The sequence below is a fragment of the Hippichthys cyanospilos genome, chromosome 13 (genome assembly GCF_059441005.1).
Source record: "Hippichthys cyanospilos isolate Australia breed blue-spotted pipefish chromosome 13, RoL_Hcya_1.0, whole genome shotgun sequence".
NCBI lineage: Eukaryota > Metazoa > Chordata > Actinopteri > Syngnathiformes > Syngnathidae > Hippichthys > Hippichthys cyanospilos.
The window spans coordinates 19,863,488-20,007,666 of record NC_142381.1 but is presented as its reverse complement, the minus strand read 5'-3'; the positions used below and the strand labels follow the sequence as shown (position 1 = coordinate 20,007,666).

At 40.6% G+C, this 144,179-nt stretch overlaps 2 protein-coding genes and 2 long non-coding RNA genes across 8 annotated transcripts; 2 read left to right on the top strand and 2 right to left on the bottom strand.

Annotated features, from left to right (window-relative positions):
- The first annotated feature begins 54,145 nt into the window (after positions 1-54,145).
- LOC148414178 (uncharacterized) lies at positions 54,146-69,852 on the top strand. 3 transcript variants are annotated; one of them, XR_015867627.1, is made up of 4 exons: positions 54,146-54,294; positions 67,270-67,363; positions 67,488-67,591; positions 68,551-69,852. It is a non-coding gene; the product is annotated as an uncharacterized LOC148414178 (long non-coding RNA). The 3 variants fall into 3 exon arrangements; XR_015867626.1 differs by lacking the exon at positions 54,146-54,294 and adding an exon at positions 62,701-62,836; XR_015867624.1 differs by lacking the exon at positions 54,146-54,294 and having other exon boundaries at positions 65,562-67,363.
- gpr151 (G protein-coupled receptor 151) lies at positions 56,733-59,414 on the bottom strand. The gene has a single exon (XM_088431765.1). It carries the CDS (start codon positions 59,253-59,255, stop codon positions 57,972-57,974), a length of 1,284 nt encoding a protein of 427 aa, XP_088287891.1. The 5' UTR covers positions 59,256-59,414; the 3' UTR covers positions 56,733-57,971.
- A 4,088-nt stretch (positions 69,853-73,940) lies between the features above and the next one.
- On the bottom strand, positions 73,941-124,579 carry ppp2r2ba (protein phosphatase 2, regulatory subunit B, beta a). 3 transcript variants are annotated; one of them, XM_088430703.1, is made up of 11 exons: positions 124,261-124,579; positions 123,800-123,983; positions 109,278-109,375; positions 108,627-108,792; positions 107,872-107,984; positions 97,237-97,414; positions 96,956-97,120; positions 85,082-85,251; positions 81,388-81,479; positions 81,173-81,296; positions 73,941-78,367 (listed from the first exon to the last, which is right to left on the bottom strand). In XM_088430703.1, the coding sequence occupies exons 2-11, from the start codon at positions 123,867-123,869 to the stop codon at positions 78,212-78,214; spliced, it is 1,332 nt and encodes a 443-aa protein (XP_088286829.1). In that variant the 5' UTR covers positions 123,870-123,983; positions 124,261-124,579; the 3' UTR covers positions 73,941-78,211. The 3 variants fall into 3 exon arrangements, with proteins under 3 accessions (XP_088286829.1, XP_088286828.1, XP_088286830.1); XM_088430702.1 differs by having other exon boundaries at positions 123,800-124,369; positions 124,467-124,555; XM_088430704.1 differs by lacking the exons at positions 123,800-123,983; positions 124,261-124,579 and adding an exon at positions 109,685-109,809.
- On the top strand, positions 82,409-85,266 carry LOC148414177 (uncharacterized). The gene is made up of 3 exons (XR_015867549.1): positions 82,409-82,695; positions 84,109-84,345; positions 84,655-85,266. It is a non-coding gene; the product is annotated as an uncharacterized LOC148414177 (long non-coding RNA).
- Positions 124,580-144,179: the final 19,600 nt, after the last annotated feature.

Here is a 144,179-nt window from a genome sequence, read left to right as displayed (position 1 = left end):
CGGCAGGTATCGTTGTAACGGACAGTCATTTTTTCTGCTTTCAATCATTCTGTGGATTATCTCATTCCTTTCATTATTATTCCGTGCGTCCATGAGAATGTAAGTACAGTTTGAATATGTTGTCCGTTCGTGGTTTTGGATACATGTTTACGTTTGCACTGCTTCACTTTGTCCATTAATGTCTAAGTTGTTATTGCACCTAAGTTTGGTATAATTGCTAAAGGCAGATATACCGTACTTTTCATACTTCACTTTTAGTATTCACGTTAAAGTTTCATCCACAAAATGTGCGTATTTGTCGCTTGTTTGCCGTGTGTGCCAATGTGATCCTTCCGCAGTAAGGGAGTGACGTCACCGCCCACTCAAATCTATTCGGCTCCATTAACTCTTTCCTACCTAACGCACATTTTGGAACGATTGGGTTGAATTCATTCTTCCTATCATTGTACGGTATGTTTGCCTGTGTTGTTTATGTTATTCTAAGCTAATATAGAGTCATGTGAGCATATGATGTAACATATTGTACAATGTTAGTTATGTTAGTTATCAATGTTTAGTGAATGTTCTCTGCTCTCCTTTGCAGAGACCACACACCCACAATCAAACATAGAACACACACAGAACACACAAACACAGAAACACACACACACCAACCCAGATAAATAAATAGAACATTATATACAAATAAAGAGTGGCATGAGAGTGTGCATCGTCTTTATGTTCTGGCCGGACAACCTGATAAGATTGAGGATCCTCTGAATCAGTCAAGTACAGTCCTTTCAAGGAGGTCACAAGTTTGGACGCTACTCCGACACCTCCATTACAGGTGTGATTCAAAAACATGCAGGATACAAGCCCTCGAAGACTGGAGTTTGACACCTATAGTTTAGTTACACAAAGTAATCCATTTCCCATGTTGCCATCGGGCGGCCATCTTAGACCACTGAAGACTCCAACTCCAATCTGCCCTCATGGGCGGCCATCTTGGACATTTTATTAGACGTCTCATTACCTTTCACTACTGCTTCCACCTAGTACAGCATCTGGCTTGGTTAACTCAGCTTGATTCATACGTTTTAGTTTTTTTCAGTTTTTCAACTCTGTATTATTCACATTTCTTCACTGTTTCACATCAATCCACAATCCACCTCATTCAATCCACCTCATTCAAATGATAAGCTCATTAACAGGAGTTTAAAACTCCAGTCCTCGAGGGCTGATATCCTGCATGTTTTTGAATCACATCATTCACTTAACATTAGGCCTAATGTCACAGATTCACACTATTCCAGTTCAACTTTTCTCAGTTTTTCAACTTTGTAGGATTCATAATTTTTCACAGATTCACATCATTCTCCAGTTCAACTTTTTCAGTTTTTCATTCATCTTCAAATTCCACAGTTCAACTTTTTTACAGTTTTTCAACTTTGTATTCATATTTCTTCACAGATTCACACCATTCAATCGTTCCACATCATTCCACTTTTCAACTCCCAAACCTTCAACGGTTTCACCTTCACACGCAATTTCTTCAGAAATTGCACTTTTTCTAGTTATTATTATTTTTTTTTTTATTCCGACCGTTTTTTAGGTACGTTTCAACTCATTCCCAGTTCATCCAATTCATGCCGTTCAAACTTCATATCATTCTACATATTCATGTTTAGTGCGGGTCTATTTTTCAAGTTTCAACTTTTCATCGTTTTCCTACAATTTAAGTTTTTGTACCGTAAAAATGGCCTAATGTTAAGTGAATGGGCTGGTCTTCGTGCTTTATTTTTAAACTTTAACGTTTTCGATATTTCCCATGTCTCCGTAGCTCATGGGATTTGTGTATCGCATTCGCACTTCATGTTCGTGGGTTCAATCCCAGGCTGCGTCATTTTTTAGTTGTGTGAGTCTTTTTTAGTTAGTGCGGGTCGATTTTTCAAGTTTCAACTTTTCATCGTTTTCCTACAATTTAAGTTTTTGTACCGTAAAAACGGCCTAATGTTAAGTGATTGGAGCGTTCTTCCTACTTCCTTTTAAAGCGTTCACGGTTTCGTCATTTCCCGTGGCTCAGACGTTCTGATGACGTATATCTACTACATGTTCGTGCGTTCGATCCCCGCTGTGTCTTTTCACACATTCAGTGTTTTTTTTCAGTTAATTCAGTATTTTTTTTTTTGGTTTCAATTCCTTCCCAGTTCATCCAATTCATGCCGTTCGAACTTCATATCATTCCACATATTCACGTGAAGTGCTTTTTTATTTTTCAAGGTTCAACTATTCATCGTTTTCCTACAATTTACGTTTTTTATACTATTCATATTTAAAGAATTTAGCCTTTTCAAACTGTTCTTACTTTCATTTCATCTTTTCATTCCACAGTTGAACTTTTTTCAGTTTTTTAACTTTGTATTATTCGTAGTTCTTCATAGATTCACGTTCAAAAATACTTCATTCCCTATATTTCAAGCTTTTACAGTGTGGTCTTACACTGCCCCCCAGTGGCCCAGTGGTAGAGTTGTCATCTTCAACATGTCCGTGTCCCGGTTCGGGCAAATCGCGTTTCACGTTTACAGTTCAACTTTCAGCTACAATTCAAGTTTTTGTACCGTAAAAATTGTCTAATGTTAAGTGAATGGTGTTGTTAAGAAGTTTCTGATTATACTTAACGATTTCGTGTTTGAATCGTTCTGTTATTACTATTTACGTCTGGACATGTTTCTCCTGTGGTCATGTGATCTTCCTAGCAACCGCCTAGCAACTAATCACAAGTTGTGTTTCATTCCTCCACTACCAATCAGGATTCTGTTTACACTATCATAGGTTGTTTTGCTCTTTCATCGGTCAGTCGGCAGGTATCGTTGTAACGGACAGTCATTTTTTTTCTGCTTTCAATCATTCTGTGGATTATCTCATTCCTTTCATTATTATTCCGTGCGTCCATGAGAATGTAAGTACAGTTTGAATATGTTGTCCGTTCGTGGTTTTGGATACATGTTTACGTTTGCACTGCTTCACTTTGTCCATTAATGTCTAAGTTGTTATTGCACCTAAGTTTGGTATAATTGCTAAAGGCAAATATACCGTACTTTTCATACTTCACTTTTAGTATTCACGTTAAAGTTTCATCCACAAAATGTGCGTGTTTGTCGCATGTTTGCCGTGTGTGCCAATGTGATCCTTACGCCGTGAGGGAGTGACGTCACCGCCCACTCAAATCTATTCGGCTCCATTAACCCTTTCCTACCTAACGCACATTTTGGAACGATTGGGTTGAATTCATTCTTCCTATCATTGTACGGTATGTTTGCCTGTGTTGTTTATGTTATTCTAAGCTAATATAGAGTCATGTGAGCATATGATGTAACATATTGTACAATGTTAGTTATGTTAGTTATCAATGTTTAGTGAATGTTCTCTGCTCTCCTTTGCAGAGACCACACACCCACAATCAAACATAGAACACACACAGAGCACACAAACACAGAAACACACACACACCAACCCAGATAAATAAATAGAACATTATATACAAATAAAGAGTGGCATGAGAGTGTGCATCGTCTTTATGTTCTGGCCGGACAACCTGATAAGATTGAGGATCCTCTGAATCAGTCAAGTACAGTCCTTTCAAGGAGGTCACAAGTTTGGACGCTACTCCGACACCTCCATTACAGGTGTGATTCAAAAACATGCAGGATACAAGCCCTCGAGGACTGGAGTTTGACACCTATAGTTTAGTTACACAAAGTAATCCATTTCCCATGTTGCCATCGGGCGGCCATCTTAGACCACTGAAGACTCCAACTCCAATCTGCCCTCATGGGCGGCCATCTTGGACATTTTATTAGACGTCTCATTACCTCTCACTAGTGCTTCCACCTAGTACAGCATCTGGCTTGGTTAACTCAGCTTGATTCATACGTTTTAGTTTTTTTCAGTTTTTCAACTCTGTATTATTCACATTTCTTCACTGTTTCACATCAATCCACAATCCACCTCATTCAATCCACCTCATTCAAATGATAAGCTCATTAACAGGAGTTTAAAACTCCAGTCCTCGAGGGCTGATATCCTGCATGTTTTTGAATCACATCATTCACTTAACATTAGGCCTAATGTCACAGATTCACATTATTCCAGTTCAACTGTTCTCAGTTTGTTAACTATGTAGGATTCATAATTTTTCACAGATTCAAATCATTCTACATTTCAACTTTTTTTCAGTTTTTCATTCATCTTCAAATTCCACAGTTCAACTTTTTTTCAGTTTTTCAACTTGTATTCATATTTCTTCACAGATTCACACCATTCAATCGTTCCACATCATTCCACTTTTCAACTCCCAAACCTTCAACGGTTTCACCTTCACACGCAATTTCTTCAGACATTGCACATTTTCTAGTTATTATTATTATTCTGCCGTTTTTTTATTTCATCTCTTTCCCAGTTTATCCGATTCACACCGTTCCAATTTCATCTTATTCCACTTATTCTCATTCGGTGCGCGTGTATTTTTATAATTCCAATTATTCATAGATTTCCCACAATTCCCTGTTTTCCGAGCCAAAAGTGCCATTGACTTACATTGGGTGATTTTTCATTTCAATATTACATCTTTTATGTTTCATATTTTCAAAACTTAACTCGTTCAGCTTGCCTTAGGGATCATTCTCATCATTCCAGTAATACATAGTTTCCAATAATTTCCCATAATTCCATATTTTTCCCACCTTTAATATTTCATAATGCATTTCCAATGGGAGGGCTTCCCATTCATTCTCAATGGGACAATTAACATTTCACATTTTTATGTTTCCCATTTCATATTCATAACATTGACCTTATTCATTCCACCCTATGGCTCATTCCCAACAATTCAATAAATCAAAATTATTAATAATTTCCCATAATTCCATATTTTTCACCTATAACAATTTGTTATTCATTCCCAAAGGCAGATTTTACTTTTCCTATTTGAAGCTTCCTCATTTTGCATTCAATTCATTCAGCCAATTCATTTCACATTGTCATCATTACACAAACCAATAATTCATAACAATATTAATAAATTTACCCATAATTCCTCATTCCCATTTTCCTCACCAAAACTTTGTAACCTTCTATCTTGGCCATTCCTGCTCCGATTCCCACCGTTCCAACTTTAATCGATTCCTCCAGTTCTTGCCATTCCATGGTGGTATCCATTTTCCTTTTCCCAGAAATAAAAAATTACCCACAATTCCCTTTTTTCAGTTTTTCCCTTATATCTTTGCCATTCCTTCTCCGATTTCCACCATTCCAACTTTAATCGATTCCCCCGATGCCCACCATTCCATTCGTGTATCCATTTTCCTCTTCCCATAGTTCAAAATATTCCCACAATTCCACATACTGTACCTTTAATGAACCAATTCATTTTCAATGAGGTCATTCATTGTGTTGGGGTTTGGCCTTTATGGACTACTGTTTAGGTAGACAAAGTATTCCATTTCCCATGGTGTCATCAGGTGGCCATCTTGGACACTTGGCTACATACACTGAGACTCCATTTCCCATCAACCCTCAGGGGCGGCCATCTTGGATATCTGATCAGACATCTCATGAGCGCTCAGCCCAACTTCCACCCAGGATGGCAGCCATCTTGGTTAACTCAGAACAATAAAAACGACTCTCTCCAAATGTTGAACATCCAAACTATGAAATATAATCCCCCAAAATTCAAAATTTGTTCTTTGAGTGTACTTTTTTTCTTTCTTATTGAAATTTTGTGATATTTTACAAAATTCAAAGAATTGTTGTTTTTTTCACTTAATGACTACAGGTGTTTGTCTGATTCAGTCCGATTCAGCGTTTAACCGTTCATCTTGACCCTGCCAATGACCTCCGGGTGTCATTTACCCAGAATGCATTTTTTTTGCATAAGTAATAGCCCACTAAAACTCGCGAAAAATCCGATTTTTGATGTTTCCTCTTGTGATATCTCCATTTGCGTCCGACCTATACTTATCTTTCCAACTTTAGGTGTTTCCCATTATGAGTTAGATTGCCAAGAACACTCTCGCACCAACAATTTCAAGTTTTTCAATTTTTTTTACCCATAATTCCTCAGTTAATTGTTCTTGCCAAAACATTGTACCCTTCTGTCTTCGCCATTCTTCATCCGATTCCCACCGTTCCAACTTTATTCGATTCCATTCATCCCCGCCAATTCATTGGTGTATTCATTTACCTCTTACCAGAATTCAAAATTTTCCCACAATTCCACATACTGTACCTTTAATGAACGTATTCATTTTCAATGAGGTCATTCATTGTGTGGGCGTTTGGCCTTCGTGGACTACTGTTTAGGTAGACAGAGTACTCCATTTCCCATGGGGTCGTCAGATGGCCATCTTGGACACTTGACTACATACACTGAGACTCCATTTCCCATCAAACCTCAGGGGCGGCTATCTTGGATATCTGATCAGACATCTCATTCAGTTTTTCCCTTCTATCTTTGCCAGTCTTCATCCGATTCTGACCGTTCCAATTTTAATCGATTCCCCCCGATGCCTGCTATTCCATTTTTACCATTACCATTTTTACACAAATCAAAAATTACCTACAATTCCACTTTTTCAGTTTTTTTCTTATATCTTTGCTATCCTTCATCCGATTCCTACCGTTTCAAATTTAATCAATTCCCCCAAGTCCCGCCATTCCATGATGGTATCCACTTTCTTCTTTCCAGAATTTAAAATTTACCCACAATTCCACTTCTTCAGTTTTTCCCTTATATCTTTGTCATTCTTCATTCGATTCCAACCGTTCCAACTTTAATCTATTCCCCCAATGCCCGTTCATCCATTTTTATTCAAAATTCAAAAATTATCCACAATTCCACTTTTTCAGTTTTTCCCTTCTATCTTTGCCATTCTTCATGTTTCCGACTGTTCCAATTTTATTTGATTCCCCCGATGCCCGCCATTCCATTTTTATCCACAATTCAAAATTTACCCACAATTCCATTTTTTCAGTTTTTCCCTTCAGTTTTGCCATTCGTTATCTGATTCCGACTGTTCCAACTTTAATCGATTCCCCCAATTTCCGCCATTCCACATCATTCAAAACCTCTCCCTTCAGGTGTTTCACCTTCACACGCAATTTCTTCAGGAATTGCACATATTCATGTTACTTATAAAATTTTACACGGTATAGCTCCTTCCTATCTCGTCAACTTACTATCACCATTTGTTCCGTCCTGACAACTTCGATCACAAAATGCCGGTTTGCTATCAACCCCACGGGCTAAAAAGAAGTCCGCGGGATCAAGGGCATTTTCCATTCGCGCGCCAGTACTATGGAATGCCCTACCTATGGAAGTCCGCGCAGCCACCTCAGTAGAAATCTTTAAATCCCGACTAAAACACATTTATATTCAAAAGCATTTACAGTAGTTAATTGAGCCTGTTTGCAGCTTTCTTCTTTTTTTCTTTTTCCTGCCCTCCTCTTCCGGCCTGGAGAGGGGGCTAGCTAGATGGTGAGGGTTGACTTAACCGCCTCCATTTGGTCCTGCGCTGATCGACCATCGCGGGTTAGGAGATCGGCCGTCTGCGGTCCACTTGGTTGGAATGTGGGATGGTTCCTGCAAAATGGCTTTGCCTGCTGTCAAGACATCACTGCACTATATACAGTAGCACAATATGTTTTCTGTGGTCTATATCGTTTATGTGTATGTTTGTACTTGGTACATGCAGCATCCACTTCAACCTGTGGGCCTGGAAGGGGGCTTCTTGGAGCTTTGACAGGGGATGCTGTTGTGTACCTTCCACTGAAAAGATGTCTCTGTACGACTTAATTTTTCGAAAGAGGCCTCCACATGACCTCTTTTCACCTGTGAAGCCCTTTGAGACTTCGGTGATTTAGGGCTATACAAATAAAATTTGATTGATTGATAAATGGTTATTATTCTGGAGTGAAAACTTAAAAAAAAAAAAAAAAAAAACGTTTTCAGAATTATCGTGAATGAAAAATGACTTGTCCGCATGAGTGTGATGGGTGAAACTGAGATCTGGAATGCCGGACAAAGGCCAGGTGTGGCTCTATGGCAGTGGTATGGATGCGCAAGATGTCTTGTAAGTGAGAGCCCGATAGCCGTGTCCTCACACGGCTCTTATATTAGTTCATAACCGAGAATGTCTTCTCATGCAAATGCGTCGACTCGAACAAGCATAGCATTTTCTTACCAATTGCTCGAATCTCTCGGAACTTGTCCTTATCCAGCTGTCGGCAAAAGTTGTAAAATATTGCTGCTGTGAGATTAAACTAGCTTCAAGATGTTTCAGTTTCTCGCTGTGTTCATTACCTGTGATCTTGCCATATACGTCAGCATGTTTTGTTTGGTAATGTCGCTTCACATTGAACTCAAAACAGTCACTGTCTCTTTACAAATGAAGCAGACACAGTTGTTCCGTATTTCAGTGAAGAAATAGTCCAATTTCCACTCATCCTTGTACCGTCGGCCCTCGCAGTCAAATTTCCTCCTTTTGTTGATTGTCGCCATTTTAGAAAGTTAGGGACTCATACAGTAAACTAGAAAATGTGCAATTCCTGAAGAAATTGCGTGTGAAGGTGTAACCTTTGAAGGTAGCGGTGCTGAACGCTAGAGTGATGTTGAAAGTTTGAGTGCTTGAATCTGTGACATCATGTGAATGATACAGATTTGGAATTGTTTGAAAAGGTCAAACAATGTAGAAGATACAAGAAAACACTGAAAAATGAGGAATTGTGGGAAAATCTTGAATTGTAGGAAGAGAAAAATGGATACACGAATGGAATAGCGGGAAAATGGGGAATCGAGTAAAGTTGGAACGGTAGGAATCGGATGAAGAATGGCAAAGATATAGGGGAAAAACTGAAAGAAGTGGAATTGTGGGTAATTTTTGAATTGTGGGTAAAAATGCATTGGCGGGCATTGGGGGAATTGATTAAAGTTGGAACGGTCGGAATTGGATGAAGAATGGCAAAGATATAAGGGAAAAACAGAAATAGTGGAATTGTGGGTAATTTTTGAATTGTGGGTAAAAATGGATGGGTGGGCATTGGGAGAAACAATTAAAGTTGGAACGGTGGAAATCGCAGCAGGAATGGCAAAGTTACAAGAGAAAAACTGAAAAAGTGGAATTGTGGGTAATTTTTGAACTCTGGGAAGAAAGCGGATACCACCGTGGAATGGTGGGACTTCGAGGAATCGATTAAAGTTGGAATGGTCGGAATCGAGTGAAGAATGGCAAAGATGTAAGGAAAAAACTGAAAAAGTGGAATTGTGGGTAATTTTTTAATTGTAGGTAAAAATGCATTGGCGGGCGTTGGGGGAATTGAATAAAGTTGGAACGGTCGGAATTGGATGAAGAATGGCAAAGATATAAGGGAAAAACTGAAAAAAGTGGAATTGTGGGTAATTTTTGAATTGTGGGTTAAAATGGATGGGCGGGCATTGGGGGAATTGGTTAAAGTTGGAACGGTAGGAATCGGATGAAGAATGGCAAAGATACAAGGGAAAAACTGAATGAGATGTCTGATCAGATATCCAAGATGGCTGCCCCTGAGGGTTGATGGGAAATGGAGTCTCAGTGTATGTAGTCAAGTGTCCAAGATGGCCACCTGACGACCCCATGGGAAATGGAGCACTTTGTCTACCTAAACAGTAGTTCATGCAGCCCAAACGCCCACACAATGAATGACCGCATTGAAAATGAATTGGTTCATTAAAGGTACAGTGTGTTGAATTGTGGGAAAATTTTGTATTCTGCTAAGAGGTAAATAAATACACCAATGAATTGGCGGGGATGAATGGAATGGATTAAAGTTTGAACGGTGGGAATCGGATGAAGAATGGCGAAGACAGAAGGTTACAATGTTTTGGCAAGAACAGTTAACTGAGGAATTATGGGTAAAAAAATGGGATAAACTTGAAATGTTTGGTGCGAGGGTGTTCATGGCAATCTAACCCATAATGGGAAACACCTAAAGTTGGAACGATGAGTATAGGTCGGACGCAAATGGAGATATCACAAGAGGAAACACAAAAAATTGCATTTTTCGCGAGTTTTAGGGGGCTATTACTTATGCAAAACAGATGCATTGTGGGTAAATGACACCCTGAGGTCATAGGCAGGGTCAAGATGAACGGATAAACGCTGAGTCAAACTGAATCGGACAAACACCTGTAGTCATTAAAGTGAAAAAAACAAAAATTTTATGAATTTAGTAAAATATCACAAAATTTCAAAAAGTGAGAAAAAAGTACACTTAAAGTTCAAATTCTGAATTTTGGGGGATTATATTTAATAGTTTGGATGTTCAACATTAGGAGAGTGTTGTTTTTATTGTTCTGAGTTAACCAAGATGGCCGCCATCCTGGGTGGAAGTTGGGCTGAGCGCTCATGAGATGTCTGATCAGATATCCAAGATGGCCGCCCCTGAGGGTTGATGGGAAATGGAGTCTCAGTGTATGTGGGCAAGTGTCCAAGATGGCCGCTTGACGACCCCATGGGAAATGGAGTACTTTGTCTACCTGAACAGTAGTCACCGAAGGCCAAACGCCCACACAATGAATGACCGCATTGAAAATGAATTGGTTCATTAAAGGTACAGTGTGTGGAATTGTGGTAAATCTTTGAATTCTGGTAAGAGGTAAATGAATACACCAATGAATTGGCGGGGATGAATGGAATCATATAAAGTTGGAACGGTGGGAATCGGATGAAGAATGGCAAAGACAGAAGGTTAAAATGTTTTGGCGAGAACAATTAACTGAGGAATTATGGGTAAAAAAATGGGAAAAACTATAAATTGTTGGTGCGGGGGTGTTCTTGGCAATCTAACCCAGAATGGGAAACACCTAAAGTTGGAATGATAAGTATAGGTCGGACGCAAATGGAGATATCACAAGAGGAAACAAAAAAAATTGCATTTTTCGCGAGTTTTAGGGGGCTACTACTTATGCAAAACAGATGCATTGTGGGTAAATGACACCCTGAGGTCATAGGCAGGGTCAAGATGAACGGTTAAACGCTGAGTCAAACTGAATCGGACAAACACCTGTAGTCATTAAAGTGAAAAAAACAACAATTTTTTGAATTTTGTAAAATATCACAACATTTCAAAAAGTAAGAAAAAAGTACACTTAAAGTTCAAATTCTGAATTTTGGGGGATTATAATTATTAGTTTGGATGTTCAACATTAGGAGAGTGTTGTTTTTATTGTTCTGAGTTAACCAAGATGGCCGCCATCCTGGGTGGAAGTTGGGCTGAGCGCTCAAGAGATGTCTGATCAGATATCCAAGATGGCCGCCCCTGAGGGTTGATGGGAAATGGAGTCTCAGTGTATGTGGGCAAGTGTCCAAGATGGCCGCTTGACGACCCCTTGGGAAACGGAGTACTTTGTCTTCCTAACCAGCAGTCACCGAAGGCGAAACGCCCACACAATGAATGACCTCATTGAAAATGAATTGGTTTATTAAAGGTACAGTGTGTGGAATTGTGACAAAATTTTTAATTTTGAGAAGAGGTAAATGGATACACGAATGGAATGGCGGGCATCAGTGGAATCGATTAAAGTTGGAACGGTGGGAATCGGAGCAGGAATGGCCGAGATAGAACGTTACAAAGTTTTGTTGAATAAAATGGGAATGAGGAATTATGGGTAATATTTTTAATATATTTATGAAATACTGGAATGTGTTATAATGTATAATGATGACAATGTGAAATGCATTAGCTGAATGATTTAAATGTGGTATTGGGAAGCTTCAAATAAGAAATGTTAAATCGGCCATTGGGAATGAATTATGAATTGTAATAGGTGAAAAATATGGAATTATGGGAAAATATGAATAATTATGAACTCTAGGAATGATGGGAATGAGCCATAAGGCAGAATGAATGAGTTAAATGTTATGAATATGAAAAAGGAAAGCTCAAAATGTGAAATGTTCAATCTCCCATTGGGAATGAATGGGAAGCCCTCCCATTGGAAATGAATTATGGATATTTAAAGATGGAAAAATATGGAATTATGGGAAAATATTGAAATGTATTAATTACTGGAATGACGGGAAGGATCCCTAAGACGAGATGTATGAGTTAAATATTGAAAATATTAAAAAGGAAAGCTGTAATAATGAAACGAAAAATGACCCAATGTAAGTCAATGGAACTTTTTGGGGTGGAAAACCGGGAATTCTGGGAAAACTGTGAATATTTGGAATGTGAAAAATGGAAACCCCTCATTCCCGAATAAGTGGAATAACATGAAAGTGGAACGGGGTGAATTAAATAAACTGGGAATGAGTTGAAACGTGCCGAAAAACAGGGCGGAATAATAATAATAACTAGAAAATATGCAATTCCTGAAGAAATTGCGTGTGAAGGTGTAACCTTTGAAGGTAGCGGTGCTGAACGCTAGAGTGATGTTGAAAGTTTGAGTGCTTGAATCTGTGACATCATGTGAATGATACAGATTTGGAATTGTTTGAAAAGGTCAAACAATGTAGAAGATACAAGAAAACACTGAAAAATGAGGAATTGTGGGAAAATCTTGAATTGTAGGAAGAGAAAAATGGATACACGAATGGAATAGCGGGAATATGGGGAATCGATTAAAGTTGGAACGGTAGGAATCGGATGAAGAATGGCAAAGATATAGGGGAAAAACTGAAAGAAGTGGAATTGTGGGTAATTTTTGAATTGTGGGTAAAAATGCTTTGGCGGGCATTGGGGGAATTGATTAAAGTTGGAACGGTCGGAATTGGATGAAGAATGGCAAAGATATAAGGGAAAAAAAGAAATAGTGGAATTGTGGGTAATTTTTGAAATGTGGGTAAAAATGGATGGGTGGGCATTGGGAGAAACGATTAAAGTTAGAACGGTGGAAATCGCAGCAGGAATGGCAAAGTTACAAGGGAAAAACTGAAAAAGTGGAATTGTGGGTAATTTTTGAACTCTGGGAAGAAAGCGGAAACCACCGTGGAATGGTGGGACTTCGAGGAATCGATTAAAGTTGGAATGGTCGGAATCGAGTGAAGAATGGCAAAGATAAAAGGAAAAAACTGAAAAAGTGGAATTGTGGGTAATTTTTGAATTGTGGGTAAAAATGCATTAGCGGGCATTGGGGGAATCGATTAAAGTTGGAACGAAGGAAATCGCAGCAGGAATGGCTAAAATACAAGGGAAAAACTGAAAAAGTGGAATTGTGGGTAATTTTTGAACTCTGGGAAGAAAGCGGATACAACCGTGGAATGGTGGGACTTCGAGGAATCGATTAAAGTTGGAATGGTCGGAATCGAGTGAAGAATGGCAAAGATATAAGGAAAAAACTGAAAAAGTGGAATTGTGGGTAATTTTTGAATTGTACGTAAAAATGCATTGGCGGGCGTTGGGGGAATTGAATAAAGTTGGAACGGTCGGAATTGGATGAAGAATGGCAAAGATATAAGGGAAAAACTGAAAAAAGTGGAATTGTGGGTAATTTTTGAATTCTGGGAAGAAAGCGGATACCACCATGGAATGGCGGGACTTGGGGGAATCGATTAAAGTTAGAATGGTCGGAATCGGATGAAGAATGGCAAAGATATAAGGGAAAAACTGAAAAAACGGAATTGTGGGTCATTTTTGAATTGTGGGTAAAAATGGATGGGCGGGCATTGGGGGAATCGATTAAAGTTGGAACAGTGGAAATCGCAGCAGGAATGACAAAGATACAAGGGAAAAACTGAAAGTGGGATTGTGGGTAGTTTTTGAATTCTGGGAAAAAGAAAAAGGATATCACCATGAAATGGCAGGACTCAGGGGAATCGTTTAAAGTTGGAACGGTAGGAATCGGATGAAGATATCGGATCAGATATCCAAGATGGCCACCCCTGAGGTTTGATGGGAAATGGAGTCTCAGTGTATGTGGGCAAGTGTCCAAGATGGCCACCTGACGACCCCATGGGAAATGGAGTACTTTGACTACCTCAACAGTAGTCACCAAAGGCCAAACGCCCACACAATGAATGACCTCATTGAAAATGAATTGGTTCATTAAAGGTACAGTGTGTGGAATTGTGGTGCAACTTTGAATTCTGGTAAGAGGTAAACGAGTACACCAATGAATTGGCGGGGATGAATGGAATCATATAAAGTTAGAACGGTGGGAATCGGATGAAGAATGGCAAAGACAGAAGGTTACAATGTTTTGGCGAGAACAATTAACTGAGGAATTATGGGTAAAAAAATGGGAAAAACTATAAATTGTTGGTGCGGGGGTGTTCTTGGCAATCTAACCCATGATGGGAAACACCTAAAATTGAAACAATGAGTATATGTCGGACGCAAATGGAGATATCACAAGAGGAAACATAAAAAATCAGATTTTTCGCGAGTTTTAGGGGGCTATAACTTACGCAAAACAGATGCATTGTGGGTAAATGACACTCTGAGGTCATAGGCAGGGTCAAGATGAACGGTTAAACGCTGAATTGGCCTGAATCGGACAAACACCTGTAGTCATTAAAGAGAAAAAAACAAAAATTTTATGAATTTAGTAAAATATCACAAAATTTCAAAAAGTGAGAAAAAAGTACACTTAAAGTTCAAATTCTGAAATTTGGGGGATTATATTTAATAGTTTGGATGTTCAACATTAGGAGAGTGTTGTTTTTATTGTTCTGAGTTAACCAAGATGGCCGCCATCCTGGGTGGAAGTTGGGCTGAGCGCTCATGAGATGTCTGATCAGATATCCAAGATGGCCGCCCCTGAGGGTTGATGGGAAATGGAGTCTCAGTGTATGTGGGCAAGTGTCCAAGATGGCCGCTTGACGACCCCATGGGAAATGGAGTACTTTGTCTACCTGAACAGTAGTCACCGAAGGCCAAACGCCCACACAATGAATGACCGCATTGAAAATGAATTGGTTCATTAAAGGTACAGTGTGTGGAATTGTGGTAAATCTTTGAATTCTGGTAAGAGGTAAATGAATACACCAATGAATTGGCGGGGATGAATGGAATCATATAAAGTTGGAACGGTGGGAATCGGATGAAGAATGGCAAAGACAGAAGGTTACAATGTTTTGGCGAGAACAATTAACTGAGGAATTATGGGTAAAAAAATGGGAAAAACTATAAATTGTTGGTGCGGGGGTGTTCTTGGCAATCTAACCCATGATGGGAAACACCTAAAATTGAAACAATAAGTATATGTCGGACGCAAATGGAGATATCACAAGAGGAAACATAAAAAATCAGATTTTTCGCGAGTTTTAGGGGGCTATAACTTACGCAAAACAGATGCATTGTGGGTAAATGACACTCTGAGGTCATAGGCAGGGTCAAGATGAACGGTTAAACGCTGAATTGGCCTGAATCGGACAAACACCTGTAGTCATTAAAGAGAAAAAAACAAAAATTTTATGAATTTAGTAAAATATCACAAAATTTCAAAAAGTGAGAAAAAAGTACACTTAAAGTTCAAATTCTGAATTTTGGGGGATTATATTTAATAGTTTGGATGTTCAACATTAGGAGAGTGTTGTTTTTATTGTTCTGAGTTAACCAAGATGGCCGCCATCCTGGGTGGAAGTTGGGCTGAGCGCTCATGAGATGTCTGATCAGATATCCAAGATGGCCGCCCCTGAGGGTTGATGGGAAATGGAGTCTCAGTGTATGTGGGCAAGTGTCCAAGATGGCCGCTTGACGACCCCATGGGAAATGGAGTACTTTGTCTACCTGAACAGTAGTCACCGAAGGCCAAACGCCCACACAATGAATGACCGCATTGAAAATGAATTGGTTCATTAAAGGTACAGTGTGTGGAATTGTGGTAAATCTTTGAATTCTGGTAAGAGGTAAATGAATACACCAATGAATTGGCGGGGATGAATGGAATCATATAAAGTTGGAACGGTGGGAATCGGATGAAGAATGGCAAAGACAGAAGGTTACAATGTTTTGGCGAGAACAATTAACTGAGGAATTATGGGTAAAAAAATGGGAAAAACTATAAATTGTTGGTGCGGGGGTGTTCTTGGCAATCTAACCCATGATGGGAAACACCTAAAATTGAAACAATAAGTATATGTCGGACGCAAATGGAGATATCACAAGAGGAAACATAAAAAATCAGATTTTTCGCGAGTTTTAGGGGGCTATAACTTACGCAAAACAGATGCATTGTGGGTAAATGACACTCTGAGGTCATAGGCAGGGTCAAGATGAACGGTTAAACGCTGAATTGGCCTGAATCGGACAAACACCTGTAGTCATTAAAGAGAAAAAAACAAAAAATTTATGAATTTAGTAAAATATCACAAAATTTCAAAAAGTGAGAAAAAAGTACACTTAAAGTTCAAATTCTGAATTTTGGGGGATTATATTTAATAGTTTGGATGTTCAACATTAGGAGAGTGTTGTTTTTATTGTTCTGAGTTAACCAAGATGGCCGCCATCCTGGGTGGAAGTTGGGCTGAGCGCTCATGAGATGTCTGATCAGATATCCAAGATGGCCGCCCCTGAGGGTTGATGGGAAATGGAGTCTCAGTGTATGTGGGCAAGTGTCCAAGATGGCCGCTTGACGACCCCATGGGAAATGGAGTACTTTGTCTACCTGAACAGTAGTCACCGAAGGCCAAACGCCCACACAATGAATGACCGCATTGAAAATGAATTGGTTCATTAAAGGTACAGTGTGTGGAATTGTGGTAAATCTTTGAATTCTGGTAAGAGGTAAATGAATACACCAATGAATTGGCGGGGATGAATGGAATCATATAAAGTTGGAACGGTGGGAATCGGATGAAGAATGGCAAAGACAGAAGGTTAAAATGTTTTGGCGAGAACAATTAACTGAGGAATTATGGGTAAAAAATGGGAAAAACTATAAATTGTTGGTGCGGGGGTGTTCTTGGCAATCTAACCCAGAATGGGAAACACCTAAAGTTGGAATGATAAGTATAGGTCGGACGCAAATGGAGATATCACAAGAGGAAACAAAAAAAATTGCATTTTTCGCGAGTTTTAGGGGGCTACTACTTATGCAAAACAGATGCATTGTGGGTAAATGACACCCTGAGGTCATAGGCAGGGTCAAGATGAACGGTTAAACGCTGAGTCAAACTGAATCGGACAAACACCTGTAGTCATTAAAGTGAAAAAAACAACAATTTTTTGAATTTTGTAAAATATCACAAAATTTCAAAAAGTAAGAAAAAAGTACACTTAAAGTTCAAATTCTGAATTTTGGGGGATTATAATTATTAGTTTGGATGTTCAACATTAGGAGAGTGTTGTTTTTATTGTTCTGAGTTAACCAAGATGGCCGCCATCCTGGGTGGAAGTTGGGCTGAGCGCTCAAGAGATGTCTGATCAGATATCCAAGATGGCCGCCCCTGAGGGTTGATGGGAAATGGAGTCTCAGTGTATGTGGGCAAGTGTCCAAGATGGCCGCTTGACGACCCCTTGGGAAACGGAGTACTTTGTCTTCCTAACCAGCAGTCACCGAAGGCGAAACGCCCACACAATGAATGACCTCATTGAAAATGAATTGGTTTATTAAAGGTACAGTGTGTGGAATTGTGACAAAATTTTTAATTTTGAGAAGAGGTAAATGGATACACGAATGGAATGGCGGGCATCAGTGGAATCGATTAAAGTTGGAACGGTGGGAATCGGAGCAGGAATGGCCGAGATAGAACGTTACAAAGTTTTGTTGAATAAAATGGGAATGAGGAATTATGGGTAATATTTTTAATATATTTATGAAATACTGGAATGTGTTATAATGTATAATGATGACAATGTGAAATGCATTAGCTGAATGATTTAAATGTGGTATTGGGAAGCTTCAAATAAGAAATGTTAAATCGGCCATTGGGAATGAATTATGAATTGTAATAGGTGAAAAATATGGAATTATGGGAAAATATGAATAATTATGAACTCTAGGAATGATGGGAATGAGCCATAAGGCAGAATGAATGAGTTAAATGTTATGAATATGAAAAAGGAAAGCTCAAAATGTGAAATGTTCAATCTCCCATTGGGAATGAATGGGAAGCCCTCCCATTGGAAATGAATTATGGATATTTAAAGATGGAAAAATATGGAATTATGGGAAAATATTGAAATGTATTAATTACTGGAATGACGGGAAGGATCCCTAAGACGAGATGTATGAGTTAAATATTGAAAATATTAAAAAGGAAAGCTGTAATAATGAAACGAAAAATGACCCAATGTAAGTCAATGGAACTTTTTGGGGTGGAAAACCGGGAATTCTGGGAAAACTGTGAATATTTGGAACGTGAAAAATGGAAACCCCTCATTCCCGAATAAGTGGAATAACATGAAAGTGGAACGGGGTGAATTAAATAAACTGGGAATGAGTTGAAACGTGCCGAAAAACAGGGCGGAATAATAATAATAACTAGAAAATATGCAATTCCTGAAGAAATTGCGTGTGAAGGTGTAACCTTTGAAGGTAGCGGTGCTGAACGCTAGAGTGATGTTGAAAGTTTGAGTGCTTGAATCTGTGACATCATGTGAATGATACAGATTTGGAATTGTTTGAAAAGGTCAAACAATGTAGAAGATACAAGAAAACACTGAAAAATGAGGAATTGTGGGAAAATCTTGAATTGTAGGAAGAGAAAAATGGATACACGAATGGAATAGCGGGAATATGGGGAATCGATTAAAGTTGGAACGGTAGGAATCGGATGAAGAATGGCAAAGATATAGGGGAAAAACTGAAAGAAGTGGAATTGTGGGTAATTTTTGAATTGTGGGTAAAAATGCTTTGGCGGGCATTGGGGGAATTGATTAAAGTTGGAACGGTCGGAATTGGATGAAGAATGGCAAAGATATAAGGGAAAAACTGAAAAAAGTGGAATTGTGGGTAATTTTTGAATTCTGGGAAGAAAGCGGATACCACCATGGAATGGCGGGACTTGGGGGAATCGATTAAAGTTAGAATGGTCGGAATCGGATGAAGAATGGCAAAGATATAAGGGAAAAACTGAAAAAACGGAATTGTGGGTCATTTTTGAATTGTGGGTAAAAATGGATGGGCGGGCATTGGGGGAATCGATTAAAGTTGGAACAGTGGAAATCGCAGCAGGAATGACAAAGATACAAGGGAAAAACTGAAAGTGGGATTGTGGGTAGTTTTTGAATTCTGGGAAAAAGAAAAAGGATATCACCATGAAATGGCAGGACTCAGGGGAATCGTTTAAAGTTGGAACGGTAGGAATCGGATGAAGATATCGGATCAGATATCCAAGATGGCCACCCCTGAGGTTTGATGGGAAATGGAGTCTCAGTGTATGTGGGCAAGTGTCCAAGATGGCCACCTGACGACCCCATGGGAAATGGAGTACTTTGACTACCTCAACAGTAGTCACCAAAGGCCAAACGCCCACACAATGAATGACCTCATTGAAAATGAATTGGTTCATTAAAGGTACAGTGTGTGGAATTGTGGTGCAACTTTGAATTCTGGTAAGAGGTAAACGAGTACACCAATGAATTGGCGGGGATGAATGGAATCATATAAAGTTAGAACGGTGGGAATCGGATGAAGAATGGCAAAGACAGAAGGTTACAATGTTTTGGCGAGAACAATTAACTGAGGAATTATGGGTAAAAAAATGGGAAAAACTATAAATTGTTGGTGCGGGGGTGTTCTTGGCAATCTAACCCATGATGGGAAACACCTAAAATTGAAACAATAAGTATATGTCGGACGCAAATGGAGATATCACAAGAGGAAACATAAAAAATCAGATTTTTCGCGAGTTTTAGGGGGCTATAACTTACGCAAAACAGATGCATTGTGGGTAAATGACACTCTGAGGTCATAGGCAGGGTCAAGATGAACGGTTAAACGCTGAATTGGCCTGAATCGGACAAACACCTGTAGTCATTAAAGAGAAAAAAACAAAAATTTTATGAATTTAGTAAAATATCACAAAATTTCAAAAAGTGAGAAAAAAGTACACTTAAAGTTCAAATTCTGAATTTTGGGGGATTATATTTAATAGTTTGGATGTTCAACATTAGGAGAGTGTTGTTTTTATTGTTCTGAGTTAACCAAGATGGCCGCCATCCTGGGTGGAAGTTGGGCTGAGCGCTCATGAGATGTCTGATCAGATATCCAAGATGGCCGCCCCTGAGGGTTGATGGGAAATGGAGTCTCAGTGTATGTGGGCAAGTGTCCAAGATGGCCGCTTGACGACCCCATGGGAAATGGAGTACTTTGTCTACCTGAACAGTAGTCACCGAAGGCCAAACGCCCACACAATGAATGACCGCATTGAAAATGAATTGGTTCATTAAAGGTACAGTGTGTGGAATTGTGGTAAATCTTTGAATTCTGGTAAGAGGTAAATGAATACACCAATGAATTGGCGGGGATGAATGGAATCATATAAAGTTGGAACGGTGGGAATCGGATGAAGAATGGCAAAGACAGAAGGTTACAATGTTTTGGCGAGAACAATTAACTGAGGAATTATGGGTAAAAAAATGGGAAAAACTATAAATTGTTGGTGCGGGGGTGTTCTTGGCAATCTAACCCATGATGGGAAACACCTAAAATTGAAACAATAAGTATATGTCGGACGCAAATGGAGATATCACAAGAGGAAACATAAAAAATCAGATTTTTCGCGAGTTTTAGGGGGCTATAACTTAAGCAAAACAGATGCATTGTGGGTAAATGACACTCTGAGGTCATAGGCAGGGTCAAGATGAACGGTTAAACGCTGAATTGGCCTGAATCGGACAAACACCTGTAGTCATTAAAGAGAAAAAAACAAAAATTTTATGAATTTAGTAAAATATCACAAAATTTCAAAAAGTGAGAAAAAAGTACACTTAAAGTTCAAATTCTGAATTTTGGGGGATTATATTTAATAGTTTGGATGTTCAACATTAGGAGAGTGTTGTTTTTATTGTTCTGAGTTAACCAAGATGGCCGCCATCCTGGGTGGAAGTTGGGCTGAGCGCTCATGAGATGTCTGATCAGATATCCAAGATGGCCGCCCCTGAGGGTTGATGGGAAATGGAGTCTCAGTGTATGTGGGCAAGTGTCCAAGATGGCCGCTTGACGACCCCATGGGAAATGGAGTACTTTGTCTACCTGAACAGTAGTCACCGAAGGCCAAACGCCCACACAATGAATGACCGCATTGAAAATGAATTGGTTCATTAAAGGTACAGTGTGTGGAATTGTGGTAAATCTTTGAATTCTGGTAAGAGGTAAATGAATACACCAATGAATTGGCGGGGATGAATGGAATCATATAAAGTTGGAACGGTGGGAATCGGATGAAGAATGGCAAAGACAGAAGGTTAAAATGTTTTGGCGAGAACAATTAACTGAGGAATTATGGGTAAAAAATGGGAAAAACTATAAATTGTTGGTGCGGGGGTGTTCTTGGCAATCTAACCCAGAATGGGAAACACCTAAAGTTGGAATGATAAGTATAGGTCGGACGCAAATGGAGATATCACAAGAGGAAACAAAAAAAATTGCATTTTTCGCGAGTTTTAGGGGGCTACTACTTATGCAAAACAGATGCATTGTGGGTAAATGACACCCTGAGGTCATAGGCAGGGTCAAGATGAACGGTTAAACGCTGAGTCAAACTGAATCGGACAAACACCTGTAGTCATTAAAGTGAAAAAAACAACAATTTTTTGAATTTTGTAAAATATCACAAAATTTCAAAAAGTAAGAAAAAAGTACACTTAAAGTTCAAATTCTGAATTTTGGGGGATTATAATTATTAGTTTGGATGTTCAACATTAGGAGAGTGTTGTTTTTATTGTTCTGAGTTAACCAAGATGGCCGCCATCCTGGGTGGAAGTTGGGCTGAGCGCTCAAGAGATGTCTGATCAGATATCCAAGATGGCCGCCCCTGAGGGTTGATGGGAAATGGAGTCTCAGTGTATGTGGGCAAGTGTCCAAGATGGCCGCTTGACGACCCCTTGGGAAACGGAGTACTTTGTCTTCCTAACCAGCAGTCACCGAAGGCGAAACGCCCACACAATGAATGACCTCATTGAAAATGAATTGGTTTATTAAAGGTACAGTGTGTGGAATTGTGACAAAATTTTTAATTTTGAGAAGAGGTAAATGGATACACGAATGGAATGGCGGGCATCAGTGGAATCGATTAAAGTTGGAACGGTGGGAATCGGAGCAGGAATGGCCGAGATAGAACGTTACAAAGTTTTGTTGAATAAAATGGGAATGAGGAATTATGGGTAATATTTTTAATATATTTATGAAATACTGGAATGTGTTATAATGTATAATGATGACAATGTGAAATGCATTAGCTGAATGATTTAAATGTGGTATTGGGAAGCTTCAAATAAGAAATGTTAAATCGGCCATTGGGAATGAATTATGAATTGTAATAGGTGAAAAATATGGAATTATGGGAAAATATGAATAATTATGAACTCTAGGAATGATGGGAATGAGCCATAAGGCAGAATGAATGAGTTAAATGTTATGAATATGAAAAAGGAAAGCTCAAAATGTGAAATGTTCAATCTCCCATTGGGAATGAATGGGAAGCCCTCCCATTGGAAATGAATTATGGATATTTAAAGATGGAAAAATATGGAATTATGGGAAAATATTGAAATGTATTAATTACTGGAATGACGGGAAGGATCCCTAAGACGAGATGTATGAGTTAAATATTGAAAATATTAAAAAGGAAAGCTGTAATAATGAAACGAAAAATGACCCAATGTAAGTCAATGGAACTTTTTGGGGTGGAAAACCGGGAATTCTGGGAAAACTGTGAATATTTGGAATGTGAAAAATGGAAACCCCTCATTCCCGAATAAGTGGAATAACATGAAAGTGGAACGGGGTGAATTAAATAAACTGGGAATGAGTTGAAACGTGCCGAAAAACAGGGCGGAATAATAATAATAATAATAATAATAATAATAATAAAGCGGTAGAATAACATATGTGTGAAGGTTCCACCTTCACACAACTAGAAAATATGCAATTCCTGAAGAAATTGCGTGTGAAGGTGTAACCTTTGAAGGTAGCGGTGCTGAACGCTAGAGTGATGTTGAAAGTTTGAGTGCTTGAATCTGTGACATCATGTGAATGATACAGATTTGGAATTGTTTGAAAAGGTCAAACAATGTAGAAGATACAAGAAAACACTGAAAAATGAGGAATTGTGGGAAAATCTTGAATTGTAGGAAGAGAAAAATGGATACACGAATGGAATAGCAGGAATATGGGGAATCGATTAAAGTTGGAACGGTAGGAATCGGATGAAGAATGGCAAAGATATAGGGGAAAAACTGAAAGAAGTGGAATTGTGGGTAATTTTTGAATTGTGGGTAAAAATGCTTTGGCGGGCATTGGGGGAATTGATTAAAGTTGGAACGGTCGGAATTGGATGAAGAATGGCAAAGATATAAGGGAAAAACAGAAATAGTGGAATTGTGGGTAATTTTTGAAATGTGGGTAAAAATGGATGGGTGGGCATTGGGAGAAACGATTAAAGTTGGAACGGTGGAAATCGCAGCAGGAATGGCAAAGTTACAAGGGAAAAACTGAAAAAGTGGAATTGTGGGTAATTTTTGAACTCTGGGAAGAAAGCGGAAACCACCGTGGAATGGTGGGACTTCGAGGAATCGATTAAAGTTGGAATGGTCGGAATCGAGTGAAGAATGGCAAAGATAAAAGGAAAAAACTGAAAAAGTGGAATTGTGGGTAATTTTTGAATTGTGGGTAAAAATGCATTAGCGGGCATTGGGGGAATCGATTAAAGTTGGAACGAAGGAAATCGCAGCAGGAATGGCTAAAATACAAGGGAAAAACTGAAAAAGTGGAATTGTGGGTAATTTTTGAACTCTGGGAAGAAAGCGGATACCACCGTGGAATGGTGGGACTTCGAGGAATCGATTAAAGTTGGAATGGTCGGAATCGAGTGAAGAATGGCAAAGATATAAGGAAAAAACTGAAAAAGTGGAATTGTGGGTAATTTTTGAATTGTACGTAAAAATGCATTGGCGGGCGTTGGGGGAATTGAATAAAGTTGGAACGGTCGGAATTGGATGAAGAATGGCAAAGATATAAGGGAAAAACTGAAAAAAGTGGAATTGTGGGTAATTTTTGAATTCTGGGAAGAAAGCGGATACCACCATGGAATGGCGGGACTTGGGGGAATCGATTAAAGTTAGAATGGTCGGAATCGGATGAAGAATGGCAAAGATATAAGGGAAAAACTGAAAAAACGGAATTGTGGGTCATTTTTGAATTGTGGGTAAAAATGGATGGGCGGGCATTGGGGGAATCGATTAAAGTTGGAACAGTGGAAATCGCAGCAAGAATGACAAAGATACAAGGGAAAAACTGAAAGTGGGATTGTGGGTAGTTTTTGAATTCTGGGAAAAAGAAAAAGGATATCACCATGAAATGGCAGGACTCAGGGGAATCGTTTAAAGTTGGAACGGTAGGAATCGGATGAAGATATCGGATCAGATATCAAGATGGCCACCCCTGAGGTTTGATGGGAAATGGAGTCTCAGTGTATGTGGGCAAGTGTCCAAGATGGCCACCTGACGACCCCATGGGAAATGGAGTACTTTGACTACCTCAACAGTAGTCACCAAAGGCCAAACGCCCACACAATGAATGACCTCATTGAAAATGAATTGGTTCATTAAAGGTACAGTGTGTGGAATTGTGGTGCAACTTTGAATTCTGGTAAGAGGTAAACGAGTACACCAATGAATTGGCGGGGATGAATGGAATCATATAAAGTTAGAACGGTGGGAATCGGATGAAGAATGGCAAAGACAGAAGGTTACAATGTTTTGGCGAGAACAATTAACTGAGGAATTATGGGTAAAAAAATGGGAAAAACTATAAATTGTTGGTGCGGGGGTGTCCTTGGCAATCTAACCCATGATGGGAAACACCTAAAATTGAAACAATAAGTATATGTCGGACGCAAATGGAGATATCACAAGAGGAAACATAAAAAATCAGATTTTTCGCGAGTTTTAGGGGGCTATAACTTACGCAAAACAGATGCATTGTGGGTAAATGACACTCTGAGGTCATAGGCAGGGTCAAGATGAACGGTTAAACGCTGAATTGGCCTGAATCGGACAAACACCTGTAGTCATTAAAGAGAAAAAAACAAAAATTTTATGAATTTAGTAAAATATCACAAAATTTCAAAAAGTGAGAAAAAAGTACACTTAAAGTTCAAATTCTGAATTTTGGGGGATTATATTTAATAGTTTGGATGTTCAACATTAGGAGAGTGTTGTTTTTATTGTTCTGAGTTAACCAAGATGGCCGCCATCCTGGGTGGAAGTTGGGCTGAGCGCTCATGAGATGTCTGATCAGATATCCAAGATGGCCGCCCCTGAGGGTTGATGGGAAATGGAGTCTCAGTGTATGTGGGCAAGTGTCCAAGATGGCCGCTTGACGACCCCATGGGAAATGGAGTACTTTGTCTACCTGAACAGTAGTCACCGAAGGCCAAACGCCCACACAATGAATGACCGCATTGAAAATGAATTGGTTCATTAAAGGTACAGTGTGTGGAATTGTGGTAAATCTTTGAATTCTGGTAAGAGGTAAATGAATACACCAATGAATTGGCGGGGATGAATGGAATCATATAAAGTTGGAACGGTGGGAATCGGATGAAGAATGGCAAAGACAGAAGGTTACAATGTTTTGGCGAGAACAATTAACTGAGGAATTATGGGTAAAAAAATGGGAAAAACTATAAATTGTTGGTGCGGGGGTGTTCTTGGCAATCTAACCCATGATGGGAAACACCTAAAATTGAAACAATAAGTATATGTCGGACGCAAATGGAGATATCACAAGAGGAAACATAAAAAATCAGATTTTTCGCGAGTTTTAGGGGGCTATAACTTACGCAAAACAGATGCATTGTGGGTAAATGACACTCTGAGGTCATAGGCAGGGTCAAGATGAACGGTTAAACGCTGAATTGGCCTGAATCGGACAAACACCTGTAGTCATTAAAGAGAAAAAAACAAAAATTTTATGAATTTAGTAAAATATCACAAAATTTCAAAAAGTGAGAAAAAAGTACACTTAAAGTTCAAATTCTGAATTTTGGGGGATTATATTTAATAGTTTGGATGTTCAACATTAGGAGAGTGTTGTTTTTATTGTTCTGAGTTAACCAAGATGGCCGCCATCCTGGGTGGAAGTTGGGCTGAGCGCTCATGAGATGTCTGATCAGATATCCAAGATGGCCGCCCCTGAGGGTTGATGGGAAATGGAGTCTCAGTGTATGTGGGCAAGTGTCCAAGATGGCCGCTTGACGACCCCATGGGAAATGGAGTACTTTGTCTACCTGAACAGTAGTCACCGAAGGCCAAACGCCCACACAATGAATGACCGCATTGAAAATGAATTGGTTCATTAAAGGTACAGTGTGTGGAATTGTGGTAAATCTTTGAATTCTGGTAAGAGGTAAATGAATACACCAATGAATTGGCGGGGATGAATGGAATCATATAAAGTTGGAACGGTGGGAATCGGATGAAGAATGGCAAAGACAGAAGGTTACAATGTTTTGGCGAGAACAATTAACTGAGGAATTATGGGTAAAAAAATGGGAAAAACTATAAATTGTTGGTGCGGGGGTGTTCTTGGCAATCTAACCCATGATGGGAAACACCTAAAATTGAAACAATAAGTATATGTCGGACGCAAATGGAGATATCACAAGAGGAAACATAAAAAATCAGATTTTTCGCGAGTTTTAGGGGGCTATAACTTACGCAAAACAGATGCATTGTGGGTAAATGACACTCTGAGGTCATAGGCAGGGTCAAGATGAACGGTTAAACGCTGAATTGGCCTGAATCGGACAAACACCTGTAGTCATTAAAGTGAAAAAAACAAAAATTTTATGAATTTAGTAAAATATCACAAAATTTCAAAAAGTGAGAAAAAAGTACACTTAAAGTTCAAATTCTGAATTTTGGGGGATTATATTTAATAGTTTGGATGTTCAACATTAGGAGAGTGTTGTTTTTATTGTTCTGAGTTAACCAAGATGGCCGCCATCCTGGGTGGAAGTTGGGCTGAGCGCTCATGAGATGTCTGATCAGATATCCAAGATGGCCGCCCCTGAGGGTTGATGGGAAATGGAGTTTCAGTGTATGTGGGCAAGTGTCCAAGATGGCCGCTTGACGACCCCATGGGAAATGGAGTACTTTGTCTACCTGAACAGTAGTCACCGAAGGCCAAACGCCCACACAATGAATGACCGCATTGAAAATGAATTGGTTCATTAAAGGTACAGTGTGTGGAATTGTGGTAAATCTTTGAATTCTGGTAAGAGGTAAATGAATACACCAATGAATTGGCGGGGATGAATGGAATCATATAAAGTTGGAACGGTGGGAATCGGATGAAGAATGGCAAAGACAGAAGGTTAAAATGTTTTGGCGAGAACAATTAACTGAGGAATTATGGGTAAAAAATGGGAAAAACTATAAATTGTTGGTGCGGGGGTGTTCTTGGCAATCTAACCCAGAATGGGAAACACCTAAAGTTGGAATGATAAGTATAGGTCGGACGCAAATGGAGATATCACAAGAGGAAACAAAAAAAATTGCATTTTTCGCGAGTTTTAGGGGGCTACTACTTATGCAAAACAGATGCATTGTGGGTAAATGACACCCTGAGGTCATAGGCAGGGTCAAGATGAACGGTTAAACGCTGAGTCAAACTGAATCGGACAAACACCTGTAGTCATTAAAGTGAAAAAAACAACAATTTTTTGAATTTTGTAAAATATCACAAAATTTCAAAAAGTAAGAAAAAAGTACACTTAAAGTTCAAATTCTGAATTTTGGGGGATTATAATTATTAGTTTGGATGTTCAACATTAGGAGAGTGTTGTTTTTATTGTTCTGAGTTAACCAAGATGGCCGCCATCCTGGGTGGAAGTTGGGCTGAGCGCTCATGAGATGTCTGATCAGATATCCAAGATGGCCGCCCCTGAGGGTTGATGGGAAATGGAGTCTCAGTGTATGTGGGCAAGTGTCCAAGATGGCCGCTTGACGACCCCATGGGAAATGGAGTACTTTGTCTACCTGAACAGTAGTCACCGAAGGCCAAACGCCCACACAATGAATGACCGCATTGAAAATGAATTGGTTCATTAAAGGTACAGTGTGTGGAATTGTGGTAAATCTTTGAATTCTGGTAAGAGGTAAATGAATACACCAATGAATTGGCGGGGATGAATGGAATCATATAAAGTTGGAACGGTGGGAATCGGATGAAGAATGGCAAAGACAGAAGGTTACAATGTTTTGGCGAGAACAATTAACTGAGGAATTATGGGTAAAAAAATGGGAAAAACTATAAATTGTTGGTGCGGGGGTGTTCTTGGCAATCTAACCCATGATGGGAAACACCTAAAATTGAAACAATAAGTATATGTCGGACGCAAATGGAGATATCACAAGAGGAAACATAAAAAATCAGATTTTTCGCGAGTTTTAGGGGGCTATAACTTACGCAAAACAGATGCATTGTGGGTAAATGACACTCTGAGGTCATAGGCAGGGTCAAGATGAACGGTTAAACGCTGACTTGGCCTGAATCGGACAAACACCTGTAGTCATTAAAGAGAAAAAAACAAAAATTTTATGAATTTAGTAAAATATCACAAAATTTCAAAAAGTGAGAAAAAAGTACACTTAAAGTTCAAATTCTGAATTTTGGGGGATTATATTTAATAGTTTGGATGTTCAACATTAGGAGAGTGTTGTTTTTATTGTTCTGAGTTAACCAAGATGGCCGCCATCCTGGGTGGAAGTTGGGCTGAGCGCTCATGAGATGTCTGATCAGATATCCAAGATGGCCGCCCCTGAGGGTTGATGGGAAATGGAGTCTCAGTGTATGTGGGCAAGTGTCCAAGATGGCCGCTTGACGACCCCATGGGAAATGGAGTACTTTGTCTACCTGAACAGTAGTCACCGAAGGCCAAACGCCCACACAATGAATGACCGCATTGAAAATGAATTGGTTCATTAAAGGTACAGTGTGTGGAATTGTGGTAAATCTTTGAATTCTGGTAAGAGGTAAATGAATACGCCAATGAATTGGCGGGGATGAATGGAATCATATAAAGTTGGAACGGTGGGAATCGGATGAAGAATGGCAAAGACAGAAGGTTAAAATGTTTTGGCGAGAACAATTAACTGAGGAATTATGGGTAAAAAATGGGAAAAACTATAAATTGTTGGTGCGGGGGTGTTCTTGGCAATCTAACCCAGAATGGGAAACACCTAAAGTTGGAATGATAAGTATAGGTCGGACGCAAATGGAGATATCACAAGAGGAAACAAAAAAAATTGCATTTTTCGCGAGTTTTAGGGGGCTACTACTTATGCAAAACAGATGCATTGTGGGTAAATGACACCCTGAGGTCATAGGCAGGGTCAAGATGAACGGTTAAACGCTGAGTCAAACTGAATCGGACAAACACCTGTAGTCATTAAAGTGAAAAAAACAACAATTTTTTGAATTTTGTAAAATATCACAAAATTTCAAAAAGTAAGAAAAAAGTACACTTAAAGTTCAAATTCTGAATTTTGGGGGATTATAATTATTAGTTTGGATGTTCAACATTAGGAGAGTGTTGTTTTTATTGTTCTGAGTTAACCAAGATGGCCGCCATCCTGGGTGGAAGTTGGGCTGAGCGCTCAAGAGATGTCTGATCAGATATCCAAGATGGCCGCCCCTGAGGGTTGATGGGAAATGGAGTCTCAGTGTATGTGGGCAAGTGTCCAAGATGGCCGCTTGACGACCCCTTGGGAAACAGAGTACTTTGTCTTCCTAACCAGCAGTCACCGAAGGCGAAACGCCCACACAATGAATGACCTCATTGAAAATGAATTGGTTTATTAAAGGTACAGTGTGTGGAATTGTGACAAAATTTTTAATTTTGAGAAGAGGTAAATGGATACACGAATGGAATGGCGGGCATCAGTGGAATCGATTAAAGTTGGAACGGTGGGAATCGGAGCAGGAATGGCCGAGATAGAACGTTACAAAGTTTTGTTGAATAAAATGGGAATGAGGAATTATGGGTAATATTTTTAATATATTTATGAAATACTGGAATGTGTTATAATGTATAATGATGACAATGTGAAATGCATTAGCTGAATGATTTAAATGTGGTATTGGGAAGCTTCAAATAAGAAATGTTAAATCGGCCATTGGGAATGAATTATAAATTGTAATAGGTGAAAAATATGGAATTATGGGAAAATATGAATAATTATGAACTCTAGGAATGATGGGAATGAGCCATAAGGCAGAATGAATGAGTTAAATGTTATGAATATGAAAAAGGAAAGCTCAAAATGTGAAATGTTCAATCTCCCATTGGGAATGAATGGGAAGCCCTCCCATTGGAAATGAATTATGGATATTTAAAGATGGAAAAATATGGAATTATGGGAAAATATTGAAATGTATTAATTACTGGAATGACGGGAAGGATCCCTAAGACGAGATGTATGAGTTAAATATTGAAAATATTAAAAAGGAAAGCTGTAATAATGAAACGAAAAATGACCCAATGTAAGTCAATGGAACTTTTTGGGGTGGAAAACCGGGAATTCTGGGAAAACTGTGAATATTTGGAATGTGAAAAATGGAAACCCCTCATTCCCGAATAAGTGGAATAACATGAAAGTGGAACGGGGTGAATTAAATAAACTGGGAATGAGTTGAAACGTGCCGAAAAACAGGGCGGAATAATAATAATAATAATAATAATAATAATAATAAAGCGGTAGAATAACATATGTGTGAAGGTTCCACCTTCACACAATAATAAAGCGGTAGAATAACATATGTGTGAAGGTTCCACCTTCACACAATAAAGAAAATGGCCGAGCACAATAACATATGTGTGAAGGTTCCACCTTCACACAATAATAATAATAAAGAAAATGGCCGAGCACAATAACATATGTGTGAAGGTTCCACCTTCACACAATAATAATAATAATAATAAAGCGGTAGAATAACATATGTGTGAAGGTTCCACCTTCACACAATAATAATAACTAGAAAAAGTGCAATTTCTGAAGAAATTGCGTGTGAAGGTGAAACCGTTGAAGGTTTGGGAGTTGAAAAGTGGAATGATGTGGAACGATTGAATGGTGTGAATCTGTGAAGAAATATGAATACAAAGTTGAAAAACTGTAAAAAAGTTGAACTGTGGAATTTGAAGATGAATGAAAAACTGAAAAAGTTGAACTGGAGAATGATGTGAATCTGTGAAAAATTATGAATCCTACAAAGTTGAAAACCTGAGAAAAGTTGAACTGGAATAGTGTGAATCTGTGACATTAGGCCTAATGTTAAGTGAATGATGTGATTCAAAAACATGCAGGATATCAGCCCTCGAGGACTGGAGTTTTAAACTCCTGTTAATGAGCTTATCATTTGAATGAGGTGGATTGAATGAGGTGGATTGTGGATTGATGTGAAACAGTGAAGAAATGTGAATAATACAGAGTTGAAAAACTGAAAAAAACTAAAACGTATGAATCAAGCTGAGTTAACCAAGCCAGATGCTGTACTAGGTGGAAGCAGTAGTGAAAGGTAATGAGACGTCTAATAAAATGTCCAAGATGGCCGCCCATGAGGGCAGATTGGAGTTGGAGTCTTCAGTGGTCTAAGATGGCTGCCCGATGGCAACATGGGAAATGGATTACTTTGTGTAACTAAACTATAGGTGTCAAACTCCAGTCCTCGAGGGCTTGTATCCTGCATGTTTTTGAATCACACCTGTAATGGAGGTGTCGGAGTAGCGTCCAAACTTGTGACCTCCTTGAAAGGACTGTACTTGACTGATTCAGAGGATCCTCAATCTTATCAGGTTGTCCGGCCAGAACATAAAGACGATGCACACTCTCATGCCACTCTTTATTTGTATATAATGTTCTATTTATTTATCTGGGTTGGTGTGTGTGTGTTTCTGTGTTTGTGTGCTCTGTGTGTGTTCTATGTTTGATTGTGGGTGTGTGGTCTCTGCAAAGGAGAGCAGAGAACATTCACTAAACATTGATAACTAACATAACTAACATTGTACAATATGTTACATCATATGCTCACATGACTCTATATTAGCTTAGAATAACATAAACAACACAGGCAAACATACCGTACAATGATAGGAAGAATGAATTCAACCCAATCGTTCCAAAATGTGCGTTAGGTAGGAAAGGGTTAATGGAGCCGAATAGATTTGAGTGGGGGGTGGCGTCTCTCACTTACCGAGTAAGGATTACATTGGCACACACGGCAAACATGCGACAAACACGCACATTTTGTGGATGAAACTTTAACGTGAATACTAAAAGTGAAGAATGAAAAGTACGGTATATTTGCCTTTAGCAATTATACCAAACTTAGGTGCAATAACAACTTAAGACATTAATGGACAAAGTGAAGCAGTGCAAACGTAAACATGTATCCAAAACCACGAACGGACAACATATTCAAACTGTACTTACATTCTCATGGACGCACGGAATAATAATGAAAGGAATTAGATAATCCACAGAATGATTGAAAGCAGAAAAAATGACTGTCCGTTACAACGATACCTGCCGACTGAGCCGTGAAAGAGCAAAACAACCTATGATAGTGTAAACAGAGTCCTGATTGGTAGTGGAGGAATGAAACATAACTTGTGATTAGTTGCTAGGCGGTTGCTATGAAGATCACATGACCACAGGAGAAACATGTCCAGACGTAAATAGTAATAACAGAACGATTCAAACACGAAATCGTTAAGTATAATCAGAAACTTCTTAACAACACCATTCACTTAACATTAGACAATTTTTACGGTACAAAAACTTGAATTGTAGCTGAAAGTTGAACTGTAAACGTGAAACGCGATTTGCCCGAACCGGGACACGGACATGTTGAAGATGACAACTCTACCACTGAGCCACTGGGGGGCAGTGTAAGACCACACTAGGGAATGAAGTATTTTTGAACGTGAATCTATGAAGAACTACGAATAATACAAAGTTAAAAAACTGAAAAAAGTTCAACTGTGGAATGAAAAGATGAAATGAAAGTAAGAACAGTTTGAAAAGGCTAAATTCTTTAAATATGAATAGTATAAAAAACGTAAATTGTAGGAAAACGATGAATAGTTGAACCTTGAAAAATAAAAAAGCACTTCACGTGAATATGTGGAATGATATGAAGTTCGAACGGCATGAATTGGATGAACTGGGAAGGAATTGAAACCAAAAAAAAAAAATACTGAATTAACTGAAAAAAAACACTGAATGTGTGAAAAGACACAGCGGGGATCGAACGCACGAACATGTAGTAGATATACGTCATCAGAACGTCTGAGCCACGGGAAATGACGAAACCGTGAACGCTTTAAAAGGAAGTAGGAAGAACGCTCCAATCACTTAACATTAGGCCGTTTTTACGGTACAAAAACTTAAATTGTAGGAAAACGATGAAAAGTTGAAACTTGAAAAATAGACCCGCACTAACTAAAAAAGACTCACACAACTAAAAAATGACGCAGCCTGGGATTGAACCCACGAACATGAAGTGCGAATGCGATACACAAATCCCATGAGCTACGGAGACATGGGAAATATCGAAAACGTTAAAGTTTAAAAATAAAGCACGAAGACCAGCCCATTCACTTAACATTAGGCCATTTTTACGGTACAAAAACTTAAATTGTAGGAAAACGATGAAAAGTTGAAACTTGAAAAATAGACCCGCACTAAACATGAATATGTGGAATGATATGAAGTTTGAACGGCATGAATTGGATGAACTGGGAATGAGTTGAAACGTACCTAAAAAACGGTCGGAATAAAAAAAATAAAAATAATAATAACTAGAAAAAGTGCAATTTCTGAAGAAATTGCGTGTGAAGGTGAAACTGTTGAAGGTTTGGGAGTTGAAAAGTGGAATGATGTGGAACGATTGAATGGTGTGAATCTGTGAAGAAATATGAATACAAAGTTGAAAAACTGAAAAAAAGTTGAACCGTGGAATTTGAAGATGAAAGAAAAACTGAAAAAAAGTTGAACTGTAGAATGATTTGAATCTGTGAAAAATTATGAATCCTACATAGTTAACAAACTGAGAAAAGTTGAACTGGAATAATGTGAATCTGTGACATTAGGCCTAATGTTAAGTGAATGATGTGATTCAAAAACATGCAGGATATCAGCCCTCGAGGACTGGAGTTTTAAACTCCTGTTAATGAGCTTATCATTTGAATGAGGTGGATTGAATGAGGTGGATTGTGGATTGATGTGAAACAGTGAAGAAATGTGAATAATACAGAGTTGAAAAACTGAAAAAAACTAAAACGTATGAATCAAGCTGAGTTAACCAAGCCAGATGCTGTACTAGGTGGAAGCACTAGTGAGAGGTAATGAGACGTCTAATAAAATGTCCAAGATGGCCGCCCATGAGGGCAGATTGGAGTTGGAGTCTTCAGTGGTCTAAGATGGCCGCCCCATGGCAACATGGGAAATGGATTACTTTGTGTAACTAAACTATAGGTGTCAAACTCCAGTCCTCGAGGGCTTGTATCCTGCATGTTTTTGAATCACACCTGTAATGGAGGTGTCGGAGTAGCGTCCAAACTTGTGACCTCCTTGAAAGGACTGTACTTGACTGATTCAGAGGATCCTCAATCTTATCAGGTTGTCCGGCCAGAACATAAAGACGATGCACACTCTCATGCCACTCTTTATTTGTATATAATGTTCTATTTATTTATCTGGGTTCGTGTGTGTGTGTTTCTGTGTTTGTGTGTTCTGTGTGTGTTCTATGTTTGATTGTGGGTGTGTGGTCTCTGCAAAGGAGAGCAGAGAACATTCACTAAACATGATAACTAACATAACTAACATTGTACAATATGTTACATCATATGCTCACATGACTCTATATTAGCTTAGAATAACATAAACAACACAGGCAAACATACCGTACAATGATAGGAAGAATGAATTCAACCCAATCGTTCCAAAATGTGCGTTAGGTAGGAAAGGGTTAATGGAGCCGAATAGATTTGAGTGGGCGGTGACGTCACTCCCTTACGGCGTAAGGATCACATTGGCACACACGGCAAACATGCGAAAAAATACGCACATTTTGTGGATGAAACTTTAACGTGAATACTAAAAGTGAAGTATGAAAAGTACGGTATATTTGCCTTTAGCAATTATACCAAACTTAGGTGCAATAACAACTTAAGACATTAATGGACAAAGTGAAGCAGTGCAAACGTAAACATGTATCCAAAACCACGAACGGACAACATATTCAAACTGTACTTACATTCTCATGGACGCACGGAATAATAATGAAAGGAATGAGATAATCCACAGAATGATTGAAAGCAGAAAAAATGACTGTCCGTTACAACGATACCTGCCGACTACCGGTGAAAGAGCAAAACAACCTATGATAGTGTAAACAGAGTCCTGATTGGTAGTGGAGGAATGAAACACAACTTGTGATTAGTTGCTAGGCGGTTGCTAGGAAGATCACATGACCACAGGAGAAACATGTCCAGACGTAAATAGTAATAACAGAACGATTCAAACACGAAATCGTTAAGTATAATCAGAAACTTCTTAACAACACCATTCACTTAACATTAGACAATTTTTACGGTACAAAAACTTGAATTGTAGCTGAAAGTTGAACTGTAAACGTGAAACGCGATTTGCCCGAACCGGGACACGGACATGTTGAAGATGACAACTCTACCATTGGGCCACTGGGGGGCAGTGTAAGACCACACTAGGGAATGAAGTATTTTTGAACGTGAATCTATGAAGAACTACGAATAATACAAAGTTAAAAAACTGAAAAAAGTTCAACTGTGGAATGAAAAGATGAAATGAAAGTAAGAACAGTTTGAAAAGGCTAAATTCTTTAAATATGAATAGTATAAAAAACGTAAATTGTAGGAAAACGATAAATAGTTGAACCTTGAAAAATAAAAAAGCACTTCACGTGAATATGTGGAATGATATGAAGTTCGAACGGCATGAATTGGATGAACTGGGAAGGAATTGAAACCAAAAAAAAAAATACTGAATTAACTGAAAAAAAACACTGCATGTGTGAAAAGACACAGCGGGGATCGAACGCACGAACATGTAGTAGATATACGTCATCAGAATGTCTGAGCCACGGGAAATGACGAAACCGTGAACGCTTTAAAAGGAAGTAGGAAGAACGCTCCAATCACTTAACATTAGGCCGTTTTTACGGTACAAAAACTTAAATTGTAGGAAAACGATGAAAAGTTGAAACTTGAAAAATAGACCCGCACTAACTAAAAAAGACTCACACAACTAAAAAATGACGCAGCCTGGGATTGAACCCACGAACATGAAGTGCGAATGCGATACACAAATCCCATGAGCTACGGAGACATGGGAAATATCGAAAACGTTAAAGTTTAAAAATAAAGCACGAAGACCAGCCCATTCACTTAACATTAGGCCATTTTTACGGTACAAAAACTTAAATTGTAGGAAAACGATGAAAAGTTGAAACTTGAAAAATAGACCCGCACTAAACATGAATATGTGGAATGATATGAAGTTTGAACGGCATGAATTGGATGAACTGGGAATGAGTTGAAACGTACCTAAAAAACGGTCGGAATAAAAAAAATAATAATAATAATAAAGGTGGAGAAAAACATAAGTGTGAAGGTTTCACCTTCACACAATAAAGGTGGAGAAAAACATAAGTGTGAAGGTTTCACCTTCACACAATAATAAAGCGGTAGAATAACATATGTGTGAAGGTTCCACCTTCACACAATAATAATAAAGCGGTAGAATAACATATGTGTGAAGGTTCCACCTTCACACAATAATAATAATAATAAAGCGGTAGAATAACATATGTGTGAAGGTTCCACCTTCACACAATAAAGCGGTAGAATAACATATGTGTGAAGGTTCCACCTTCACACAATAATAAAGCGGTAGAATAACATATGTGTGAAGGTTCCACCTTCACACAATAATAATAATAATAATAATAAAGAAAATGGCCGAACACAATAACATATGTGTGAAGGTTCCACCTTCACACAATAATAATAATAAAGAAAATGGCCGAACACAATAACATATGTGTGAAGGTTCCACCTTCACACAATTAAGGTGCTTGTATAAAGTGAATAGTGCAGTGCAGAGTATGAGGTTTAGAGTTTAATGTGAGCTTTTACTGCCCCGGGTGGAGTTGAAGAGCCTCATGACATGGGGGAGGAATGATCTCCTCAGCCTGTCCGTGGAGCAGGACAGTGACAGCAATCTGTCACTGAAGCAGCTCCTCTGTCTGTAGATGATGCTGTGTAGTGGATGTGTTGGATTGTCCATGATTGATAGCAGCTTGTTTAGCGCTCGTCGCTCAGCCACAGTTGTCAGACTGTCCAGCTCTGTGCCCACAACCGAGCCCGCCTTCCTCACCAGTTTATCCAGACGCGAGGCGTCCTTCTTCTTGGTGCTGCCTCCCCAGCACACTACTGCGTAGAGGAGGGCGCTCGCCACAACAGTCTGGTAGAACATCTGCAGGAGCTTTTTGCAGATGTTGAAGGACGCCAGCCTTCTGAGGAAGTACAGTCGGCTCTGTCCTTTCCTGCACAGAGCTTCTGTGTTGGTAGTCCAATCCAGTTTATTGTCCAGCTGCACACCCAGGTATTTGTAGGTCTGGACAAACTCTACACATTCTCCTTTGATGGTTACTGGTTCCGGATGGGGTTTAGGCCTCCTGAAGTCCACCACCATCTCCCTGGTCTTGGTGGTGTAAAGGTGGAGAAAAACATAAGTGTGAAGGTTTCACCTTCACACAATAATAAAGCGGTAGAATAACATTTGTGTGAAGGTTCCACCTTCACACAATAATAAAGGTGGAGAAAAACATAAGTGTGAAGGTTTCACCTTCACACAATAATAAAGGTGGAGAAAAACATAAGTGTGAAGGTTTCACCTTCACACAATAAAGGTGGAGAAAAACATAAGTGTGAAGGTTTCACCTTCACACAATAAAGCGGTAGAATAACATTTGTGTGAAGGTTCCACCTTCACACAATAAAGAAAATGGCAATAACATATGTGTGAAGGTTCCACCTTCACACAACTAGAATATTTGCAATTTCTGAAGAAATTGCGTGTGACGGTGTAACCTCTGAAGGCAAAGGTGTTGAATGATGTGGAATGGTAGGAATCTGATCAGATATACAAGATAGCCGCCCCTGAGGTTTGATGGGAAATGGAGTCTCAGTGTATGTAGTCAAGTGTCCAAGATGGCCATCTGACGACCCCATGGGAAATGGAGTACTCTGTCTACCTAAACAGTAGTCCACGAAGGCCAAACGCCCACACAATGAATGACCTCATTGAAAATGAATACGTTCATTAAAGGTACAGTATGTGGAATTGTGGGAAAATTTTGAATTCTGGTAAGAGATAAATGAATACACCAATGAATTGGCGGGGATGAATGGATCAATTAGAGTTTGAACGGTCGGAATCGAATAAAGATTGGCAAAGACAGAAGGTTTCAAAGCCTAGGTGAGAACAATGAAATGAGGAATTATGGGTAAAAAAAATTGGAAAAAATTGAACATTTTTCATGCAAGGGTGTTCTTGGCATTCTTACCCATCATGGGAAACACCTAAAGTTGGAACGATAAGTATATGTCGGATGCAAATGGAGATATCACAAGAGGAAACAAAAAAAAATCTGATTTTTCGCGAGTTTTAGGGGGCTATTACTAATGCAAAACAGATGCATTGTGGGTAAATGACTCTCTGAGGTCATAGGCAGGGTCAAGATGAATGGTTAAACGCTGAGTCGGCCTGAATCGGACAAACACCTGTAGTCATTAAAGTGAAAAAAACAACACTTTTTTGAATTTTGTAAAATATCACAAAATTTCAAAAAGTGAGAGAAAAGTACACTAAAAGTTCAAATTCTGAATTTTGGGGGATTATATTTATTAGTTTGCATGTTCAACATTAGGAGAGTGTTGTTTTTATTGTTTTGAGTTAACCAAGATGGCCGCCATCCTGGGTGGAAGTTGAGCTGAACCCTCATGAGATGTCTGATCAGATGTCCAAGATGGCCGCCCCTGAGAGGGTTAATGGGAAATGGAGTCTCAGTGTATATAGTCAACTGTCCAAGATGGCCACCTGACGACCCCATGGGAAATTGAGTACTTTGTCTACCTAAACAGTAGTCCACGAATGCCAAACGCCCACACAATGAATGACCTCATTGAAAATGAATTGGTTCATTAAAGGTACAGTGTGTGGAATTGTGGGAAAATTTAAATTTCTGGTAAGAGGTAAATGAATACACCAATGCATTGGCGGGGATGAACGGAATCGATTAAAGTTGGAACGGTGGGAATCGGATGAAGAATGGCGAAGACAGAAGGTTACAATGTTTTGGCAAGAACAGTTAACTGAGGAATTAAGTGTAAAAAAATGGGAAAAACTTGAAATGTTTGGTGCGAGGGTGTTCTTGGCAATCTAACCCATAATGGGAAACACCTAAAGTTGGAACGATAGGTATAGGTCGGACGCAAATGGAGATATCACAAGAGGAAACATAAAAAATATGATTTTTCGCGAGTTTTAGGGGGCTATTACTTATGCAAAACAGATGCATTGTGGGTAAATGACACTCTGAGGTCATAGATAGATAGGTCAAGATGAACGGTTAAATGCTACATCGGCCTGAATCGGACAAACACCTGTCGTCATTAAAATGAAAAAAACAACATTTTTTGAACTCCAGCTATTTTTTTGCTTTGGAGAAAAGAAATGGTCAAAGAAAGTCACTAATTATGCTTAAAATTAATGATAGAAATTGTACGATCAACAATTGACCTCTGATTCTGTTTTTTTCCTTTCATAACAATTTGTATACATCACAATTCAACAACTCTTCTTGCGAATCATTTGTTGATAAAATTAAAAAATACATCGTTATAATTGATGAGGACTTGAGAAAGAGTTGTGACTCTAACCTGACCAGAGAGGAGATCAAAACTGCTCTTTTTTCAATGAAAAGAGGTAAATCCCCGGGTGTAGATGGGCTTTCGGTCGAATTTTATGTTCACTTTTGGTATATCATTCAGGAACCTCTATTTTGTATGTATTGTGAGTGTGTTGGTCATGGAGAGATGAGTACAACTATGAAACAAGGTGTTATATCATTGATTCCAAAGCCAGATAAAGACAACTTACGCATTGAAAATTGGAGACCTATAACACTCCTTACTATTGATTACAAAATTCTGGCATCAGTTTATGCAAGTAGATTAAAAACAAATTTACCTCACATTGTTGCTGAGACACAATCAGGCTTTGTCAAAGATAGACATATAAGTAATAGCATCAGACTTATTTTAGATCTATTGGACCGAGCAGACTCAGTACACTCAGAAGTGTTCATTCTCTTTTTGGACTTTTACAAAGCCTTTGACACTATAGAACATAAGTTTCTTATAGAAATTCTTAGATTGTTTGGTTTTGGAAGTCAATTCATCGATACTATCAAAATGCTGTACAAGGGAATTAATAGCTCAGTGATCATAAATCACAACACCTCAAAGAGATTTGATGCAAATTGTGGAGTCAGACAAGGCTGCCGAATTGCCCCCTTTCTATTTATTTTAGTTGTTGAATTATTGTCATGAGGACTTGACAATTATTGTCATGATAGAGAACTCAAGGGCATTTCAATATTCAATAGAGAAATAAGAATTTCTCAACTGGGAGACGATACGGCTCTTTTCCTGAATGACAAAGAACAGCTGGTCTAAGCTTTTGAATTAGTTAAAGAGTTCTCATTAGCTTCTGGTCAGAAACTCAATATATTCAAATGTGAATTATTGCCTATACATAATTGTGATGATCCTTTCATAGATAATATCTGTAAAAACCACGGTCGAGTATTTGGGCATTCATATAACAAAAAATTTAATAGCAAGACAACATCTTAACTTTTCTGGAAGGGTTAGAAAAACTGGAGATATCTTTAACCTTTGGCTTCAGAGAGACTTAACATTATATGGCAGGGTCCTTTTGTCAAAGGCTGAGTGTATCTCATTTCGTTTAGCCTTCTCTATCCCTCTTTGTGAATGATGCCACTGCTAAGGAAATTAGCAAGTTGTTTCTAGATTTTATTTGGAGAAAGAAAACACACAAACTTAAAGAAACAGTTCTATCTAATAGCAGAGCGGAAGGTGATCTAGAAGTGCTTAATTTCATTGATATCATTAATACTTTTAAAATCAATTGGTTAAAAAGATGTTTAACACATCAAAATTCATTGTGGTTTTTCATCCCCAATCATATTTTTAAAAGAATTGGTGGGCTTACGTTTGTTTTGCAATGTAACTACTTGCCTAACAAACTTCCACAAACTTCTAAATTTCATCAGCAGTCGCTTCTTTCCTGGAAAATGTGCTTCACTCATAATTTTTCTCCTCATAAAACTTTGTAATGGAATAACGACTGTAATAAGTTTCTTTTCTATCCCAAATGGTCTGAAAGAAATATTAATAATATCTTATCAGTTTTGGATGAACCTGGTCTTGTTCTGCCCTATGAGGCCTTTATATCTCGTCATAAATTTCCGATACCTTTCAAAGAATACAACAAAGAATAATAAAAGCAATCCCCTCAGGCTTACTTAACTTAATGAAAAGTCATCTATCTTTTTGTCAAGAAATTAGACCAGAGGGTACATCCGTTTTGCGTTTCAATGGTATTAACATACACGACAAGAAATGTAACAATAAACATCTTAGGAAAATTTTCCAAGATAAGAAGAGGTTTTCACCAAGAGGAAAATTTTATTGCCGCTCTTATATAAAGGACATAGACTGGGAAAAAGCATGGCTTTTACCACACAAGTACTGTATTCAAAACAAAGTAAGAGAAACTCATTTCAAAATTCTTCACAAGATATATTCTGTTAATTTTTTCATTTCAGTTTGCGGACGTGGCTAGTTCTTGTATTTTTTGTGGATATGCTGACAAAACTTTAAACCATCTATTTTTTGAATGTAATATCACAATGCAATTTTGGTCAAACATGTGCTCCTAAATCTTCACCCATGTTAATATGACATACAGTTTTTCTCTGAAAGATGTTATATGTTGTTATGAAAATAAGAACAAGTGCTTTCAATATTTAGTGAACTTTTTAATTTTGTTTGGAAAATATTTCATTCATAAGCAAAAATTTTCAGCCTCCAAGCCAACTTTTCATCATTTTCTGGTAGAGTTTAACTCACTTCATAAATCCTTAGTCCTTGTTAAAAAAAAAAAAAAAAAAGGAATAAAAAACATTTTGATTGCTATGATAAGATATTAACTGTGCTTCCTGACATTTGATGACATTTTTGACCGGAGATGAATTATTTGGTGTTGTGTTGTATTTATTTATTTATCTCTTCTTGTTGGTGAATTGTTTAATCAATTTTGTACGACAATATTCACAGTGATGCCTGACATGATTTTTTTCTTGATAGATTATTTACTTTGTATTTATGGATTTTATTCTTTATGATTTCTTAGAAAGGACTATATACTATTGTCTACTGTCTTTTTGTAGTAGCTCTTGTATTCTGTGTGTATTGTTAAAGTTCAATGTTTGATATTGTCTGTTATTTGAATATTTAAATAAAGTTGTTTTAAAAAATAAGTTATACAGTTTGGGGCTGTCCTGATAAAGAATTATAAAGTACGTTGAAAAGGCTAACATAAGACTTGTTGTGAGAGACACCGTTATGTGACAGCATTGGGCATGCTGTGCTTCCGTTTATATTAAGTTTATTGCTCCCGTTAGGTGTACTATTTATTTTTATAATGAAAACAATGTCATCTTCCTTATAGACGCCATATAACAGTCGAGAGGCTTAAACGAAGAGTCCTGTGCTGTGTACCACTCATTTGAGTGGTACTTGTGGTGGTAAATGTGGTAAATGTCATTGCACTTTATTGTAAATATCCCTTGTTCAGTTAAAGACGGTTCAAGATCAAGTCGCACTGAATCTGCGCCATTTTGAGTCCACGCAAGTGGCACATTTTACTTTGTTCCGCTAGGGGACGCCATTGTGCAGTCTAATAATTCGTTTTGGCTGCCGTCTGTATTTCCTATTTTATTTCTTTATAAAAACTATAAAATGGATGTTGTTGGTTTGAAAAAAACAAACAAGATAAAAACATATTACATTGACTACATTGTGGAGCACTACTATTAAAACTACGGTAAAAAAAAACAAAAACACACTATACGAGCACATTAGAGAACGAATATTGCGAAACCCCTTGTAAAAATACGTCTTTATGTATTCTATGTAAATGTAAAGTGTTCAGAAATGTTTATACTAAACACAGTCAGCCTAGCTTTCTGCCGTGACGCCATATAAAAGTGGAAGGGCTTAAACAAAGTGTCCTGTGCTGTGCACCACTCATTTGCAGTAAAGTGAACCACTTCATCCATCCAGTCGCGTGTGGTGTGTTCATGACGGGACGAATATGGAGTAAGATCGCTGTCTAAAAGGTGTATACGTGTTTTCAAAAAGACGTATGCGTGTTTTCAGATTTGTATCCATGTTTACAAATTTGTATTTATGTTCACAGATTTGTATCCATGTTTTCAGATTTGTATCCGTGTTTTCAGATTTGTATTAGTGTTTTTAGTTTTGTATTCGTGTTTTCACATTTGTATCCGTGTTTTACTACTCGTATGACTACGACTCTCGCGAGACACGTGCGAGAATCTCTCCTTTGGATGAATCTGTCTCACCATATGACTAATGAGCAAATGGCAGGCTCCGGATGCGCCTTTCAAAATTGTTTACAAACCACACATCCCCATGGCTATGCATAGACATTAGGGAGCCGGCACGGCTCCTGGAGCAGCTGGAGCACATGAAACAAAGCCGCTGCATCTGTGCAACAGCCAGTTTATCATTAACTTATTTTACAGAGACCATTTTTGGAAAATCGGATCGCAAAAATTGAAAAAAAAAAATCGACTTTGATATCACACAAATCCTGAATCAGTTGAGTTTCTGACCTGATTCTTAATCAATTTTTGCCAATCGGCTTTTCCAAAAAGGGTCTCATTTGACAGCTTGCAATGTGTAGATTAAGAATCTATAGTTGAACTGTTACACCAGCTACAGTCATTTTGTAAAAAACAGTTTTTCTCTTTTTATGTTGCTTTGTTAGTTTGTGTTATTGTTTTATTTTAACATTATTGTATGGATGCCTCTTTCGTGGCAGTGCATTTGCATTGTTGGACAGAGCTGCACCATATACATTTCTAAGAAATCAGTTGACTTTGTTTGTAAGAAGATCATTACATGGAAGACACCAGATCTTTTCATGTAAAACAGCAATGATCATCATACCAGTAGGTTTAGAAAATAAATAAATAAAATAAAACAAGAAAAAAAAAATTAAATAATAATAAAAATAAAATATAAAAATAATAATATTAAGGAGGGAGAAAATGCAATGGCAGCTACCATGAAAGAAACCTCTATACAAAAATCAGTGAACTAAAACAATAATGGAGCTGGAGCTCATGCCACACAGGAGGAAATGCCTCAATAGCGACATAAGTGAGGCAGCTGCCGGAAATGGTGCCACAGCATGCCGGACAGTGACGTTAAGAAAATCGGTAGCTGCTGTGACTACAGCCGTTGAAGGAAAGTGAGCGAGCGCTTTCTCCATGAATGACAGTCCTATTCTGTATGTCCGGTTAGTACGGGGCCACCAAAATACATCAACACGGTCTGGGACAAAGAGTTATGAAAACAAAACAAAAATCTGTACATTTGATAATTATTATCAAATAAAATAATAATTATTAATTCTTTTTCTTTCTCTCTGTCTTTCCCTCTCCTTTTGTTTACCCCTGTACATTTGAACTCCATCAGTGTTTCTGGATAAGTTCTTAATACCGTCTTAATCAGTGTTGCTGAATAATGCTGTAATGCATTATTTATTACTTATTACAGTTGTTTCAAAGTAATTAGTACGGAGTGCACGGTTTAGTACGAGTGATGGGAATTCCGGCTCTTTTTAGAGAGCCGTTTCTTTTGGCTCGGCTCACTAATATGAGCCGGCTCTTTCGGCTCCCAAATGGCTCTTCAGTTTTTTTTGTTGCTTAAATTAATTTACTCCCCAAAATAATGTAAAATGATGTATAAAACGAATTACTAATGTAAAAAAATATACAGTACATCAAATATTTATTATTTATATGGCTTTGTTTATATTCTTCTGAACATATTCAACATGGAGTACAATATGGAATGCTACAAAAAAAAATTCTAAAGTACAAAAACAAAGACCCAACTCAAAACAGTCAACAAAAAGTTCCAATCTCTGAAAAAAAAAAGAAAAAAGCAGCATCCAGGTAAAAGTTTTAGCGACGATTGGGATTAAGAAAAACCAAGCGCCTCAGTTTTGAGGGGTTGATCCTGTTTCTCCTCTCTGTTAATAGCTGCCCTGTTTTAATCTTGCACAGTCTACACTCTGAACTAATAATTAAGTTGAAATGAGTCCAAATTTTACTGCGTTTCCTATCCATTTTCTTCCACTTTCCACCGTGTTGTTTTTTTTCTCTGTAGTGCTATTGAACTCTCTCTCGGGCCTGTCTCTCCTGTTAGTGTGCTGTTGTGTAACGTGTGTGTGTGTGTGTGTGTGTGTGTGTGTAACCTTTCCCTCCCTCTTCTACCACGGGTCTTGACCAATCACGTGCGACTTTAACCGAAGGGGGGGTGGGGACTATGGCGTTATATTTGTGCCACAATTACGCGCGCGCGGAAAAAAAATTTGAGAATAAAATTTGAAAATAATAATAATAATAATAATTTAAAATTTGAAAATAAAACTGAGCGAGTGAAAACAGATTTTGAGCGCAGAAAAAAAGAACTTTCTCGCTCAAAATTCCTTTTTGCTCGCTCGCAATAGCAATCTTGCGCTCAACATCTCGCTCTCGTTCGCGATACTCCTCCCTCCCTCGCTCAACATCGCGTTTGCTCAAAATTGAGCTCTCGCTTGCTCAAGTCGTCGTCTGCGCTCGCTCAGTTCTGCTCACGCGTTACGTTTGTGCCACAAAACCAGCCAATCAGAGCTTGTAAAAGCACATTTTGACAACTTGGTATCCAATGAGATTGCTTGATGTGTTCAGCAGAAATGTCCAAAGTATACAAATAATAAGAAAAAAAAATAAAAACAGTCAAACAAAACACAAAGGAAAGAAAAAAAAGAAAGGAGCTAGGGGTTATTAAAGAGATCAAGATTTAAAATATTGACATAAGTACATATGAAAACTAATGAAGCTAGGTTTCGATTTGAAATATCTATTTTTATGAATAAAGAATTTCCCAAGAATAATGAGTATGTTAATGACCAGGTCATGAGATGACTCCTTAACAGAAAAACCATACAGGACATTTTCTTTTGTCAGAACAGACAGATTGGGCAGTTTAGGAAACAACCGGTCATACAGATCTTCCCAGAATACATTAACAAATTTGCAGTAAAAAAATAAGTGTTCCGTTGTTTCAATGTCTTCATCACAAAATACACAGTTGTTGTGGTCCAAATTAAAACGCAGTCTTAAGAGTTCAGAAGAGGGATAGACTCCATTAAGGATTTTGTAATGAATTTCCTTTGCTTTGGGGGCGATGGGAAATTGAAAATATTTGGATCGCAAACTTCTAACTTCTTTTTTTGAAAAATATAGCAGAATTGTAATTCTGTTTGAAGAGAATGGATACATCTCCTTAACAAATGCTTGCCGAATTTTTAGATTAGAAAATCTGTAATGATTGACGCTGCAACCATCCACCAAAAGCAAAGGTAATGCTATGTTTACCTTACTTTGAAAACAATTAAAAGCCATCATCACAATAGGTTGGGGAATTGCAATGATGAGCTTATTGTACTACTCTTCATCTCGTAGATTATATTTTGAAGAAAACATTTCAAATGGCATAAGCTTTCCAGTGTTGTCCAGAAGGTGCATTATCAACCAAATTCCTTTCTTTGCCCAAGTAGGATAAAACAATGATTTTTTTATTCGACAAGATGTATCTGCAATTCCACAGTGGGGTGTTGTGAGGACTAAAGTTATGCTTGTAAATCATTTTCCAGTAATGTAACACCTGTTGATGAGAGGTGGATAGTTTGATGGGGAAGCTTATTTAAGTCAAAGTCACATTTCAGTAGAAAATTAAAACCTCCTACTTGCTTAAAGATGTAGCTTGGGATATGAAACCATAAACTGTCTTCATTCTTCAGAAAGGATCTTAGCCAGTTAACACAAATAATCCAGTGACCTAAAGGATTCCTCTGTGTGTACAAGATTTTCCCTGGGAAGTTATTCAGCAATATCGCCACACCAGCCGATCTGTTTGTGCCATGACTAAACACAATTTTGTCACCCCACTGATTAATCCAAAATTTTTCATCTCCATCATTGGAATGCGTTTCTTGCAGGAGAACACATTGGGCTTTTTCATTTTTGCAAAATAAGAACATTGATTTTCTTTTAACAGAATCTCGTAGACCCCTAGCATTAAGAGAAATAAAGGAAAGGTTAGAATTGAAAAAGGACATACAGAATTGAGAAATAGAAATCTACCAAGAAATATATATGTTGTTTAAGAACTTGCGCAGAGCAATATAGCCCCTGTCTAATATTCCAACAGTATAAAGAAAGTACCTTTTCCTCTTTCGTAATAATATTTTCCCAAGTATTAATTGAATGTGTAAACGTGTGCATTAGTAAAACAATGTAAAGAGTGACCATGTAAACATGTGCATTAATAAAACAAAATTGCTACACAACCTTATGTAATAAGAAAAATACTGTGAACAAAGTGCAAATACGGGTACTGTGCAAGCTAAACTAAAAGCCAACTTTCATAATTAACTCTGTTTTTTTGTTTTGTTTGTTTTTTTCCTTTTTCCAAAAACTTGAACACTCTCAAATAATGCAATGTGGAACATAATCTTACTGAAGCAAACCGTATCAAAACACATATTAAAAAAAACAAAAAAACATCAAGTATTAAATTAGACACCTAAATTCCAATACAAAACTCTTGTGTATAAAGTGGTCCTCAAATAACCTGCAGTGTTCAAATGAATTCACCACAAAAAGGTTCAGCTACCTGGGAGAAAAGAGAGCGCACATACCCTGTAGCATTTTGTAGAACTTTAGTCTATTGCAACCCTGATGCCATTAATGTAGCCCACATGATCCCTGAAATATACATTCTTCCCTGTCGCCCTGGCTTGTTCCATCTTTGGCCATGCAGCAGCCCGAGCCTCCCGGTCAGCTTTGCAGAAATCTTGTTTGAAATGGTTTCCCATATCTTTGCAGACTTGACAGTTCTTAGATAGCTTCCAGATGGTATCCCTGTAGTGCCTCATTGAGAATTGCATGATGATTTGACGGTGTTTCCCCTCCTCTTTTCTTCCAAGGCGATGAACGGAGTCAATTACTGTCTCCATCAAGGGTGCCCACTGTGGTGCAATCTTGGACAGGACCTCCACGATAATGTCTCGGAGGCGTTCTTCATCCTTTTCTTTCAGCCCATATATCTTAAGATTCCATCTTCTCTTATACCTTTCTAACTCCAACACTCGATCTTTCAGTTCCTCATTTTCTTTAATGAGACGTGGCATAACTTCTTGTACGGTTTGAATAATTTCTTTGCACTCTTTAATTTCAGCTGCATTTATTTCAGCAGCTCTGGAGATGTTGGCCACCATGACGGAGTTTTCTTTTAGCTGGACCCCAAAGATATCCATCTTATCTGTCAACTTTTCTATGGCCTTAAGAAGAGCTTCATTTGATACAGCAGACGACTCTTTGAGATGTTTTGACTTAGCAAGCGGTTGGTGAGTTTTGGTCAGGGTACCGGGAGGTTCTTTTCTTTTCCCTGCACCTGTGGCTGTACCCTCCATCTCAGAGTAATTGTGGTCTCTTAACTTGGTTTGCTCCAAGGCCGTAATTTCCATTAGCTTAGCTTGAAGCTTTCCAGAGCTCATGTCGCCTCAGAAGATAATTTAAAATCCTCACTCTGCGATTCTCGATAAAGTAAATGTTTACACAAACACTCACATAAATATCACTCCACTCCTAAACTTCCTTAGTATATTTCGGGGCTTTGACGCTAGGACTTACAAACGTTGACTTGTCCCATCCGCCATCTTTTTTTTCACCATGTAGAATCACAAACGCGATGTTGAGCGAGGGAGGGCTATCCCGAGCGAGCAAAAAGGAATTTTGAGCGAGCAATTTCTTTTTCTGTGTTTAAACTCCATCGGCGCGCGCTCAAACTCTTATCATTACACGCTCAATAGTTTTTTTCTTGCTCTCAAAATCTGTTTTCGCTCGCTCAGTTTGATTTTCTCCGCTCAAATTTTTTTTTGCGTGCTTGTAATTGTGGCACAAATATAACGCCATAGGGGACAGGAGGAAAAAAAAGTCGGCTCCTATTATGAGCAGCTCTCTATTAAGAGCCGGCTCCCTCGTTCACTTCAAAGAGCCGGCTCTAAGAGCCGGTTTGGTCACGAACGACCCATCACTATTTAGAACACCGTACCCACGGGTTAGTAGTAATCCTTACCCAGGGTTTAGTAGTCCATTTACTCAATTTAGTACTCCGTGCGCACGGTTTACTAATCCGTTTGCTGAGTTTAGTAACCCGTGTGTACGCTTTAGTAATCCGTTTGCTCAGTTTAATAAACAGTTCGTAAGGTTTATTGTAGACGCTGTATTAAGGAAAAAAAATGCTGTACTGTACAAGTCTTATGTCTTAGAGTGATGACGTATGATCTGAGCGAACATGAACAACAACTGGAACAATAACATACTCATATCAAAATGTATCAAAGTCTCACATCAACGTACATTCACACCTAATAGCTTACATACTGTAAACTAACATCATACAATGCTGGTGTAGATCGCCAAAGTTTCAAGAACAAACAGAAAATCAACGATATTATTTAAGAATAATAAGATCACAAAGTGAACAATAACCCAGTTAAAAGAAAAAAATAAAAACAAATAAGAAACAAAAAAGGGGTTTAGGATTGGTTAAGTTCCTCTAAATATTTACAGAATTTATTTGCATGGGGGAATATTTATTTGTTTTAAAGATCTTCATAACAAGGAGAATTCATTCTTAAACTTAGGCCACGAGGGGGGAGATTTGGCATACCGACACTTGTGTATGAAATATTTCGTAATAATAATAAAATTATTAACTAAAAACTCTGTTTCCTTATATTTTAGGATAACTCCACTTTGAATATTTCTGAAGGACCAAAAGTCAGTGTTACTATAACTGAATGATACAAAGTCGTGAAGAGATATCCATATTTTTTAACAGTCTCGCATTCATAAAACAGGTGCTTTTTTTTAAAAGAGAGAATGAGCTTCTTGTTATTCTTGGATATAAAGTGGATACCAAATACTTGCTTAAAAACTTCTTGTTGCATTTATCGCTCACAAGATCTATCCCATCTATATTCACCTTAAGCAAATTTGGAGTTGGAATTTTCAAGAAATTGCATTTTATTGATTGCATAAAGACTTTGTGGATGTTCTTTGAAATTTTGTTATAGAACTCAGGGGACCAGTTCATGTTGTACTTGGCATTAAAATCATTCAATTCAAATATGTTCCCATTCCCAGCAAATAAATGCATCACAGACCAAATTTATTTTGACATCCAGTCTTCCATTAACATAGATTTTCCTCGACACAGTATCACCCTATTGTTCCACAATGGTACATTATGGGGGCTAAAATTATGCTTAAATATCATTTTCCAATTTAACAGGACCCATTGATAAAATTTAGAGAATTTTATGGGCAGTTTGGATATTTCAGTTGCATACGAAGAGGATTTCAATAACTGCAACTTTGTTAAAAACAAGAGAAGGTAGTGAAAACCATACATCATTATTACTGCTTAAAAAGGATCGGAGCCATTTGATCTTTTGTAATCCATCCATAATTTCAAAATCAATTGCTTTTATCCCACCATCCTCATAGTCCTTTTTCAAATCTGTTATAGTGGTGTTTATGTTTCCATCTGAAATTGAAATAAGTTTTATTTATTTCTTCATCACTTCTTGACGGGATATCTAGTGATACTAGTGATGCTGGATAGATTAATCTCGATAAAGCCTCAACCTTCGTCAACATTGTTTTTCCAAACAATGTCAGATCCCTTTGCAGCCAATTATTTAAAGTTTTTTTTTTGTTTACCTTTGTCAATCGTATCTTGAATATTCATTTTCTCCCTATCTTCTGTATCTTTAGTAATCCAAATTCCTAAATATTTGACCTCATTTTTGATAGGTATATCATACAAAGAGGAATCGGAACAGCTATGAATACTCATAAATTCACATTTGTCCAGGTTCAGGTGCCGACCAGAGGCTTGAGAGAAAAGTTTGATTATATCAATGACTATTGGAATTTGTTCTTTATTTTTATGAAAGATTGTTGTATCGTCAGTGAGCTGATTTATAATTAATCTGTGATTGTTTATATCTAGTCCTTTAATGTTTGAATTTACAGTGGTTACAGCAAGTAATTCAGTGGCTACAACGAATAAGAGAGGTGAAATGCTGCAGCCCTGTCTGATGCCTCTTTCCACCCTAAAACCTGGAACATGTACCTTCTAGACTCTAGAAGATACACACAGCTGTATGTAACCTGGTACTCATATCAAGAAATGCATTTCCAAATCCAAAGTATTTCAACGTATTTAGAATAAAACCATGTTCAATTGAGTCGAATGCCTTATGGAAGTCCAGAAACAACGTCGAACCATCTTCTTCAATTAGGTGATTATAATCAATAAGATCCAGAAGCAAGCGGATATTATTATGTATCAATCTGCCCTTCGAAAAACCTAATTGTGTTGGGCTAGTTATATTAGAGATGCCAATTTTCAATCTTGATGCCAACACTTTTGTGAAAATCCTATTGTCCGTGTTTAATAGTGTTATAGGTCTTAGGTTGCTTAGTATTCTCTTATCTTTTCCAGGTTTTGGAATCAATTTAATTACCCCTTGTTTCATAGTTACCATGAGCTCTGTGATTTATACATGCAATTAAAGCTTGGAACAGTAAAGGTTTTATATCTTCCCAAAAATGTTTATAAAAATTTGTTGCTGAATCATCTGCTCCTGGTGTGTGGTCAGACGTCATGCTTAATCCAATTCCTTCATAGTTAAACCTTCATCACAAATTTCTTTAAAGTTATCAATTCTTGGAATCCGATTATTTATTTTGTCAAAATAGGATTTGACATTTTGTTCTGAGTATGAGGTTTTCTAGAGATTACTATAAAATGTGAAGACTTCCTTTGATGTACATTTAGGAACTGTGCTACTTTAGGATCTCCCCATTGATTATTAGATTACAAATTTAATTTGTTGGATCTTTCACATCTACTTTTAGTTTTGATTGTGGACCCAGCTGAATAATGCTGTATTGTTTACATACCTTTGTGAAAGATTCCTGCACGTTCGGGTATGAGCCGGGATAAACACACATGCACACGTTCATTGCGTCAACAACACTTCAATGATTTATTACCAAATTGTCTAATACAGTTTACAAGCCAATTGTCCAAAACAGGGATCTCTCATTCCCGTGTCACGGTGAGAATGATGCCGGTTTGTCTTCCGCTCCCATCTTTTGTATTCATCGGTCCATCAAAAGGGGTGGTCCCATGGCCAGGTCCGAATGTTGAGTTGTTTCTGGTCCTCTGCTGTCCCCTTTCGGGTGGAGGGTTCGACTCTCGCCACCTCAGCACCTTGGCGAACACTCTTGGAGATACATTGGAGTCCCCTACAGTCCGAGACCTGGGGACGTCAGTTGACTGATATGTGTATTCGAGGTTGAGAATGAAACAATGCGCAGTGGAGACGCTTCCCTTCACTTCTAGGTGTTATGGCATTGGTCACAGCAGGAAGGCCCCCTGGGGGGTGACCAGTCCACAATGCCCAACTGATCTTATTACAAGTCAAGAGTGAAGAAGAAATTACCAATCTATATGACACTATATATCTCCAGAGAAAATTAATGAAAGCTTTCTTATCATATATGAAATTACATAAATCCCTTCAAATTGTATTGTTGTCTGAGTTTTTCTAAATTGCTAAAAATAGGAAGTATTTTTTTCTCCCTCTTCTATTCAGTTGGCTTTAGATCTTACATAAGCACCTTTAGCCTTGTACAAATACATCACATCCAGTTTTAATTGCAGGTTATTAATCTTCTCTTTTTCTTCTGCAGTCCAGTTTAACTTTCGATAAAGATTCATAAATTCTTTAACCACATTTGTTTCTTCTTCTTTCCTTTGTTTGTTCATTTTTTTTTTACTAAATGAAATGGAGGATGTTCTAATGCTAAGTTTTAAATATTCCCGTTTAGATATCGGTGAGACAATAGCCTCATCATTCTTCGCCTCCAAAATCAAATTTTTAATACTACATTCCTTAGCAACTGAGAATTAAATTTCAAATAATCTTTAAAATTGTTTTTTTGGTTTCTGTTTTTAAGCTTCAGATTAATAGTACAATGATCACTTGAAGGACAATTAGATATTGTTGTCTCTGTAACATATTGTGAAATTGAATTTGAAATCAACCAGTAATCAATACGTGATCTAATTTGGCCATTAGATTTGTGGCAGGTAAACTGTATTTGTTCGAGGATCTCTAGATGTCTTTCAAATTGTTATTGTCAATGAAATTTTCCACAATAGAATTGTTGCCTTCCCATGAGAATTTTGAAGGCTGCCTGTCCATCCATTCATCAGGGGTTACATTGAAGTGACCTCCAACCACCATATGGTCGGTTGGAAATTTTGCCTTAAGTTCTCTAATAACTATGGAAATTTGCTGAAACAAGTTCTTATTTTTTTTAGTATTGTTGTACGCATATATGTTGAGCATAACAATCGCAGTGTCGTCAATATTAAAAATGCAGGCATTCCGATGTCCATCTTCATCTGCTTTGTTCCACAGGATCTTACCCGGACATCTATTGAAGCAGACGGCGACTCCCGCCGAACGGTTTGTACCATGACTGAATTGGATTTTATCTCCCCACTGTTGTGACCAAAATCTAACATCAGAATCGGCAGAATGAATTTCCTGGAGGAAGATGCAGTTTGCTTGTTGCCCCTTGCAGAGCAAAAAAACAGCTTTTCGCTCAAGTGAGTCTTTAAGTCCCCTGAAATGTCAGTTTTTAATTGGAACACCGAACACATGAACAAGGTTTATGAAACGTTAGAAGGGGATGGAGTAGAAAAAACGAGCTAAAATTCCCATTTTAACTTCTACCACTTCCATGAACCATGTCAAACATCAGCCCATATTTGTGGTGTTATCCACAATGTGCTTGCCTTCTATGAAACCAGCTGGACCCCTGAAACCCACAGCTTTGCATTCCTTCCTCGCCTACTCAATTTTTGGCCATATTGCCTGTCTGGAGTTCCAGTCCTCTTGGGTCAGGTCTTCCGCAAAACGGATACCTTCTTCTTTACACACAGCAGAAGTTTTCGTCTGCCTCCAGATGTCATCTCTCACAATACGCTTTGCAAACAGAAGTTCTCATTCTCTGCCGCTCTTCCCACTCTGTGGACAACACTGATTGCCTCGTTCAGCTTTCCCTTCAGGTCAGGACCAATTCTACCTAGACGCTCCACCACTTTTGCGCTATTTTCATTCACTTTGTCCTTTTTTCCTTTAATGCTAAGGTTCCATCGCCTTTTGTATCTTTCTTGATTTATTTGGACAACTTTTCATGTCATCATTATCTTTTGTAATTGATTCAATTTGGTTTTCCATGTGTTTTATCTTTGTTTTTTACATTCATTCAGCTTCTCTGCATTCATTTGAACTGATTTAGCTATAGCAGCAAGCATGGTGCTGTGTTATGACTTCATACCTCCTCCACGCGGTCATCAACACGGCTTCCAAGAGTGTCGATGGCTTTCAGTATGGCTGCAGTAGATGTGTTGCAATCATTTTCCTGAGGCGTACATTTTGCTGTCTTCTCCGTGTGTAAAATGCATTGTAATGCATTGCGTTACTCTCATTTGTAACAAGCACAATATTACTATTTTTTTATGTGTAATATATTACACTGCTGAATTACAGCAAAAAGTAATGCATTACAGTAATTACATTACTTTTGTAATGCATTACTCCCAACACTGGTCTTAATAATGTGACACATGCATTCATTCCGAATTCAGGAAGTACAGAATTAAAATTATGGAAACACAATGATTTGAAAGGTGTTTATAAATGACTGGTATAAAACTTATTCAATTAAAATGATTTATTATTTTAACAAGAAACCTTGTGAATATATATAACAGACTACACAAGACGTACTCAGGACCCCAGGGGGGACATATCTGCATCAGCAAAGCAAGATTAATTGCAAGCGACCTCTCCCGCAGAGCACAATTAGTCTGACTAGGTGTCACTTCCTGCAGTGATTAATTTATTAGAGATGATGATTGGTTGAGTGGATGAAACACCCCCATCTCTTCATGCTGCGGGGGGTTCACAGCCAGGGGGTAGTAAAGTGGCACCCTAGTCCCGCCGAAAGAGATGATTATGTTTTTGCCACATTATGTGTTGATTGTCTTAACCTTTTCAATACATTTTCTGTCTGATTAAAGCTTGATTATTTTATTCATCCTGAATTTGAGCCGCTTCTCAATCTCATATCTGGGCCTGTGCTACAGACAAATGGGATGCAGACATTGGCTCTTTGAAATCAGTGGTGGCTCTCAGCAACTCTACTGTTGTATTATTGTTACTCTTTGGACGTCATGGATGGTGGTCAATATTTCTTCTCGCCCTCTGTGCTTATGGCCAGGTCTGCACTCCAAGGATGCAAGAGAGTATTCAGTTAAGTGTTGCTCTCAATGAGGTGCTTGCTTCAGGCAAAGAAAGGTCAACATCAATGATTAATGAGTGGGGAAATGTCAGACGAATTCGTAGGAAGATGTAATAACTGTGGACTTTTCGATACCCAATTATAAAATATGCTGAAAACATTATGTTGGCAGTATAATTTGAAAAATAAATCATCCTTCATCCTGGACAATTCCTATAGTTTTTGCTCATATTGCTTATGGATTTAAATAACACTTCACCTATGAGCTACATGCAGATCAATGAGAAGCAGATAGTGCATTGAAGGGCTCCATCTGAGCTCAGAGAAAAAACCCTAATTAATGAGCCTAATGGATGCCCTTATAAAGATACTTTTAATCAACTGATGTCAGCGGGGATCATCCGGTGATGATCTGGCCAGCATGTCATATACAGAGTTTGACAAAAATCACAGATTAGGCACTCTTGTTAGGATGTCTTTATTGTAAACACTGCATCTTGCACATGCTGTAGATGAATGAAAAAGTATTGTGACTGGAATCACAGACGTCCACAAGCACAAAACTTTGCAAAACACTGTGTTATAGTGAAAAATCTAAGAGCAGCAAGGTATACATCAAAAAGAACAAACTAACGTTTTTCTTAGTGCACACGTCAAAAAAGCTGAAATTTAATAACAGCGTTTGTTGCAGGGAATCTATTTACTCGAGGTCTTTTATACTCTCGGAAAGCAATAATTTGTTGAATAGATATTCTTTAGTTCAAATACTCTTTTTTTGTCATGGGTCACATGGTTTACCTCAGAGGGTTCTTTTGTCAGACTGCATGTAAATGTTATATTGGCTCAACATACACATATTATATGGTATGCAACAAATCAGTAACTTATTTTGAAAACAGAAGTGAAGATAATTGATCAAGTGACTTTAAAAAGGTATAACAAAAAGTAATTGGGGCAATATCTAAAAATATGTGATTTATTTTGATTCTCATTACTTTTGTGGGCTGCATGCCAGGCTTGTATTTGTGGTCAGTCATCTACCAACTGGGACGTTGTGGGATCAATCCCTGACCTTTGTGCCTACATAGAAGTGTTCTTGAGCAAGAAACCAGTTGCCACTAATGCTGTGTCAGCAGTATGTAAACAAATAGTTAAATAGTAAAAAGACTTAGAGGACCCAAGGTAGAAAAGCGCTATACAAGTGAACGAACATTCACCATTGTCAGTTACATGAAATGAAGTGCTGGACCGGATCTGGCCCCCGGAATATGCGATTGATACATGTACTGGGTAGCTGGGTACAAGAAAGTTCCGAAATGAAAACAAGACCTGTTTTGAATATTTCTGGTCTTAAAGGTCTACTTTCCATCCATTTGACATTTTTCTACAAAAACAATAATCTATGTCTTAGATCACTGGTGTGAAACTCAAGGGCCAGAGGCCAAATCTGGCCCAACATATCATTTTATGAAGCCCGCACAATGCTAATTATGCCTTCAAGGTACTAACTAAAATATCAAATTTGTAAGTTGTCTTCAACTTTAAAAAGGTTTTGGGGGAAACAACAAGCATTTTTTGTTCCCAATCACTCTTTGAACAGTTTTTACCGCCCTCTGATTTTAAAACTACGTATGTGTGTAACTAACTTTAAAATTCATTTGACATCACAGTCATTCTGGCCCTCTAACAGAAGCTATAACTACAATGTGGCCCACAATAAAAATGAGTTTGACACCCCAGTCTTAGACAAATAGTACTACCATACACCAAGTTGTTGACAAAAGATGAAGAGAATAAAAATATTGCAGGAATTATTTTGAGGATTGGCTGGTTGTTAATTTCTTTCCTGTTGGTCTTGATGCTCCCACGGCACTGGGTCATTTTCATTCAGATGTGAGTCAAACTCCCTCTCGTGCCAGAACTGCTCCACATCAGGCAAGACAAGGCCATCTTTTTCGAGGTCGTGCTGTTGCTGGGCATCCCTGCTGATCCTCAGCTTGGTGCTTGAAGATCCAAGGCTCCTCTCACTCCTCTGTTGGCCAGATGTCTCTGGTCTTGGACAAGGTGACTGGAGCGAGGTGGGATTGTGAGGTCCAGGTTTGGGCTTGGACGGAGGTTGCTTGCGCAGTGTGAGTCGCCTCCACAGCCCTCGGTAGCCGTCCTGGAACTCTTCGCAGAGGGAAAGCACGATGAGGGGGTTGATGAGTGACAGCAACAACGTGAGCATTTGAGCTGAGAGGGCGATGAGAAGAGGAGGGGATGAGACCAAGCCCTGTGATCTGCCGTCCACTGAGTGACGCTCCCAAACCCACACTACCCACTGCGGGAGCCAGAGGACAGCAGTGGCTACAGTGAGATTAAAGAGCATCAAGGTGAGCTTCCTGGACCTGATTTGCGTGCGTAGATTCTGAGTCTTACTCGAGCGTCGCTGGCATTGACCGTAAGCCTTCCAGAAGTACATAAGGGAAAAGCTGAGTGGGGCACAGTAGACCCCTAGCGGATAAGTCTTTATGTAAACAGACATGAAGCCCCATGCCTCAGGGGGGACCTGCAGCACACACATGAGCCCGTGGAGTCCCCGGTGCAGCCTGGCAAAGAGCCAGTGAGGGATGGGGACGGTGCAAGCCGCCAGCCAGATGAAGGAGAGTGCCACCAGGATGGAACCCAGGTGAATACTCACCTGCTTGGTGGGGTTGGACACGTAGCGATAGCATGCTTTTGCCATGATGGCCACCGAGAAGCTCTTGGCTGCCATGCATGAGTGAAGGAACCAGTCACATGTCTTGCACACCACCCAACCCAGCGTCCAGCTGGACTTGGAATAGGAGGCGGCCCGGAAGGGCACGCTGAAGAGCAGCACCAGGCTGTCAGCAAACATCAGGTTTAAGATTAACGAGTTGATCAGGGACAGTTTGCCTTTGTGGGCATTGGACAACAAGATGGCGATGGCAGTTCCGTTACAAGCCAAGCCCAGGATGCAAATAATCCCCAGGACCGCCGGCAACAGAACCGTCAGTTCACCGGGGTGCAAATGCTGGAACGAGCCACCATCGTTGAATGACCACTCGCTTAGGGAGCTGTTCATCACCAATGAATTGTTCCCAGAACCTTGGTTCATCTTCCCCCCTACCCTCCCCCAAAAATAAATAAAACGGAGAGAAATTTAAAATAGTTAAAAAGATGCAACGTAACAAACTAGTTACCTTCTCTTTTTTAATGACGCAATCTGAAAGTTGTTGCATGGATCACCAGTCTGTGATCACAGGCGAGCAGTCTGTGGATGTATTCCAAGACACCAGTCTGTGGCTTGGGGGCGACTTATAAAGATGTTGTTTGACTGACAGCTGGGGTATCCAGCTGACAAAAGGCAGTAGAAACTGCTCTCACAGGGCCAATTAAAGAGCCCACACAGTGATAGAGACCATTTTGCGTGAGCTAACTTATACTGGTATTTTTTTCTGCACTAAATAAATTATACAGTGGGCCCCTGTGTAACGAGATTAATCTGTTCCGCGGTTGTGCTCGTAAGGTGAATTCACCGTATGGCGGGCAATCCAAATTGATGTTAAATAGCTAACCCCAGGTAAAAACATCAAAATTGTACATACATAATAAAAATTGGTACCAAAATAGTATAGTGCTACGTATATATAATATACATGTATACAATCAGAAAACATCATAAATTAAAAATATTGAAAGGATTTATTTACCTTTGAGTGGCGCTTATTAAGCTCATATTCTCTGGTAAGGGTAGCCTAGGCTAGGCTAGTATGGCGTTATATTTGTGCCACAATTACGAGTGCGCGGAAAAAAAAAATGAGCGGAGAAAATCAACCTGAGCGAGCGAAAACAAATTTTGAGCCCAGAAAAAAAGTTATTGAAAAGAACTTTCTCGCTCAAAATTCAATTTTGCTCGCTCGCATTGGCATTCTCGTGCTCAACATCTCGCTCTCACTCGCGATACTCCTCCCTCCCTCGCTCAACATCGCGTTTGCTCAACATCGAGCTCACGCTCGCTCGAGTCGTCCTCTGCACTCGCTCAGTTCTGCTCACACGTTACGTTTGTGCCACAAAACGAGCCAATCGGTCCTTGTAAAAGCACATTGATTGACAGCTTGATATCCAATGAGATTGCTTGTTGTGTTCACCCGGAACGAGCAAACGACTTGGGCGGGAGAGGTGGGCTTATATTAATAAAGTACAAAAACTAACAAGGTATTTCTGTCAAATGATACAATACAGTAATAACAATAATATTAAAAGTAATTCTCCAGCCCAAGACCGTGTTGACGCAATCTCGTTTGCCCTTTCCAGGTGAACACAGGGCAAACGAGAGTGTGTCAATGGATAGTGTACAAGTAATCTCATTGGATACCAAGCTGTCAATCAAAGTGCTTTTACAAGCTCTGATTGGCTGGTTTTGTGGCACAAACGTAACGTGTGAGCAGAACTGAGCGAGCGCAGAGAACGACTCGAGCGAGCGAGAGCGAGATGTTGAGCAAACGCGATGTTGAGCGAGGGAGGGAGGAGTATCGCGAGCGAGAGCGAGATGTTGAGCGAGAGAGGGCTATCCCGAGCAAACAAAAAGGAATTTCGAGTGAGGAATTTCTATTTCTGTGTTCAAAATCCATCGGCGCACGGTCAAACTCTTATTATTACGCGCTCAATATTTTTTTCTTGCACTCAAAATCTGTTTTCGCTCGCTCAGTTTGATTTTCTGCGCTCAAATTTTTTTTTTTCACGAGCTCGTATTTGTGGCACAAATATAACGCCATAGGCTAGCTTCATATTTCTTGATTATCTCCAGGTTCTTTTCCATATAAATCATCTTCTTACATCTCTCTTTAACATCACTAGCAATCTTGGGACCCATTCAAGTTTGAATTAAGTTTTTAATTTTTTTTAAGTCTTTATTAAGCAATAAAATGCACTATAACTACGGTTTTGTCACCACTCACTTTAGAACAAAGCTTTACGATTCCGCCATTTGAAATGATTGAGGTCGACCAATAGCAGACCAGCATCTCCATGAGGAGACACAGACCAATAGGAGACCATTATTGTAGTGACGCATTGCATGGAGGCATTGACGGAGGGGATGAAAAAACCATATCGCAACATGAAAAAAAACGTAAGTCAGGGACGTATATATATATATATATATATATATATATATATATATATATATATATATATATATATATATATATATATATATATATATATCCACTCTGGCTTTGAACTCTCAAATAAGATGAAGTGAGTCCAATTTTCACTGCGTTTCCTATCCATTTTCTGACCTTTCCACTTTCCACCGTGTTGTTTTTTTCTCTGTAGCGCTATTGATCTCGCTCTTGGCTCCCTGTCTCTTCTGTTTGTGTGCTGCTTTGTGTGTCTCTAACCCGTCCCCCTTCTCCTCACTGCAGCGTTTGTGTAACCCTCCCCTCTCTCTTATACCACGGATCTTGACCAATCACATGCGGCTTTAGCGGGGGTAATCAACTGCCGCCCCAACTTCTGTGTCAGGTTGTCCAAGAGACCTCGATCTCGGTGTCAGCACGGTGTCAGGGTTATCTTTAAAAGTAGACTAAGACGAGCCCTGCTGCTAAACAGCAAAAGAGACACTCAGACCAGCCAAGATTGACTTTTCTCCGCCTAGGCAAAGGGAAAAGCTTGTCATACATACTCATGCATTGCCAACAGCATTTTCATCGCTCAAGCGTCCCCGCCTGCTTTTATTCATTCAGCAAAGCATTGAACGTTACAAGACATAACAAAAAGAGCCAGCCAGGCGCCACCAACAGCTGGGCCAAGGTCCCGGCTCACACTTTTCTGCGTCAACAGCTTTATCTAAGGACTGGGACGATATGAACTAGGACTGCATAGATGGATAGCAATGCACACTATTCTAGACAACAAATAAGCACATAATGATAACAACCTAATATATGATTGCCTTCACATATCCCCCTGATTATCATAATTAAAACACATCAAACGATGTAGAAAGCTATTGCTTGAGTGGGAGGAAAACTACCCAAAAACCCAGTGGGAAAATCGTAGAAACCCTTCCGAAGCAAGAGCTTGTCACAAAAGAAAAAAAAGCAAAAGCTAAAGCTCTTTTTGGTCCAATACATGCATATACACATCATAAACCATGGGATATCAACATACTACACCTGAGACCTTTTCCGTAGTTGCATCATAAATGGTTTACATAGATGTTGAATCATTGTCAGAGTCAGAGTCAACAGGTTGATATTCCGTCATGGCCACGGTCACTTGCACTGTGAACCCCAACAGCATCTGTGATTGTCTTTTTTTGGATGATTATAGGTTTAAGTAGCATGTAATTTTGAGGCTGTGTGCGTAAAAGGTGCCTCCGTAAAATCAGTGTCAATCAATGTGTATCCTTTATGATTTAAATAATTGAGCAACGCGATGTGTTTGTACACAGTCTCCGGTGACAAACAAACACATTGAGTTGCTCAATGCTCCAGGGCATGCCCATTGCATCAAAAATAAACTGAAGTTTGTCTGGTGATTGGGAATGGTGGTTTGTCAGTGTTGCGTTTGGACCTATGAGTGGAGTTCTCAACAGTGAAATAAACATAACGTTTAGCACTGTTCCAGAGATGTCTGTCAGGAGATGGAGGTTGCCCGTGACGCTGGTGGGCAACCGCTCTCTGTGAAAAGGTAGGTGTTGTAGGTCGTCAGGACACAAGGGCACCGCCCAGCACCAAGCAGCATGCTGCTTGGAGGAGTGCTGGTAGACAGGCCATTCTCCTGAGAGGGGTGTGTTTAACTCAAAAACCCTTTCTCCCACTGTGGTCTTTCGTTGGTGCACCGTCCGTGCACTTGGGGGTGCTGATCCTCACTTCGAGGGACTGGCATTGCTAGGCCCGTCAACAGGGGGTTGAAGGATCTTGCACTGCGACCAGTGGATCCACTTGTCGCGTCCTTCAACTTTCACCGCAGTTGGTGTCGCTGCGATCACCTGGAATGGGCCACCCCAGCGTTCACTGTCCCAACGAGGTCGTCAGCACCTTGTGGAACACCTGGTCTCCGATCTGGACCTGGGTATTCTGTGGGATAGAACACACTGGCCAGTCATTGTGCTTATGCGTCTCCCTTGTGCCAAATGTGAACTGGAATAGAACATTCAATAGGCTGGTGAGGGGTAAAGTCTGGTAGTCCGTATGGTCCTCCATATACTATTTCAAATGGTGATTATGTTTTTCCTTTAGCTGAACAATTCTCATTCCTGTGGCCACGGCCACAATAGGAATGCACTCTGGTTGATGTCTCTTTATTGCTTGCATTGTTTTTATGAGTATGGCCTTGACTGTCCCATTTGTTCTTTCAACAAGCCCTTCTGATATTCAACAGTTCTACAACTTTTGTTACAACTTTTTTCACAAAATGTAAGCCATTGTCACTTTTAATTACTCTCGGAATGCCAAATGGCGGTATGATTCTATCACACAATGCTTTGACAACTAATTTTGCATCACAATGCGCTATTGGGAATAATTGAACCCACTCTAAGAATGCATTTTATATGACGAAACAATATTTATTTCCTAATGCCTTACTTAATTAAATGTCATCCATACTCTATATATCATATGAAATGGTTTGGGTGGTTCTGGAAATTTGCCTCTATGTGGTCACAAATAAACTTGCACATTATTCAGAAAACAGATATAATAACGTTTACAAAAAAAAAATTGAGTGCAGTATAATGTGAACCCATATGCAACTGATCATACATATTCCCCTGTTGACACATGGCAAAACTCATGTGTCAACTTTGCTACTCACTCAAATCAAAACTTTAGCAACAATGGTTTTCCAACTGCCAATCTACTTATTCCTTCAACATCTTGTTGTGCTCCTTTATTTAGCCAATATTGTCCCAGTTTGGGAGCTGATTTTTGCCTTGATTTCAAGATGGTCTGTGTGTCTTGTTCATCACAAGGTGTGTCAATGCGGGTGTCAATGCGGGTGTCAATGCGGCTGTCTTGTGCTTTGGTAACTGTGGGCACACCTATGACTGTTTCTTCGGCTGCTTTGTTTGCCTAATCGGTTTCCTACTGTAATTGGGTCGTTTCTTTTCCTGTTGTGGTTTTGAAGCCGCGGTTAGCCCACAGTTGAAAAAAACACGTGCCATACTGGCTGTCTGTCCATATTGTAACATCTTTGCTTTTAATGTATTTCACATGCTTTGATCAGTGCGGCCAATTCAGTTGCTTGCACTGAACACTTCAATTTTAATGTTCATAATGTTCAAAATGTTCATATATGTAGTAACTACATATCCCACAGCTTTCTTCCCCTTTGCTAGATGAACCGTCAGCTAAAACAACTTCTCCAGTCGGGAGAGGGGTATCAGTCAGGTTAGGTCTTGGTTTTGTGGAAATTTGGACGTGGCTTCCACAGTCGTGTGAGGTGCCGTCTACAGGTGTGGGCAAAAGTGTCGCTGGGTTTATCGCTACACATCTAAGAATTACAATGTGTCTCTTGTGATCAAAGTAACGAGTGCAATATAAATGTCATGCAGGCGATAAGAGTGTCATTTTTTTGGATTCCAGCAACAAAACAAATACATAGGGAACCCCCAACACAACACAACCTCCGCTGAAGCCTCCACTGCCAATGCTGTGGCCAGCACCACCTGAACACCTTCAGGGGTCGGCCCAGCAACTGCATCCAATTCCTTTGAACAAAATTTGACTGGCCTCAGTTTCCCGCCATGCTTCTGCAACAAGAGTGATGACATGAATCCCTGTTTAGCTGTCACTCTCTGCTCAAATGGTTTGCTGGAATCCTGTCCTGCCAATACGGATGAATAAATTAATTCCAATTTCACACTCTCAAATGCATCGTCAGCTTTTTCATAAATGATATCAGACAGTGACCTAGTCAATTCAAAATAATTTTTGGAATCCATGTGCTACAATTAACTCAGCCCCAAAAATGACATAATTTGTCTTTTGGTCTGTGTTTTTGGGCCTTTGCAAAGGCCTCCTTTTGTCTATTACTAATAATTCTGCCATCTTTATCTCATTAGTTCTTGCCAACTTCTTCCATTTGTTTTCACTTGCCCAAAGTCTTTCTTGCTACAACTCCAAAATTCTTTTGCATTCAATTATGTCTTTCAACTCTCTCTTACAAACTTCTTTTCCTCTACCACAATTCCTGTTTCCAACACAATGCACTTCCTCTTCTCCATCACACCAGAATGTCTGTTTTCTTCCCTACATTCTTCTACCTTTTTTCTACTACTCCACTCTCAGCTGAGTAGTCATCTTATCTAATCTCTGAGTGCTGGAGTTCACTCACATCTACATTTTTATTTGTAGTAGAATTCCATTTAGCCTTGCATTTTTTTCAGCTGCTGTCAATATGTTTAGCCTGTTTATCCATTATCTACCATAATGCTATTTTTTTTTAGAAAACTCTTGCAAACTATACTATATCAAACAATTAACATATCAACTGGTTCATCCTCCTTTTGTTGAATCTATTTTACTGTAAAATCTGATACTATCATGCTAATCTATCCAAACAATTATTACACGATCAAGCATCAATCTTCTACATTCTTGATTCATATTTTGTTAGGTGCCAGGCTTTCCTCCGCTTTTATGGACTTGTTTTTTGGGCTGGGCCTGCAACAAAAAACAATTCTGCCCTTTCTGCCTCCTGCACCTTAACATGCAGGGTTTGCTACTTGGATTATGAAACACAACTCCCTATCACTTATCTATGCAATTTTTATACAGGTGTGGATGGCAGAGAAGGGTCACATTCCTGTTTTCAGAAAGTGGAGAATAAATTACAAAATAAGTCGCAGTTGTAGTAAAAAGGGAGGCAGAGGCATCTGATTGCCACCCCTGCTCTCTGCACCCCTGCTTTGTCCCATTATCTGTAATCCTATCTGTAATCCTCCCAAGCAGCTTTGTTTTGTGTCTACTTGGCTGTTTTATTTTCTCTACAGGTCATTTAATGGTTGGTGCTATTTCCTTATCCAACCTTTTCTCTCTTATTGATTTTGCTATTTGAAGTTTTTCTTCAGCTTTGTTCTAACAAATTCAGTGGTCTCTATCAATTTCCCAATTTCAAATATTTTCCACTTTGAACAACAACAACAAAATCAACTTTAGCAATAACGACAATTCTCACAACTATGGCAACAAAAGTAACAACAACACATGCAGCAAACTGTGTGAAAATTTCAACAAAGCAAGCTTCTCAGGCATACACTCACAATCACTTCTCATTTTCAGACCACAGTCTCCCAAGCTGGCTATTATACGACAACAGTTGTCCCTAAATGTTATTAAGATATGCAAACACATCATTTACAGTTAATTCAACATTCTTTGGCTATCCACCCCTGGCATAGCCTCACATATAACACAACAACCTTGTGTATTTTTATTACGTTTCAGCCACTAATTAATTATTACCAGTTAATTCAGCATTTTAAAACATCCTAATTCATGATTTAGTCACACCTAATCCCATAATATATTTTTCCATTTTTTTCTCATTTCACCTGTGTGCTGAGGATTAACTGTGTGAATGGACCCGTTTTTGTCCACAAACCTCAAGTATGACATCAGCTAAAATTTGTCATTTTGACTTTTAACCATGCAGACTAGATAAAGCGTGATCTAACAATGCCTTTTAGCCCAAATTCAACCAATTTCATTGTTTATTTCTAACAATATAACATACAAACATGTAAAACACACATACTTACACACCAGCAAACTGACAGATACACACGCATGTCCATATCACATAACATACAGTTTACGACATTCATGCGGACTCTATTATGCACGTACAAGACACATTTTTCAGGCACAAACTCTCAATTGTTGGTGTTTGTTTTCCACCGTTAATGTGGGATTTCTATCTGGCTACATTAGTTGCTGACAAGGCAGTGGCTGTTGTCAGATCATTGTCTTCTTTCTTTTTTTTCTTTTTTGTCAGCCGCTTTCCTCTCTCATTTCTGTCTTTAATGTCTCTCATTTCATCAACTAAAGCCTGGCATTTAAACCATTGTTTATCATCTGTCATGTTTCCTGCCTTTTTTAGTTTGTGTTGATTTGCAGACTGATCTTCCTCCGCAAGGGGGCGGGGCCATGGGACACGCACACCTGTTGCACATCTCATCACAGGGCTATATAAGCTGGCCGGCACTTACAGGTCTTTGACGGGTTATTCCTTTGCCTAGCTTGCTTGCCGTCCTGTGCATCAGTGCGCTAACTACCTCACGTCTTACCCTCTCGAGATATTTAGGTTTGTACTTTGTGCGTGTTATGTTTTTCAGCTTGTGAACAAGTACCGGCACGTCGGAGCGATGGTTGGCATAGTGGAGCGACCCACTTGTAAGCGGCTGCAGCTTGCAGGAGAGCTCATCCACGCAGAAAACTGGCAAGCAGTTACTGCGCTGATCAAGTCAGGCGCGGACGACAATTTCATTGACCTTGCTGTAGTCAAAAGACTGGAGTGCCTAGTGGTCCCACTAGACGAACCCAAACAAGTTAATGATCTAGATCAGGGGTGGGCAATTCCAGGCCTCGGGGGCCGGTGTCCTGCATGTTTTCCTGTTTTCTCTATCAAACACACCTGATTCAAATGATTAGGATTATTCTCAAGCTCCAGCAGAGCTTGTTGATGAGCTAATGGTTTAAATCAGGTGTGTTAGGGAGAGAAAACTGGAAAACATGCAGGACACCGGCCCTCGAGGGCTGGAGTTGCCCACCCCTGATCTAGATGGACATCCCCTGGCCGTTGTGAGCCACCAAACTAAGTCGGTATCGCTAATACTATTGGGCAACCACCGTGAGAAAATTAGGCTACTAGTCATCCCGACTCGCCATGCGCCCGTCGTTCTCGGCATGCTGTGGCTGCAGCTCCACAACCCGAACATTAATTGGACAAAAACGCTTATCACGGGTTGGAGTACATTTTGCCATGCAGATTGTTTGAGAGCGGTGGTCCCTCGACCTCTCCCTTTGCTGGGTTTTTCTTTACAGGCAAAAAAGACAAAACCCTCCAACCCGGCATCGATTATTGCGGGCTAAATGAGATCACCATATAAAACAAATACCCTCTCCTGTTATTCGATGACTCGCTTTCGGCATTGCAATCGGGCTAACATCTTCACTAAGCTAGACCTTTGAAGCACGTACCACCTCATCCGCATTCGGGAGGGAGTGGAAATGGAAGACAGTCTTCAACACCCCCCTGGGGCATTTTGAATACCTAGTGATGTCATTTGGTCTAACCGACGCACCAGCAGTATTTCAGAACATGGTCAATGATATACTCCGTGACATGCTCAACATCTTTTGCTTCGTCTACTTAGACGACATTCTAATTTTCTCCAGAACCCTGCAGGAGCATCAACAACACGTACGCCTGGTCCTGCAGCGCCGTACCAGTTGATCCGGGGATTGGGGACCACTGATCTACGCCAATCACAAGAACCTCGCCTACATACGGACTGCATGCCGCCTTAACCCCCGTCAAGCCAAGTGGGCATTATTCCTAACACGATTCAACTACATCATTACCTTACGAAGAATGGGAAATAGGACTCCCTCTCCCGCGTGTTTGAGGAAGCAGCCAGTGATACCCCACCGTAGGTGGTCATTGGCGCCCTCTGGTGGGATTTGGAGGAACGTGTTCAATAAGCGGCAGGCCCCGGGCACCCCGATTGTTCCGCCAACAAACTGTCGCCACAGCGCTCCAGTCTGCTGTGCTGGAATGGGGGCACAGCTTCAAGTTGACGTGACATCATGGCATGAGCCGGATGGCCTTCTTGGTCAACCGACATTTCAAGTGGCCAGGCTGGCGAAAGGACGTAATTGATTTCGTTGCTGCCTGTCCCACATGTGCCCGGGGAAGAGCCACGAACCGACCACCGGCCTGCCTGCTACAAACACTCTCCATCCCTTCTCGCCGTGGTCCCATGTGGCCCTTGACTTTATTACTGGTCTGCCAGTTTCTTGGGGAAAGTTTGTCATCATGATGGTGGCAGACCATTTCTCTAAGATGGTTCTGATAACCGCTCAATTTTTCATTCAACATGTTATCTGCCTGCATGGGATTCCGGTGTACATCGTTTCTGACTGCGGACCACATTTTGTCTCCCGGTTATGGAAAGCCTTCGGGCGTGCCATAGGGACCTCCACGAGTTTAATCTCGGGCTACCACCCACAGTCAAATGTGCAGGTCAAGCGCGCAAACCAAGCACTGGAAGCGACACTTCGCTGCGTGTGTCAGCAAAATCCATCATCCTTTTCTACATAATACGCCCACAACTCCGGAAGTTCGGTGAAGTTCCTGGTCATTTACGGTCTGCGAAGAAGCTGGATCAGAGAAATGTAGGCCCTTTCCCAACACTCTCTACCTCCCGTCTTGCCCTGTCGAGATATTTTAGTTTGTACTTGGTGTGTGTTATGTTTTTCTGCTTGTGAACGATTTCTGTTGCTACTTTGTTTGCAGCCATACCCAGTGAACTCACACTCCCTTTGCTGCCCTTTTTCCCGTGGTCTCAAGACCCAGACGTTCTCGTCTCGCTTTGTGTTGGTACTTTGTGACTTTTGTTTGTTACTTTACCTCCGGACTGTTTTTATTTATCCCCACGCCCTGCGTGCTCCTTTTTAATAAACTCCGTAATCACCTCGTGCCTGGTTGGGGTCCATTTCCATTCAGGATCGTGGATCGCGGGTTATTTGTGACATCATCACTGTTTTTACTCTTTTCTCTGTCCTTCAATGACAATTTTCTCAACACTTTCTCAATCCGTCAGTCATCTACATCCCCTGAAAAACCGTATTGGGTTTTCCATTTTTCCACATTTTCCACACAGTTGTTTCTATTTCTGTTGAACGTACATTTTCTTTCAATTCATCTACAGTGTAACAACATTCCTTTTCCCATTCCGCCTCCTTGGGCTGAGTTGCGACCTCGGAGGGCCTATTTTTGTTGCTCATGATTAACTGTTTCCTTTGTCACGGGAAAAATGCTACGTGCCTGGTGCCGTGTCAGATACCAAGCTTCTACCTCGAAAGGCGGATATCCCCAGGTGTTTATACTCACGACCCTTTCACCAGTTTTAGATTCCCTGTCACTCTGGAAATTCACTTCACATTCATCCCACACTCATAGCTCACAGAAATGATCAGTAACTGTGCATCGGATGTTAAACTCTCCCTTTTTAGGTCAGACCGTTTCTTTAAAGTCCGATGGACCGTTTGTTTAAGGTCCAATGGACCGTTCAGACTCATCAGACTGAACCCGTCAAGACGTTTAAGGTCCGAGGGACCGTTCGTTTAAGGTCCGATGGACCAGGGGTGTCCAAACTTTTTGCAAAGAGGGCCAAATTTGGTAAGGTGAAAATGTGGGGGGGGGGGGCACTATTCAGCCTGACATTCTTTGAACCATTAACATTAAATACAAATAGACTTTTTGGGGATTTTTTTTTTTAAATTGCAAATGGCATACTTTTACTTTTATATTTTTTTTTTCCCATTGTTTTTACTGAAATCACAAACCACAAAAACTGAACAAAACTATCCAGGATATCTGTTCATGTGAAACATTACATATGATTCACTATTATATGATCAGTGTAAACAAAATACAAAACAGTGATCACAGCATATTTAAACTGTAATTTTGACCATCACAAAACAATTAACTGAGATTTAAGAATTTATTCAACTCAGAGGACTTAACAAATATCTTGCCTGCACTAATGTGAAGGGTGACACTGGGATCTTGACTGCAGCATGTAGTCCAGGTCTGGCTCAAGAGCAGTGATTTTGATGCGTAATACGACACACAGGTGAGAGTCACTCAGTCTCGTCCTCATACGGCGGAGAATGGCTTCTCACACATGTATGTGTGAGCATTTTCTTAGCAAATGTCCCTTAGTTGTCAAGAATTGTCCAATTTCCTCAATGAGAGAGAAGAAGCGCTGCAGTGCAGACCCCCGACTGAGCCATCTTACGTCGTCGTGATACAAAACATCTCTGTATTCAGCCGAGATGTCGAGAAGAAACTGATGAAACTGACGGTGGCACAGCGTTTTGGAGCGAATGAAATTTATAACCTTTATCACGGGTTTCATAACATTATCATACACTTGATATATTTGGCACAGAGAACTTCTTGATTAATAATACAGTGGAGTTTAATAGCGCTGCCTCCTTCTTCGCTGACTTTGTTACACACAAGGGTTGATAATCCACCCCGCTCGGCAGCCATGGTAGGTGCACCGTTGGTAATAATCTCGGTGACTTTATTCCACTTTAGTTTCATGTCATAAACGGCGGAACAAAGAGAAACAAATCTGTTCCTCTTGTTTGGCCCTTCAGACTCTGGAGGTCCAGAAGCTCTTTACTCACGTTCATGTCATTATCCACTCCTCTCAAATAGATCAGTAACTGAGCGGTGTCGGATGCATCCGTGCTTTAATCGCAGGTTAACGAGAAAAAGTCAAATCAGTTCCTTCTGCCATTGACTGTCTCTTAATATCTGATGAAACGTCTTCAAATCTCCGTACCACAATGTTACGAGCCAGGCAAGTGTTGGCAAACTGTTGCTTCTTGGCGGTATAAATTTTCTCAACAACTTTCTTCACACAGTCTTTAACAAATTCACTCTCAGTGAAAGGTTTGCAGTGCTCTGCAATCAGGGTTACCACCTTGTAGCTTGCTTTTGTGGCATTTTCATTTGAGTCACTGGCCTTTGTGAAAAAGCGTTGCTGTGCCGTTAAAACAGCTTCCAGTTGCTTCACTTTTTCACCGTGTTCTTTCCCAGTTAGCTTGTCATAGCTAGCATGTTTCGTCTGTTAATGCCTCTGGATGTTGAATTCCTTGAAAACAGCCACAGTCTCTTGGCAAATTAGGCAGACACAGTTGTTTCGTATGTTAGTTAAAAAATAATAATCAAATTTCCACCTGGCCTTGGAAGCGGCGGCCTTCGCAGTCAACTTAACGTTTTTTGTTTCCAGTCACCATGTTAGAAATGGACGGGGCTGAAACGATCAGGCAAGGCCATGGGTCACGGCAGCCAGGGTGCGGCCACAGGGCTTCTGCCATCTTTTAGTGAAAATTAAATTAGCTTTTTTGTACACGTATTTTATACTGTGGTCAATAGTGTTGGCGGGCCGCATATTATTGATTTTATGATAGAGGCCGCGGGCTGGTAAAAATTGACCACGGGCCGCAATTGGCCCGGGGGCCGGACTTTGGACACGTCTGCAATGGACTGTTCATTTAAGATCCGATGGACCGTTTCGTTTAATGTCCGATGGACCGTTCAGACTGAACCCGTCAGACTCGTCAGGCTGACCTTTACTGTTCGTTTAAGGTCCGATGGACCGTTCGTTTAAGGTCTGATGGACCGGGCAGAATGACCTTTTTGTTCTTGCAATCTCTCCGCTGGTCGAGTCACTCTGGTTTGTTGGATGGTGTTTGCGTTCCTCCGGTGAGCTGTGTCCGACGTCTGGCCTCGTGGAAATGAGGACTTCCAGAATCCAACAGATTTCAATGGTGCAACGATTGGTTCAGTCGTCGTCGATCGTCCACCGAAGAGAAGGCGTTTTGATCATCCCAGCTCAAAGGACCAAGTTATGTCAGGGTTATCTTTAAAAGTAGACTAAGACAAGCCCTGCTGCTAAACAACAAAAGAGTAACTCAGACCAGCCAAGATTGACTTTTCTCTGCCTAGGCAAAGGGAAAAGCTTGGTGTAGATACTCATGCGTACATACTCATATGTTTCTCGTTGTTTAATTTTATTTAAAGGAGGAGGACTGCCTCCTTTCTTGGGAGGAGGAAAGTGACTTCACCGTGCCTTTGGAAATCTCTTACCCCAATTTTATTTGTAATAAATTGGAATTTCAAGTGTAAACGGTGGCTTCTATCATGTTTTCTACAGTGTTCACTCTAAACTGCCTGGCGCGGGCTAATATAACACAGCTCTCCGTGAAACCACAGCCACTTAAACTTACATTTACTGTGTAACATTTAATAATGTAAGATGTAAGTAAATATTTGTACTGCAGTCGTTGGATGTCCAAGGAGTGTCCATGGCGAGTGTATTAAGTGCCTTTATAGTTACCTCTTCTGTCTGGCATGCAAGAAACCGCCATTACGCCTCTATCGGCAATATACCTTTTTTTTTTTCAATTTAAAAAAAAATCTGCAATGCACTGGTAGGCTAGGCGCAATATAGTGAGGGATAATATAATCTTAATTCGGTTTACTTGCCTTGAATAACATAAAATAGACTTTCAAACCATAAAAGTTGTGTTGTAAAGGCCAATAGCAGTCACAATTGTGGGCACAGATTTTATGGACTAACAAAGCATCATACATGACAAATAAATTGCAATTCAGCGGGAAGGTTACACTGATGTTCATGACATGATGATCAGCCATGAAGTAAGTAAGAGTATGTCGCATAATGTACAGCTGTGTTTGTATTCCAAATAACACTACATGGCTCTGGCTTTCATTTGAGGATATTTAGCGGCGACTTCACAGCTAGCTAGAATGACAGTCCACTGTTGGCTTACTTTTATTAACTATGAATATTTTGGCTGTTGGAAAATGAAGCTCGAGCATTTAGGTATGTTGCTTTTGTAGAAATCCCAAAATGGACATCCCCATGCAAAAGTCATATTAATATAACTTTTCAAATATTCAAAATTAATATTCACGATATACTGTATCCCTAATTATATTGACAGATAGAATCACAGGGTTGGTTTGAACTTGCAAATCTTTATTTACATTTTTTTTTAAATTAAAGAAAAGTCAAGTAAGCATAAAGACTGCATGTTCATTTGTATTATTACATTCTATGCCATAAAAGTTCCACAAATCAAGGTTGTACTGTTGAAAGTAAGCATATGTACAGTATGAACTCCCTGATTTGACAGTTTATTTAGACATTTTTATTTAGTGCTTTATCTCTGTGGACGCTGGCTCTTAAAAAAAAAAAAAAAACATCCAACAGGTGCTAAAATCCAACCTGCATCATGAGACCACACTCCCAAAATCCATTAAAAAACAATCTCAGATAAAAAGATGGGGTATGAAATAAATTGTGACTGCACATAGTGCTTTAGAAGAATTCAACACCTGAATACCGATCTTAAATAAATTGCAGTTCATCAGGACATTGTATCATGCAAAAATTTACTTTTTGATTTGTGTTTGGTGATGTGTCTGTTCAGCCGATACCCCCGGTATGGTGTATTAAATGCTGCTGCCACAGGTTGAAACCCAGTGATTTGATTTTCTCCACACTCTGGACTCTACTTCTCAAAGCAGACAGCAGCGACTGTGCACCTTTCTTGAAGCCTTGCTGGTTGCAAAATTTCGGCATGTAAACAGCCTTATTTCAGCTAGAAAAAAAAAAAAATCTTGATTCTTGCTGCATTTTGATGAAAGCAGACAAGTTATTTGGTCACCTGGGAACTGTGTAAATCATGAGAAAAAATGCATTCTTTTCATGGGACAAGGTGTAAGATTTACACTGTTTTTCATTATGGACCGCAGGAGGTGCTGCATTTGCCATTATCCGTAGCTATTACAGACATGGCAGCCTCTGAAGGAGTGCCACCACACATGTAATATAATTGAATGATAACTAGACCTACAATTATATTTAAAACATAGTGTTGGTCGCTAAGAACACATTTATTTGCAAGTTTTTGAAATTTCTAATCATTTAATTCTCTTTTAATGAAAAATTCTTTAAATCTTACACGTTGTCCCTTTAAGTAAAAATTTCAAAATGTCCTTTTCTTCGTATCACTTGTCCTACTATGTGCTTTCATTTCAAGTAGGGGTATGAGGTGGCTTTACCATGTCACTTGTAAACTGACATCACATTGATGACAGGTTTGAAAGTGTTCTCAAAATGTACACATCACGGTGTTAAAATTCCCTGAAGTCAGCATCATTCTTGTTGTCTCAGGTATTGCTTTACCTTAAACAATTTTTATTCATGAAAGAAAGAAAAATGAAAACAAAACTCCCGCGTTAAACTATTTACACCACTTACTCATACCCTGTCCAATACTTACATCCACTATATTGCCCCCCCCACCACCACCACCACACACATACATACATCCAAAGAAGGCACCACATCAGGGTAACATACTTATCAATGAGTATTGAATACAATGATTTAAAACTAAAAAATGTGCAATTCCTGAAGAAATTGAGTCTGAAGGCGTAAGTAAGCGCTGAAGGGAGAGGCGTTGGAATGGTTGAATGATGTTGAATGTTTGAATGGATAGAATCTGTGAAGAAATGTGAATATTACAAAGTTGGAACGGTTTGAACAGGCCAAATAATGATAGACAATACAAGGGAAATACTGAAAAAAAGTGGAAATTGTGTGGGTATTCAAATTGCAAAAACATTAACTAATCGGTGAAAAAAAGTGTATGGCAGTGGAAAGAACAATCTTTGATGATGTACGAACGGTTTGAAAAGGCAAACTAATGTAAAAGATACAAGGGAAAAACTGAAAAAAAGTGGAAATTGTGTGGGTATTCAAATTGCAAAAACATTAACTAATCGGTGAAAAAAAGTGTATGGCAGTGGAAAGAACAATCTTTGATGAAGTAGGAACGGTTTGAAAATGCAAACTAATGTAAAAGATACAAGAGAAAAGCTGAGAAAAGTGGAAAGTGGGTATTCGAATTGCAAAAACAGATTAATAAGTGAAAGGAAGAGAATGACAATGGAAAGAACAATCTTTAACATATAAAGTTGGAACATGTGAATAGAGATACAAGGGAAAACTGAAAAAGTGGAAATTGTGTGGGTATTCGAATTGCAAAAACATGAATTAATAGGTAAAAGGAAGTATATGGCAGTGGAAAGAACAATCTTTAACATATAAGGTTCGAACGGTTTGAAAAGGCCAAATAATATAGAAGTTACTGGGTAAAAACAGAAAAAAGTGGAAATTGTGTGGGTATTTGAATGGCAAAAACTTAAATTAATAGGTGAAAGGGAGTGTATGGCAGTGGAAAGAACAATCTTTAACATATTAAGTTGGAACCATTTGAAGACTAAATAATATAGACGTTACAAGGGAAAAATTGAAAAAAGTGGAAATTGTGTGGGTATGATGGGAATGACCCATAAGGTGATATGAACGAGCTAAATATTGAAAATATGACATGTGAAAGCTGTAAATATAAAAGCTGTAAATGTAAGCTGTAAATGTAAGAATCACCCTGTGTTAAATCAATGGGATTTTTGAGGTGGAAAACAGGGAATCGTGAGAAAACGATAAATAATTGGAATGAGAAAAATGGAAGCACACTTCTCAAAAATAAGTCGAACAATATGAAACTGGAACGTTGTGAATCGGATTAACTTGGGAATGAGTTGGAACGCATAAAATAAACGGGCAGAATAAAAAAGTGGAATAACATATGTGAAGGCTTTTGCACAAATAGCATGACGCCACAGACTAAAGTAGAAAGACTGACTGCCTGTCACACATACAGTCTCTTTTCATGCCCTTTGAATTTGCAGCAGTGAGGATAAGCGGTTATAGAGGGTTTTCACGGCGCGTCATCAGCCGCGTCATAAACCCGGAAGCCGCCATCTTGGAGGTAGTTGGTACCATAACACTGCATGGGCACAACGTACATCTGCAACATCGTTCGGAAAAATGGTCAGTTATTGCCGTGTTTCATGTTACACAAATCGAGCAGACCGAGAAAAACGTTTAGACTATTACAGGCTTCCAAAAGTGATCAAAAATCAAGGAGAGGAATGCCAGAAATTATCGGAGGAAAGGAGACGCCTGTGGTTGGCAAAGCTTAACCAGGATCTGAGAGGAAAAAATCCGGACAACATCTGAATTTGTTCCACTCATTTTTTTTTCATGTAAGAAAATATTGATTGCAAGCAACTGATAACAGAGTTTTTAATGCAATGATGACATTTTAATAGTAACTTGTAGCGTCTCCCTGACCCATCCAGACGCCATCTGGTTGTAAGCCTCCAAATCTTTGTAGGATTTAAGATCTTCGGCTGTGTATGGGCTCGGTGAAAAAAAACAAGTAGTTGACTATATCTGTATATGTAATTGTGGGAAGAATACGTAGATCATCGTTTATCCTGGATGAGTCAGCCAACTCATATGGATCTACACTGCCGATAAACGGTAATTTTTCCACATACCGGGCCTTCTCTTGTGTTCTGAATCCTTCAATGTATGCCTTTGCATCCGCGACAGGCTTTGCTAAGGTATTTTTTTTTTTTTTTGTCTCAACATTGATTATTTACTTTAATAAGTCCCAGATACACAAGATGCCAAAGCACTCCATTTGTTGAGTCCCTCCATAATGACAGGGCATCCGAGTTACCCCCCACAATGTGACGTCAGTGAAAACCCTCTATAGCAGGGGTGGGCAACTCCAGCCCTCGAGGGCCGGTGTCCTGCATGTTTTACAGTTTTCTCTCCCTAACACACCTGATTTAAACCATTAGCTCATCAACAAGCTCTGCTGGAGCTTGAGAATAATCCTAATCATTTGATTCAGGTGTGTTTGAGAGAGAAAACAGGAAAACATGCTGGACACCGGCCCCCGAAGGCCTGGAGTTGCCCACCCCTGCTCTATATGAATGGATGAAGTTGAGCTGTCCTAAATAATGCGTCACTTGCACTCCAGCAGACTGAAAGAGAGAAGGCGCTCTTGCTCCACATTCTGTTCATTGTATCCTCACCTTTTTGTTTCCAGGCGCTTGCTACATCTTGCTGCTGACGCAGCTATACTCTTTTTCACTTTGTCCATGTGCGCATGGCTAGAATAAACTACATAAAACCCTTGTCACTTCCCCAAAGAATCCAAAACGCGTCCAAGAAAACCCTGCACATTTTCAGTGCAAATCAGGCTAGCAGCAACAAAAGCCTCAGGAAGGTGCTGAATGCGCATCAGGAATCCGTACTGCTTTCCTGTTAGGATCAACACACCCCACATGTGTCTTCATGCTTTAGTTGACCTTGTCTTGGAAGATGTAAAGATTATTTGTGGCCGCTACGGCAATGATGTTCTCGTGCGGGTGCCACGTGGTGTGAAGGATTTTTTTGCTGAAGTCTAAGCTGTCCACGCTGATCTCATCTTTTCTGCGTTTGCCGCCCACGCACACCTGCAGAACAACACCACTCATCAGTTTGACAGCCCTTATGTAAAGAAAGGGTCATACGTTTGGAAACATCTGCTAATTCAGTGTCTTATCATTTATTTGAAGTGTCCTGAATTGTCGATTACTACTTAAGTCATTGACATCATACCGTACATTTCATAGAGTATATACATTTAAACCCCAAATACTATTAGGTCTCAGTCTAGACTGAGTAACATTTACACTTTAAAATTTACACTTGGATGAGAGGAATTTCCGTCCATCCATCCATCCATTTTCTAGATATTTGTTCAGAGTAAATTCATGGGTATTTCTTTTTTTTTCTTTGTCTTTCTTTTTTTAGACAAGAACCAAATACAGATTTTGATTAAAATGTACTCTAGAGGTTTGCTGTGTGTAAAGAAATACTGGTAATTATTCGGTAAACAAAAAATGTGAATTTAAACTGGATAATAACATTACATTTTAAAAGTAAATAGTTTTTATTCATAATTTTAACTGCTATTGGCCTTAGAGACTTTTGAGCTATCACAATTGCACCTCCTACATCCACCATCATTCCGAAACACACACACACGCACACACACATAATTGTAGTATATATATGTACATTATTCAGTGGTGGCCCGCCAGCAAGGCCTTCTCTGCTGGCCTAATATAACTTGACATGATCATAAATATAATAAACTATAATAATTAGAATAACTAAAAAAAGTCAATTTGATTTTAAATTTATTTTATATATATATATATATATATATATATATATATATATATATATATATATATATATATATATATATATATATACACACACACACACACACACACACAAAATTATTCTTCATATTCTGTTCTCAGCAGGGTCCTCGAGGGTGCATGGGAGTTCGCCCAACCAGTCTATATGCTTTGTGGACTTGGAGAAGGCGTTCGACCGTGTCCCTCGGGGATCTCTGGGGGGTGCTTTGGGAGTATGGGGTACCTGACGCCCTGATATGGGCTGTTCAGTCCCTGTACGACCGATGTCAGCTTGGTCTGCATTTTCGGCAGTAAGTGGAATTCGTTTCCAGTGAGGGTTGGACTCTGCCAAGGCTGCCCTTTGTCACAGATTCTGTTCATTACCTTTATGGACAGAATTTCTAGGCGCAGCCGAAGCGTTGAGGGGTCCGGTTTGGGAGCCTCAGCATTGCATCTTTGCTTTTTGCGGATGATGTGGTGTTGTTGGCTTCTTCAGGCAGTGACCTTCAACTCTCACTGGAGCGGTTCGCAGTGTGAAGCGGCTGGGATGAAGATCAGCAACTCCAAATCTGAGACCATGGTGCTCAGTCGGAAAAGGGTGGAATGGGCTCTCCGGGTCGGGGTTGAGGTCCTGCCCCAAGTGGAAGAGTTCAAGTATCTCGAGCTCTTGTTCATGAATGAGGGTAGGACGGAGCGTGAGATCGACAGACGGATCAGTGCAGCGTCATGCGGACTCTGCACCAGTCTCGTTAGTTTGATTTTGTCCACCTGTCTGGTGATACATTTTGTCCATCCAGTTTTGTTCCGGTTCGGTCCTGCCCCATTTGCCTGCTAAAACTTCCTTTTTTGAGCCACATATTTCTCAGTTTTCCGGCATTTTTTGGATCCCTCTCCTTCCTCCTCCCAACTTACCAGAAGGTAAGGCCTAGTGTAAAATGCATGGACTGCCACTGGTTTACAAGAGTAATCCATTCCACGGTTGGGATTGTAACGTAAATTCGCCGTATGGTGCGCAATCCAAACCTATGATAATTAGCTAATGCGTGTAAAATCCCATGTAAAAACACAAAAATTGTATATACATATTATAAATTGGTGCTACTTATAAATAATATACATGTATAAAATTAAACAACATAATAAATAAAAAATATATAAAGGATTTATTTACCTTCAAAGTGATGTGACGAGCTTGTTATAGCCATATTTCCTATTGAGAGTAGCCTAGCATAGGCTAGCTTAGCCTTCTTCAGCCTTATCTCCAGCTTTGTTTCCATACTAATCATCTTCTTACTTCTCTCTTTAACATCACTAGCAATCTTGGGACCTATGGTTAACTAATTCAAGTTTAAATTAAGCACTAAAACGCATAATAAATACAATATTGAAAGCACTCACACAAAATAAAGTGTTTAGGCAGCCATCTTTGTGACCCCGTGCACCCACCAATAGCAGACCAGCATCTTAGTGACCCGTGACGCCTACCAATAGTAGACCAGTATCTTAGGGAGTCGTGACGCCGACCAATGGGCCAGCATTGTAGTGATGTAAGCAGTGACGCGTGTAGTGACATATGAGCACGTTGCCCCGAGTAGACACGCGCCACACTGACCACCATGTTTGAGAATTTTTTTTTTTTTTAACATGTATGTCGTAAAGCAAAAAAAATGAGGGGACAAAAAACGTCGCGGTCCACATCGTAAGGTGGAATAAATGTCTGGCAGGGACGTCGTAACCCGGGGTCTACTGTATACAGCATATATAGAGCACGAGAGAGAGAAGAGAAGGCGATATAGCCTTTCCAAATCATGTTCAATTTACCACAGGTGGTCTCCATGTTAATGTGGTTTCTTAGTTTTATGGGTTTTTTTTATGCATTGTCATAATGGGGTATTGTGTAAAAAAAATGTGGTAAATTTGGAAACAATTTGGAACGAGGCTCTAAGATAAAATGTGGGAAAAGTGAAGCGCTGTGAATACTTTCCGGACTGTATGCACTGTACAGTATGTTTTGCTTCTAAGGATAAGTCTCATCACTGTACTTGAGTCTGCCAGAGGTGTTACATATACCTTGCGAGGCTTGAGTATGGCTCGAGGCTTGCTGTTCTCTCTGGATGCTTCCAGCGTGACATCCCGTTTGGTGTTGCGATCAAACATTCTGAAGAAGTTGTTGTAGGAGCCAGTCATTATGACACTAAGTTGGGGAAAGAGAGAGCAAAAAACATGAATGTTTGTAGAACTTAAAGTCTGAGCGTAGATGAATGTATGTATGGAGCTAAGCTCACCTGTCTGATCCATTCCAGACACACTCAAACTTGTCAAAGATGCAGTCATTCTCATAGAGGGAGCAAAGTTTGCCCCGTAAGTAGTCATGAACCTAGAAAATAAACACAACAATTGGAATATCTAAACCTAATCCCATGGGACACAAGCATGGTGGAATGAAATGTATGCACTACTTTATACATAGAGCATTTTTTTGCTGGAGTGTAGGACCTGAAGCAAGGTTTTTTAAGACAGTAATTGTTACCGTGATTATTTTGTGTTTGTGTTGGTTGGGTTTTGTTCATGTTTTTAGTTCATGTTTTCTGGTCCCCTTGTGTCAGTGTCTTCTTAGTTTGATTGTGTCCACTTGTGTTCGTCAGCCTGTTCCCTTGTGTCAGCCAATCAGCTCCCTGCACTACTTGTGTCTTGTCCAGGTGTTCATTGTTGTCTTGTCAGTTTTGAGTTAATTTATTTCCTCTTTCCATTCAGTTCTTGCCGGGCCATTGTTGTTTTCATCACATAGTACATTTCTGTGAGTTCTAAACTATTTAAGTCTTTTGTAGTTAAGCTTATTTTTTGTTTTGGTTGTTACTTGTCAACAGTTTGTTTTTCTTGAATTCACAATGTGTGTAGCAGCAAACGGCATTTTCTTGTCTAGAAGTAAAGCTACATTTTTCAATAAATAACAATATGAACTGTTGACTTCCAGCACCGCTCACAAGGTGAGCGTGCACGCCAGTGACCCCGTTGGGGTACGATATGAGTTCCAGCAAGTTAAAAGGCCTAACTCATCTGGCATCCCAGAAACAAAGACTTGAAATAAGCAGGTTCTCATTTTTGATTGCAATGCAAATCTTAAATTCTGCATCTGATGTAAATACATAACACTGCTAAACTGAGAAAGAAAGTCATAAGTGATTTTTGAGCAAGCTATGACAAGCATATGCAGGCTGAACAATAATATAGAAGGGGCACGTTCCCACTCTCATTGTCTTACCCGCCTGCTCAGGTCACTCATGTGCACCCACGTTTGCAGGGACTGCCGGGTTGCAGATGGTGACTTCTGAAGGATTGGGCTGAACGTGGACTGGCTCAAAGTTAGGTGCACCTCGCTGTGACCTCACGAGGTTTGGAAACCTCACGCCTGCCACGGCTTATGAACAGCTCGGACAAGTGAGGGGACTACAGGTGAGGCTCTTTGCCATCCACTTAGCGCCAGAGTCCGGGCGGGTGGTGCTGGCGTACATGCTCGCCAAGACTCAACACTGAAAATCAACCCAGAGGAACAGCCTGAACGCACACCAATGTGAGGCCCGGAGTCTGTGAGCGTGAGTATGCTCCATAAAGTCGATGTGGTGTTGTGGAGAGGAGTGTAATGTCAAAATTCAGAGCTGAGAGAGCAAGCTCCAAGCAAGGGAGGCCTCCTTAAAGGCATAGTGTGTAAGATGTAGACCGTTTTTCATTACAGACAGCAGGAAGTACTGCAGGTGCTGCATTTACCATTGTCCGTAGCTATAACAAACATGGCAGCCTACGGAGAAGTGCCACCCCCCATCTAATATAATTTAACCCTCCTTTTATGTTGCAGGTCAAACTGACCCGTTTGAAAGCTAAAGTAAATGAATACATAACTTTTAGCAACCCTGCTTTGCTTATGTATAATCAACATATCAGTCAACAATTGCATTTGTATGCATTTTTATAATAATCCCTTTCAAAATGTTTTCTTAGCAGATTACACTCAAAAAAGTTTTTTAGATAATTACGAATGACCCCGAGTCAAATTAACCCAGGATGTCATTACTAATACAGCGAAACAAACAGAACACAGGGGTATAAATTAAGCACTGTCTGTTACTTTGGGTTTCTGCATGAGAATACCTGGAGTTTTTCCATTGTGTGGATCTATGCGCAGAGGTCCGGGTCACATTGACCCAAAGACATTATTGCTCTTCTTGAGATGTGACCATAAGTCACAGGTTAAAAGAAAACATTGGAACTTATTCATTTCGAATTCATTTGGGTGACTAAATGCATCCGGGTCAAAATGACCCCAGGACATTATTGCTGTTCCTTGCAAGCAAACGTAACAGGAGGGTTAATGATAACGAGACCTATGATTATATTTAAAACATACTGTTGGTCATTAAGAACACATTCATTTGTAAGTTTTTGAAATTTATAATCATTTAATTTATTCCTTTTCAATAAAAAACTGTCTAAATCTTACACACTGTCCTTTTAAGAAGCTTCTTATTATCTTGGAACTAAATACATGTCCACGTAGGTACCGTTTGCAACAGGGTCAGAGCTAGATGTTGGCTAGGAGTGGTCGACCACTCGTCAGTCACCCTCACAGCTCGAGTAAATTTTTGATATCTGTAGTTTTTCTGCAATGCATTCATGCGGTTTTCTTAGATCACTGGCAGTTATCAATATAACTGCAAGTTATTTAAATCAACTGTGTCATTTCAATTTATACACTAAAATATATATTTTTTAGTTTTATGTCATGAAACCACCCCTAACTGAGATATTGTGACACCCTGGCTCTGGGCCTGCCCTGCAATGTCTGTATACCCCCAAGATGGGAAGCAATGCTGTAGATCATATTTTTATCATTGCTACTGTATTTATTTAACAATTTAGCTTTGCTGTTGTTTCTGCTATATATGGTATGAATTTAATACAAATTTGTGTACATCCATCCATCCATTTTCTATAGCCGCTTGTCCCCACAGGGGTCGCAGGCTTGCTGGCGCCTATCTCAGCTGGCTGCGGGCAGTAGACGGGGGACACCCTGAATTGGTTGCCAGCCAATCGCAGGGCACACAGAGATGAACGACCAATCATGCGCCCAATCACATCTAAGGACAATTTTGTCCAATTCACCTGCCATGCATGTTTTTGGGGAGTGGGAGGAAGCCGGAGTGCCCGAAGAGAACCCACGCGGGCTCCACCAAGAAGGCCGGACCCAGGTAGATTTGAACCGGGACCTTTGAACTGTGATGCGGACATGCTATTCACTGCGCCCAAATTTATGTACATAAACAAGACAAATAATTGTGAATGAAGTATCATTATTGTTTAAAAACCTTTGCTTCAAGTCCCTGCAATTGTTGCAAATATTAATGTATTAGTTTTGAAAAACAGTGATCCAGAAACTGTACATAAAACGTGAGTTTTGCGGGTGATAAGCAAGTTTTATTCAGCTTCATATGTATTTTGCCTTGCTTGTGTTTTTGTTTAATGCCAACTTTTTGAATTATGCCCACACTTTTCCACAGCTCTACCTTACAAGAGGACAACCAAGCACCAAAAAAATTGCACGTCCACAAGCTTGGCTTTGGGTAATCTCCACAGACCTGTGACGAGGGTGAGACAGGTAGCAGGTGGAGAGGAAAGTGGGCCAACAAATCCCTTGAACCTTTTCAATCATGATCTGCCCTCAGATAGCTTTTTCCTTGATCAATCACTGAGGATGGGACCTGTGTCACTCGCCACAGTGGTTGGTTTTGTCCTTTATATTGAATCAGTAGCTTTGCTATCTGTCCTCTCACAAGCTGGTGCTCAATAAGCACTCTCTGCATGATTGCTAGATATGGGGCAGTCATAGCGTGACAGTGAAATAAGATTATCTTGAGCGATTAGTTCAAATCAATACATGGTGATTGCATTTCACTCCAATGTTGATATGGTTGTGCAAATGAATACCTGGAAGATCTCAAGAGGCATGTTCTCCATTTGCAAGTCCCAAACCTTCACAGTGAGGTAGTCCCTCGTCATTAAGTAGCGGCCATTATGGCTGAACTTCACATCAGAGATGGATGAGATTATTTCAGAGAAGAAGGACCGTGTAGCAGGATCTTCTGGCTCCTCAAAGTCTACAAAACACAAAAATAAATATTTAAAACGCAGATGATTGGTCATTGCATCTTGCTAAAATTTTAGTGTGGAGGCGTCAGCCATTGAAAATATGAGCACAACAACGTGGGATATTCTGCAGCTGCTGCACTCATCAGAGTATTATTTGTGTGTGCGCGTGCGTGTGTGCTCGCGTGTGTGTGTGTGTGTAGGTGTGTGTAGGGGGGTGTGTGTGCGTGCGTGTGTGGTTAGGAAGACAGCAACGGTTCAGTTCAGCATGATGGGTAAATATTGGTTATGATTCATATTGATTCTGGCAAATGCTCCTGTGCACACAGAGGAAAAGACTCAGGTATTCCATCCTGACCTGTCTGAGCTGTTATTGTTGTGCTCTGCTGTTTATCATCCTCTTATGCACTGCCACAATTTCTTACCACTTTCGTGTCTAACGCAGCCCCTCCCATTATTGTTCACCTCCAATCTTCCTTCATGCTGTGATGTACCAGTGGGGAGTCTAATGAGGGATACGGAGGGAGGGATGGAAAATGTACGGGAGGGTTTAAAAATAAAAAAAACAAACAAATCAATGTCGAGGAGAAGGCCCATTGGAGCCCCGCAGGATTTACGTGTGTGTCAGTGGTGCATGTTTACATGCATGTGTGTGTGTCCTTGGCTATCTCTCCCTCTACCCCCCCCCCCCCATCCTCCTCCAGGGGTTGCTCTCTTTTTCTTTATTCTTTGGCATTCTCTCCCTCTGTTTATCTTCCTCTCACCCGTTCATTCATCTCATCGCTTACATTGATTATTTAGAGTTGTGCGCATGTGGGTGTAAGTGCCCTCCAATTAGTATGCCTTTTTGTATGTGCGATACTTGGAAAATTATTGTGAGGAAACAGAATTTGTGAGGCTACCAATGTATTTTTATCTAAGGGTCAGTATTACCATTCCTTTATAGTTTGAGGGGAATACCTGCCTGGAGTGCATGTGTGCATATGTGTGCCTCACATTCACAATTCCAACATTTCTAATGCCCAATCTTGGACTAATCCCTCAAGACAAACCCATTTCGCAGTCACGCTGTGACTGCACCATGCATCTCAACAGGTTTTATTGCGATGCATCGTTCATCCATTGGTGGAAATGGCATACATTATTGGAGAGCAAGGTGTGTCCATGCAGGCTCAATTTGATTGTTCTCCAGCTATCGATTCTCCCACTTAAAATGTCAATGTATTCATGATTCATTCAATTTAAGTGCTTGATTGCTATGTTAATCCTCAAAGACGTGGCCGTTTATTGTGTGAGACAAATATTGGGATTTATTGATTGGTTATCACTGGTGGCATAAAGAATGTATGTGGTCAGATGAAGCCAATCAGAAAAAATGCGCAGTCAGTTGGGAAAGTGGGACTTATTTTCACTTTAATGGCTCAGACAAACCTATTTCATCTCATAACATTTTGATGAAGGTATACAATTTTACAATATAAAAAAAAAATCCTTATGAGTGTATTCATCTAATCTAATACAGTATATATATATATATATATATATATATATATATATATATATATATATATATATATATATATATATATGACAGGCTCTAATTGTCCTCAATAGTATGCGATACCCTCATAATGATTTGTTTATTTTTTTGTAGAGGCCTTCTCTGCTGGCCTAACATAACCTGACATCATTATCATAATAAACCATACAAAATAACTATTATGAAAGGAAATTTCATTTCAAATTCATTTTTATTAAATATATACAGTGATCCCCCCTACTTTGTGGTTAATGGGGGCTGTCAACCCCCCACAAAGTCTGAAACCCGCAAAGTAGGGTATCAGTTCCTAGATTTCTATGTACGCCCCAATATAGCCACAGTAACCATAATCAATCCTTTTTTTTTTTGTATTTTTTGCCTATTTTATTTCCTTTCTCCTCTTATTTAACATTACATTATCCTTATTAACATTATTGTATATTCATTAAATAACTAATATTACTTAGTTTGTTGAGAATTTGTTCTCAGGACTGGTTATCTTCAGCAAGACTCCGGTGAAAGAGTACACAAGTTATCACGTTGAACTTCACATTTATTTTGGCTCATGTATGATGTATCATGTAGTATCTGTTGAATAATAAATCCACAACAATCTTAAAGTCAGTAAACTAACGTATAAACGCTTAATCTATGAATTTACAGTATTTTTAGATGACATTAGCGGGTTAGCAACAACTAATAACTACTGACTATAAAGTGCAACCTCTACACAAACGAACACATAAATAGAATAAACACTCATCGCTTACTAAACATAGGCAGTAGCGTGCGTTATCAACATAAATGATAAATTATAAATATGAGCTTACGTTGTCATTCACTACGTCACCGTAACGAGCCGAATGACGCACAGAGAACGTAAATCAGGAAACGGAAATGCAACGCGACCCGACAAATTAAAAGCATGCATTTCAAAATAAGAAAAAAAACGTCACGAACTCTAACGCTTGAAGAATTCTAAACATAGTTATTAACTAATATCACTTTATCTGACAATACAGTACTGTATAATGTACTTTTTTGCTTTTTTTTCAATTTTTGTACATTTTTGCACATTTTTTAAATGATTTTTTATTTTGAAATATTTTTTATTTTTCCTGGAAAAAAAACGCAAAGTACTGAGACCGCGATATCTGAGACCGAGAAATAGGAGGGATCACTGTATTCATATATTTTTTATTTATAAAATTATCCTCCGTGTTCTGTTCATGTCATATCATATCCATTTGGTTACACTCCTTATAGTATTGTAGCTTCAAGTTGAGAGTCTTTAGAATTCAGCTAATTTGTGTTCCCAGGCTGTATGTAAACTGCCTTAGCCAGAAGCCAGGGCATTCGCAAGGACACGGCGCAGGCTTCTGTGCAAGCACAGATGTGAGCAGCCCGTTTAACTTAATAGACACCTGTAATAGCCAACCAAGTCATAAGATCGCCATCTAGAGGCCTTGTGTTATGTGACGTGAGTGGATGCTCACTGCAGGAAGACGGTGGAAAGCTCAACAAGCAAGCTATGCGGCTGTTGTTGTTGGCTTTGCCTGCTTGCTTTAGAGGCGTAGTGTAGCTATTAGCTAACCTGTCCCGAATAGGCCATATTTATGACTAGGCTACGAGAGGCGTGAGCTAACCCTGGCAACGAGTTCTGCTGGGAATGCCTTTCATTTGCAAAGGATTGATTTGGTGTTTGGAGCTACACTGGATTTGAAAACTTCAATTGTTTAACCAATGCCGCAACGAGAAACCAAAGCACGGCTGGAGACACGCGCTACGGTGCTTTCAAAAAACTTTTGGAACACCCGAGGGGATGCACTGTACATCTCAGTGCCAAGAGAAAGAGACCTCCATAATGAAAAGGAAAAATCGGGAGCTATTGAAATGAATGATCGGTTGATACCGCCGTTTGTTTTCGTGAGTGCAAGCCTTTTCTTTATTGTTTTATTTTTAATATGTTAGTGTTATTTTATTTCATTCATATACAATTAATAGTAAAGAAATTAAATGATGTTCTTCTTATATTAATTTCGTGGATATTTATTACAATTTTTATTTTATTGTATTTTTTTTTAGGTTTTGACAGCATCACGTATAATGACAAGTTTTAATGGCTGATGTGGGTGTATTGACATTTAAAAGCTCGGGAAAATAGCCTGTGTAGCCAAGTAATGCGTACGTGTGTGCATGGGGGTATTAATTTGAATCTGACATGACAGAAGGCATACGTGTGGAAGTCACGGCCTGCCATTGGAATTCCCACTTCACTCTCAAACTCAGACATTCTGACAAGTTAGCAGTTGTGAATTCTTCCCCTTAGTGAAAATTCATACTTTGAAGTCAGAATGTTGACAAGTCAGAATTCTGACTTCTAAGTGAGAATTATGACATTTTCTACCACTCGTCTGGACGTATTCAAATCAGGTGCAGCAGCTTCAGTCGGGAAGCTCAGACCTCCCTCTTCCCAGCCACTTCATTCAGCTCCTTCGGGGGAGATCCCCAGGCATTGTCAGCCCAGCTGAGAGAAATAGTATCTCCAGCGTTTCCCGGGTCATCTAGGCATCTCCTCCCTGTGGGCCTTGAACACCTCACCAGGGAGGCGTCTATGTGGCAGCCAAACCAGACCCTCCCAGATGACCGAGCTTCTCACCAATCTCTCCGGAAGAGCACAGGCACCCTGCAGAGGAAACCAATTTTGCCCACTTCAGTGCAGGAATAGTATGTCGTACAGTGATCCCTTTTTTTAAAATGTGAAAAGTCTTCATGCTATACATATTATTTAAGACAAATATTACTGCAGTGCACATACTTACTTAAGTCTTAAATTATTAAACCTTATACACTGCACAGTAGGTCAACAGTTACCCCTTTCCTTTAAAGTCTCGCGTAGCTGCGGTCATTTTATCAGTGGCCCCAGACGTTGAATTAAAGTCAAATAAAGTCAAATCTGTACATGATCAAACATGATAACAATGGAGAATTTACTCCTGAAATAACATTTTATTATAAAAGAAATCTAGTTAAGACATTTCCAACAATCTGGTGAACGTTGTCTTTGATCCTCTGCCTCTCCCTCCTGCCTGTCGACCACAACGTATGCTGGGGTGCATTTCAGACAGACACGGCATGTGGACTTGTAATCTACTCCCACCCCAACTCCCGCTTTTACACCCACAGAGACATGCCATGTCAGTCATAAAACGCACATGCAGTTGTTGTCGAGGCAGTAGGCACATGCACACACACACATTGTCAAGGCAGAAGCAGAGTGAAACCAGACCGTTGGAAATCTCTTACCTAGATTTCAATTATAATAAAATGGGGTTTTTTTCATACTCATTTTTTATTGTTTTTAGATAAAGGTTACAGTATAACATAGCGGAGTACTTACATACACAACTTTAACCCTCCTCACCCCACCCCACCCCCCACATGGGAATTTGTTAACATAACAATAGCACACAGACAGATACATTCAGTTTGTCCTCAGTAGAATATCCTTAACTCTGGTGATTGCGTCCTGCCAGGCTTGTTTAGTTCTCGGTTTGGCACCGCTAGTTCTTGCAGATGAAAGTTCCATGAAGAGAATGTTCAAAAATAGGTGTAGCCAGTGTTCAGAAGATAAGTCATGTGGTGGAAGCCAAGCCTGTACGACCATTTTCTTGGCTGCGGTCAGACCGGCAAGCCAAACTCTCCTGGTCTTCTCAGTCAATACAATTTGAGAGTCATCATTCAGAAGGTGCAATGCGGGATCCATGGTTAGCCTAAAATCAATTACATCTGATAATATCCGTATCACCTTTTCCCAAAAGTTATAAATCTTGGGGCACTCCCACATTACATGCATAAAAGTTCCCACTCTATTTTGAGAGCAGAACATACAGAAAGGGTGTGGGGCCTGGCCCATTAAGTGTCTAATTCTGGGCGTAAGATATGCTCTATGAGCCATCTTCACGTGGATAAATTGGTGATTGGGATTGTGTGAAGTGTGGGTTGTCAAAACAAGTGTTTTCCCAGTGAGCCTCCCAGTTTATCTCTCTACCCCCAGATGCCAATGAGCGTCTCCATTCATCAGTGTTAGGCTTTGGAGGTAAAAAGGAGGTAAGTCTGGAGTACAGAAAGGAGGCAATATTCCTAGGAGCCATACAAATCCACTTGACTATTGGATGTTCTTTCAACTCTGAACCCCAAGTCACATTATGCGTTTTAAGAGCTGATCTGAGTCTAAAATAGAAGAACAATGAATGCCTAGGAATACCATAACGTAAGACCAGATCACTGAAGCTAAGTAGAGATTCTTTTCCATTTACATCTTCAAGAACCCATATACCTTTCTCTGCCCACACATTTTGAAGAAAAGGTTTATTACCAGATAGTAGATTATTATTACGCCAAATAGGCGTGTGGACTTATACCATTTTGTTGTGACTCCCACTAACTTCTGAACTCTTCTAAAGATCTGAAGCATGTACGTTAGTATAGGGCCATATCTCAATGCACAGTGTTTAACAGAAAGACCAGAGAATAGAAAGTCTTTAAGCCTGATGGGGGCAACTAATTCCTCCTCCATTCATTTCCATGAAGAATTAGAATTTGGGTCTAACCAGTATTTCAAAGAGCGAATACAAAATGACCAATGATAAAATTCAAAGTGAGGAAGTGCCAAGCCACCATCTAGTTTGTTGCGTTGAAGCGTGGTTCGTTTAATGTGGGGGCGTCTACCATTCCATATGTATCTTGTAAGTAGTGTATCAAGTTTAGACCAGTAACCAATTGGTGGGGACAACGGCAACATAGAGGAAATGAAATTGATGCGGGGCAATATATTCATTTTGATTACAGCAATACGAGAGGGCACAGATGCAGGTAGAGTTGTCTTTTAACGTCCTCCTCCACCTTCCCAAGCACAGAAGTGTAATTCAAGCTGACTATGGTTGGAATAGAGGGTCGAATCAGAACACCTAAGTATTTGACCTCTTTAGTTAAAGTCATAACAGATGGTAGGACCAATTGACCCCTATCTTCATTTAATAGCATCAAGGCAGATTTTGTGAGATTTATTTTGAAACCAGATAAGGCACCAAAATTATTAAGCACTTCAATAGCACTGGGAAGAGACTTCTGCACATCTGACATATATAGTAGAGTATCATCGGCATACATTGATACTGCATGGATAGTCGATCCGATTTGGATAGGAGAGATCTGTGTACAGTTCCGAATGTATTGTGCAAGAGGTTCTATTGAACGATTAAAGATTAAAGGAGACAGGAGGCAACCCTGCCTCGTGCCACGATTTATTGTAAAAATGTTTGAGATAACACCTCCTATACAGACCCTAGCGAGGGATTGGCATAAAGTACTTGAATCATTCCTATAAATTTTGGGCCGAAATTGAATTCTTTAAGAACACGCCAGCCACAGATAAATGCCATTCGAGCCTGTCGAAAGCTTATTCGGCGTCAAGAAAGAGAAGACCACATGTAGAAGGGATTTTATGAGCTTTGTCCAAAACGTGTATCAGACGTCTAATGTTATCTGCAGCCAAGCGGCCCTTCATGAAACCGGACTGATCTGGGTGTATAAGATCCGACAGGACAGTTTCCAATCTAGTGGCCAGTACACGTGAGTAAATCTTAAGATCTGTATTGATAAGTGATATCGGCCTATAGTTTGCACATTCTGACGGATCTTTATCTGGCTTGGGGATAACTGAAATAAGTGCAGTATTAAAATCTCTGTGAAAGTGCCCCGATTCAACAGCAAAATTTATAGCGTTGAGCCAAATTGGTCCCAGGGTATCCCACACAGCTAAGTAAAGTTCAACCGGCAGTCCATCTAGACCTGGGGCAAGGCCTTCTCTTCATACTCTTTAATGCCAAATTCTCTTCATACTCTTTAATGCCAAATGTAGTTCTTCCAGTGAGATAGGCTGATCCAGCCGTTCTGCATCCCCTGCTGATAACGATGGGAGATTCAAATTTTTGAAGAAACCTGTGCAGTCTTCCTCCGCCGGATGACATTCACTAGAGTATAGTTTAGCGAAGAAGGAGCTGAAAGCTGTATTTATTTCAGAAGTAGTTGTTACTGTAACTCCTTCAGCTTTTCTGATTGAAGTTATCGACCAGCTCCTTTCTTGTTGTTTTAAAGTTAAAGCCAGCAAGTGACTAGGCCGACTACCCTGCGAGTAATATTTGTGTTTTGTGATGTGCATTAAGTACTCCACTCTATGTCTCAATAAATTATTCAGTTCGGCTTGGTGTGTTTTTAATTCTGACTCCAAATTTTTATTATAATTCTGTTTAAGTTGGTTTTCAAGGTCTTTACATTTGTCTTCCAGATTTAAAATTTGTTGCTGTCTGTTTTTCTTCAGATGGGAGGAAAACCTAATTGCATTGTTCCTGAGGCAGCCTTTAATGGCGGCCCACAGGAACATTGGGTTCTCAACTCTGCCTTTATTTATATCTATAAAGGATATTAGTTCAGGTTTTAGTTGGTTAAGGTAATTTTCGTTCTGCAACAATGAGGCGTTAAATCTCCATCTATTCGCTCTGTGCTGTTTAATTATGTCAAATTGAAAAGTCGTTATGATAGGGTTGTGGTCTGAGATATGTCTAGGAAAGAAGCTCATAGAGGAGGATGCCGAAATTAGTTCGTTAGAGATAAGTAGGAAATCTATTCTAAAGAAGGATTTATGATACGGAGAGTAATATGTATAGTTTTTGGAGGTGGGATTTTGAAGTCACCAGAGATCTACCAAATTCAAGTCTTTTGTCAGGTTACACAGTGCTTTTGAAGAAGATATCTGGGCATGGGTGGCAGAAGTACTGGACCTGTCTAGAGTGTTATCAAAGACTGCGTTCATATCAGCACCAATAATTAAATGATACTCATCTAAGGATAAAAGATCCTTTGTAATGGTTTGGAAAAAGGCATGGTCAAAAATGGTCGGAGCATATATACTAACAAAGGCAAATTTCCTTCCCTCTATTGAAGTGCAGCAATATGCTAGTCTTCCCAAAGCATCAGAGTTAACTTTAATTATATTTATATTTAAATTGCGCCTCATTACCACCGCTACTCCTTTCGTACTGCTTCCATCAGAAGAGGCTACCACAGTCTTAAATCTCTTATTTTGTAGTCTTAGGGTATCAGCGGGCTTGAGGTGAGTTTCCTGTAGTAATGCTATATCAACCTTTTTCCGGTAAAGAAAGTCCAGGACTTTTGACCTTTTGAAAGGAGAGGTCAGCCCCCTAACATTAAACAACATCACGTTATATTTATCTACTGTCATTATTGAGGTATGGTAAGAATAGACTGAAAGATCTGTAGCAAGTTTTCCCTGAGTCAAACACATTCAAAAAACAAACTGAGTTGGCCCATTTGTCCATGCTGCAACTATACCTTCCCATGTGGAAACCCGTCCTGAACAACCCCCCCCCCCCCCCCCCCCCCCCCCCCCCCCCCCCTCCACTCTTACAGTAACTAGAACATGTAAGAATACCCCTTGTGCAGCCAGGGCACCGAACAGGCCCTGGTCTGTCACAGTCCTTCTTATTAATCCGTGACATCATCACTGGTTTGCACACTCTTAGAGCTCCGACATATGCCCAAATAAAATAAATACAAATTAAAGTACCCAGAAAATAAATGAAACCCCATTTGAGAATACATAAATGAAAATGAAAAAGAAAATACCCTCAACAAATAACAGTAACTTAACACATAAACATTGTAAGATGTACATCGTTTGTAAAGTGAGGGAGAAATTTCACATTAAATTATAACCTGTTATTTCAAACCGGACCTTAAGTAGATTTTAATCTCCGTGTATATTCACTATCAGACAGTCATTTAGCAGATAAGCAAGCCGGATGGACAAACAGCCTATCCCTGTTATTACCTGACGAGGTGGTTTCATAATCAAAGAGATTGGATGAAAGCATGGGCGTCCTCCGGTGTTTTCAAAAACTTAGTCTCTCCGTTCCAGGTAACTTTCAGGGTTGCAGGGTAATGAAGAAAGGTCTGAATCCCTTTCTCCCTCAGCTCCCTCTAACCCCTCACCGCAGTGAAGGAGCTCCGCTTTTTGGCCGTCGTAGAGGAGTAGTCGGGGAAGAGGCTAAGTGTCGTTCCGTCATCCAGATGAATAGGACCGTGTTTCCTGGCTTCACGTAGTATGAGATCTCTATCGTTGTAGCAGAGAAGTTTAAAGATGACAAGTCGTGATCTCCTATTATTGTTTGAAGCACTCCCGTAAGTGCGGTGTGCCCTCTCAATCTCAAAATCCCTGTCCGGTAGTGTAGGCAGCCAGATCAGAAATGATTTCTTGAGAAAGCCCGCCATATCATTCTTTTCTATACCTTCTGGGAGGCCAAGCAGGCGGATGTTGTTGCGTCTGCTGCGGTCCTGAAGTTCAACAAGTTGTTGTTCAATTGTGACCAAACGGCTAGCATGGCTGTTCAGGATGGACTTATGCTCTTTCTGTTCTCCAGCTATTTTGTCGATCTTCGCGCACATAGTATCCATATGACTTGATAAGTCATTTCTCATTGCAGCCATCTCAGATCTCACCACATTTTCAATCCTGGCCAGGGATTCATCCATGCTGCTAGCATTAGCAATAGTGTCGAGGCTGTTAGCTGGTTTAATTTTCTTCTTTTGTTTTGTTGAGGAAGGAGTCAAAGTTAATTGTTTGCGTGCCGTAGACATTTAGTTGAACGGGCCAACGAAAATAGGACAACACATTGGCAGAGAAGAGGGCAAAACTTAAAAAAGTGGGCAAAATGTCCGGAGCTTTCTTATCGTGCGTGCAGTGCCATGGATGCGTCACGTGATCCCCCCAATAAAATGGTATTTTAAGTGTAAACTCTCCATTGTTATCATGTTTGATCGTGTACAGATTTGAGCTTAATTCAACATTCGGGCTGCTGCTAATATGACCGCAGCTGCATGAGACTTCAAAGGAAAGGGCTAACTGTTTACTTATTGTACAGTGTATAAGGTTAAATCATTTAGGATTTAAGTAAATATGTGTACTGCAGTAGTTCCACGTCTGAGGAGGGCCTGTGGCAAGTGCATTTATAGTTACCTCGTCTGTCTGGCATTGAAGATACCGTCACAGTATGTTTCTCTGCAATACAGTATAGACCCCCCTACCCCCCCAAATGCGAAAGCCTGAGGGCGCAAAAATCAAAGTGTGAAGTAGCAAGGGATTGCTGGATCTTGCTCTTTCTGTCAAAAACCACAGCTCGTGACCTTAATTGAGGGCAGGGACACAGCTCGACCGATAGATTGAGAGCTTCAGCTTTGGGCTCAGCTCCTTCTGCACCACGACAGACTGATACAGGGTCCGTATTACATCAGACGCTGGTCCAATCTGCCTGTCAAGCTTCCATTCCATTCTGCCCTCACTCGTACAAAAGATCCCAAGATAACTCCTCCACTTGTGGCAGGGCTCATCCCCGACCCAGAAAGGGCACTCCACAAACAATTCCCACATTTGAGTTTTTACCTTAGTAATCTCTGAAGCTGCACTCCGCTTTTCCAGTTGGTATCTGACAGCTGCCTCCGTAGTCTCACAAACCACAAATGCCCAATAGGACTCTTTCTTCAGCCTGACCGTCCCTTACCATGGGTGTCTACCAGCGGGCTCAAGGATTGCCCCCACAACAGGCACCGACCACCTCACTGAGACTCTGATCAGTCACCTCGACAATGGAGGCAAAGAACATGGTCCAGTTGGACACAATATTCCCCATCTCCCCTCTGCTAGACATTCCTAGCAGACTCTTGCAATATGTTTGGCTCTGCCAGGTTGAACTGGCGTTCTCCCCCACTGCTACTAGCGCTGCCCCTCTCTTTACTCGAGCGTCCAACACATGTGGCCGGAAAGCCAATGATACAACTACAGAATTGACCACGGAACTACAGCCTTGGGTGTCCTGGGGCAAAGTGCACATACTGACACCCTTATGTTTGGACACATGTTTTGGACAATGTATGGACAATTTGTGACGAGCACAGAAGTCCAAGAAGAAACTACGGCTCTGATTCCAGATTGGGGAGGACCATTCCTCGGAATCAGGTCCTTCCCTCCCTCCCTCTGGGTCTTACTGTCAGTGCTCACGTGAGCAGAACCCCAGCAGAACAAGGGAGCTGGTACTTACATTTACAGTGCTTGTCACAGAGTGCAGCTTGCCTCATGTCACAAAGTCTTATTGAGCCCTTGCTGCTGCTGTATGCAAACATGTGACACTGTTGGGGATGAAACTCTGCTGAAGTGATCACTTCGGTCAGCTCCTCCATATTGGCTGGTTTTATGTCTACAATGTCTAAAAGACAGGATGTAAGAAAGAACTGTAGCTGATGTGTGGGTTTTTGTGTCAAAAATTTAATTTCCAATGCCACAAGAAAGCTACACTTTGACTCTTAGTAAGAAAAAGGATACTGAAACTTCGGTCAGTAATCTCCAGATTCCACAGGTTCACTCGGAGGTCATCGGTGGAGATGAAAGTCTGGAGGTCAGAGTTCACAGAGATGGAGTTAATGTGGTAGGTGTGGGCATTGCTGAACACTCGCCTTGCTGTGGCTTCAACCATGAGATCCATTGGTTGCAGCACCGGCACCTGGAAAGATGGAGCAAAACGAAAAACATTAAGAAAAATGTTCAGATGGCTCACATGTTTGGAAGCGTGGAACAATCAGTATGGAGTAAACATTTTTGACAAACAAACTTTTTTGAGCACACGTGATGTGTACCTCCAGAGCTCACATCCCATTGTGTTTTGGTTACAATGGTTTTATTGTTCAAATAAGCTTATAAGGGCTCACAGAAACCTTCTGTCGGACATGCCTTGGCAACACCCATATTTGTATGTATATCCAAGTGTGTGTGTGTGCGCGTGTGTGTTTTCACAGGGTTGTGGAAGTAGGAGATGCTCATGTGATAGCTCAAAAGGCTCAAACGAAGTGATTGTGCAATGCCATTAGAAGTTGTGTAATTGTGTACTATGTGCCTAATTCATATAATGTATAATGAATCGCAAAACTAAGTAAACCTAGAATAGCGAGTTTAGCAGGGCATGCGTTAAACAGCAGATCCGGAGCCGGGGCATGCACACACTTCTTGATTCAGCCACTGATGTACATGAGTTGGAACGAAGATTTGTGGGTGACAAATGCAGGAAATCATTCTCTAAAGTTAAGCATTTTAATAATTTTTCTTCGATTTTAGCCATTGCACATTTGTGTTGATAAAACAAAAGCACTCACTATCAGTCTTTTGCATCTGATCAAAGTAACAGCCTCCACCTTTGCCTTGGCATTTTAATAATGCAACGTGGTCCAACAAATCTGTCTTGGCACTTTCATTGCTGGATTCCAAATCAGAGGCGCTTTCTGGCTCAAATAAAAATTCATGTTGGCCCATTTTTTCTTGACTTTTTAGCGATGGCAACAAAGATCTGGTTTATCAAGTGGTGGGCGCAATGGATGGCACTGTCAATGATTTGACGTCATAGCTGTTCCCAAGAGGGTGCTGTCCATTAAAACTAGTCAGGGCAGGGGTGTCACATGTTACATGTGTGTTACATATAACAGCAATTAATTTAAATACATTTCAGCGAGCCGTTCTGGGTTTAACATTTGCTTTTTTATTTTCATTTCAGCTATCTTAAGCATGTGTTTTAAGCATGTGTTTTGAAACATGCATATCATGTGAATATCATGCATATCAAATGAATTGATATTAAACATTGAAATTGAATATTCACTTAACTTCACTTTTTTAACACTTTAACTTTTTGTAACAGTTGTGACATAAGTAATTGTACTCTTTGGTGCATATTACATTTGAAACAAAAAAAATCTCACAAAGGTAGTTTAATATTTATAGAATTTTTAAACACAATAACAAAGAAATGAACAATCTTCATATCAACAGGCTCATTTAAAATATGCAATTAGTAACTATACATGTTGATTGGATTTTTGAATGGTTATTATTCTGGAGTGAAAACTTAAAAAAAAAAACGTTTTCAGACTTATTGTAAATGAAAAATGACTTGTCTGCATGAGGTGGTCAACGAAGGGTGAAACTGAGATCTGGAGTGCAGGACAAAGGCCAGGTGTGGCTCTATGACAGTAGTATGGATGCGCAAGATGTCTTGTAAGTGAGAGTCCGTGTAGGAATCATTTTGAGTAGTTATTATACATTTACCGTGATAATATATATTTGCAGCATAAATGAGTCTTTTCAGCTTGGGTGTGGCTACAAGAGGACAACTCCACTGCAGAGTGCGAGCAGCTGATAAGGAGACATCGACGACAGAGCCCCTGGGAGGTGACGTCAGGATCCCTGGGCTCACGCGCACTACCAGAGAATGTGAAGATTGATAAAGGATTCTTGCTAATATTAACACATAAAGAAGTATACTGTGTGACAATTTTACATGTAATCAGATGCCTCTGTATCATAAAATGGGGGGGTGTTAGAAGTAGTGTTGGAGAACGAATGTGCAGTGACCAAATAAACGCAACACTCCTCTCTCTCGATCCCACTCGAGAATAGAAACTGAGTACCTTTTCTCTCTTTATTGCCTAATTATTGTAAATATCTATTTGGTGAACCTGACAGTCCAATAGCTGTGTCCTCACGCGGCTCTTATTTAAGTTCATAACCGAGAATGTCTTCTCACACAAATACGTCGAACCGATCAAGCTTAGCATTTTCTTACCAAATGCTCGAATCTCTCGGAATCTTGTCCTTATCCAGCTGTCACTAAAAGTTGGCGATATAAAGCTGCTGGTGCTGACCACAGCTCACTGCGTAACACAACTTTCCTCCTTTTGTTGATTGTCGCCATTTTAGAAAATTAGGGGCTCATATAGTTGATTACTCATATACTAATTTGCTGTTCCTAATTGAGCCTATAGATGGCAACATTTAGCACACGCAGGTATAAGCGCTGCTGCCCAATGTATTAATTCTCTACACGGGCCAGACGGTATTGATTTTATATGACGGAGGCTGCAGGCCGGATGGAAATTGACCACGGGCTGCATTTGGCCCCTGGGCCTGACTTTGGACATGTCTGAGTTAGGGTGATTTTGGGAAAATTGTTTTGAAAAAAAAAATAATAAGATGTCAACATTGAGCCAAAGTTCAGGAATATCTTGTGACTAAAAATAATGAAGGTATTGCTTTTGTCCCATTCGCTGAACATGAAGCTTTTGCTAAAATTGTTGTATGTACACACCAGTGATGGTAATGTTACTGTACTTAAGTAAAATTTGTCTGTCTTTGTACTTCTATTATTATTATTATTATTATTATTATTATTATTATTTACTCAAAGAACTTTCCCATTTTTGAGAGACTAAACATGCACGAAAAGTCACCAAATTTTGCACCGTTGTCGGGCCTGGCAAAAAAATGTGATATTTTAGTGTTTCCGAAAACAATGCAAAAAAAAAAATGGCTCGAAAAAAAACGGTCGAAAAAGTGCAGCCAGTAGCCGCCCGTTTGACCTAGAGATATGAAAATTTTTAGGCATATGTAGGACCTCGAGACCTACAAAAAAGTCAGGGTGAGCCATATGCTCAGATGTACAGAAAAAGAGATATGAATTTTTGAATGTGCAATTTTTGGATGTTTGCAGGTTCCAAACTGCTCCTTCTTTCTCCTAAACGCTTGACCCGATCGACTTCAAATTTGCTGTGGTGCATTATCAGACTTAGCAACACAACTGGGAAAAAAATTGGTGAAGATCCGCTGACATATATGATGGGGACGGGCCTTCAAAATATGTGTTCAATTTTTTTCTTCGCCAAGAGTGACATAAACCTTAATAACTCTACTGTACAAGCTTCCAAAAATATAAAACTTCGCAGATACATGAAAACTCATTCCTTTAATACCTATAAACAAAAAAACTTAATCGCTTATAGCGCCACCTAGTGGCGAATAAAAATGTCATTTTTTTACACTTTTCATGTACAGTGGGCCCCCGTGTTACGAACTTAATCCGTTCAGCGGCTACGCTCGTAACTCGAACTGCTCGTATGACGGGCAATCCAAACCTATGTTAATTCGTGAATGCGTGCAACGCGTGCAAAAACCCTAGGTTTTTACCTAGGGTTTTTGCACGCGTTGCACACGACTTTATACATATATTAAAAATGAGTAACATAAACGACTGTACAGTTAAATTAAATAAGATAAATATACAAAGGAAAAATGACATTTACCTTTGGGGCGACATGACTTGAGCTGGGTGGAGGCGGAGGGGAGCAGAGACCAACCCGCAGAATTTATTGATTTATTTTCTTAAACGGGAACTTTTCTCAAAACTAGAACATATCACCGGCGATTTCCTTCTCTTTAATCCATAATAGAAGAAGCCTCTCAATTTTGTTGTCGATCGAGGTCCGTCCCCCGGCAAGAAAGTCTTGCCCTTAGAAGATTGCCGAGCAGTTACGGCCATACTCACGAGCCATACGTGCGCCTCCTTCGTATTTTTTTTTTTTTATTATCTCCTGCTTGGTTTCTATTGTCATCATCCTCTTACTTCTTCCTTTACTGCCACTAGCAATTTTAGAAGCCGTGTCTAACAGATAAAGTTTGCAAAGTCTTCACAACATTCCTTCCTTCCGTTTTTGACTTATTTTCTCTCCTTCATTCCGTCCTGACCAGCTGTGCCATCAAGCTAGATAAAGGCGTTCGGCCAATAGCATATCGGCATTTCTGTGATTGACGTGACGCCGGCCAATAGCACCTCCGTGAGTGAGACCGTGACTGACACCGTGACTGAAACAGTGACTGTGACATTGTAAGAGCAATAGCATATCAGTGTTACCGTGTCGTGCATGAGCAGATGATTTTGTTAATGTAGCAAAGCGAGGTCAATTGTGCGTCCACATTGACTTGCAATGCGTGGCGAAATCACAGTTAAAACCATAACGAGTTACCACACATATTTAAAATTATTACCTTAATCTACTGTACAGTTAATATAACAAGCATGGATAAACAAAGGTTAAGTGACATTTTCCTCTGGGGCGACGTGACTTGAGCTGACTGGAGACGGAGGTGAGCAGAGACCAACCCGCAGAATGTATTTATTTTCTTAAACAAGAACTTTTCTCAAACTAAAACATATCACCGGAGATTTCCTTCTCTTTAATCCAAAATAGAAGAAGCCTCTCCATTTTGTTGTTGAGCGAGGTCCGTCCCCCGGCAAGGAAAGTCTTGCCCTTAGAAGATTGCCGAGCGGTTCCGTCCATACTCACGAGCAAGGTTAACTATGCACGCGCCTCCTTCGTATTTTTTTATTATCTCCTGCTTGGTTTCTATTGTCATCATCCTCTTACTTCTTCCTTTACCGCCACTTACAATTTTAGAAGCCATGTCTAACAGATAAAGTTTGCAAAGTCTTCACAACATTCCTTCCTTCCGTTTTTGACTCATTTTCTCTCGATCGAGAAAAAATTGTGTTCTCCTTTGCTGATTGATTGAATGAAGCCAAAAGCGAGTGCAAGCTTCTGCTTGCCTGTGCCATTGCCATTGAGACAAAAAAAGCAATCGCTTTCCTCCTGTTAATTGGCATTAACATGTGTACAAATATATATTACTGTTTGAGTTGTGTTTCAATGAATTCAGTTCAGAGTTAAAACGAACGTTGTATGTACATACTCATCCATTGTAAATGAAGCACCGGACTACAAGCCCCCATCACAGAGTTGTGACAGCTCCACTTCTCTGCTAAATCTTCTAAAGGACTTCTTCGCTCGCTTTGAGGCACTAAACAACACGTCGGCACAGAAAACATCAACTCCTCCTGGCGAACAGGTGTTAACACTGTCCCCTGACGCCGTGAGAAGGACATTTAGCAGAGTCAACGCCCGCAAAGCCTCTGGTCCTGATAACATCCCGGGACGTGTTCTGAAGGACTGTGCTGGAGAGCTCACAGATGTCTTCACAGACATTTTTAACATCTTTTTTTAACAACCCTGAGCCAAGCTGTTGTTCCCACCTGCTTCAAGACCACCACTATCATCCCGGTCCCGAAGAAGTCATCACCCTCAAGTTTCAACGACTACCGTCCGGTAGCACTCACTCCCATCCTCATGAAGTGCTTTGAACGGCTAGTGCTGAAACACATCAAAACTGTCCTCCCACCCTCCATGGACCCCTTCCAGTTCGCGTATCGGTCAAATCGCTCGACTGACGACGCCATCACCACCACCCTCCACTCAGCCCTCACCCATCTGGACAATAAGAATTCCTACGTCAGAATGCTGTTCATCGACTTCAGTTCAGCCTTCAACACAATCATCCCCCAACAGCTCATCATTAAACTGGACCAGCTGGGGATCAACACATCACTCTGCAACTGGCTGCTGGACTTCCTGACTGGGAGACCTCAGGCAGTCCGGGTCAGCAAAAACACATCCAGTACGACCATATTGAACACTGGGGCACCCCAAGGATGTGTGTTAAGCCCCCTCCTCTTCACTCTGCTGACCCACGACTGCACAGCACTGCACAGCTCCAATCTCCTCGTCAAGTTCGCTGATGACACAACTGTGGCGGGCCTCATCAGCAACGACGACGAGACCATCTATCGGAGCGAGGTGAGCCGCCTGGCCCTGTGGTGCGACCGCAACAATCTCTCTCTAAACGTAGAGAAGACGAAAGAGATTGTTGTGGACTTCAGGAGAACACGCACTCAGCATGCGCCCCTGACCATCAACGGTGCTGTGGTCGAGAGGGTGAGCAGCACCAAGTTTCTGGGGGTGCATGTCACTGAGGACCTCTCCTGGACCACCAACACCGCATCACTGGCAAAGAAAGCCAACCAGCGCCTCTACTTCCTCCGCAAATTGAGGAGAGCCAGGACCCCGGCCCACATCATGCGGACCTTCTACAGAGGCACCACTGAGAGCATCCTGACAAGCGGCATCACCGTGTGGTACGGAGCCTGCTCCAGCTCCTGTAAGAAAGTCCTCCAACGCATGGTGAGAGCCGCTGAAAAGATCATTGGTACCCCTCTCCCTTCTCTCGGAGAGCTGTACACCTCTCACCTCACCCGCAAAGCCCTCTGCATCGCGAGAGACTCCACCCATCCGTCACACAGCCTCTTCAGCCTGCTGCCATCAGGCAGGAGACTGCGGAGTCTGCGAGCCAGAACAAGCAGACTAAGGGACAGCTTCATCCACCAGGCTGTCAGGATGCTCAACTCTCTCCCTGCTCTGCCCTCGCTCCTCACATCCACTCCACCTGGACTCTGACTTCCCAGTCCCACTCCATTTCATAAGCAACAGTCACTTTACTCACAGTCACTTTACAATAGGCACTTTATAACAGGTACTTTATAGTCACTTATAACAGTCATTTATAAATAGTCATCTAGTCATTTTATATAACCATCCCTTTTTGCACAACCATGCACACCTGTTTTTATTTTGTGTTTTGTTCATAGATATTGTCAGATTTTACAGTTGTCTATTTTTATATATATTTTTTTTTTTTTTAGCTCATTTTTACTTGCCACTAAGGTTAGAGAGTCACGTAATTTCAATTCTCTGCCTGTCCTTGCACATGTGGTAGAATTGACAATAAAGCAAACTTTGACTTTGACTTTGAAGCACATGTAAAATTTAGTATGTATTGTTTTCATTCATTCACAATGTTTCCTGTTTTGAATTAATGTGTTAGCGCGTTTGATTGACTTGCGTGCAAGAGAAGAGGGGAGAGTGCTAGACTCGCACTGAAAGAAAAAGAAAAGAGAAAATTTGACCACGCGCTGTTTTAGCACGGCATTCACGGCTTCACAGTGAATGGGACCCTTGTAGGGTCACTTTCGGGGACCCGAGAAGCCCTTTTTAGGCTTATGCAAAGAAGTGACCCAAGCAAACTTAACACAAACGACTGAGTTGATTATCCCCGCGCATGCGTGATTTGACTTCCCAAAGAATGTGTTAGGGATGGTTGACCCGGCGTGGCGCATCGCGACTGATCGCAGACGCAAGCAGTGGGCGCGGGTGTGCGTGACGTCGGCGGATGCGGTGGAATCGGCGTTAGAGCACATTAATGCACAGTCCCCTACTGACACAGACATTGCTCAGAACTGGCTCATTTTAATAAACCTCCTCAAACATATTTTGCAACTCTCTCAACTCTCATAACAACTTTCAACTCTCATAACACAGCACTACATCAATTGAAAATATATTTGAATATTTTTTTATGCTTTGTATACTAAGTTTTTGCCAAAAATGAATACATTTCAGCAGCACTCTAGCCCCATCCGCTCTGCACATGCAAATAGGATTTACACAGTCCCAGGCCGTTCTCTATGTCTCCAAAATCCCCTGGCTAGCCAGACATAGACAGATAGACATGCTGAACACAGCACTAATCTACTATGACACACATTGTTCTATGAAGGTTTCCTCTTGGATAAAAATTGCAGGGGGATGTTGGCAAGGCTGCTGGATCAGACAATGATGCCTCCATGATCTTTCTCAACGCACATATTTCTCACTCATTTCTGATTTAGGATTATTTGTCCTTTCTTTGTTCACGAAAATGTCAGTGAAAGTTTTGAGTTCAGATGAGATCACATTTTACAAAGGAAATAAATGCAGTAGCACCGCATGATTCAAATCAGTGTGCGCAATCAAAAGAGGATTCAAACAAGAACACCTCCAGACTCCCGTACTTTTTTGTAAGCAGATGAGCATAGAAAATATTTTAAAAATGCTAAAGTCAGACTAGATAAACTTTTTCCATTTGTTGAAAATGTAGAAAGCCATCACAGCATTATCAGGCAAACTGTGCTGCAGGGCAACAAAACTCAATAACTATGTTGCATTTTCGTTTGTTGAACTATAAGAATAATAATTGGGCTAATAATAGTAATACAGGGGGCAGCACGGTGGAACACTGGTTTTCTTGTCTAGAATAGTGTGCATTGCTATCCATCTATGCAGTCCTAGCTCATCTCGCCCCAGTCCTTAGATAGAGCTGTCAATGCAGGAAAGTGTGAGCTGGGACCTTGGCCCAGCTGCTGGTGGCGCCTGGCTGGCTCTTTTTGTTATGTCTTGTAATGTGCAATTCTTTGCTGAGTGAATAAATAGCAGGCGGGGACACTTGAATGACGAAAATGCTGTTGGCAACGCATGAGAATGTTCGCTAAGCTTTTCCCTTTGCCGGTGGAGAAAAGTCAATCTTGGCTGGTCTGAGTTACTCTTTTGCTGCTTAGCAGCTAGGCTTGTCCTAGTCTTCTTTTAGAGATTTCTCTGACAGTTCGATTCCCGCTCTTGTGTGGAGCTTGCGTGTTCTCCCCATGGCTGCGTGGGTGCCCCCGGGTACTCCAACTTCCTCCTGCAAATCCCAAAAGGGGTAGGTAGGGTAGGATAGGTGTACACTCCAAATTGCCCTTAGGTGGCTTAGGTATGTTTGGGAGTGTGACGCTGGAATTGAATTGGTACTTAATGTCACAGTTTGGTCAATCTAATATTTTTGTAAAAAAAATGTATACCATTCATTCAGTCATTATTATTATTATTATTATTATTATTATTATTTGGACAAATCATTCAAAGTTCTCTTTTCTACCTCCAAAATATGGCCGGTTTAAAAGCTTTACAAAGAAAAAGTTGTGTCCAGTATTTTATGTTATGTTTTATGTTATGTCAAATTTCTCAAATATTTTTGACAAAGAAAGGTTTGAGCTGTCAAGAGTGCTGCAACATTTTCCTAAGATGGGGGTAGTTGCTTTCTTGCTAACGGCTAATGTGACTACCACATCCATTCTCTCTTTTTCATGTCTGTCTTGTTAGATTTTTGTATCCACCTGTCTTTATCTATCAGTCAGCTCCCACCGCTACATGTGTCTCATCCAGTTGGCTTGTATTTAGTACCAGGCTTTCTTTTAGTGCTTGTTGTTTCATTGTATTGCATGTGTTTGCTGGCTCTGTAGTACTTGTTCAATCAAGTCATGTTATGTTATGTTCATGTACTAGTGTTTTGTTCCTCTGAACCTTGTTATTTTTTCAGATTTTTGCTTAATAGTTAATATTTTTCATCAATTATTGTTCCTTGTTCCTTTTTTTCCCCAAAGGCCTACATCATGTTATTTCAAGCTTTCCACAGTTAAATATATGAATATAAATGATGGCATCTTACCTTTGGCACATTGCAAATTCAATACAAATATTGAATTTTTTTGTGGTGATGGGATTTCTAACCAGGGAGTGGAACAGCTTGTCACTGAAACCTCACCTCTCAGCATGTGGCTCCCATGGCCCCTTCACAATATCTTTCTAAAGTTAACTGCCACAACGAAACAACAACAGTAAACAAACTAACTGTGGAGTAATCATTAATGGCAAAGCAAGAGACATGTCAAGAGAGCACACACAGTAAGTCACTCCTCCTATCAAATCAGTACCACTCAGAAAACCACTACTCTTAACAATAGTTCCGAGTGAATCATGTACTACAGTGTTATTATGTGGTTGTGTGTTCCCAAACCCACGTTTGCTAGTTGGACATTTTCTTCAGTAAATCTTTCCAACTAATTAATGAAATGGTTGTTCATTTGGCTGACTTGGTGCAAGGTCTCGCCTCCCCAACCCAGGAATGAAACCAAAAATAAAAAACCAGAACGTCTCCTCGGATAAGGTGAGGTTGTATTTAGTCTTGAATATTTTGGTACAGGTATAATGCAGAGGTAGTACGAGGGCCTGTGATCATTATCATCCCTTTCACAAGCCTTTGTTATCTGCTGAGAGTCCAGAATATGCATTTAATTCTTTGAAATGCATCAATGAAGGAAATGTTCAGGGTATAAAATTTACATGGTTGAAAGCTCCAAAAAGTTTGATTTCTGAGCCCTTTAAATGCATTAGTTTTTGAGCGTATGCCTGCCTTGCCTTCTTGCTTGATATATTACCCCGAATGTCAACCCTTTTTTAGTTTCTTTTGTATTTTGGTTAAGCATTAATTTTTCATCAACACTGTATATATAAATGTTGATGATGAGGTGAGTGATGGGCTCTTCCCATGCCGGCTTACTCGTAGTGACGTGATGGTGGCCGGGTCTCTGATGCGCCCGTCGTCATCCTTTAGGTTGTATCCTTCCGGCCGTTTGTCTCGCTCGCTGATCTTCCACAGCTTCACTGTCTTGTCTTAAAAAAAAAAAAAAAAAAAAAAAAACACTTCAAATACAAGGTCTCATTATACAGTCAATCTTGTATCCGAGATAAATGTAAGGGGGTTGGGGTATTCAAGCTGGCATGTAGTACAGTAGGTTGATGATGATGGAAGGCTGCATAGGCTGTGATGTCATTGATACCAATCTACAAGTGGACAACATTCCTTTACCTGAAAGAGGCATCTGGGCATATTCCAATTCTGCATTATAAATATTGTTACATCTCATCTTCTTATTCCAATGAGTTAGATGGTGACAGCAGTCACGTTGTTGACGGATTTTTGCTTCCAATATCCACCATGTATATTGTGTCAGTGTGCCAAGGCCATCACCACAGGATCCTCCACCATCTGCTGCCCCCTCTACTCGTGCTTCCATAGCAGCCATGCATGACAGCCACAAGATGTCTCCTTGGCTAATGTTAAAGCGCAAGCGCAGAGATGATTTGATTTGGTGTGCGTGTGTTTCAATGTGCAGTGTGGTAGTCATGCACAGAACACACAATTTAAAGCTTTCTGTTGGTGTGGTACACACTTGAACAAGTAGAACACAAACACATTCAGGTGAGACATGTGCCTCCAACCTCTTTTTTTGAACATTAGATTCAATGACTGACCATTAGTTGAGAGCAGGAAGTAGGCGGCGTTCTGTTGTGGAAGCCATTTGATCTTGTTGATCTTCTCCTCTATCTCCAAACTCTTCAGGTAGTCAAACTCTGGCTCATGGCTCTGGAATGTGCTGTAAACATTGTACTCTCCTCGACTATGGGGCTGACTTTTACCCTGCAAAATTGTAAAAATAGACTGAATAGTTACAGATTGACCTTTTTCCTGTTAACCTCAGATAATTAAAACACTAGTACAAGTCTAAAAAAAAGTGTAGCATGTGAGCATGGGTGGTGTTTTCTTCCTTGTAGGATTCTTTTTCTTTTTGATGGGCCCAGTTATAATTGGATGATTGTGCCATTGTGGGACAACATACCAACTTAAATTTTGGCCAACCAAAGCATTTACCCACATTACGCATAGCCTACATAGCGAAAGTAGAGCAAAGCTGCTGGAGTTCATGCAGGAAATCAGCATGTATATTTATGAGGAACTATGAGGACTTGTGGACAATGTAAAAGAATGTCAAGCAACTACTTGAGACCTGGGAACAGTGTATATTTGTATAATTAAAATAACCATTTCAGGTTACATTCCAATATAATTTGTTAATTCTGTAAAAGTGTATTAAAGTGTCATGATAATCTGTGCGTATTTTCTACCTCCTGCTCCCTTTGGAAGACAACCACTCTGCCTCCTTTGTCCCCGGTGGCCAACAGCTCCCCTGAAGAGTTAAATTCGACTGTTGAGATAATGTCAGCTGCAGCACACAGAGAGGAAAGACAAATGTCAGTGTGGATGTGCACTCGCCATATCAGGCTGTTTAAAAAAAAGAACATGTATTGAGAGTGTAGCAATTTTCAAGAACATAGGTGATGCAAAAGACTCGTATGAAGCGACGTGACATGTTTTACTCATTTAAAAATGTTAACTTTTGTCATTCGTCACAACAGCCAATCCACTTTGGGAACAATCAATGTCACACGCATTGAATGAATCAGGGTAGCTGCTGTACAACACAGCCAGCTGAGCTTTCAAATAAAAAATTGAGCCTAGCAAGAGCACTCACCTGGCATGTAGATTGATGGACAAAATTAGGGTACTTGGTATGTACAGTTAACTTCCGTTTTTCAACAGCGGTTGAACTGTACATAGTTACTGTGCCAAGACAGTGATAGTGCAGCATTAACAGGCCACTTAATTATAACTCATTTATGATGTTGAAACTTTTTTTTTGTCAGACAAGTTTTGCCGCAAAGCGAGGGACACGCAATGCAAAAAAAGAATAAAGGTGCTGTAGGAAAAAAGATTGGCTCTACTACATCCCAGAAAAGAAGTGAAAGTTCTCAACAGTGCTCTCCTTTCCCCATCATGATGCTGCATGCACACCAAATGCATGGAAGGAGAAAATGGCATGTTTTGAATTGGTATCAATGTAGTAGTTCATGCAACATGATGTAAAAGACGCGTATGGACGGAAAAGCGACGCAAAATTACGCTCATTTTGTGATTGGGTGTTGGGGCACACAAGAAGACACGGGGGATGAAACACGGCAGAAATGACGCTCATTTTGGCATTTTGTCATGGTTAAAGGGAACCTTGTCACTCTTCATGTCGCAACAGCCAATCAGCTTTGGTAATGTTCAGTGTCACCCACACAGGGCAGGAATTAATCATGGCAGTTCTTCTGTGGACATCTGGAGCTTTAAACACGGCCAGCCAAGCTTTCAATAAGGGGACAGAGCCTAATAAGAGCAGACTTGTGGAATGATGAACGAGTACTTTGTGATACCTGGCATTTACTTGTTTTACAAACTTTTAGCTGTTGAACTGTAGTGCAGCATTAACAAAAATATCAAACACGGTATCAGCAACTTGATTGTGACATTGAAATTAGTTTTTTTTCTTTTTTTTCTTTCTGTTGAAGAAAGGGAAATGGAAATCATAAAAAGAATAAAGGTGCTATAAGGAGAAAAGAATGGCTCCGCCACAGTCCCAACTATGATGTGGAAGTACTCAGTGGTGCTCACCTTTCCTGACCCACTGTAAACTGTACAATACTTGTCTACCGAACAACAGCCCTCTCTTTCACTGGTGCACATAAATAAGGCAGCTAGTTGCCTGTAAACACCCATGACAAAACACCAGTGAATCAAGTCTGGCAAAGCGTTATGTGAATGCAACATTACACATTTGGTGAGACTGCACATTTGAATGAGATCCAACACTGGATCATGACTAGACCAGGAGTGTCAAACTCGTTTTAGCTTGCGGGCCCCATAGAAGAAAATCTATACCCAAGTGGGCCAGACCAATAAAATCATGGTATACATTTATATAACAACTTTAGATTCATTATTCTTTTAATGCTGTCCAAAATAATACAAGCACAACATCAATACAAATTATAAAACATTTAAAGTTTTTCAGTTATCAAAAAAAAAAAAAAAGCTAAATTTTGCACTTTACAAAAATCACGTCATGGACCGGATTCAACCCGGTCAAGTTTTGTTTATTTTTCATGTGGTGTTTGCTTTTTCTGCTAATAAACCTATTTGTCTACACTTCTCTATCTCCTGTGTGTTCCGGGGTACACATCCTGCTTGTCTACGTCTGGGCCGTGACATTATCAGAATCAGGATTCTCATTTACTACGATTTAAAGCGACATAATATGTCCCTATGCGTCACTGCGTCAGGGGTGTGCTGTGCCACACATACGCACGAGGGGTCGAGCAATATGGCGGCGTGAAGAGACGGTGTTTGTTGAGCTCTCAGCATAAAACGTGGTTATATCCTGTTTCCAGGTAAAATCAAACTTGTAACCAAAATAGTTTGGCCTCACTGTATTCTGGGTTTAAGTTGTGGTTCCGCTGAAGATGCCTAAATCAGGAACAAGAAGTGAAAGAAGCCCGGAATGCGAAACTCAAGCGCCTGCTAATGTTAGTGGCCATGACTACAACAACGGAATGGATGGCGCTGAACAATTGTCGAATGATGACTTTCCACCGCTGCCTGTCACTCAAGTAAGCCTCCGCTATCCAAGAAGCCTACTTTGTCCTCTTTTACCAATGCAGAAATGCCCTTGCATCTGACGATGGTGTCCGCACACTGGTCAACTTAATTAACTCAAGAAGTGACGCAAACGAAAAAAATGGTGGACACTGTTCGGAGATAAAAACATTACACGGAAAGATAACAGTCGTTAAAAAACGGATGGATGAAAATGAAGAGACTGTTTTGCGATGTTTGGCGCGTGTGGCTGACTTGGAGAGTTATGGGCGACGTTGGAATCTGAGATTGCATGGACTACCAGAAGTTGAAAAAGAAGATATGTGTGCTTTGGTTATCAAGGTTTGCCAGGAGGTGCTACGAGCTGAAAAAGATAAGTTTCCTGATGCTGTTGATGTTGTTCATCAACAGGGAGGGAGAAAAATTCAAGACATTCCAAAGCCTCGCAGTGTCTTCATCAGGTTCACTTCTCGTAGACTAATGGAGAAGCTGTGGAAAGCGGCAAAGGATAATATGCTCCTTCAGACCAAAAGCCTACGCTTCACTGAGGACCTGACGAAGGAGGATCGAAAAAATAGACAATTGTGGCCCAAGATTAAACAAGTTTGGGATGAAGGGAAGATGGCCTACTTTGTGAGTGGTAAGGCTTTCACTAATGGCTCACAAATATATGCATAGATTGTGCAGGACCCTGGAACATTAAGAAGACTCCATACAGTTGGTTGGACTGGACTGATGTTCTTTTTACCTGACTTAATAATAAGCTTTGCGATACACTAATCCCTCGCTGTATTTCGGTTCATCTTTCACGGGGTCGCTGCTTCATGGATTTTTTACAGTGTGGATAAATTTTACAGTGCATTGTGCTCTGAATCCTGATTGGCTCAGGGGCTTTTCTGTTGTTTCGGTTTTTCTTCCTTGAGTCTTTTCCGAGTGCTTTACTTTGCTACTTTTATCCGGCACTATGTTGACGCCGCCGCCCAGGGTTTTTGTTTCATACGTGCTAGACTCTCATTGACGCCTTTTGTCTATACCGCTATTTGTTCTCCATTTGACCCATGTCGTGTTTTGATTTCATTCTTTTCTAATCCCGGTCTCATGTTACGTGCTCCTTTTTATTAAACCTTTTCCTCATTTGATTCTTTGTGTTTAGTGTCTGTTGGGTCCAGCAACTCCCATTATTTCCGGTGTGGCAAAGTGTCTCAGAAATGTGCATTTACTAGTTGATTTGCATGCTTTATTGTAAAAGCGTATTTACAGTAGACAAAACGTGGGGGGCGGCTATCACATTTCAATCAGGCAACTAATAGCGTTTAGCAAAAGCATGATTGAAGCATTATGGTGGCGAGTGCACAACGCAAGCCTCAGCATCTCTCCGATGTGAAGGTAATCATATATTAAGTTGTTATCATTTTGTTCTTATTTCTTGTCTAGAATAGTGTGCATTGCTATCCATCTATGCAGTCCTAGTTCATCTCGCCCCAGTCCTTAGATAAAGCTTCTAATGCAGGAAAGTGTGAGCTGGGACCTTGGCCCAGCTGTTGGTGGCACCCAGCTCGCTCTTTTTGTTATGTCTTGTAATGTGCAATGCTTTGCTGAACGAATAAAAAGCAGGCGGGGACGCTTGAGCGACGAAAATGCTGTTGGCAATGCATGAGAATGTGCGCCAACCTTTCTCTTTGCCTAGAAAAGTCAATCTTGGCTGGTCTGAGTTACTATTTTGCTGTTTAGCAGCAGGTCTTGTCTTAGTCTACTTTTAAAGATAACCCTGACATCCGGATTTAGTTTTCTACTGGTAATTTATCTGCTCCTCACTGGCCTGTTCACCCAGTACAGTGCTGCTCTAAAATCGTACAGCAGACAGGAACCTTTGGAAATAATGTCACGCAACTTTTTTATCGCCGATCTTCGACACATCCCGGAGATCTCCAGGACACTGGAGGCTGCTCACTCAACCCGACTGGGCGGAAGTCGGGTAGATGGCGTCGAGATCGAAAACAAAGGCGAAGTAAGTGCAGAGGACTATAAACTAAGCTAAAACTAACACTACACCGGCTCCCATTACCCAGTATTTTCCTCGATCTCTCATCAACAAACTGGACGAATTACGACTCTCCGTCACCAATAACAAACGGATTATTGACTCCAATGGCATGATTTTGACCGAAACGTGGCTTAACAGCAGTTACCCAGACAGTGCTAACGAGCTAGCAGGACGCTACAACCATTGGGCGCACAGGACTGCGGACGGCTCCGGTAAAACCAGAGGCGGAGGTTTGTGCATTTATATAAACAAGGCTTGGCGCACTAACTCTGTAATTACCGAGAGTCACTGCTGACCCAATGTGGAGTTTCTCATGGTTAAATCTTGACCTTACCACCTTCCAAGGGAACTTACATCGGTCATTGTCACTGCTGTTTACACGCCAGTGGAAGCTAAAGCTAAGCTTGCAGACTTCGGTGATTTAGGGCTATATAAATAAAATTTGATTGATTGATTTGATTGATTGAATGAAGGAACTACATGCAGCCATTAGCAAACAACAAACAAAACACCCTGAGGCTGCTTTTATTGTTGCGGGTGACTTTAATCACTCCAACCTGAAGACAGACCTCCCCAGGTTCCACCAACATGTTTCCTGCCACACCAGTGGAGACAAGACACTGGACCATGTTTACTCAAACATATCTGGAGCCTACAGAGTAACACCCCTCCCCCACATAGTCAGACCACCTTTCTCTTTTTCTATCCCCTAAGTACTCTCCACTCATCTGATGTGTGAAACCCACAGTGAGAACAATAAAAGTGTGGCCTTTGGGGGCAGACTCTGTGTTACAGGACCAGTTCATGCACACAGACTGGAATATGTTTGCTACTCAAGCAACCATTCACTCCCATATTGACATTGAGTGGTACACCTCTTCAATCACAGATGGCGTCACCACCGAGTAAGAGATCACAATGTACCCCAACCAGCAGCCCTGGATGAACAGGGATGTTGGTCTACTGCTGGGATGTTGGTCTACATCGCCTTCAGATCTGGAGACGCACAAGCCTACAGTGCAGCCAGGGCTGACCTAAAACGGGGCATCAAACAGGCCAAGCACAGCTACAAGCTGAGAGTGGAGGAGCACTTCTCCAACTCCAACCCCCGACGCATATGGCAAGGAATCCAGGTCATGACCGACTACTGTTTTTTTTTTTGTACTTTGTATTATTCTTTGTTTCATCTCCTGCCGCCTCAGTTTGGAAATGAAACCTTCAATATTTGAGTCTCATCCCTCTCAGTCCAGCTATTTTATTGGTTCCACTTCTCCCACGTCCCGTACCTCCTTGCGTCGCTATGCCTAATCATGACACTCTTCACCTACGACTGCAAACCCAAATACACAAACATAATAAAGGACTTCTACCACTCAGCACATAGGCTGTTTACCCTCCTGCCCTCTGGGAAGCGCTACAGTAGCCTATGGACAAGAACCACCAAGTTCAGGAACAGCTTCTTTACTTTGCATATGTTCTATACTTTGCACTGTTATACTGCTATATACTGCTAAATACTCGTACTGTTTCTTAGTCATAGCCTGTTATAGTGTGTACGTTGGACATCCATGTCTTTCTGAACATAGCCATATATATAGTTTATACTTTGCACTACTATACTGTTATATTCTGTTATATCCTGTTGTACATAAGTACTTATATGCTGCTAAGCACTTCTGGTTAGATCCTAACTGCATTTGTTGCCTTGTACCTGTGACTTGTATAATAACAATAAAATTGAATCTAATCTAATCTAATCAAATCAAAAACACCAGCCAATCACTAATGTGCATGAGGTCTCCACCTCACATGGGCGCATACACATACACACACACACGAACACACACACGCACATACCAGTCAGGACAGAACCATTGGCGCATAAATCAGATTAGCAGATAGCATTTAACATCTAAGATTTCTTTTCAACCTTTTAACCCCCGCCGTCATTTCTTGCTCCTCACTCTTGCTAACTCATGAAGTCATCGAAGAGACACATGTCATGTTCTGTTGGGTTTTGATTGTGGGTTTATTTTGGGGAGTTCTTTTCAGTTTGCACAGTTCCTGTTTCTGTTAATCTCATGTCACCCAGCATTAACTTTGATTTGGTCCACCTGTCTGCATTTACCTTCCGTCCTCGTGTCCTCCAATCAGCTTCTCCCTGCCTTTTGTTTCATGTCTCGTTGTTAAGTTTGAAGTCTACTTAAGCCCTCAGTTTGCGTTGAGCTAGTTGTCGGGTCATTGTCAACATCTATGTCTTAGCTAGTTGTGTGTTCTTTGCCCCAATAAGTCCTTTGCCTCCCTGTTGCCTTTTTTCTCTTAGTTACTTTTTGTATACTGTGTCGTTTATGTTTTGCCTGTTCCGTGCGTGATAATAAATCCTCTTTTTGAGCACCTCAACTCCAAGCTTTCCTGCATTTTTGGGTCCACCTTACTTCATCCCTCACCAAGATGCCACGGAAACCTGACAAGAAAAGCAATTAGCAAGTTTACACACCAAAACGAGCTATTGTCATTTCACATTATGATCAGACAGCAAAGGTCAGTGATGCCGAAACTCAAGATGGAACCCCTAAATGAGTTCTTCTCAGTCAAACAAGAAGATCCACCTCATGAACTGATGGAATTCATATTTTATTGGCTGAAGCCCAAAGTGATTTATAGTCTTGTCAATATTTAATATTTTAATTAAATAAATTTGTGTTTGCTGTAAATTATTTATATTCTGGCTTCACCTAACAAAACAAAGATTGACAACAAAACAGAACATCAGTGAAAAACTTGTGTTTGGATTTTTTTTCTTCAAGTCACCGTTGAAAATGACTTTCCACTAATGTACAGTCGTCTATGGCCATTCAGTCCCCCATGGCAAAGTCTGATATGTTCAAATTCTTAAAAAAATACTGAATCTATGTCATCTTTTAATTTTATGGGGCCTACAAATCTGAGTCTGAAGACCTTGGGAAATTTCTGCTTGTATAACAACACATACAAGCTGAAATCTGTTTGGACAATGTCATATTAATTCTGAAAAATGTATCTTAAATGCAGTAAAACACTGGTATTTAAAATGATCATTTAATATTGCTTTGGCATAACTTTAAAATACTGATTTTGGATGTCATTTTATACCAAGTTTCACAGTTTACAGTTCACTTTTATACATTATTTTTGACCAGTAATTTCTTTAAGCGTTTTCAAGAGTGATGGGAAGTGCAGAAATACAAATACTTTGTACAAATACTTAGTTACTGTACTTAAGTAAATTTTGCCTCTACTTTGTACTTTTATAAGTATTTTTTGACAACTTTTTACATTTACTCCCCACATTTACAACAAAATATTGTACTTTTTACTTGCTACATTTTAAAAAAGGCCTCATTACTTTTTCTTTTTTTTTTTTTTACATTTTTAACAATTCACAATAAAAGGCCTTGTTACTTTTCTTTCAGCATCTTTGCCCAAACTACATAAACCATGTTTGACCAATCAGCCTGGCTGCCGCTAAATTACAAAAAAACGCAGGGATGTCCCACAACTGTCAGCACTACATAACCTGGAGAGCAGATAAGATAGCAGTAGGTAGCCTTTGCTAGAAGCTATCGTTGAATAAGACAGGGACAAATAAGCCAAATAAGCACAGGCTCAAGAGGGTAAAGCCCACAGCCATTCACCCTCACCCATAGCCTTATTTGAAGGATTTCTTCGCGTTCACATTCATTGAGGAAGCAAAAACCTCATGGGGTGGTTACCTTCAAAAACTCTCCGTCGAATCTCAGACAGCACGACAAGGTAAATTAGCTAAACGCCGCCGCCATTATAACTTTGGTTATTCACTAGTTAGCTTGGCTAATGTTAGCTAGTTAGGCTAATAAAGATAATGCTATTGTCGTTAGTTACATTTTTTTGGACAAAGGTCTAGGTCTATATTCACGTTGATTTTATCTTCTACCAGGGTGTCACAGTTCAGCCACCTCACTTCCAGCCTCACCTACTCAGCCCTCCTGCTTATCAGCCCCAAACACTAACACCTGGACCACTCACCCACCCAGTATAAAGCCTGGTCACTTCCATTCACAACCTGCCAGATTGTCTCTATGTGCCACGCCGAGCTTTCCAGCGATTCCTCCTGCCAGCCTGCCCATTGCCCGACCCTGTTTGTTCCTGACCATCCGATTGCCTGCCGAATTAACCGGATTTTTGGTATTTCGACCCTGCCTGCCTTTGACCGCCCGCTTGCCTGCCGCCTTAACCTGTCTGCCCGAGCCCCCCTCCCGTCTCTCTTCCTTTGCCCGGCCCCCAGCCAAACCCCTCTCCTGACCCCGGAACCCCCCCAGACCTCTTCGCCATGCTCTCGTCGGCTCCCACGACCACCTGCACCTTCTGTTTAATAAACGCTCTGCCTTTGCCCTTACCAATTGTGCGTGCTCTTGGGTCCTCTCTCCTCCCGCCGTAACACAGGGTAAGAAACCCCATTTAGCAGGGGTAGCCTGTACCAAACAAAATTGTGGAGGTTTTTCCAGCATAATTTGATTGATTTAATTTATCTGTGCCTGAGTGCCTTTAACTTGCAGATAACACCATAGAAATCACTGAGTTGATTACTCAGGTTTAAACCAAACAAATGTAATTTCCCTAAATTTAAGATTAAATATGATATGCATATTAGGCATTACAGTAATCCCTTGCTCTATTTCGGTTCATCTATCACGGCTTCGCTGCTTCACGGATGTTTTACAGTGTGTATATATTTTACAGTGCATTGTGCGCTGAATCCTGATAGGCTCAGGGGCTTTACTGTTGTCTTGAAATAAAATTTTGACGCTGTACTGTATTGGTTTAACACTTGTCTATTTATTACAAAAGGGAAGAGGATCCAAAAGCTTGCTTTCATCTCTCCTGTGTCTCTTCTGTAACCGCTCTGTGCGCTCAGCTCCGCACACGCTCACACGTTACCAATGTGCTAGTAAGCACATTGATTGGCAGCTTGGTCACTGGGAGCCGATCACATTACTCGTAAGCGTGCCAAGAGCAAACGCACACACTTTGTAGGCACACAGACAGCAACGGAGAAATGCGTAGCTTTGGAAATCTGAGTTTTACCTCGATTTCTTTTGTAATAAATTGACATTTCAAGTGTATTGTTATGATATAAGAGGTGTGACTTTATTTCGATGTCCGGGCATATCTGTTTAAAAAAATCTTCTTGCTCTGAAAATGAAAGAGCGCCAACAACTACCCATAACAATGTGCGGAGTCAGGACAAAGGGGCACAGTTGGGACTGTGAAATACGAGAGTGACAATGTTTCCAACCTTGTATTACTATATTTACTAATTACTTATTACTAATTACTTACTTATTATTTACTAATTACTAATTTTGGGCTTTAAAACTGTATTTGATTTTTGGTTATATTCTATAGTTTTATAGTGGTCGCCCTTCTACTTGCCAAGGGAAATAAGTTCAATCCTGCTGGTTGCTTCCTATATACCCCCAACTAACAACAGCAACAGAGGTGCGGCGCTGAACAAACTCTATCAGGCTATCAGTGAACAACAAACAGCACAACCAGATGGCTTCATCATCCTTGCTTTAGATTTCAACCATGCTGATCTCAAAACTGTTCTTCCCATATTTTATCAACAAATCCATTTTGCAACAAGAGGACATAACATTTTGGACTGTGTTCACACTCAGCACAAAGGAGCGTACTAAGCCACCCCCTTCCCCCACATTGGTGCCTCTGACCACCTCACTATTATGCTAGACTCTAGCATAATAGTGAGGTGGTCAGAGGTAGGTTTTCACTCTTGGTCTGTATGCAGGCTCTAGCAGCTAGAGCCTGCATACAGACCAAGAGTGAAAATCATCAAACCTGCACTGAAAGAAGTAAGGGTGTGGCCACAGGAGACGACCTCAGCCCTACAGGACTGCTTTGACTCAACAGACTGCGAAATTTTTAAGGAAGTAGCCCCCTACAACGGCATCACAGATATTGAGGAGTACACAGACACAGTGATCTCCTCAATCACCAAATGCATGGACGACGTGACCCACATCAAGAGGATTATCACACGGGCCAACCAGAACCCATGGCTAACAGGAGATGTCCACAGGCTGTTGAGGGCCAGAGACAAGGCCTTCAAAGTTGGGGTAAAATCAGCTCTGAGAACAGCGACAGCCAGGGGCAGGATCACCCTGAGCACGGGGGCCCCACAATGCTGTGTGCTCAGCCCTCTCCTCTTCACCTGATTGACACACGAATGCACAGTAAACTACAGATCAAAGAGATGGTTGTCAGCTTCCAGAGAGGCCACACCCAACATCCCCCACTGATCATCGACGGTGCTGCAATGGAGAGGGTGAGCAGCATCAAGTTCCCGGGGGTGCACATCAGCGATGACCTCACCTGGACCACAAACACAAACACTGCATCTCTGGCCAAGAAAGCACAGAGGCGTCTCTACTTCCTGCGCAAACTGAAGTGGGCAAGTGCATCATGACCACATTCTACAGAGGAACCAGCGAAAGCATCCTCACCAGGTGCATCATCGTGTGGGGCGGGAGCTGCACTGACTATAACAGGAAGGCTCTACAATGCAGACCAAGTTTAGGTCATTGGACCCCCCCCCCCCCCCCCCCCCCCCACCCCCACCTAAACTCACACTTTGCTCATGCACTTGTGAAATTTGCAAAGACTTGCTGCTGCCATATTTATTTATAATTATACTTCTATTGCACTAGCGATTACACTTAGAACTTTACCAACTACCTCAAATGCACACAGCTGAGACAAACACTTATTTCAGAGTTGTCTTGCTTTGTCTCATAGTGTGGGATTGTGTTGTCTTGTCATATGTTGCTACTTATGTCTTGTCTTGGGGTACTCTTGCCACACCTGGTTTTTGTTTTTAGTTTTAGTTTTCAGTTTTTAGTTTAGCAACACTAGGCAAAGTAGCCCTGCTACTGCATGTTACTATTGTTAAGAATCTAGTTTTAGGATTGTCTTATCTTGTGCACCTGCAGTTTGTTATTGTACATGTAAAACGCAGAGGATAGTGAGGAACGCAATTTCGATTCCTTTGTATGTTAAGCACATGTGAAGAAAATGACAATAAGATTGACTTTGACTATAGTTCAGTATTGCATTGTAAAATAATAAAAAAAAATAAAGCTGACCACTTCACGGATTTCACTTTGCGTGTGTTATTTTTGGAACGTAACCAGTAAACGAGGAATTACTGTATTGAAGTTGGCTGCAGACAACTTCCACACATCACACATGCATGGGTTTATTTTGAGGGATTCTGTTCTTGTGTTTTGCATAGTTTCTGTTCATCTTGGGTCACCTTGCGTCGGCTTATGTATGTGGTCTGAATGGACAAGGCCTGAAAGAACATATGTGTGAATCAAAAGGCTGAGATATACTTCAGGACACCTGCTCTTGTAATTTGGTATTGTCTGACTTCATGTTACTTCGGGAAAGCAACCAATGGGCAGATGCCCGCACACCCACTCATGATATATGAGCTCTGACGAACATACAGTAAAGCAATAAAATGTGACGGAAGTAGAATTGGTGTGTTTGAAAGGCACAGAAGGGCAACAAGCTGGGTAGCCGTTGGCAACCTGTGTCTACTTTCTCTTGATAAACAAAAACAAGACTGAGGTTTATTTCAAGGAGTCAGATGGAATCACCAACTGGTGGAAGTTCCAGTTTTTCATCTCAGCACAAATAAAGATATCCATCATGTTCACTCCTCGCTTCACACTCTCCTGCTCTGTGTGCCTGTGGAATCCCAAATAGCCAGCTCATAGTCATCTACAAAAAAACAGCGTATTTCAACCTTGTCAACCTATTGTAGCCCCAGTGGAGCCTATGATCGACCCTGTAAAGCTGCACACTCCCACCACCACAATACATTGATCAGCAATGCACAAAAAAATAAAGATAAAAAAAAAATAAAATAAATAACTCACAGAGATGCGAGATGTACTTATGAAATGTAAATAAAAGATTGGAAGGAGATGTGGGGTGTTGATTTCAATTTAAAAAAAGATCATGTGAAACATTCCAGGTAAAGTATACAGGCCCAGCTTGCCCATTAAGCAAGATAGGCAGTTGCTCAGGGTGCGCCAACATTTCCCTTCAGTATACAGTGGGTCCATTGTATATTGAAGGGAAATTTTCTCTTGACCTTCTTGCAAGGAGGCAGGACCTGGCATAATGTGTTCTTTGGTATTCTTTTTAGATTCTTTATGGCTTGAAGATCTGTTGTTAGGACACCTATTCCTTAACCCTGTCTCTCCCCTGCCCCCCACTTTCTCTCATTTGTGCAGCTTATTCATTCAATTACAAGGCGATGAGTGATGTGAACCCTTAGTCAAACTGAATGCTGGGTCAGAACCCATATCAGAGAGCTCCCAATCTTTAATGCTCCCGCTTATGACAGTAGAAGCAGCTCAGCTTGCCTGTACCAAAGCAAACGGCCCGGGGCTACACTTTTGGACCCCCGCATGAAAAGTTCCGTCACATTTTATTGCTTTATGTTCGTCAGAGCTCATATATCATGAGTGGGTGTGCGGGCATCTGCCCTTTGCTTGCTTTCCCGAAGTAACATGAAGTCAGACAATACCAAATTATCATACCTCCAGGTCCCCTCCTTTATTCACTGCAGAAAGTTCATAACACTTCCCTCGCCACATAGTGCCACTTGAACAGTGTTGGGCAAGTTACTTCAAAACTGTAATACATTATTTTTTTTCTTCTTACAGTCATTTTAAAGTATCGTACTTTCCGGACTATAAACCGCAGAAACAAAAATTGAGCAAAAAAAAAAAACATCTTTTGGCACAGATGAGCAGCACTGGACTATAAGGCGCAGGTATATGGTGGTAATATGATACTTAAATTTTCTTATATATATATATATATATATATATATATATTTTTTTTTTTTTTTTTTTTTTTTTAAATGTCCACCAACTGCAAATTCTCTCTTTAACAGGCTGAACATCCCTGCATATTTAGTCCCAACATTATATTTATAGAAAATGGATGGATGGATATTACCAACAGTATACTGCAGCGTTAAATAGTAGTTTTAACTCCCAGTAGCAACTTGAAACCAATACTTCGATAGCATTATTTTATACTATACTATTTTGGTACCAATTGTTATTATGTATGTACAATTTTGATGTTTTGCCTGGGGCACTAAACACATTAGCTATTTAACATAAGTTTGGATTGGCCGCCATACGGTGAATTTGCCATACGAGGCCAACCGCGGAACGGATTAATCTCATAACACGGGGGCCCACTGTAATTAGAATCAAATAAATGATTTACTATTGTCACGGGGGTGCGCAGCGGGTGTGAAGGCCGGCGAGGTTGCAGAGGAGGAGGACCCAAAAGCAGGGGAGCGTCGAGACAGGGGCTTGAAGGAATCCATATTTATTGACAACGAACGGGAACGAAAGCGGGAAAAACAGGGTGGCAAAAAACTTGAACTAAGGGCGCAGGCAGGCTGGCAAAGCAGAAAGCAAACACTACGGGCAGGCTGGCAGGTAAACACAGAGATGAGGAACGAAGGGCGAGACGGGACTACAAAAACGCAACAGAGACAATATGACACGACATGACAAGACAATGTTCCGACGCGGGTTGTAACGAAAACCAGGTTTAAATACATTCAACTCTAATTAAACAAACACACGGCAGCTGGGCAGGGACAACAGGCAAAGGGAGCGGATTGGAGGACACGAGGGGCAGGTAACAGACGGGTGGACTAAATCAAAACTAACGCAGGGAGGCACGAGAGTAGCAGGTGCAGAACCATATATGAAAACATAACCCCTCAAAATAAACCCACAACCCAAAATCCAACCATGGCAACTATTGTTGAAAGTGACGTTAAACCATTCAAGCCCAAATTTTTCCTGGGCATGAAAACATCCAAATCATATGCCATTGGTAACCCTTTGAAATAATAAAGAACTTAAAAAAAAGCGAAATAGTTAATGAAAAGGTGTGTTTTATGATGGTCATGTACTATTGGCATATGATTTGGATGTTGACGATCGGAAAGATCCACCAACTGTTAAGGCTTCTTATTTCAAATACCTTCTGTTGCATAGTTGTGATCGCGAAGGAAGCTGCTGTTAATTTTGCGGGTGTCGCTCTCCTCCTCCATTGATAAATTGGCTGCTTCGAGATCTTGACAGTGACAGACCCTTCTCCCATTCTGGCCCGGTACCGTCAGCAGGCCGGCCGTGGAACCTGCTGGGCGCTTGTCATGGCTCCAGATCTGCAGCGGAACGACTGCTATCAAATTGTCGACTTGCTCAGGTGACGTTTTCCGTGTCAGGATGCGTCAAACGGCGCGCATTGGCGCTTCAATGCCTTTTTCACCAAATGAAATGCTTGAAAAAATCCTCCACTAACTCACTTTCATCTCCAATGAATGAAACGCGACCAAAAAAATAAAAATGTCGAATGAAGGTGCGCCGGCGCACTCGTAAATCTCTCCTCCAGGATTTAAATTTAGGTCTAGGATGACAGGATAGAATTATGCGTCAACACACCTTTCTCACTGCTGCAATGCGCAGCTTGCCATCTCGGTGGTCGGCGGTTCCCTCACAATTCCTCCTAATCGAAAACGTTCGTCTTGTCCTCTTTCACGAAGCCGATTCTCTGTGCAAGCACGGACACACACATGCACAAACACTCACGCTGCTGCCTCCGCACTTGGCAAAAGAGGAGCCCCTCCCATGCAGGCTGGGATACGCACTCACAAGCTGAAAATGCGGCTCTCTTGCACACTCTAAAATGCTGATGCCCACTTATCACGATAGCGTGTTAAGCAGACAGCAACCGTATGATCTGGTAGCAGGTTTCCTGTTAAAACCTGTTACACTTTTTTCCTCCACCACTCTGCAGACACATTTCCTGTCACCGCTGCAATTGACTATAGCGAATAGCATTTATGCGGCCAGACCGGCTACATCCTGAACGGCCATTAGCAAAATTCCATACATTTCCCCCAAATTCCTGATGGCCACTACGTTCCAGACTTGTTGTAACGTTCCATATTTTATATCCGTCCATTATCTTGAGTGGTTATGTAGTGAAATCCATTTAGCACTATAGCTGACTGGTTAGTGTAGTTCCGTCCAAACACAAAGATCCAGGGTTAAAATCTGGCCAACAAGAATTCCTGTGTGGGTAATCTGATGTCCTCCCACATTAAATGTGGCGTAGGCACAGACTTCAGTATTAATAACAGTGAAGTCTGTGGTGTAGACACATTGACCACTCTTCCAGGTGTGAGGGGGTGTTAAACAATAGGGTCCCATGTGATCATCTCTTTGCAGGTTGGGGGCAAATAAACAAATATTGTAGTAATAATGACCAATTTGTATATGACCATTTCTGGGGTAAACATGACAAATCCGTTTAGAGTGTGGCTGGTGTTGTGTTTACTTGGTTCACGTGCAGTACAGTAAGGGGAAAAAAAATTAATACAAACTGCATAGGTTATGCTTAAATAGAAACTGATTTCAAAACTTCAAAATATAATGTGCCATCAATAGGTTGTCTTGCAAAAGGCAATGAAGAATACAGACAATTATAACAATTCTTCTCTCTGTGAGCCATCACCTTATCATAGTGGAGGGTTTTGCGTGTTCCAGTGATCCTGGGAGCTAAGTTGGTGGGGGTTTATGCCCCTGTTAGGGTCACCCATGACAAACAGGTCCAAGGCGAGGTTCCAGACTAAGTACGGCTCACAGACACCTTATGATGAAGAAGACATTTGGATCTGCTTTTCACCGGGGCCGCCCTCTGGAGCCAGGTTTGGAGGTGGGGCTCGTTGGCAGGTGCCTGTTGGCTGGGCCTACACCCATGGAGCCTGGCCCAGCAAAGCCCGAAGAGACTTGTGTCCCCGGAGCTGTCAACTGATCACCACTTGGTAGTGTATTGGCTCCAATGGTGGGGGAGGATGCCAATCAGACCTGGCAGGCCCAAACATATCATAATGGTCTGCTGGGAACGTTAGGCAGAGTCCCCTGTCAGGAGGTGCTTCAACTCCCACCTTCGGCAGAATTTCCTGGGGGAGGCAGTGGACATTGAGTCCAAGTGGACCATGTTCCGTGCTTCCATTGTTGAGGCAGACGATTATAGTTGTGTTCCTAATGTGGTTGGTGCCTGTCATGGTGGCTATCCCCGAACCCGCTGATGAGATGCCGTCAAGCTGAAGAAGATTCCTTTCGGGCCTCTTTGGCCTGTGTTACTCCGGAGGCAGCTGACAGGTACCAGCTGGCCAAGCGGAGTGCAGCTTTGGCGGTTGCCGAGGTAAAAACTTGGGTGTGGGAGGAGTTCAGTGAGGCCATGTAAAATGACTTCCAGACGGTCTTGAGGAAATTCTGGTCCACCATTCAGCGTCTAAGGTAGGGACAGCACAGTATTTAGCACGGTATCAGCCACTTGATTGTGATATTTAAACTTTTTTTTTTGGCAGACGAGTATTGCCGCAAAGCGAGGGTCTAAAAAAGAAATTGCTGTAGGAGAAAATATTCTCTCTTCTACACATCCCACAAAAGTGAAAGTTCTCAGCAATACTCTTCTTTCCGGATCTACCGTAAAGTGTGCAGTAAAGGAAATATGTGCTTTTATAAATATAATCTATCAATAAAATAGTGTGTCCATGTAACTTTGATATTCTAATGAGGATTTGAGTCAACAGGAACGATTCCGCCGCCCATGGCTCCACCAGAATTGATGACTCTCTAACTTCGTCTCCTTCAACAAAGCTGCTGCAATCAAAATACTAAACCAGCATTGATGACTCCCTGACTTCATCTTCTTCAACAAAGCTTCTGCAACCAAAACACTCAACCGGCATTAAGGACTCTCTGATTTCGTCCTCTCAACAAAGACTGATTCACGGACAATGACCTTTGAATGCACACACACACACACACACACACACACACACACACACACACACACACACACGCACGTATGCACATACACGTGCACGCTCTCACACACATAGACTTCCACTCAGTGAGACCATACCTCAAAAGTGTATAAGAACTGGAAACATTGTCACTGTTGCTGCTACTCATGGTAGTAACAGTGGTCCAAGGCCTTGAGTACTTTTCCACTCTCTGTCTGGATTAAATCAATTGTTTCACTATGTTGTGGAAAGGGTTATCATTTAACAATAATGAATACACTAGGAACTAGTTTGACGCAAAAGTTTTTTTTAGGTTCCTTCAACAGCAAGCTCGCTCCACTCCACTCCCCTCTCCTCGCGCGACAAAAAAGTCGACAGGTAGTACAAAAGCGACAGAAAGCCCCGCGAATGAGTGTAGCAACGCAAATTTTTCCCGTTCGATGTGCACGCAGCATATCTACATGAAGAGTACATGAAACTGCGTAAACTTAAAATAATTAATCATTTAAAATTATTTATCCACAAAGTTTTATGAAGTCCACGAATAGCAGGCAAACTTTAACAAGATTGTATGCTAAATGCTACAAGGGACTGGTATCCACTTACAAGGACATTGTACTGTTATCTAGTGGTAAAAGGAGTGTAAAACACATTACATGTTAGGTTCAAGATGGCTTTCAACACAGTCGAAAATTTAGTCAGTCACGCCCAATACAAACCTTGACCAGGTAAAATATGGAATCTAATTTTATGGCTGATTCTTGCTCAGATATGTTAATAAGGGTTCAACTTTCATTAATAAAGTCAAATTATAGAAAAGTTAGAAACCATAAGGATTTACCATGCTGTTAAACATGATGTATGTGGACAAGAAGACTTACCGTAAATTCCGGACTATAAGCCGCTACTTTTTTCCAAAATTTTCAACCCTGTGGCTTATTCAGTGATGCGGCCGCTAGGGGCGCTCGAGTAGAAAAGGTAAGATTAAGACCTGTGGAATATATGCGTCGAAGAAGACTGCAACTTCCTGTCTTGTGCATAAATTAAATTAGCGTGAACATACCCTCATCATGGAAAATGCAAAAAGAAAGGCATATGACGCAGGGCAAATTCCATTCCAGCTGTGATTCCTGGGGGCACAATGAAGTATTTGAAGCCGCTTGACATTAGTGTGAATCGTGCATTTAAAGTGGCGCTCCGTGTTGAATGGGAGAATTGGATGACCAGCGGCGAGAAATCTTTCACTAAAACTGGCCGCATGCGAAAGGCAACTTTTTCACAAGTGGATTCTGACATCGTGGGGGAGCGTCAAAAAAATCATAATCACCAACAGCTTCCGAAAAGCCGGTCTGCTGCGTGACGGAGAGGAGGGCACAGTGACAGCGAGAGAGAGGCTGAGGGAGTGTGTGACTACGTCTATATGACACTGTTTCATTCCGACACTGAGGAAGATGACTTTGATGGCTTCAGTTCAAAGGAGGAAGATGAAGACGGCTTACCGTGATTTTTACCAGTATGTTCTTTTACCAGACCTGTTTTACCAGACCTGTTATACTGTGTTACTAGCGTGTTGCTACCATGTTGCTAGCGTGTTGCTACCATGTTGCTAGCGTGTTGCTACCATATTGCTACCGTTTTACTGCCCTGTCACAGGCACCGTTTGGGAAGAAAGTTATATGATTATTGTTAAGTTATATTATTAAAACTTTGAAAACTCTCTCTGTGTACCGTCTTTCTTTGTAAATATGTTTACATGTTTTAATGTGGGCACATGCGGCGTGTATGCAGGTTCGGCTTGTGTATGTACAAAATCGGTTTTCTTCTAAAATGTTGTGGGTTGCGGCTTATAATCAGGTGCGCTCTATAGTCCGAAAATTACGGTAGTTTTGATAGATTTGTTGAAGAGTTCACATATGTGGACAAAGAAATCTCATTTTTATTTTTTTTTTTTGGGCGTGTTTTTGGTATAACAAATAGTTTACTACAGTTCAAGGAGATTTGACATGTTTTTTTTTTAAACACATCTAGATGAAGTTTTATTGCATTTTTCTCAATTTGTGTTTTGTCTTCAGAGTGTTTTTCTATATCACGAGCTTTGGAGTTCGTAGGGTTAATTTGCAGAGACAAGTCTGAGGTGGGCAATTTGTCAGACATTGACGACACTGTGGTGGATACTGAATATCAGGCCCCATGACAGAAGCCAATCAGTAGTGATGAAGACAGTAGTGGGTGTGAGGACCCCAATTCCACAGCCAATGGGACATAAACATCTCAGTGATGAATTTGAAGGATATCATTAAGATCAAACAATGTCACGCACTCCCAGGCCTCAATCTTGGGCAGAGCAGGATAGGTTATGTCTCATCCAACATCTCTGAACAGACAACACCAGGACAAAGACATCAGAAAGTCCAGGAAAAGGCGTGGTGTACAATAACACGCATTTGCACTAACAACAAATCAAACAAACGTGTCTGTAATAAGGAGTCCAAAAAGTCGGGCGCGAGGCAATCGGGGGAGCGGGGACCACAGGAGAGCAACTGCAAAGTACAACAAAAATACAAGAGAACGACGAAAGGCAGGAGAACAAAGTACAAACCAAAACTGTTCACAAAGCTGTGGAACGCGAGATGGGAACGCTGGGGCTTCGCTGTGCTTATGGAGGAGCTTGGCGAAAGAATAACCCGGCAGTGCTCTCCTGTGGTTGCTGGCCTTGCTGGCCGTTGGTCTGGGGATGGTAGCCTGAGGAAAGGCTGACCGAGGCCCCCATGGCCTGCTCGAACGCCTTCTACAATCGAGAGACGAATTGGGGTCCCCGATCCGAGACAATGACCGTTGGGATGCCATGTAGTCTAAACACGTGACGAATCAGAAGCTGGACCGTTTCCACCCCCGATGGTAATCCCGTAAGTGGTGGACCATCTTGGAGAAGCGGTCTACAATTGTCAGGATGGCATTTTCCCGCGGGAAGCGGGGAGCCCGGTGACAAAATCAAGGGCGAAGTGCAACCACGGCCTCAACGGGATCGGAAGCGGTCGAAGCAGACCCGTTGGAGGACTGCGTGGGGTCTTACCTCGAGCGCAGGGGGCGCATGCCACGACGTAGTCCACCACGTTCCACCGCCAGCCTGGCCACCAGAACCTCTGACTGACCAGGAATATAGTGTGACTGGCCCCTTGATGACATGCCAGTCTTGAGCTGTGTCCCCACTCCAGCACCACCAAGCGCAGTTCGGGGGCCTCAAACAGCTTGTTGGTGGGACAGTCAGCGTGACCGTGTCCCCAGGCCCGTTGGACTTGCTCTTCCAGCTTCCAACGAATGCCTCCTAGTATTCGATTATCGGGGATTATGGTTTCCGGCGGGGTGCTGGGGAGTCCGCCTCGTACACTCGAGAAAGGGTGTCGGCCTTGCCATTCTTGGACCCGGTTCTGAAAGTGATCAGGTAATTGAATCGCTTGAGGAAGATGGCCCACCTGGCATGTCTGGGGTTCAAGCGTCGGGCGGTGCGTAGGTATTAAAGGTTTTTGTGGTCGGATAGGATGGTGAAGAGATGCTGTGTGCCCTCCAGCCAGTGCCTTCACTCCTCCAACACCAGGACGACGGCCAGGAGCTCCCGGTTTCCAACGTCGTACTTGCGCTCTGCGGGACTCAAACGGCGAGAAAAGAAGGAACACGGGTGTAATGTACCGTCCAGCGGGGGCGTTTGTGACAGGTCCGCGCCCACCCCCCAATCAGACGTGTCAACTTCGACAGTGAACGGGAGGGCCGGATCAGGATGCATGAGTACCGGAGCGCTCGTGAATCGGAGTTTCAAATCCTTGAAGGCCTTCTCCGCCCCCACATCCCACACGAATGATACCTTATTCGAGGTGAGTCTTGTCAGGGGCTCCGCTAGAATGCTATAGTTGCGGACAAAGCGCCTATAAAAATTGGCAAACCTCGGGAAGTGTTGAAGTTGCTTTCTTCTTGTGGGGGGTGAAGGGCTGGTAGTGCTCGCTCCGCGTCCTTCTCCCTGCTTCGTTCCCAGAGGCGATTGTCCAGCCGGATGGCTAGGGCAATCAGCTCCACCAGGGACAACGTCTCGTCCCATGCCGCGAGCTCGTCCTTGAGCCTCTATGTGGCGTGCCACTGAAGCCTGTGGCAGAAGCTTCCGGGGTGGTGCCTGGGACACGTGAGGATAGACTCTCCACGTTTAACGTCAGGGTAGCCACTGCACCCTGGAGCTCGGAGAGCGCCTTCTGCTGTTAGCCCATCATTTGTCCCTGGTTAGTCAGGGCCTTGCGGATGCGCTCATGGTCGGCCAGGTCCATGTTTTGGCCAGCGTATTCTGTCAGGAATAACCGCGTGTGGACGAGGACCCCAACCAGACGCAAGAGAGAATGCTCAAGTTCTTGTTTTATTTAACAAAAAGCGCATGTCAAGCATGGAACGAAAAAGAGCATAAAGGCAAAGTACAAATAAAATTACAAAGTGCAAAACAAGGCGAGACAAACGTGTTTGTAGAATGGAGTCCAAAAAGGCAGGCGCGAGGCAATCGGGGGAGCGGGGACCACAGGAGAGCAACTGCAAAGTACAACAAAAATACAAGAGAACGACAAAAGGCAGGAGAACAAAGTACAAACCAAAACTGTTCACAAAGCTGGGGAACGCGAGATGGGAACGCTGGGGCTTCGCTGTGCTTATGGAGGAGCTTGGCGAAGTAATAACCCGGCAGTGCTCTCCTGTGGTTGCTGGCCTTAAAAACCCCTAATGGGGAATGAGCCGCAGGCGCGTGGACATCAGCCCCGCCCCCTCGTTGCCGCAGGAGCGCTCTGCCTAGGACCAAGAGATGCAACCAGGTGAGCTGGGACATGACAAAATGTATTTATTAAAATATAAAACAAATGCCCACATATGTGGACATCCTTTTTCTCAGAAACATCATGTAAGAAGATATATCTTTGTCCATGTACTCATCAAGTCCCAAATAGGCTAGAATTAATACATTAATAGAAATTAAAATTGCATGCCATTTCGGAGTCCAGGTTTTAGTTGGTTAAAATAACTTTATTTAATAACTTCCAATGTTAACCACAGTGGATCAATATAGCACCCCCTCCCTGCAGTGAGCATCCAATCACGTCATTTTACCTTGATTGGCCATTGCAACTGTCTTTTAACTATATGGGTCCGTTCACAATGCCTTTGCACACTGCACATATGTCTATGCACACTGCACAGGAACCCACCACTCTTAATTGGAATGCCCTAATATGGGTCTGATTACAGGCTAACCTGTCATGTTTTTGTTGTGGTTTCTGGTTGGGTTTTCTGTTTTAGGGGATTTTGGTATTTCCAATTTGCGTGTTTCTTTTTAGTTCTTGTGTCTTGTTTCCATTTGGTTTCCCTTGCGTCAGTTCTTGTTAGCATGATTTGTTCAACCTGTCTGTGTACCTGCCCTCCTTGTGTCTTCCAATCAACTTCCTTTGCCTTTTGTTCCTCCCCAGCTGTTTTGCATTTCCTAGTTGAGTCTCTGGTCTATTTAAGTCAGAGTTTGCATTCACTTAGTGTGGGATCATTGTCTTATGCCTTACATCACCAGACGCATGTCTCCTGTCTCCCGTCTCTCACCCGCATATCCCTGTGCCCACCTGCCAGCTGAAACGGGTGCTCAATGGAGAATCCAAGAGCACACACAGGTCGGTGGATTTAGCAAATAAATGTTCATTTAGTGGAAGATACTTGCTGGGTTAGGGGCTGACAAGAGTGGGTTGCTGGGGGGGGGGGGGGGGGGGGGGGGGGGCTGTCAGGGAAGCTGGGACGTGGCGGGCGATCAGTTGAGAGGGAAAAGATGAGGCAGGGACTCAAGCGGGGAGGTTATATCGGCAGGCCAAATGGTTGTCAAGTTAAGGCAGGTTCGAAGTACCAAAGATTAGATCTAGACGGCAGGCTATTGGAGGGTCAGTAACGGGCAGAGTCAAATCACAGGTAATCTGACATGAAGAAGTGCCGAAAGGCCTAGCTTGGCGCATAGAGACAATCTGGCAAATTGATTGAGGAAAGGGCTGGGTCATAGAGTGTGCAGGTGATTAGGAGCAGCTGTGATGTTTGGCGCTGATTGGCAGGGAAGGACAGCAGGTGTGTTGAAGCAGAGAATGGCGGTGACTGACTGATGGATTGTGACAAACAGCAATATCTTTCTGTTTCGCCAGCCTGCCAGTTAAATTTTTTGGAGTTTTTGCCATCCTATTTGCCCCTGTTTCTGCTCTTGCCAGCTCTCCATAATATTAAATATGGACTACCTCACACACTCACTGCCTCAGACCCTGCCTGTGTTTGGGTTCTCTACCCCCGCTATCACGCTGGCCATTCTCCCTGCCACACACGCCATGACAGTATGATCAGATCAGGACCTAGCAGGAAGCTCTCGGCGGCAGACAAGACACCGCCACCTCGCCTGCATTCGCACTCAGCCCGCCGGCCAGCCCTGTTCCCCCCGTGTAAGTCCTCTTGTTTTTTTCTCCTTATTTTTTCCGGCCGAACCCTCGTCTATTTCAGCTCTGGGAGGGGAGGGGAGGGGAGTGCAGCTAGCTTGGTGTGCATTTTACAGTAGATCCGGAAAGAAGAGCATTGCTGAGAACTTTCACTTTTCTGGGATGTGACAGAGCTAATATTTTCACCGACAGCGCCTTTATTCTTTGCGGCAATACTCACCTGCCAAAAATGTTAAAGTTTCAATGTCCCAATCAAGTGGCCGAGACCGTGCTAAATATTGTGCTGACAATGCTGCGCTATCGTTAGCTTAGCACAGTAACTATGGTTCAACAGCTGTTAAGTGAAGCAAACGCTGCACATACCAGTTGTCCCAAGTTCTCGCTTCCACCTTTCTACAAGCCAGGTGAGTGCTCTTCCTTGGCTCTGTTTTGTATTGAAAGCTCAACTGGCCGTGTTGGATCGCTCCCGGTGACCGCTAAGCGGCCGCCATTATTCATTCCTGCCCCCTGCGTGAGCCGTTGAATGTTCTTGAAGTTGATTGGCTATGGCGACGCGAAACCCGGAAAAAAAAAAAATTCACGCGAAAGGCGAAATTTTGCTTCTCGTGACCGCGCGCGGCCATTCGTGTTGCTCTATTCGCATCCATTGCATCGCCCGACGTGCATTCGCACCCAGTCACGTGAACTCCATTGAATACAGTACAAAACGCTCCGCTTTTTCGCCTCGTTCGCGTTCGGTGTGCGCGGACCATTAAACTAAATTATCTCCAAAACATTATTTCGGGTGCAGCCCACGCGGCCCGGTACCAGTTGATCCACGGACCGGTACTCGTCTGGCGACCGGCTTGCCCTCCTGTCTTGCCCCGACGGGCTCCTCTCATCTGGCGACAGAGAAATTGACTTTTACTATAGTTATTTTCATTATTATAGTTTTTTATAGTTTTGATCATGGTCAGGTTATGTTAGGCCAGCAGAGAAGGCATTGGCCCTGATGGTCCACCACTGAATCATATCATCTTCAAGTTTAACAGTGATCATATTAAATTTTACTTTGAACCACTCTAATAGGGCATAAATTGGACTTGCCAGGATGCCATGTCAAGTAAAATTTATGTATAAGGCTCTTAATCACATCAGAGCCTCTGAGGGAGGGAGAACATCACAACTGCACTATGGCATCCCCCGAACAAAGCTACCGGAAGGGCAAGGAAAAACTCAAAACCCGAATAGAGGACAAATAAGAAACCTTGAGAATGGACCGCAGCTGGGATGAAGTCCTACTCAGGACCAATAGGCTGTGCCACATTAACAATAAGTGTTCATTTGCAAGATGGCAAGATGCGAGGAGATGCCATTGGAGGTTTTGGGGAGTAACACATGATCATACTAAGTAGAAAAAATAGGAAGGGGCTAAGCTGTGCAGAATTTTATAAGTAATTGATAAATTAGTAATTACCAAATGAACACTTATTAGGAGTCAGAATGTGTCATAGCCTCCCTGTCCGGCCACCTTATTCTCTTACAAATCTGTTTGAACAAATTCCAACCAATAAGACCACATTACCAACCAGGTGCAACCAATTTCCGGTACTGCATAAAAGCCTACCTCTCTCTCGCTGCCAGTGTTTGCAAGATTGTCTTGTGTTCCCATCCCAAGCCTTCCAGCAATTACCCTAGTTTGCCAACGGAGGGGTGTGCGATTATTTGTGTTAAATGCATTTATTTAAATGCAGGAGTAAACTGGTCAATGGTGACTAGACTACAGAAAGAGATCCCAGAACTGATGATTAATTATATTTTGTGAGGACAAGTGGTTTGGATAATATATTACATTTGACAGTGTCAGGATCCCTTGACGACAACTTTGTATACAACACACCCATACGTAAATCAGCCTACTGTTTGATTTGATTCAGTGCTGTAATCCTGCGTTGTATTTTGGAATTTATTCAGTTGCTTTGGTTATTTATAAAAATAAATGTGATTTACAGTGAGGATGTCCGACCCATAGAGACCTGAAGAAGGGCATTGCAGCATCAAATTTTTTGTCCATGCGATCAAAATTTGGCATTTACACTTTGGCATTTTTGCTTTTGTGACGAAAGATGTCCAACATGGAAGTACTATCCAATTGAATTAGCAGACAGGAATGCCTTTTCTCAGTTTAAAACACAACAAAATCTCTTCAATACATGTTTTGTCCCTCAAATGAAAAGTCAGAAACAAAACATAGCTAGCCTATTTGGTATTTGCTTAATGCATGTGTGGTTTAATGTTAGATACAAGTGCATGACAGACAGTGTAAAAACACCCATAGTTTGTTGCCTGATTTCTGGGTGACAGATCGTCCCTGTTATCAAACAAATGAGGATGATTGTCATTCAGTAGCATGAGATTTGACCATCAAACATGTGCTGCCTTCCATTAACTGTGCAACCCACCCTGGTATTAAAAGGAGCTCAACACATGGGGGTAATAGGATTGCCCTGCCAGTCCATCTGTCAGGGAACTGAGCACCAGCAAAGCCCAGCGACCAAGAGCCCTGGCCCAGATCCACCTGAGTCTGTTCTGGCTTTGCACTTTGCTCTGGATAAATTGACTCTGTTAAAACCTAACCCTTGTGCACAAACTCAGCCAAGTATGTAAATCATATTAAAGGTGCAAGTAAATATTAAAAGGAAGCATTTGTCAGCTCCTGAAAGAGATGATGTGCGACTGTACTATTGTGTTAATAAAGTATAGATGGAGATGCCTGGTGGTAGCTGAGTCACAAAGGGGGAGGTAAGAAAATGGAGGAGGAAAACCATATAACACGGGGGGTATGTGGTTATAGTTTTGGTATGGGCTTTAAATCAAGCCCACAGGCTGTGCCTAAACCAGCAGGCTTTACTCTTGCTGCCATTCCAATTACATCAGCATGTGACTCATGCTCCATTGCTCAAAGTCCTCAGACCAGCAAGAGTGGCTTTCTTTTCCCCCTGCTCTCCTTTTCCCTCCGCCGAAATCCCCATCCCCAACTCCCTTGATAGTGAATTAATTGAAAAGAATGCATGTTCAAACATTAGCCCAGGATGAAACGCTCTGCAACAGAATTAATCAAATGAATGGCTTGTAAAAGTGTTTTGGGTTTCAAGCATCCGCCATGACCACAAAACATTAGCAGGAAGCTATAAATTAACAACCAGGTATCCCTAAAAGTGGAAAAGCACACATATGTACTGTATATCTGTAGAAATATACACCCAACATGCTGAGTGAAAATGGTGCCACTTAAGAGGGAAGAAAACTCATTTCATTGTACCTCTCCAGTTGCTAGGAAACTGAAACTCAATTGCCATTGCAATGCAGTACAACTGCTGTCAACATAATTGGCCAATTAACATCTTGAAATGTCTTTATATAGCTCATATTCATTTCAATATAGCCCCAAGCGTGTCCCAACATGTTTTACACAGTGCGGGTTAATGGGCTGAATATGAAGTACATGTTCTCAAAGGAATGAGGTTTCATCAGTCAAATGTTCAGTGGTGTGTTTAGGGCAAAGGCGTAGACAATAGTCAGAAGTATTTATTTGTATCAGAATACACGGACAAACTGTGCATGTTGTTAGGCTGCTATATTTATCTGACCCTCTGGGCGGACGAAAGATGGCAATGTGCAAATTAGGTTAAGCAGGTTAGAGAGTGAATACAAAGCAACCTCCACATACTGTACATAAATGGACAAACAAACCCATGTGCTTACATTCCAGGCTGTTGACAAGTTTTTTTTTCACGGCGGTAATTTTAATCAATTAATCCCAGCCACTTTCATTGGGGCAACCCCTTCAGCACCATCTGTTTTACTGGATTTTACAGTTTTACAAGGCCCACAGAATATTGCGTTTTATTGTTTTATGAACACATGAAACAAACTAAAACAAAAATTAGGCTCTCTTCTTCTCTCAGAAAGATATTATCTCTCTAGTTTATGCCTTTCTTTCGCAATCGGCATTAGAATAGAGCAGTTACATCTAAATTAATTTTTCTGACAAAAAAATAGAAAAACAGCTCATTGTACAAAACAATACATTTTAAGCATAACTGACTTTTATCAAACTATTCTTGCAGATGCATTTTCTATAAAACAAGATCTGAAACAAACGTGTTTTAGATGCTTTCAGAAAGGCATTAGAGGGACTCCAAGTCAGAGTACCGTGGGGCTTTGAGATACAAGTAACCCAAGTTGTGAATATTTTACAATAAAAGCCATTGTTTAATCAATATTTTACTTTGTCTTGTCAGTCAAAAATGGCACTGAACTCAACTTCAAGTATTTTACAAGGAGCACCAATTATTCAAATGAGGCTTTGTGTCATGTTCTGTGGGTTTGGGGATTTTTGTTGTTGCAGGGTTTTGTTAACGCTTCTTATTTCGTGTTTATTTTCCCTCGGGTTTGCCTTCCTTGTCATGATTTTGTCCACCTGTCTGTGTTTGCCTGCCTCCTGTGTGTCCACCAAACAGATTCCCCTGCCTCATGTTCAAGTCCAGCTGTTTTGTGTTCTCCCAATTGTGTGCAATGTACTTAAGCCCCAGTATGTCTCCAGCTAGTTGCCGGGTCATTGTTTACGTCATTGTTTTTGCTGCTGGATTTCAGAGCCTCTTTCTAGTCCCAAGTTTCCTTTGTATGCCAGTCTGTCTTACTGTCATTACCCCATGAGTTGCTTCTGTTTCTTATTTTAGTTTGTTACTTTACCCTCTGTTCAGTTCTTGTTGGATTTTTCTCTCTGTTAAATTAAAGCTCTATTTTTTGAGCAGCATCCTCCCAGCTTCCCCTGCATTTTGGGTTATCTTTTCCACACCCCACACCACCATGCCACGAAATCATGATACTCCTGGCTGTTTTGACCACTTCCAGTTGAAGTTTATTGTCAAACTCAGCATAAAAAGATGAGCGCGACCTGTTGCATTCATAAAATGATGAAAATTCTATGAAAATCAACATAGAAAAACCTATGAAAAGCATTAGTGTCACAGTAACCTTTTATGCAACAGATATTTAAACACAAAATGATAGAACAACACATGTATAATAATAATAGATAATAATAGAGACACAATACAGTGTTTCCTTGTTTTTCGCGATTAAAGGGGACCAAAAATTCTCCTTCAAAAGGTTAAATTCATGAAGTACAACTCAACCCCCATGCATGTGTTTTTGGGTACCAGAATTTTTTAAATCTGAAAAGTATTTATACTTACATATTTTAGGCAGAGATTACTGCAGTACACACATTTACTTAAATCTTCAATTATTACACGTTGTAAAGTAATTGTACTGTTATCCCTTCTCATTTCCATTTATTGGTCGTAGTCAGGAAAAACGGAGGCCTGGCCTAGCTGACCAAACATAAAAGAAAAGCAGAGTTTACACTCAAATTTACAATTAATTATAAAATCACTACAGAACATTTTCCCAGTGCTTTCTTTTGTCCACACCATTTCTCCTTCTGCCGCGCATGTGTGAGCTTCACTCCGAGAACAGTCAACAGCTTGAACAAGGCAAGTCTTGTCCAACTGTTGACTGAGCCTCCAGCAGGCGTTCTCCACCTCACATGCGAGCGACAACATGTGGCCTGAGCAATACGTAAAGGAAAAATCAAAGCACTGTTGTAATAAACTTGAATTTCAAATGTAAATTCTGCTTCCCTGTTTTTATGTTTGATCAGCTACGGGCTCCACTCTAGTTTGATGTCGGAGTGTGTGATATGTTAGTGTGTGGGACCATGGCATGTGTGATTGCAGTGAACTGTTTGGTATGCAGGAAAGCTGAGAGTGCAAAAGATGAAGTGCTAAGTAGCGAGTGAACACTGTATACCTGGCTTAAATTATTTTAACTTTATCATAGCTAGCTGAATCAGTTGTGAAATAATTTTCTTTGCATATGACTGCATTATACTGCTCCCAGGTAAGCGTGTACACTAGAAGCAGTACAATATCCATTGAATTGAAGTAAAAAACAAACAAACAATAAAAAAAGTGTTGTTTTCTACTCCTAGACATATGAGTAGAATGTTTTTCAAATTACATGTAAAGAGCACATTACTTGCCCCTTTTGAGGACAGGCCAATATTAAGAGCCAGGGGAGGCGAGGGGAGGGGAGTGAGCTTGCTGTGCACTTTACAGTGGATCCCGAAAGGAGAGCATTGCTGAGAACTTTCACTTTTCCGGGATGTGACAGAGCCAATATTTTGTCCGACAGCACCTTTATTTTTCTTTTCGACACTGCGTGTCCCTCGCTTTGCGGCAATACTGTCTGCCAAAATAAATAAATAAATAAATAAAAGTTTCATTGTCGCAATCAAGTGGCCGATCCCGTGCTAAATACTTTGCTGTCAGTGCTGCACGACCATTACCTTAGCACAGTAACTATGGTTCAATAGCTGTTAAAAAAGGAAGCAAACGCTGCACATACCAGTTGTCCCAAGTTCTCCCTTCTGACATTCAACAAGCCAGGTTAGTGATCTTGCTTCGCTCCGTTTTTGTATTGAAAGCTCAGCTGGCCGTGTTGGGTAATTCCGGGTGACCACAAACCTGCCAATTCATACCTGCAAATTCATACCTGCCCACTGTCTGAACCGTTGAACGTTACCGAAACTGATTGGATGATGCAACGCGACACGTGACAAAAGTAAAAAAATTGTAAATTCACGCATAATTACGCGCCGTGCCTCTTGCGCGACGCCGCTCGTCGCTCCATCACGTCGCCTGACACATTATCCTGCCCTGTCGCGCAAACTCCATTGACTACAATACTAAAGGAATATAAGAGTTTGAGCTTAAAGCAGTTCATTAGATGTTGCTACATTCTGTGTATGAGAGTGTGAGACTGTAAAGTGAACAAAACAATATGGGGTGCAAGGGAGTGTAAGAATGGAATGTTTCAGAGCAAACGGTGCTAGTCGCGGGGACGAGATGACCTTGGCACCTGGTGGAAAACAACTTTGAGGAAAACTACAACCAGGAGGAGTAAGCAAGCGATTCTGCAGGGGAAGAAAGACCAATGAGAGCAAGCTAAAGTTAACTGCAGTATACACATAGCCAATAAAATAATGCCAGGATGCATTTGTTGATGTGCCATTTGCATATTGTGTAGTATAACTCATTGCTGGGCAACTCGGATGAGAGTATGTCTGCTGGTGGCAACAGAGGCGTACAGGGCTGTATTGAGAGGGACCCGAGACCCAGGTGCTTGTATTAGATTTGCGTGTTAGGAATAAATCCACTCGTGTGTGAAAATGCCGGCTTCCTGATACCTTTCTATTGCAGAACGAGCGCGCAAATTGTTGGATGAGTGGCAGTTGGGTAAGGTCACAAATTGGAGTCAGATTACTAACTTGAGTTCATGTTGATTTAGAAATAAAATTCCAACAATTTAAAACTGTCCGCTTTTACGCCTCCATCACGCTCCATCTGAATGCTGCATTATACATAAAAGGAATTCCCAAAGGCTAAAAGGCAGGATGTAAATCTCAAAGTCTTATATTCTCTATTCCGTTTTACTTGCAGAACAAATAAATAATACACATAATCTGTTTGTTGTTTTTTTTGTCAAGTATGTATTCAACATGAGGTGATTGTGTGTAATGCAGCAGGAGGGGGAGCAGGTGCTGCATTTACCATTGTCCATAGCTATAACAAACATGGCCGCTTCCGGAGAAGTGCCACCCCCCATGTAATATAATTTCATGATAACTAGACCTATGATTATATTAAAACATAGTGCTGGTCATTAAGAACACATTCATTACCAAGGTTTTGAGATTTACAATCATTTAATTTATTCCTTTTTAATGAAAAACGGTCTAAAGCTTACACAGTATCGCTTTAATGGTGATCTGAGTTGAAAAAAAAGAGAAAATACTGTTTCTCACGACTCGCTCATCCCAATTCCTTACAGAAAAAAAAGTACAAGAACTAATGTGACTTAAAGGGACAGTGTGTAAGATTTAGCCCGTCTTTTTTATTAAAAAGGAATAAATTAAATGATTGTAACTTTCAAAAACTTGCAAATGAATGTTTTCTTAATGATTAACAGTATGTTTTAAATCTAATCATAGGTCTAGTTATCATTAAATTATATTTCATGGGGGGTGGCACTTTTCTGGAGACGGCCATGTTTGTTATAGCTTCGGACAATGATAAATGCAGCATCCGCAGCACCTCTTGCTGTCTATAATGAAAAACGATCTAAATCTCTTTAAGACAAACAACAACATCAGTCTGCTACTGTTTGATCTACGTTCGTGTTTGTGGGGTGGGAAAGGGGACTTGTATGCAAAATGTGAAAACCCAACTGCTTATACCCTTGTATGACTTTGTGTACCACAAAAACAACATCACTTATAATTTTTCCACCATGTGTGTCTGTTTATGTTTGCGTTTGGGAAGGGAGGAGTGTGTGTGTGTGTGTGTGTGTTTGTGTGTGTGTGTGTTTGTGTGTGTGTGGGTTTGTGTGTGTGTGTTTATGTGTGTGTAGAGGGTGTTTCCTGGATTGTATTTATTTCAGTTTTTGTATCAGTAGGAACACAATAAGACAAGGCTGCAAGAGCGATAGCTGCTGGGCAAAAAAATAAATAAAGGTCCTTGTGCTGGAACTATCCTTGTTTCATTTACACAGTTTGATTGTTCTGTTTCACGTAATGGGTTGATGGGGTTATTGTTTTGTCCTTTAGTGCTACCTTGTGTTCATTTGTTCTGTTTCACATTATGGGTTGATGGGGTTATTGTTTTGTCCTTTAGTGCCACCTTGTGTTCATTTACATTATATGCCCAAGAGGCTCTGCCGTCGGTCAGTTGAAGATCGCCGTTATACAGTTAAACACCTCGTTCGTGGCAAAGTTGAGAAATTATATGTCTGTGAGTACATGTTGTCATCCTTGTGTTGTTTATGTGTCCAAACGATGATAGCGTGCATATGTTCAAGTTCTGTTTAGATTTGCTTATTTTAGATAGTTAGAACAGTTGCCAAATGTATTAGCTTGTTAGTAGTGTATGTGTGTGTGCAGAAAGCTAACTTCTCAGATGTTTCTAGTCGAACGAGTGTTGTAAATATGTTATAGTGTGTAACGTATGTTTGATCAATATGTGAGTATTGTAAATAGTTAGAAAGTAATTATATTTCATTTCCATGTTTATTGCAGTTTTACAGAAAGAGAGAAAAGAAAATGAGTATCGGTTCTAATTAGCTGTACAAGCCAGGAAAACAAGTAAAGGACTTAAACTTCCACGCTTCGAGCTTTCATTGGACCAACTCAACTCTTGTTAGCGATCTGTCTAGTTTGACAGTGACGTCTAACGAGAAGAGAATAGTCCTGCTGCACCATCAGCTGGCAAAAATAGGTCTTACACCGGACACTATATATTGTAAATGACGCATAGTACATTCTAAATACTCGGTCTGGGTATTGGGCCTTAAAAAGTGTATTGCGATATATTGCGATACAGCAAAGGAGTATTGCGATATATTGGGCAATGTTTAATAAAACTAATAATAATAATAATTATCGATAATAATAATCGATGGCATAACACTATTAAAATGAATGGAAAAAAACAAAAACATATTAAAATAGACAAATTATATTTATTCTTTTTCAGAAGCCACACATCATTGACATCTCGGTGCACACATTACCCCCCCCACACACACACACACACACAAAAAAGCGTGTCATATATTTTCACTTCAAGAATCCTCTTGACTGTGTTAATATGTTCCCAGCAGTTGTGATAGCTCTTTCAGATGGCACTCATGTGGCAGGAAGGAATACACAGGTAGCACTTTGCCGCAAGTTCCGGCATAGGAAACTTGTGACCGTGTTCTTCAACCGTTCATGAAACAGGTCTGTGACGTCACTCGCGTGGGGGAAAAAAAAAACGACAAAAAAACATGGAGAAATCTAATGTAATTTATCAAATACAGTAAAACGCCGAGATACGGTCGCTTCTGTGCGTTTAAATTAATTATCATATAAAAGAAAACAAAACGAAATAAAAAAATATTAAATTCTCAAAATTGCCATTTGATGAACGCAACATGAGATTCTACAGCTCCTTAATATGGCTGCTCGGATATTATTGCACTTCTTGGGAACACATAAAAGGGCTTACTGGGGAACATTTGAGCAGGATAGTTTTCTATTTCTGCTGTTTGCAGAACAGCTCCACTGCCGCCAGTTTCACGAAAGGTAATGTGTTGTCCGTCCCTCTTTCGGGGCTGGAGTTGCTCTACTGGGTAGACTGCCCTCACACGTTGGCTCTAATCTCTCAAAATCGACAGCAGGGAGGCAGGGCCGACATTAGCCGTGACTTTTATTCAACTAAAAACACAGTCATTTCTCTCCCTCAGCACTACGACTTCCTGTCCTGCCGGTGCATGCCCTACTGCTTATTCTCTCTCTCTCTCTCTCTCTCTCTCTCTCTCTCTCTCTCTCTCTCTCTCTCTCTCTCTCTCTCTCTCTCTCTCTCTCTCTCTCTCTCTCTCTCTCTCTCTATGGTGAGACATAAATCAAGCTCGTTGAAACATACACAACTTATGTTTATTAATGTGCATTGTTTAAGGTTTGTAGTTATATTGCGTATTAAAACTAAGTTAACGTATCCCATTTTCAAACAAGATGAAGTGGCATGTAGAGAATGCGCATGAATATTTATTTGTCGGTAATTTCTATGGGTAAACTAAAATCCAAGTTTATATTGACTTAATCAAGAAAACTACTTGGTGTTAGAATCTCTGCACGTTCTGTAAAAATGATATTGAAACCACGTATCATATGTTCTTTTCATGTCCAGTAATACAACTATTTTGGAAAGACCTCCATCTATGGATCTCTCCTATGGTTGAATCACTTCCAGATCATTTTCAGTCGATCACATAATATTCGGACATTTTTTTAATTCACAAAACAAAGCTTTCAAAAATGTACCCATGTCCTGAAGAAATTTACAAAAGAATTTAGTAATTATATTAAAACGTTGGCATTTATTGAAAGACCAAGAGTGCAAGTAGTCTACAATATCCTGAAGGAAAT

What these genes read in the sequence shown, in the direction of transcription:
- ppp2r2ba (XM_088430703.1), bottom strand. Translation starts at nt 123,869, where the DNA reads ATGGAGGAGGAGAGCGACACCCGCAAAATTAACAGCAGCTTCCTTCGC. An exon ending in CTTCCTGCTCTCAACTAATG is followed by an intron (nt 107,985 to 108,626) that starts GTCAGTCATTGA and finishes TTTTTTTTTAAG; the next exon opens with ACAAGACAGTGAAGCTGTGG. An exon ending in GTCTGGAATGGATCAGACAG is followed by an intron (nt 81,297 to 81,387) that starts GTGAGCTTAGCT and finishes TCCCCAACTTAG; the next exon opens with TGTCATAATGACTGGCTCCT.
- gpr151 (XM_088431765.1), bottom strand. Translation starts at nt 59,255, where the DNA reads ATGAACCAAGGTTCTGGGAACAATTCATTGGTGATGAACAGCTCCCTA.